This window comes from Thermobia domestica, chromosome 1 (assembly GCF_964235325.1).
Source record: "Thermobia domestica chromosome 1, izTheDome1.hap1.1, whole genome shotgun sequence".
In the NCBI taxonomy this organism is placed as follows: domain Eukaryota; kingdom Metazoa; phylum Arthropoda; class Insecta; order Zygentoma; family Lepismatidae; genus Thermobia; species Thermobia domestica.
The window spans coordinates 117917726-118044311 of NC_137454.1; the positions used below are offsets into that span (position 1 = coordinate 117917726).

The 126586-nt window shown below is 36.3% G+C and overlaps 1 long non-coding RNA gene across 4 annotated transcripts; it reads right to left on the reverse strand.

The window, feature by feature from the left end:
- Positions 1–16906: 16906 nt before the first annotated feature.
- Positions 16907–118392, reverse strand: LOC145688326 (uncharacterized). Of its 4 annotated transcripts, XR_014131878.1 has the most exons (4): positions 102413–102508; positions 101898–102110; positions 89052–89219; positions 84904–87905 (listed from the first exon to the last, which is right to left on the reverse strand). It is a non-coding gene; the product is annotated as an uncharacterized LOC145688326 (long non-coding RNA). The 4 variants fall into 4 exon arrangements; XR_014131877.1 differs by lacking the exons at positions 84904–87905; positions 89052–89219; positions 101898–102110; positions 102413–102508 and adding exons at positions 16907–17710; positions 18867–19025; positions 118232–118298; XR_014131876.1 differs by lacking the exons at positions 84904–87905; positions 89052–89219; positions 101898–102110; positions 102413–102508 and adding exons at positions 16907–17710; positions 18867–19025; positions 53618–53874.
- Positions 118393–126586: the final 8194 nt, after the last annotated feature.

Consider the following 126586-nt stretch of genomic DNA (forward strand, 5'->3'; position numbering starts at 1 on the left):
CTGCTGGGGAAACCTTCCGAAATTTCGAACATATAAAGAAAACAGAGATATTTTCAAAAAATTTCAAAATAAAGAGACGCGTCATTTATTTTGCTCATGGTAGTACAAGAAAGTGGACTTGTTATAATCAGATGTAAGCTATTGCTAGAAGTGCGCCATATTTTTTACAATTTTATTTCGATACAGGTCCATATGCTGCAAGGGCCAGTAAAAAAACTCTGTGTTGTATATGGGACAGACATGTTACTGAAAGCAGCCAAAAGATGGCACAGTCGCTTTTGTTCTGAAGTATAAGGACTTTATAGAAAAGCGTCGTCAACCTGGTCCGTCTGGTAAAATATAAGTTACGAAGCGATAATAATTTTTCTTTATGCAAAAATCAACTCAGATATTCAAAGATCATTAGCCTCACCTTTATTGCCTGATATGTCTTAAATATTTATTTTTAAGACCGTGAAATACATGAATTCACTTGACTAGGTCAACACATAACATGTACATAACCACAACTATCCCATAATAATCTCTTACATATCAAAAACATTCTTCTTTTCTGTTAATTTAAAATGAACATTCTACTAAGTATATTACATATTTATGAGCACTTTTTGCCCACGGTACAGGTAAATATTATACAAACTAAAGTATTTCGTTATAGAAAATGTCGCCCGTCAAAGGGACTGAATATAAAAGTCATGAGTAGGCTTGGCTTTTATATTCAAGAACCACTGGTCTGATTAGATTAATGTTCGTACATTACATATGTTCTTTATATTTTGATCACACCTCGTATATATCTTCATTATTTTTTTTTAACCCTCATATATATATAAAATATTAGTTATTATCATTCACATAAATACATTTACAATAAATCTTTGATTTCATTAATATTTCTCTTTTATTACATTATTATTTATTCTTTATCATTAAAAACATCGTCGCTTAAAAATATAATTAACGAGGGTGAAACACAAATTATCAAGATTACTAGTTTCGATCATTATTACAAACGATGATGTGACAAATAATATTTATTCTTTTCGGGCGCATTGTATAACAAATAAGTTAGATGTTGCAATTGTAATGTATACATAGTAGCACTAAGATGTCATAAATAAAGAAGAATTTCATTCAAGGTAGTTATTGAATAATGAATTTTATAGAATGGATCTTATTCTTAACATAATCTTTGACAATTAAACACAAATCAATCTGATATAAAGTAATTTTTTTTTTTTTTTGCCTTTAACTAATTATATGTTGAATTATGATTCTTCACATTAATAAGAAAGAATAAAAATTAAACATAACCTACGCTTGAATAATCAAATGGAAGTAAATAAATTTATTTTACAAAAACAAAAGACACCCTTTTGTTATTAAATAAACACATTTTTCATTATTATTGTTGTTTTTCATTCTTATTTATTTGATCAAGAATGTTGGGTGCTACTAACTCTTTAACTAGATGCATCCATTTTTCCTTTGTATACGGAGTAGGCTTCCAAACCTTTAACTCATCTATATTGCGAAGTCCAATTGACCTCCCCGTTTTAGCGTTTAACAGTTCGAAGACTTTAGGATTTATCTCCTTAAAACATAAATAAGGACCTGAGAAAATGTCACAAAATTTGTAGATTTTCTTTAACAACATATTACTCTGCGGATGTTGTTTAACGAAAACTAAATCGTTGACCTTGATCCGATATTTTCCTTCTTGTAACGACTCTACTTGCGAATTACGTTTCAAAAACTTGTTGTGTCTTCGGATCTTAACCATGTTCACTAAACTGGATGAGTCTATAATTGTCGAATCTTCTAATTTGACATCAAAATGTTGTTCCACAGGGAAAATTACATCCGAGCCATTATGCACCTTAGCAGGAGACACACCTAAAGTATCTGATATAGAATGGTTCAAAAGGTACGTAATTTGGTTAACATGCTTAATCCATTCAGCATGTTTATCCTTACAAAAGTGCCGAAACAACATACCGAAATTGCGATGTACATTTTCTACTACGGAGCTACTTGGGTGGTACGGAGTCACAAAATGAATTTTAATGTTGGCCTTATTCATGGCTTTGAGAAACACATCGCTTTTGAATTGGGAGCCGTTATCGCATAATATATGCTCGATAGGGCCACAGTGTGGAATGTATACATTTAGAATTTTATTCACTATAGCAGCGGAGGTTGCTTTGCGCAAGGGGTAAGCTACCACATATCGTGAAAAGATATCCATTGTTGTTAACAAATAAACTTCTCCAGTAGCTGCTCTGGGTAACGGTCCATATAAATCAATCGATAGAAATGAATGTGGTCTCTCCGGTGTTATTGAAAGCATTGGTTTTTGTATAGCCTGATAATTATGCTTAATTTGCATACACTCGATACAGTCATTGATATAATTTTTGACCTGAGCTCGCATTCCTTTCCAATAAAAAGATTTATTAATCAAGGCACATACCTTTACATACCCAAAATGTCCAAAATCGTCATGGTAGGCCTTTAAGATGCGTGCTGTTAACGTAGGTGGAATACAAATTTTGTTCCTAGATTTGAACTTAAAATCCTTAATGAGTAAGATTCCGTTATTTAATTTAAATCTGGAATTCCAGTGCTTGGGACAACTACATCCATCGCCACATGAAGATAAATGTTCCATGATTTGTTGGTATTCATGATTCTTTATTTGATGTTCTCTTAAATCTTCTATTGAAATGGTAGCTATTTCATCTTGTAAGATCTTAAATTCATTAATAGACAAAATATGTTGCTCTTCTCCAGGAAACAGGCGTGATAAAGTATCTACGGGTCCATTGTCCACTCCTTTAATGTGTTGCACTTCGAAATCATAAGCTTGCAGATCTAACGACCAGCGAAGTAATCTGTTATTATACCCCTGTACGCTATTAAGATATCGCAATGAATTATGGTCAGTAAGTACTATGAAATGACATCCGCTCAGATAGGGAGCGAATTTTTGTATAGCAAAACGTACAGCCAAAAGTTCAATTTCTGTTGTAGTGTATCCCTTTTCAGCTTTCTTTAAAGTACGGCTAGCGCAATGTATAACAGCTGGTTCCTGCATAGTTGGGTTAGGCTGCCAGAGTACTGCAGAGATTCCAAGTTGGGAACCATCACATTGTACGTAAAAAGGAACGTCGTATCTGGGGTGATTCAAATGGATATTTCGTTTTACGCACTCCTTCAATTTATTAAAACTGTGTTCTTGGATCGGACCCCATTGCCATGGTATACCCTTCTTTATGATCATAAATAAAGGCTGGGCTATCTCAGCAAATCGCGGGATGGCTTTGCGAAACCAATTGAAGAGTCCTAATATTTGTCGTGTCTGTTTCACATTTACTGGAGCAGGCAGATCCTCTATGGCTTGAACTTTAGATTGACTGAATTGCAAACCAGAGGCATCAATTTGGTACCCAAGAAATTCTATAGAATTCTGCAAAAACTTGGATTTCTGTAAATTGATAGTAAGGCCTGAACTTTCCAATCTGTCTAAAACTATATCTAAATACTTCAAATATTCATGTGGATTTTTCCCCATGATTAAGATATCATCAGCATACGTTATCACGTTGCTACGCAAGTCTTGACCTAGAACTTTGTTCAAGCAGGATGCTAATGCTGCACTACCATTGATAAGCCCAAAGACTACACGATTGTATTCATACAAGTGACCTTCAAAACTAAATGCTGTAAATGGTTTTGAATCTTCGTGTAACTCGACCTGATTATACGCCATTACTAGGTCTAAATTTCCGAATATGGCGTTCCCTTGTAAAGAAGCTAGTATTTCTTCTACTGGAGGATACCTCACTTGTTCCAGATCAATGTGACCGTTAGTTCGCCTCAAATCTAATACCACACGTAGAGAACCATTTTTCTTTGGAACAACATGTAACGGATTAAGGTGGACGCTCCTCGATGGCCTAATGATCCCATCTCTTAACATATCTGCTATTTGTTGACGTACATTCTCTCTGTATCTATATGGAATTATATAGGGCTTGGTTACTATAGGTTTATCAGTTTTAACTTTAAAAGAATAAACAAAATCCTTGCAGCATCCAGGACGTTCTGAAAAGACCTTTCTATGTTTATATAAAATGTTCTTAAAGTCTGCTATTACGGTATTATCAGCAAAATCAAGGCTGCTTTCGAGAGATTTAACATGTTCAGAAAATACTACATCATCCTTTACATTCATCAAATTTTGTGTCTTTTCCAATCGTTGATCATTTAATTTATCACCTTTTTCACTAATAGAAACATTATTCACTATAGGAGACAGATCATTATATTGGCAAGCGCTATTATCTAATTTTGGAAGCAGTTTTTGAACAATTTTCTGAGGTATACCCGGTATCGTCAAAGTTTGGTTTTTAAAATCAAGCATGACTCGTAATTGGGATAGTAAATCTAAGCCCATAATTAAGTTCTCGTTAAGATCTTTGATAACCAGAATAGGGATTGATATTTCGAAATCTTGGATAGATATTGACACACGTGTAATTCCTGCTACTCTCTTTTTATGTTTACCGGTAAAATCAACTATAATAATGTTCTCAGCCTTTTGTAGCTTAGGATTCGAATAATTACTAGTGATTACCTTCCACCATGAATACGATAATAGAGAGGCGTTTGCTCCCGTATCGAGTAAAGCTTCGGTACTTAATCCATTGACTTTAATAGGTATTTTAGCAGTACTATATGATTTTAAAAATACAAAATCTTCTTCGATATTAAAACCATCATTGACAGTATCGTCTTCAAACCAACAACGATTTACAACAGGTATAAATTGATATTGACACCTGTTAATTGCTATTTCCGAATAGTTATTCACAGAAACGTCATAGGAAAGATCATTTTCATAATTAGCATGAACCGGTAAATTGGAAGATAAATGTTCATAGAAATTATCGCTTAAATTTTTAGATAAATGCTCATGAGAACCTACAGCTGACATGGGTTTAACCCCTACCATATCAGCCGCAATTAGTTTAAATTCATACTCGAGTAGGGTTCCAATAGGGTACACTGTACAGCACAATCATGATTATGTCCTGTATTATTGTTTTGTACAGAAATTACTTCAATACCTGGATCTTGATGTGAAGTGCCATCTCTTATCCTTCCATTACTTCTATCCACGTAATTCGCTGCGTTGGTGGAATTTCTCCATACATTTCGTCTATTTTTAAACCTATTTTGACTATATGGTCTAACATAGGAATTATTACGATTAATTAGGTTAGGCGGATTCCCTACATAACCTTGTCTATTTTGTTCATTTTGATTGCTAGAGTATACTCGTCTTAGGTTCGGTTCATTATTATTCACACTTCGGATATTCAAATTCCGAACAGGGACCAAATGATCTGAATTATTCTTATTTTTACCCATTCCTGATTGTGTTAGATTCATAGCATGGTATTGAGTTTCGTAGCATTGTACAAGCATTAATAAATGACTGAAACTCATACACTGTGTGGAAAATAAGATCTGCTGTAATTTAAATGGAAGCAAATTGCGAATCGATGCAATTATTCTTGATTCCGATTGCAAGGGGTTAACAACCTTTAATTCATTATAGACATTTATAACAAACTCTACAATAGATTTGTGCAATCGAGGATTGAAATGTTGATTTCTAAGAGTGGCATCTCTGTTTGCCAGCAAAAAGTCATTTTCGTAATTCGCGATCAATGCCGCTTTAAATTCCTCATATGAACTAATGTGATCACGTATTGCCTTAAACCATAAGGAACAAGGTGGGAGTAATACATGGGGTATTAATTTCATGTATTGTGATCGGTCGATAGACATTATATTACATTCGTCTTGGAATTTCTCTAAGAAAGAACTAGCATTTTCATTGCACTTACCACTAAATTTACTCATGGCTTTGATTTCGCTCATCTTGACACTTAGCTTTACCTTTCTTTTCTCACTCCTTGTTCTTGTGGTGTGATTGTCCCGGTCCGTAGCGTGCTGCGTCATGATACCATTTATATTTCGTTCATCAGTGATCTTCGGACAATTTTCCTCTAATATAATATCCTCCTCAGATTCCGGCGAAGGCGTATTTATATCCGGTGATTGGGGAAACTCGAAGCGATCACTGCCCAGATTATTGCGATAAATGGTGTCTCTAGCCTGTAACGTTTTAATTTCTTCCTGCATAGTAGCCAACTGGATCTTTTGATGTTTAACGGAAGATTCTATTAACGTTAAATCCTTTTTTACAGCACAGATTTCATGATTTTGATGATCGTGCTTTTCTTGACACTCATCGGCTAACCTTTTTAACTTCTCTTCAAACTGCGAGGATATGTCGTTCATCACCTGGACGATTGTTTGTTTCGTATCGTCTGATTTCAGTTCTATCCGTTCTATTCGTTTACTTAATTCTTCATACCGCTTGCTAGCTTCATGAAATTTCAGTTCTATCTTCTGTTCCATGGTCTGGTTAGCTTCATAGAACTTCTGTTCTATGGTCTTGTTAGCTTCATAGAACTTCTGTTCCATGGTCTTGTTAGCTTCATAGAACTTCTGTTCTATGGTCTTGTTAGCTTCATAGAACTTCTGTTCCATGTTTGTGTTAGATTCATTGAGCTTCTGTTCCATGGTTTGTTTTATCTCAGTCGTCATTTGCATAATTTGTCGCTGCACAGCTAACAAAAGTCGATCCTCAGATGACAAACTTGGTGTTGCACTAATTTCACCTGGATTACGGGTATTAGATTCCTGTTGCACTATTTCACTATCCATTTTTCTTTTGATGACCTTACCGCTTCGTAATACGGTTAAGTTCGTATTCATAAATGGTAATCTCCAAGTAAATTCAGCCCTACTTTCCTTCTTCGGGAACTGAATTTTCAAAAGATCCCGGGTTTCGGCACCAAATTTTTATAACGACTTTATAGAAAAGCGTCGTCAACCTGGTCCGTCTGGTAAAATATAAGTTACGAAGCGATAATAATTTTTCTTTATGCAAAAATCAACTCAGATATTCAAAGATCATTAGCCTCACCTTTATTGCCTGATATGTCTTAAATATTTATTTTTAAGACCGTGAAATACATGAATTCACTTGACTAGGTCAACACATAACATGTACATAACCACAACTATCCCATAATAATCTCTTACATATCAAAAACATTCTTCTTTTCTGTTAATTTAAAATGAACATTCTACTAAGTATATTACATATTTATGAGCACTTTTTGCCCACGGTACAGGTAAATATTATACAAACTAAAGTATTTCGTTATAGAAGAATTCGATATCCAAGATGCTCCTCGCAGTGGGCGACCGATCATTGTCTGGCAAATGTCGAGCAAGACTGTCATGTAAACAGTCATGACATCGCTAAGGTCTAAACATTCATCACAAACTGTTAAATCATTTGGAGAAAACTTTATGCAGAAAGAAGCTCGACGTTTGGATGTCACATGATCTTACTCAGAAACGTCTACTTGATCGAGCTTCTATCTGAGAATCTCTACTAAAAGGTAACAAAATGGAGTCATTTCTGAAGCGGCTGATCATGCGTGATGAAAAATGAAGAACCCACTACAACAATGTGCGAAAAAGATGGTGATCGAAGCTTCACGTGACAAATCCCACAGAAGGTTATACTGTGCGTTTTGAGGAATTGGTAGGGCGTCACTTTCTGCTGTCGCCAGGTAGAACGATAGACTCGTGAGTTGTACAGACGAAATTAGCGCGAGTGCAACTTGTATGTCAAAAGTAACGGTCGTAATTGGTCAACAGAAAAGATGTCGTATACCACGCTGACAACATCAGACCGTATACATATTTAACGGCCCGTCAGAAATTGAAGATTTGGGCTGGGAAATTTTCATGTATCCATCGTATAATCCGGACCGTCAGAATAGCGTTTGTTTCGGTCTTTGCAGAACTTCCTGAAGGCTGTTAAGTTGGTTTCAAAACAGACGCCTGTGAAAACCACGCGCCATAATTTTGTGACCAGAAACCACATAAATTCTGTAGCAGTGAGATTACGGTGTTCTCAGAAAAATGACAGATCATCGATCAAAATGGTGAATATGATGGTGGTTCCACAATGTTATTTTCATTCACAACTTTGACTTCAAAGGCTCAATACATTTTAAACAACTTGATATCACTCAAAATGTGTGTGTGTGTATGTGTCAGAGATAACAGCGTACTGTTAGCAATCTCTTCAATAGTTTGACGACGATTCTTGCGAACACATTGCGCCACCGGCCTAGATTCCTTCCTCTCTTATAGACCAGATCGTCCAGAACATACATTATTATAGACAATACAATATCGGCCCTCTTTAAATCGGCGATTAGATTCTTGATCTTATCATTGTATGGTAAAGTCGCCGTTCTCCGCCCTTAGCATTGTGAAGGTCTTGGATTTTTTTCAAACACTGACAAAATTTAATTTTAGTACTCAGTTCTGGAATATCCATATTTCTTATTCGATTTAGTAGCACGAGTAATAATAGAAGAACGTGTTTACATTTGCTATTACTTCGCTGATCACGGGAAAAATCTTATGATTATGAAGGAACACCATGTATGTAATAAGCACCATACTTTGACTACTGTACGTCTATGTGCTCTGGCGGCTGCTCGTAGCTATTCTCCAAACTTCTAGATTTTATCTCGCAAAAAGAAACATTATTTGTATGAGAAAATAATGCAAAGCTAATCTTTCTTACTCATTTGTGTTTCTTCAGATTTAAAGGAATACTCTATATTAATCTTAACAATTTGCAAACTTATCAAAACTGATTGATTATATGGGATTTATTCTTTATACTGTACTTACCTATTATGTTGAACTATGGGATTTGTTCTTTATACTGTACTTACCTATTATGTTGAACTATCCTTTTGAATACTGAAAGCAAATAAGTGTACTATTTGTGTTATACTAAGAAATAACATGTAATAAGCATAATCATTATCAATATTTCCCAATTATCATCAACATTAGTGACAGCTAGTGCTCTCACATGGGTCGGGTCGACCCAACCCAACCCGTGATCCCGACCCGTCGGGTCGGGTTAGCTCGAGTCGGGTTACGGGTTGGGTCGGGTCGGGTTGTCGGGTCAAGCTACTCGGATTGGGTTGTCGGGTCGGGTCAGCTAGGGTTGGGTTATCGGGTCAGGCTACTCGGATCGGGTTGTCGGGTCGGGTAGACGGGTCGGATCAATCGGGTTAGCTCGGGTCGGGTTATCGGGTTGGGGTAGTCGGGTCGGGTTGTCGGGTCGGGTTGTCGGGTCGGGTTGTCGGGTCGGGTCAGTCGGGTCAGTTCACTTTGGTCAACTGAGTTTAGGTTGAGCTTAAACTCGGCTGGAGTCGAAAGCTGCTGTTTTTCACTAGCTGCCTAATTAAAAATAGCAATTTTCAATTGATTTTATAGAAGCCATAAATCTATTTTGAACACTTGCAGCTAATGATTTTATGGTAAATGCTTATTTTTGTACTTGTGTGTACTTTAATTTTTAAATGTGGAAGATTGATTTTACCAATCGACTGTAATATTAATATCTACGCCAATATGGAGTCTGGATTTAGAACAAAACTAGAAGTTGTTTAAGCAAGGCCAAAAGAAAGATTGGATATGGACGACCAAGCCCAAGCAGGGCCGCGGTGGCTCAGTGGTAGAGAATTCATCTCTGGTGCATGGTGTCCATGGTTCGATCCCAGCTTGTGTTAAGTGGGCTTTGTGGTGGAGAAACGCCGTGTAGTGGGTTTTCTTGAGGTTCTCCTGTTTCTTCCCATTTTCTTCATTCCACCATTGCATTCATTTCTCATGGTCACCATATCCCTTAGCCTGGGTGCAGAATCGAGAGACCTTAAACTGAATATTTCATTTTATTTCACCAAGCCCAAGAACATCGATACAAGAATAAGATAAAGATTGGATATGCAAGACGAAGTGCATAGTAATATTGCTCTTGGCCTTTTTTGGTGATCACGAAGTAGCGATGAGCATATTTTCTTGCTTTCCGTATAGTATGAAAGACCATAATCAAAATCACACCTGGTCTTCATTTGTATCGATGAGGCGAGCATTCTTGGCTCTTGTATAGCATGAAAGCCAACCAAGACTACGAAATGCAGGACCAAGACTTGACTGTCCAAGACAAAAAATAAGACGCAGTATTAATGTCCAAGACCCAGGGTGCGGATTGTTTGAATTTCATTTGTTGGGCTGAAAGTGATGAAATAAAATTAGTACTTTATAATTAGTTATCATACTGTATTTTTAAATTTTAAATTACAAAATTCATTTTATGTATCTTCTTACTTGCAACTATATAAACTGTAAAATACGTTTTAATTACCGAGAAAGAAAAATCAAAGTGGCACGGGTCCCGGAATCATAAGAACCTATTTTGGAATGAAAGTTGAAGGGTTGGAAAAAATCACAGGTGTTCTCCCGTTTCCTCAACCCTTACCATTGTAGTTAAACGATTTCCTTTTGTCTCCGCCAAGGGACTCTTGCTACTGCCTTCCGAGAAGATCCCCTGCCGTCCGAGCAGGTGAGAACAGTGACTTGAATAAAAATTTCGTCACATAGAAGTAAAGCAGGAAAAAAATAAATTTCTCCCACGACAGACACTGGTATCAGTTATTAAAAAAATAACCAAACCTCAAAAGTGCCAAATATTCATTAAGATGCATATACAAATCCCCCGCTTGATCTAGCATAGATACTTTTGCTTCAAAGAACACAAATTGTCTTCACTCATATGAGTTCAGTGCAGAAAACGCAGAAAGAGACAGAGAGAGAGATAAAGTGACGACGCAATGAGAGGAGGATAAAAATATTGTGTGCTACAGAGCTAGGGTTAATCTTAATTAAACTTGAATCGCAAATGAAACTGATAGTGGTAGTATACGGTATTCATAGCACAAAACAGTAGTAATAATATTAATAAAAACTGCACAAAACAGCATTTTGCTACTTTGTATGTCGTAACATATTTCATTAGGAAGAGCTGTTAGTTTGAGACACACATTAATTTGCTCCATTTTGTTGCTCATCTATTGTCATTTCTAGATCAATCTTCTACAGATGATAGCAACAACACTCTCCTGTTGCTCATCGCATGTGATTTCTGCTTTCGGGTGTCAGTTTATCATTACTAAATTTTCTTCCAAGATGTTCGTGACCATATGCACTGGACACAATTTGTCGACCATTGCAATTTTATTTACCTCCGAATGTGTACTACGTGAACAAGGACGTGCATACTAAAAGAGTATGATGAACTAAAAGAGTATGATCAAATTTAAACAGTTGTTCTCTATAAGTTCCACTCATATAAGAAAATAAACAGTTCCTGTATTCACTTACGAAATGCTGAACCTTTGCTAATATCCTGCATTCACTATGCTTCTTGTAAGTGGAGAAGAGAACACTTAACCCTTGTTTGTCAAATGTGGGACAAGTTAACCCAGATCAACTTTTGTCTTTATGATGGTCACTCATATTAGTAATAACATGAGTATTTATATAATATTTATAACAAATATAAGTGCGTATTTTTATTAGTTTGATTCATGATACTAATTTTTATTGAGCGATGTAGAAAACAATCGACAATATGTTGTCTGCTAGAAACTCATTTGGCTTGAATCGAATTTGACATCCAGTGCACCAGCTGTGAGTACGCAACCTTTTAAATACCGCGCCTCCCATGATGAAAAAAATAGATCAATACTTAGAAGGTAATTACACATGGAAGCAAACAAAATAGTTCTGTATCATAAAAGGACGTAGACACTTTGGAAGATGATTAAACATGAACTTTCTAAAAGAGTTCTGGCAAGACAACGGTACTACAGAAGTGCAGCGGCAGGTGATCGCCAAAGAAAAATCACATGGACAAGAAGCAAAGTATTAGATGGATTCCCTCCTATTAGACTTCCTGTGATTCCCCTCTGAATACATCCCTGAATGATTTTGTAAAGTCACCTACCTACGTAGAAATCTGCACTGCATAAAATACATAGAATGGGAATATGGACGTAGTATTGCTCTATCCGTGTGAGAATTCGAACATGCAGGAGGTTTAAAACACTGCGTAGTGTTTAGAATTAACAAACGGGAAATAACAAGGGTAAGGAGCATGCCTACAATCTTACTGTTAGTTTTGGCTTGCGATTGTGTACAACGCCGCAAGAAGTAGGGAAAGGATCAAAGAACGTGGTTGTTTGCAAAATACATATAACGAAGTATAAAGAAGGTTGTTTGTACGGCCGTACATACGGCAATCAAGGTACAGAGAGGACGTAAATTATCCGCTAGAAGGGAAATTGGAGTGTAGTTCGCTAGAAGCAGCAAAACATGAAAATATGCCACTGTAACTCTCTTCGGTTCGCAAGAGGTGCCTTTTGCAGTGGTGTGGTTAAATTTGGCTTATATATAATACTGTTTGAGCACCTGTTAGTCAGTTCGTGACAAAGGAAAAGTCCCGTGATCTTCTGTTAATCGTGGTAGTTTCGCATACCTCTGAATCTCCTGTTATAAAATATGTACATCAACAGTAGTGGCATTTAAGTACATCATTTGTGAGGAGACACGAGGTGATTGCCGATAACAGAAGCCTCTGGATGGTAAACGATTCCTGAATCACTGTGTGCACTGGACAGCTTGAGGAAGAACTACTTGCTGGAATACGTGCACGTCCTTAAACCTACACACGCGGTATAGAGCGTGAGTTACAACATGCAATGCAATGAAAAGATAAGCCTATTCAAGTTGAGCATGGTGCAAAATTTATCATACCAAAAGAGTCCCAACTCTCGAGCATTTTGCAAATGATTTCACCAATAAGTATCTCTATTCCGGAGTTTTAAACCCTGTTTTTGGTCCGACGAGGCAATATTTGCCAGGGTAGTAACATTCATCATTCACAACAGTCATATTGAAAATCCTTACGCCACTTTTATGCAACATCAATAACACAAGTTTTCAGTAAATGTATGGTGTGGCATAATACTTGAATACCTGCTTGGCCTTTATTCGTTGGCCACTGGTCTTTTGTGGGAGCTATTATCTTACATTTCAAACTGATGGATTGAAGAAATATGTAAAGAATATGCCACTAACAATATGTGACTGTGTTACCAACACGACGGCGCAATGCACATTTTGATGTGAATGTAACACCCTTACTCAATTAAATACTTTCAGAATCCTTTATGCGGGGGAAAGTCTGTGCCTTAGCTAAGGTTGCCCCTATTGTGTTTTGAAAACCTGTCGTGAAAGAGTTTCGTCTCAGAAAGAGGACTACTTTTATAGAAAAGCTCTATCTCGTCTTGTATCACGTCATGAGAACTCAAGAGCGACGCTATAGTCCAGCGTTTCCCAACCATTTTCAACTTCCGGCACACTACGGGTGTAACTTGAATTCTCGCGGCACACACAGAAATTATTATTTGTAAATATAAAATAGCGTGGTATTATTTATTTATTTATTTATTTATTGTAATTACTGATATCCTTCTCACAGAGAAGAAAGCTCGGTCACTGGTTTTCCCCTGTGGTAAATCATTATGCTTATTTTTCATTCTAATTTAGAAATAGAACACAATTGCTATGAAATGTTGAACCCAGGTTTTTAAAAATACGCTTTCTTTTTCGCAAACTGTATCCAACCCTTTACTAAGAAGAAATATCACTAAATAACGAACGAACAAACAAATCTTTTACTTTTAAAACACAAATGTAGGTAATTTATATGCATGTTTGCTTTGTCGAAAGGATTGAATGATATTTTAATATTTCAAGTTACGAAATAGTCTCCAACAATGAAGAAGCAATAATGGTCATAACAATGAAAAGTACTTTTTTCAACATTAAAAAAAGTACAGAAAGTAACACGGTATGAAATTTAAAATTGTAGATTCATAGTGGAGGATCCTAGTAATGGGAAATACAAATATACATTTTTCCCTATGTCTTACAATTTGAGTGAGATAAAATTCGTAATTTTGTTTCGATTTCCTCGCGGCACACCAGTGGCCCATTCACGGCATCAGTGGGCCGCGGCACACCGGTTGGGAAACGCTGCTCGGTTACCTCGCTCATCTGGGTTCACTCCTTTAAATTGGTTTCTGTGGAATGAGTTCAAACGTTTCATGCAGCAACCGAGGATCTCGTTCCAGCTGTCGTTGTTATTCGAGAGTGCCTGCCGTGTTTGACCATACCGGGCACCATCAGCTTCGCCTACGTCAGCTATGTAAGGAGGCCAATTGTAGCCAATTTGAACATTCTTCCTGAGGTGTTTCCCATTTTTCCTCTATCGTACAGGTAAGTGACATTACAATTTCAATCAGAGATGCATCCCAAGGAAATCTCAGGAAGAACGGTTTTATGACTAATGCTACGGGTGTGGGTGAAAGAATTCATTCTACATGTTTGATCTTTATATAGTCTATATTATGTTCCTTTCTGAGCAGCCTATCGTCGTAGCTCTATATTATTGTCGTCTTACCACTACTCATCTCAAATGTTCATGTTACCACACTGTCAGGGGTGTCTACTTCCTTAATATAGTCATTTCCCACTTTTATTAGATAACCGTTTTAGTTTGCTTTCATGTATAATCATCTTCCACGCATTGTCAACAATATTTTGTAAGCTACCGTGGTACATGACTTGATTGTAGAGTACTCGTCTTTGGTGAAAGGGGTTCCTGGTTCAATCTAAGACCAAATGATTTTGTAATTAACATTCCGTATCTGTGGGGTTTTGGGGTACTCTAGTTTCCTCCATTTCGTCCATTCTCCTTCCACCAATTCTTCCATAATCATTCACTTTCATTATAAATATTTATTTAACCCAGGGCGTACATGTCAGACATTAAAGTTAAGGTTTAATTTAGTTCCATTTTGTTCACTAGATTCGTTCAGTACTGTAATTATTGCAGTCATTCACCAAGAAGAAATCTGTCGGCATCTTGATTCCGTTTGAGGTATTCAGATTCTGTCAACGATCTTTTTTCACTTGCTGGAAAATCCTTCCATAGACATCAATCATATCCACTTTTCGTAATGGAATATTTGGGAATCTGTCACTTACTTAGGGAAATATCTTTCGGCTTCATTTCATATTCCTAGGAAAAATGTGCTTGGACAGAGCATGTTTTAATCACACTCAATTTTAGAAATACACGACTATAAAGGTAATTTGTCTACGTTTTTCGCAGCCTGTATCTTCGAAGCGATTCCGATTACATGTTCCAAGCTTTGTGAACGATCTTTCGAAATCTCCTGTATGTGCCTGTTAGTATGTTTTTTGTTATTAATAAATGACAAAAAGAGCTTGCTTCATTTTACCCATCTTCTGCTGTTCTCATATTAGAAGGTGCAATTCTGGCTGCATATCGACCAGGGGAGAGGACAGCCAGGTTGAGTAGCAGTAGAGGCAAGAGACTTTTGAACAAAGAAAACAGCAAAGCCTTGTACCGCATACTTAACGGAAACACGTGCTAGATAAGGCCTCACAAAATACCTTGTGATCGAAACATTTTGTCAACATTTGTGAGGTCCGTCTCTCCTGCCTTGGCTTGGCTGCCCCGTTCTGTGTTCAATGTGAGGCTGTCTTAAGTGTCACTGGCATTATTAGCGAGACTTGACTTATAGATATAAGACAAACCTGCACACTATTCATAACACTGATATAATTTCCTAAGTCATGTTTTACGAGTTTGTTGCATTAAATGACTCAGAATTTATGAAAAGGTTAATAGGAAACACTTCCCTCGAGATTAATGAGTTAGGAATAAAAAAAGGTTTCAAGTACATAAGAGTATTGCAAAATACTTTTAAATAACAAACTATAAATAAATATTTACATTGTAAAATATATTTGAATACATAGTTTGATCTACTTGTTTAATAAATGATAGTTTTCTTTCATTTTGGTATTTTGCTGCTATTTTCTGGATGAAATAGAAGAATTCGTTTGGAAATTAAACTAAATAGTTTTTCGTTCCTGTTTGGATTATTTATTGGATATAGTTATATTGAGTGTCGTTTTGAATATTAGTTCATTTGCTGTAAATTAAAAATAAATTCTTCATTCTATTCTGCGTTTTTAGTTATTTTTGTTTAGTTCCACCTCTAAGAATAATCTTGGGTTTGTTTCAATGATATTTTATGTTCAAGAAAGAACAGTACAGGGTTGTTAGAACTAACACTTTTCCGAGTTAAGTTCTATATCATGTAGCAAAGAAATGGAACACTGTTCGTAAGCCCGTTATTCAACTGTAGCAAAGAACTTCCAAGCGGATATTGGTGAGCGTTCTTCTCTTCTTCACAGAAGATCAGAGTAGTAACTCAGATAGATCAGATCTCATTGGAGATATACGTCTCATATTGTTTTCGTGCTAAAAATGAAACTTACACCCAAGTACCTAATTAAAACACAACTTTAAAAACTGTATCTTGGTGCAGATTTAGTCCTTATTCATCTGAACATTTGTTTCGTTTAATTTACCAAGCATATAGATCCAGCATCAATGCCTATGGTTAATTCCTACAACGTATGCAAAACCAGAGAAAATTCTCAAAGTAACGTCATTGAATTTTGTTTCGAGTTTCAGAAGCGTTGTACGTTTAAAAATATATCAATAAGTTAAGGATAATTGTATACCCATTTTCCTTTCCAAAGCTCCCCAACCTTGTTCAAAGTACAGGTTGGAAGAGGTAAAAAGTGTATGTAATTTAAGGTGATTTATGTAATTTAAGGTGAAAATCAACAGCTACCAAACATCTCAAAAAAAAAAAAAAGGATAAAAATTTTTAGTATTATACGAAAGGAAATCTTTAAAAATGAAAACGAACAGTTCAGCTGCTAAAGGACACAATTTTAATCAACTTTATTCCTTTTAAGAAAAAGCACAGATGTTAAGTTCAGTTGGATGGATGATCTTACCAGGAATAATGTAGATATTACAGAAGCTAAATGCATCGGACATCCATAGATGATAATTGGATGTTTTGTTAATGTTAACAGCAAAATCTGTCTAATTGTGATCATTACGTCACTGCAAATAGATCATTATTATGTAAAAGTTGAATTACAAACATTATTTTAAATATTGTATAAAAATATCACGTTATTTTCCCCTTTATTTAGGAATATAAAATTAAGTATATATAACCACAAACTCTGAAAACCAACTGTTTTGTCTACGTTTAGCAAATAATACTATGGAGGGAGTGATTATATATTTTTCTTCATGCTCAGTGTCTGTTTTGACTCTTATTGGGTAATATACAATGATAATGCTATAACTCATTTAGTGAATAAAAAACACTAGTCACGTTAAAAATAATTAATAAGCATGATTATGAGATATTTATGTGAAAGCTTTAACATGGTGCGAGATGATGAAATATATATTTAGTTTAGTATAACTATAGCTTACTATATTATTACTGAGATAACGTTGTATTGACTCTTTAAAAAAGCGTAAAATTTGGACGTATGATCAGTTCGACAGATTTCACTATACCACCATTATTCCTCAAAGACAATAATGCAGTACATCAGGAGGTGAAATTAATATTTATTTCATCACGAGGCATAAACCGAGGATCTACATCTCGTTTGTTCTTACATCGACCCATGTACTGGAACACATAGCCTGCAAAACAACAAACAAAAGGATTCATATAATTATATTCCTTAATTTTATATATTTCTTACGTATTTATTTGCATTTTGCAAATACGATAAATGCTCGTATATTTACTCACTTTATTAACCACAGAAATTTCATTTCATCACTATTTTTTATACAACTGAAAACGTTCATTAATTTGTATTAAGCATTAGTATAGACATTTTGTGTTCTGGCAATAGTTAGTTTTATTTATATATTTGTTCGTGAAAATTATCTTTAAAATATTAATAATCAAACTGTTCAATTGAAATACAGAGAAGTGAATGTTTTGAAAGTATAAAATATTTTACAAGACATGTAAACAAGCCTTTAATAGATTTCGAACCTGTTAAATATTGTGAAACTCTACACATAAAACTGAACAGAATTTTGTTTCCTGTTCGAAAGACATTTTCAAAAAAGTGTATATATTTTACATGAAGAAAAACTTTGTAATGAGAAAATAAATAAACTTAACCTCAACTATGTGAAATAAGAAAAACTAAACAAATATTTTTCATCAACTTCTAGGAAAGAATTGCCTCGGGGTACGTTCAAAATCCACCCGCAAAAGTACCCAGTATCAATTTTGAACACTAGTAACTTACTAAGAATAATGTTGATATCCTCAGTTGCATCAATTGATTCGAATATTTACTTTTTTCAATGTATTTATTCACTTAATCTTTTAGAAGAAAAAATATGATTTACTAAATGTTTTGGAAATCGAAAAACGATTATGTCCAAAAAGCAATATTTTGAATAGTTTTCTTTCAAAACGTTTTAGTTCGATAAAATATCCTGAAGTTAACTTCGCACAAAGTGGAAGGATTAAGCTTAAGATTGGAGTGGAAGGATTATATTTCTTATAAATATAATCTTAAAAATAAATCTCCTAAAGCATACTCATATTTCTTACGTGTGTGTGTGTATTTTCAAGATTACTGGTTCACTCTGCAATATTGTGTTTTTTATTTAGAGTTCAGATCTCAAGAAAAAATGTCTTAAATGTTATCTTGTTTCCACTAAGCATCTCATTAGAAAAACAAAGGAATACGCAGTAAAAATAAAAATTTTCATAAAAAGTAGTTTGAAATATTTCTACAAATATATGTGTAGCCTATATATAAATACTCACTTTTTCGATTGCATTTGTTGACGCAATCCAAGACACATCTGCTGCCAAACCATCGATATCTATTGTATTCGTTCTTGGCACAAACAGGAACAAACTCAAATGCACAACCACACGTTGGGCACTTCTTTATTGCAAGAACGTGTTCAAATACCATTAGTCCTGAAAAAAGTACAGTAGATTTTGCTTAATTGAATATTGAATAATTCAAACCACTGAAATTCCGAAAAAGAGTGTTTGTTTTTGCTGAAATACATATTGAAAGTAAAAACCATGTTTAATAATTCAAATTTTTTAAAGTTTAATTCAAAACTAAAACATCCAAACGCTTTCGAGTTAGAGATACTAATAATTAATCTGCTTCATTGGCCCCAGGCTCGAAGCGCATGTAATGTGTACTTCTATCTTTCGCTCTGCTAACAAATAGTAGTGAATAATATTTTTGTTCTGACTTGTGAATGATTTTTTTTTAAAGTTGCTCGTGATGAGTTAGAAAAAAATGTTCAAACTTACTTAAATCGCGTTACTAATCCAGTCCAGTACAGCATAACGGTGAAAGTGTAAAACCTCGTATCTCCACTTTTATGGAATTTTAGATTTTGGTTACATTCAATTTCTCAAATTTAAGTCTACGTGTGCAAAAACTCGTGAATGAAAACCCAATAAAAAAACATAAAAAACTACCTTTTTAAAACCTTGTATCGCATTTCTTGTGGTAAAAGCAGTACGGTTTTATTGCAAAATATTGGTTTTAATGAGTTACGAGTTTTTGCACTTTCGCTGTCGGATGCAAAATATTTTGCTATCACTATCCAGAAAGTACAGTATGTACGTACTGGAAAATTTTCCCTCAAGAACTACAATTATATTCCAGAAGAAGCAGCATTTTCTATAACAAAGTTTCCAGAAATATAAACGTTTTAAGAAATAAAGGCAGAAAAAACTTGGACAGTGAAAGGAAGCTCAAAACTGTTTGAAGTCAAGTTTTATTATTATTATTAGATCCGATTTATCAATATCACTTTTCTAGATCGCCAAAACTTATCCTTCCATAAATGACAGAGTGACTTTACTTTGCAAATGACTACTATAATCCAGTATTCAATGCTCATAGAACTCTTCATAGCTTTTAAGAGAACGTGTGTACAGGAGAAATCTGTCATGTCATAACTAACAAACTTAAAAGATTTCACGGGAAATTACTAGATTGGTACGAATAAAATTTCTGAGCGATAACAAACATCAGCATATTAAGGTCAGGCAACAAATGTCAAAAAATCTGAACATGGCTGGAAAACAGACAAGGTTAACCAGACAGTCGGGAGGCAATGGGCTGTTAAAGAGATTGTGTGAAAGTGCACCTTGAGAACGAAGAAATGATTTTTATTTACGATTCAAACTGCACGCCAAAAGGAAAAAAAAAACATTAAATGTACATTTGAGCCAGAGCACAATTCGCCGTTGGTTTGTCAAATTTAGTTCCAGTGACACGACATTGCAAAATGAACCCCGTGGGCACCGACCATCATCAAGTTCGGATGAACTTCTCACGAACACCGTGGTCGGAAAGTATTCGTATCATTGGAGACGAGTAAGGTATATATCATAATACCGTCGTTCGATGGCTCCCTGCAATCGGTAAGGTGAAAAGCTGAACTTATTTCTGCCACATTACCTGACAATAAACAACAAGAATCGCCATCTGGAGATGTCTAGTTCTCTGAATGTAAGGAATACCGGGAAAATTTCCGATCAACATGTAAGGTGGTTTCCAAATCCTAAAACATGTTTCTGGCACGACGGTTTGTGGTAAGAGTGATTCATAACGTCTTTCTCCATCGAGACGAAACCATCGCTGGAGATCGTTACAGTGCTGACTTCCATGAAGTCCTTGTAAATTTTCCCGTAAACATCCACCAATGATTAACAGACATGGTATCCGAAATTGTCCCGCAAAGAACCATGCAGACTCTCCATGAGTTGTAGTGAAACACTTCGTCATCCACCGTATTCCCCCAATATCTCTCCAACTGACTACCACTTCTATCAGTATCCAGAACACGTCTTTGGAAAGAAGACCTTCTTTGATTATTATCTGGCGGTGGAACGTGTGCAAGCTTCTTCTCAAAACCTATTTCCTGAAATGTAAATTAATAACTAACTAACTAACTAACTCTATGGCCCATGGAACCCGGAGGTTCAATGCCGCGTTCACAAAAGCTCTCCACCGACTTCTATCCTTAGCTAACTGCATCCAGTTTCTACTTTGTATTCCAATCTCTACGAGATCCATCTTAATATTGTCTTCCCCTCTGCGCCTAGGTCTTCCTAATGGTCGTTTTCCGATTGGTCTTCCAGTCAAAACTTTGAAAGTGTTTCTACTTTCTTCCATTCTAGCTACATTACCCGCCCACCTAAACCTCCTAGACTTGACGACAATAACAATGTTGGGTAAGCGATATAAATTATGTACTTCCTCGTTATGAAGTTTCCGCCATTCCTCATTCCCGTTCCTCTTGGGTCCGAATATTCGTCTCAGGATCTTGTTCTCAAATACTTTCAGTCTATGTTCTTCCCTCAGAGTAAGTGACAATTTTTCACAACCATACAGAACAACAGGCATGATTATCGTTTTGTATATTTTAGCTTCAAATTCCTCGACAGAATTCACGACGACAAGAGCTTTTGAACCGAACAGTAACACGAATTCCCTGCTTTTAGTCGACATTTAATTTCTCCGTGAATATGATTTTCCTCTGTTAATATTGATCCTAGATATTTGAAACTATCTACTTTATCAAAAGTATTATTTAATATTTTAACGCATTCCGGTCTAGACGCACTTCCATGTACTTAGTTTTTTCTACATTTAGTTCTAAACCCACGTTCCTGCAAGCGTTTAATAAGATCTCTGCATTTCTTTCTATTGTTCTCCTATCATCCCCTATTAAATTTACATCATCAGCATATGCCATAACCTGGTGAATATCGTTCAACTGTAGGCCCTGGTTGCTATCTTTGATTTTCCTTATAGCGTATTCCAGGACGAAGTTAAATAATAATGGCGACAACGCCTCTCCTTGTTTCAGGCCATTTTCGACATGAAAGCTCGTGGACAAAAACTTTCCTAACCGGACTTTACTTTGGGATTCATTTAAACATGTCTTATTAGCTTTCTCGGTATTCCAAGTTCTGTAAGAACGTTGTATAATGTTTTTCCCTTAAGCGACTCGTGCGCCTTTCTAAAATCAATAAATATTTTAGTTGATGTACCGGGGTATTGTATTCCCAATTTTTATTCGAGTAAATATTTGGTCGACAGTTGATCGATTTCGCCTAAATCCGCACTGATAATCTCCAATAATTTCATCTGCGTATGGGGTCAATCTTGCTAATAGAATATTTGAAAGGATTTTATAGGATGTTGACAGAAGAGAAATGCCTCGATAATTATTTCAGTCATTTTTGTCTTCTTTCTTGTGAATTGGGACAATGATTAATTCTTTCCACTCTTGTGGCAATTCTTCCTTGTCCCAGATAAGGAGAAGAGTTTGTGTATCTTGTTCCACAATTTCTCGCCTCCAGCTAAAATTAACTCAGCCGGAATTTCATCTACACCCGGAGATTTGTGTTTCTTTAATTTCTTTAAAGCGGTTTCTACTTCTATTCGGTTGGGTTCTGGAATATACGGTTCTGCGGTGTGTATCTCCTTTTCTCCACGCACACTACTTTTTGGTTCGGTGTTAAACAAATCGTCAAAGAAATCTTTCCATCTATTTCAGATGCTATCCGTATCAGTGAGAACTGTACCGTCAGATTTATTTAATATATAAGCACGAGGTTGATAACCTTTCTTAAATTCGCTGATCCCCTTATACATGTTTCGGATGTTTTTGTTTTTACTATTTTCTTCAAGTTCCTTAATTTTAGCTTTCAGAAAACAGCGTTTTTTTGTTCTAAAAGTTTTGGAACTTTCCCGCCTGATATCTGCGAAATTTTGTGTAGTTATTTCATTCGGATTTTGTAACCAGCGTAATTTTGCCTGTTTTCTCTTCTCTGCTAGTTTTATGCATTCCTGGTCGAACCATGGTTTGTTCCTACGTATTTCCGGGTGTCCCAATTTTTCTTTTGCTGAAATTTTAATGCTATCTCTAATTTCAATCCAGTTATCCTCAACACTAGTGCACTGCGAATCTTCTAAAACCGAGAATCTATTCGAAACTTCAATCTGGTATTTCTCTCTTACCTGGCTCTTTTCTAATTTCTTTAAATTGTATCTCTCCGTTTTCGGACAATGTATATTACCTTTATTCAACGATAATCTCTCTCGTATTATCGCTGCTACCAGGTAGTGATCAGTGTCACAGTCAGCCCCTCTAAACGACCGAACATCAATTATGCTAGATTGCCTTCTTCTATCTACTAAAACCTGATCAATTTGATTATGTGTTTTTCCGTCTGGTGATGTCCAAGTGTATTTATGAACGTCGCGATGTGGAAATTTTGTACTCTTCACGATTAGGTTTTTGGATGTTGCAAAGTTCACGAGTCTAACATCGTTGTCATTACTTTCCTTATGCAGACTTTCGTTCCCTATAATCGGTTTGAAAATATCCTCTCGTCCTATCTTCGCATTGAAATCCCCTAATAGAATTTTCATATGGTATCGCGGGAGTTGGTCAAATACCCGTTCCACTTCTTCGTAAAAACTGTCTTTTATATCGTCATCCTTATCTTCAGTTGGGACATGTACATTTAAAACAATAATATCACACCACCGTCCCTTAAGAGTAATAAAAGAAAGTCTGTCAGTAACAAATTCAACCCGTTTAGTTGCTGGTAATATTCGTTTATGAACGAAAACTCCTGTTCCTAACTGGTGATTTTTATTTCCTTCCCCGTAAAAGAACGTAAAATTTCCGGAATTCACAGATCAATTTCCTTCCCACCTAACTTCCTGAACTCCAACTACGTCCATCCTGTATTTCTCTAACTCACTCGTTACGAATTTTAACGCGCCTGCCCTATAAAGTCTTCTAATATTCCATGTTCCGAATCTCATGTCCATTTTCTTTCGCTGAGGTCCGGTCGTGCCAAGTTATCAGTCCTTGTCCGAGGCTTTTGTGAATATTTCTGAACAAGTGCTTTTTTTAAAGGATGAGGTTGTTAGCCTTACCCAAACCCCCAAGCTGGAGGACCACTCCTAGTCGGCTGTCCGCGACTGCTTTTTCAGTATATTCGCAGCTAACCTCTATATCTAGAGGCCTTCTCCTCGATCCGCAACCTGAGGGCGCGCCATGCCGTGGTGAAAGGAACCCACGTTACACGGAATGTAAATTAATATTTAAATAAAATGTGAAATATGATACGAAAAACGGTCAAACAATATATCTATTTCGTAATAAGATCGTTACTTTAAAGTACTTTACACATTCATATAAACATTTCATAAAATTCAGCACTTCTAGTAATATCTAACAGCAAGTGCCATCTTGTGTGCTCATTGTAAAACGAATAAAATATTTTCTTTTATTTGTTACCTTATTCGATATCAGAAGACACAACCAAATGAATCAGTGTCTTGTATTGTAGCTGAAACATAACTTTATCTTACAGTACAATATTTATAATATGTAACATTTAAATGCGCAGTAGTTAAGGGAATGAGCTAAAATATGTACTGACTTCCGGGTGGTGATCCATCTTAACTATCTAGCGTAAAAATCAATACCATTTCAAGTGGGGTTGTAATATGGCTGTAAAGGAGTGTCTAGGTTATCATTAGGGAAAGACAAACAATAGATACAACCTACTAGTTAGCATTGTATTATGCTCCACACACTTACTTCGGGTGGGTAAAACCGGTTTTTATAAAAAATAAAAACGAAAACTGCTTTCTAGAAATATAGAAAATAAAAAAACGGCATTTCTAGTTTTTCACCGAAACCAGTTTCGGCTTTTTATTTAGAACTGCTTCGATTTTCCCCCGAAAAACATATGATAGAAAACCGAACCGGTTTTGATAGAAAACTTGGCTTTTTAAAAATTTAAACCGGTTTTGGATAGGTTCTTGAAATTTTAAAAACTAGTTTCGGTTTTCCTAGAAAAAAGCTTTTGGGCCCACCTCTAGTAGGCCTACATAGTAAACAAATATCCTTTTTTTTCCAGCGAACTAAAAACTGCAAATTATTATTGGGAAGGAACGATTATATTTAAGCACCACGGAAATTGTTTTTTCGTTCCTATTTTCTCGAAAACTGTGCTTTAAAAATTGCCCTCAACCATTTTAATTTGTTGTTTTCTCAATACGATCTATATAGACTGATAAGTTATTTGTCCTATACACTGAAGTGCCACTGAATTAGGGACCTGATAAATGAGGAGTCCAGCTAAGTGAGGACCTTTTTCAACCTTGAGAGCAACTGCCAAGCGAAAGAGGGCGTGTTGTTTGCCACGGTGTTATTTACCGGAAGTCAATTTTCGTGAATATGTTGTTACAGTATTTTCATTGTGTTTTATCAGATCCCATTATCATGAAGATTCACACACATTTTATGTAAAAGTTAAGGGTTGCCAGGTATAATATCACATTAGCTTCATGAATTGATATAATTGCACTTTTTCTTTAACACAGTTTTTAATATTACTCATATCTTCTGTTATATAATATTCTATTTTTCCGTTTTGTTCTACGACTAAAAAAATGGGTGTTATATACTTAAGAAAATGGAATAAAATATTTCAGTTTTATATTTCACGGTTATGCAGTGTAGACCAAAGGAGAGGGTGACGATGAGAATGAAGAAAAATGGTGGAATCAAGAAAGTGGGAGGAAACAGGAAAGATCCCGAGAAAACCCACGGACACGGTGTTTGTTCAGCAGAAAGCTCACTCGGCGCAAGCTGAGATTGAATCAGAGACTTAAGGGCTAAACACTCTACTAATGAGCCACCGTAGACCCTATATACTATGCTAAATAAATGTATATACAATTTGGGCAGTCACAAGAATAGGCAAAGTTACAAAGTGCTAGTTGTAACAAAAGTACACATGTTAAATTATGAAGCTCAAAGCTGATCTCATATAACACTTCTGCTAATTCTAACTCGTTTCTAATATCCCACACCAACCTTTCTTCAGAGATAACACACAAGAAGTAGAATTTGTGCACCCAGAAGCATGAAATAAAGTAATGATTGTAACATCACATCGCATTTGGTTCATATTCCTAGGCGGCTCCTATTGGAACCTTGATCTCTGAATTCTGTACAAACTGTATTAAGAAAAATATAAATCCGAATAAAATTCTACTATTAACAATCTCTCTTTATAAATGATATTGGTGTCCTTCGTCTAGTAAAAGGGGCTTTCTACTCTTACTAGTTTTGAACTCCCTGCAAACATCCAACAAAAATACATATCGCGCACGACACAAGTTTTTGATCTTTTATATCTGATTACTACAGAGGGTGAACAGGCTTTACACGAGCTGCATTACAATTAACTTAGTTGCTGAAATAAACAAGTTTTGGCTCTCATTGACGGAAAAATTATCATGAAGGAAAGTCATTGGCGGAATAGTTATAAGATACCCTCATGATATTAAGGGCTGTCCATAGGTACTATAGGCTGAACACCTTTGTACAACAGCAGATGGAACATTCAATCTTCTATTCTTACAGCTGATGAAGTTATTAATCACCTGAAGGAAGTTCATTTTTAGATACAAGTAGGCCTACATGCTCTATTGACAACAGTGATAGATGATGTAGTTTCTCTTGACTGGAAGAATTAACGTTAATGCCACTAGTAAAAAAGTGTCAACGCTTGGATAAATGTGTAACTGAAAAACGCTGAATCGAATAAAAATATCTCTAAACATATCCATACCTGGAGTCACGAGAAAAATAACCTCAAGCTTGGGCTCTTTGAAGAATTATTTATGTCAATGGTAACAGTGTCCAGATTTGGTTACATTTCTAGTTGCTCTTTTCATACAATTTGAGAATTTTGAATCCAGTGGAACTATTTTTAAACATATTTGCCCATGTCAACACGAATAAAGTGACCTTAAAGATGGGCTCTTTTATCTCAAATAATTTTTGATTTAACGATAATTTACTAACCTCTCACCTGAAACAACAGTAACTAGCAGTGTAATGAAAATCCTGAGAGCAATGCAAAGTTCAGGAAATACAAGTATTGCGACTTCAATTGTTAAATCTCATTGAAAAGAAGAAGTAAAAGCCGTTTATTTTCTGTGACTTGGTCAGATCCAAGAAAGTAGCTGCACACACACCGACTTTCTTTTAAGATTATCACCCACATAATCTCAATAGGTTGTAATTAATTTTTTGATTGCATCACTGTCATCCAAAGTATTTATCCTGAGAGTGGTTTCAAAATTGCTCAAATATTACTCATTTCTGCAAGCCGAGAATCCATTTGAGATACGATTTTGGGTACGATTACATCAAAAACCCAATATTTATATTGTCCTTCTTCGGTTTATTCTGGGAGTGTTTCAGTATCAAATGTTTCCAATGCAGTATTTAACTTCTTATATCTATATGGTCTAAATTTTCACTTCAAACATTCAAGAGAATCAGTGGTTCAAACTTGGAGAAACATAATTTGCCCATTACTTCCGGTATCCCATCACGATACTTTGTAAAGCTTTCGTTACTTCTGGTAGTTTTTCTGCTTTAGGTTTCACTGTTTCAATTCGCGCACAGAGCTCCCTTGTTGTTGTGTGGTTAGCCTACAAGCCTTTGGCGTGGGATACTTGAGTTCGATTTCCGGTGGGAACTCATGTGATTCGGATTCCATATTAAGCTGTGGGTCCTCGTTTCTTATAGCTTTACTGCTAAACTCAACGCTAAATTCAAATCGACTTCAATTCGTGCGTACTCCATATTCTTTCAGAAAGGCTATAGATTGTCCACCCACATATTTCAATGATGTTTGATAATCTCTGTAGGCTTGAAACTATCTAAGTAATAATATAAAAGAGACTAAACTTCATTCTTGTTAACAAAGATGTTTAAAAGATTGTTAAATCCATATATTTAAATCTAATTTAGGAAAGTTATTTAATATTAAAAGAAAACATTTTAATCACTTCCTCTCCCGAAGACCTTGCAATGCGCAAAATGTGTCAAAATGATATCTAAAGACCTTACTGATGAAAAAAAGCAAAGGAGGGTGGAAATGTGAACAGACCTGTTGGAGAGGTAAGTGAAGTTTTGGGCTGTAATAATCATATATGATGAAACCTGGATCTTTGCTTATTACCCTGAAACAAATCGACGACGTGTCCAATGGAAGAGTGCTGACTCCCTACGACCAGCAATCAAAACTACTCCATACTCATCTGATCTTGCCCTCAATGACTTTTTTCTTTATCACGTTGAGCGCTGCGGTGAATTTTGCGTCTTTTTTAAATAGGCCAACATATAATTTTGAAGATGAAAACAATAAATAAAATGCAATGTTACTGGACCATTAGCACAAAACTTTTCGAAGTTGCCGTGTCGGTCCCTTCTATGGGGAAGTCTGAACAAGATCGGACTAATGGCCTCCTAAGAAAGTAACCTAACAGAGTAGACATGTCGGTCCCATGGAACCGACGCAGTCCGTCGGGCGAACCACATGTCGGTACCATGGGGCGTACATGGCGCTTAACGTGTTACCCAAGGATCAAAACGGTGTTTAAGGGAAGACATTTTTATGACACTGATAGCATTTAGGCTAATAGGACTGCAGGTCTGAAGTTCATTTCAGAAATAGAGTTCCGAAAATGCTAGGAAGAGTGGAAAAGCTGGCATCAGTGTATACCTTCCCAAGAACAGTACTTTAAAGGTGATCCCATTAATGTACAGCAATAAGATATGTAGTATATTTTGTGGAACGAGTTTGCGAATTTAATTGATCTCATGGTTCTTGATATTTTTTTTCTCTTGAGCGGACGAATACATACATGAACAAAGAGAAGGAGTTTTGGTAAACCAAACTTCCTAAAAAATTAAAATTATTCATTTTTATTTATCAATAATGGCCATTAATTAATATACTTTTATGAATCGTATTTGTACATACGATATAGGAAGGACTATATAAGCAATGCAAACGTTAACTAATATAAAGGTAGAATCCCTGCAGCGGTAATATGATGTTTCTTGTTTGATTGTACGTAGATACACTGAATAAGAAATAAGTTAAACAAATGTAAAATAATTTTTTAAAACAACAAAAATTTAGATTCAAGAAGCTGCTGTTATTTATCTCTAAATTACAATATGTGTTTTGCAGGAGAAAGTGTGTACTCTAGAAAAAATCCGTATAATACACCATAACTGACCATTAAGTTTGTTTGATACATAAAAATTATCACATTTTAAAACAAATAAGAGCTTATGGTAATGAAAAGAATCATACTTTTGATCACTACAGTTTTAGGGTGAAGGTGATTAATAACTTCAGAACAAGCTCTTTATTTCATGTATGTTCTAATAGAAAATACTAACCATCTTATTTTATTTTTAAATTTAACTTGAAAACAAAATTTGTTGAACTGACAAGGAAATTCTCCCTCTATATTATTTAATGTTACAAATAAAAAACTTTCTATTAACATAAACGCCTAATGAGATAATTCGTTTCTAAAGAACGAATTGCATTTTGAATGCATACAAAGGGTGTATCTTTAATGATGGGTCAAACTTCAAGGGATGACAGAGAAGGACAAAAGAAGTGATTTAAGATAAGAAGTTGTTATCCGAGAATGGGTCAGTTCTGAGTTATATCCCGCCGAAAATGTACCAAAATAGAACAAAAATGAATAGAATTAAAGAATGAATTGTCGGAGAAAGGACGGGTCAAAGGAAATTGTGCATTATTGGATCTGGAGGTTCGATTAAGGTAGAAATCGATTACGAATACCGGAGGCATAAGGGTATATTCACAGGAAATGGACATACTCTTCGTACCGGAGTCAAATATCCGACGTGGAAGCTGTGTTGTAATTCTTGTACGTAGAACCGTTTGAAATATCGCGAGCGAACAACATTAATACAGGATGTACACAGTGGTATTCGTTTAGAAAAGACATGGCTACAGTAGTTTCAAAGTAGGTTGCACCAGCTACTGATAGTACAAATGGAGGTGAGTTTTGAAAATGAAATGAAATCTTTGAGTTTTACGTCCCACGATTATGCCGGTTAGGCTAAAGGAGACCGTGATGATGAATGATGAATGAAATGGTGGAATGAAGAAAGTGGGAGGAAACGGGAGAACCCCGAGAAAACCCACGCACACGGTGTTTGTCCACCACAAAGTTCACTTGGCGGGGCTGGCATCGAACCCGGGACCCCTAGCACCAGAAGTGAACGCTCTACCACTGAGCCACCGCGGCCCCGGGTAAGTTATCATCATCATCATTATCAATAGTCTACTAGACTTGGCGACCTTTAGACACAAGAGTCCCTGTACCCCACAGTTCGAACATCGTTGATATGTAAACATTCCCTTTTACCTAGGTAATATCATCCTTGATGCATCGTGGTTTCGTGGTAAAGCACTCAGATCTGAATCCAGGTGTAGTGGAGTCCATCCCAAATCATGTAAGGTTTCGTGTTCGACGACATCATTGTACTGGTGTCTCCGGGTTTCTCTTAGTTTCATATTCCATCAATAGCTTCAAGGTGCGTTTTATTCCTCTTTCTCGACGCTGTGACAAGTACAATGCTCCACACGCAATCTTGCATAAATCTTTTCTTCAAAACCCTGTTTAGTAATCCATAACAAAACACGTTTCGTCTTGTTAAAAGCGTCATTCGACACCCACGTTTGAAGAACTTGCAGATATGGTGTTTGTCTATGGGCTAGCTAATGAAAACAGTCGTGCAACTGCAAGGTTATATCACAACAGGTATCCAGACAGGCGACATCCAAAGTACTCCATGTTTCCGAGGCTATTTCGGCATTTACGGGAAACGGTACACTTGCGCTCATTACCTCACGACCGCGGAAGGAGACGAACATCCAGGACTCCAGACCTTGAATAAAAGGTTCTTGATCGTGAGGCAGAATAACCTTTGAAAAGCACTATAGCATTATCACATGAAGTGGAGGTTGATCACAGTACTGGGTGGGAGAGCACTCCTACAACAACTATTACACCCTATCATCCACAGAAAGTTCAAGACCTGCATCCTACAGACTTTGCACCCCGTGTGGTGTTTAGTGAATGGGTAGTCCAGCGCTATTTGCACGACACCAGTTTCATACCGCGATACTCTTCACAGATGAAGCCTGTTTTACGAGAGAGGATGTATTCAATAGCCGGAATATCTATGTGCGGGCCGACAAAAATCCCCATGGTACCATTGTGTATGGACATCAACAGAGATTTGGGGTAAATATCTAGGTAGACATAGTCGGTGACAAGCTTATATGACTATATCTATTACCGTTTCGCTTAACTGTACCAAGTGTACTCATTGTTCGAGCAAGAAACACTCCCTGAATTATTAGATGTACCTCTTGATGTTCGTCAACGTATGTGGGTTCAGCATGACGGGGCCCCAGCACACTTTGGAGTAGCTGCTCGTCAGTACCTTGACCATTCCTTCCCGCATAGGTGGATTGGAAGAAGAAGTCCTATTTCTTGGCTGGCACGATCCCCTGATCTGAATCCAATTGATTTCTTCTTGTGTGGTTATGCAAAATCTCTCGTTTACGATACACCTGCAAAGAACGAAGAAACCATCCTTGCTCGAATACTCGCTGAATGTGATATCATTAGCACGAAACTAGGCATCTTCGAGAGGATGAGACAAAACTTATTACGGCGATGCCATGTGTGCATCGAAACCAGGGGACGAGGTTTTGAGCATCTGTTGTTAATGTAAGTACATTTGCTCTTTCTACCAGAATAATTGTCAGTCATGTCTATCTATATATATAAAAGAGAACGTACAAATCCTTTGTTAGCTCATCACGCTAATACGGCTGAACCAATTTCTTTCATTTTTGGGGGGTTATTAAGATTTGGACCCTAGATGGTTTTTATCATATCACTTTAATTTTCAATTACCAGTGTCTTGAGATAATTGACCATTCAAGTGTCCATAACGTACAAATCCTTTGTTAGCTCATCATAGCTAAAACTAACCGTATTTATATGCAACCCACATGACCGTGTCACTCGGCGGGTTAACATAAATGACAGGCGATATAATGTTAACATTTACTCCAATCTTCTATGGTTTTTATCATATCACTTGAAAGCGAAAAAGTAAAAATTATCTAAGTAACAAAGTTTATTGCGTTCCAGGGTGACCCCAGCGAAGCGGGGTGAACGCTGCTAGTCTTTAATATGTGTCGTTCTCCATTACCATACACGCACTGTACGATTGCTGCACCCGACCTCCTACGTCACTCCGTTGTCGTTTATGCCATACATATTTCTTGCTCCAAGGATTCTGCTTCCTAGGATCGCTCTCAACCTTCGGTAATATCCGGACTTTGAGATCCCACATTCTGCCACACCCCTGTCAACTGCCACAAGTGATACCGATTTCGTGACGCCCGCAAATCGCCTTTTGCTTTGTTATATCCTCTTGAATCACTGTCAATTCTCACTGGCCCTTTTCCCAACGCTCCGATAGCAATACAGTACATTTCTGTGATTCTTCTCTTGCGCCACCACTGTTTTCCCATCGATTTGTACCTGAATCGAATCTCCGTGTGAAATAATGCACTATTTCCTTTGAACCGACATTTCTCTGACAATTCGTTATCTAGTTCTATTCATTTTTGTTCTATTTTGGTACATTTTCGGCGGGCTATAGCTCAGAACTGACCCATTTTCGGAACACAATTTCTAATCTTAAATCACTTCTTTTGTCTTTCTTCATCGTCCCTTGAAATTTGACCCATAATTAACGATACACTTTGGTGAAATATAAGAATTAATTAAACACTCAGTCAACACTCGTCAAAAGTATGTGACAAGGAATAGATTATTAGCTGAGTACTATTAGTTGAGAATCGACAACCAATAAAAGCAGTATTTTTTTAAATATTGCACAATTGATATTAGCTTATGTTTTGGAGAAAAACCGAGACATATTGAGTTTTGAACAATGGCTTGGGGACAGATGATGTAAGTCCGGGACTATAAAAACTCTAGATATGCCTGGCTATTATCCTGAGTTTCCCTTTGTGACTGCAAAATGTTGAGGATCCAACCAATACAGAATATAAAAACAGAACCAGAGCAAGGATAAATAACAACATTTAACAATTGGGGGGGAAAATAAGAGGCAAAACACAAACATCAAAATAAACAAAATGATGGAATATCCAACTGAAGAACCCAAAGACAAGTAAATAAGAAATAACCAACCTACCTATACAAGACTATCCTTCGAAGAAGTATATTTTATTGTGGATCTTTCATATAGGTGCAGTAATATAAATAAGTGAAAGATAAAACAGCCTTCATCGGAAAAGAGAGAATCCTTCATCTGTCTTCATCGGAAGCCTTCATCAGTCTCAAAAGACACATAGCAGTGTTGTCAAAGGATTGGCACAAAGATTAGCTAAATGAGAGGTGCAATGATAATAATTTTGGGTGAAACATCGGTAAAAAGTTATTTGTGAAATCCGTTGTCTATAAGCATGTTTTAAAGTTACAGATATAAAATAAACAATATGTTATACTCAAGTCTTTGTCAATAGGATGTAACAAATCCTTGAATTTAGGGATCGTGTCAAATTGTTTCCGGTACTTTTGTTCATATTTTGGATCCATAATAGTTCAGAAATAATTAACACTACAGTACTTACGTTATATGTTCTTTATTTAGAAAAAAATACAGAATAATTAAAAGATCGCAAAGAACAAATGTAACAAACACCCACCTTGCTTTTATTCACGCATCAACAGCTAATCTCGTTCGTATCGGTAATGTTGTGTTATTCATGTATCGCAATGGAAGCTCTGCGAACTAAAGAACATGAAGGTTGAAATTGTTCTCCGCTAGAGGGCAAGGGTAACAGATGACAATACAAGATTATGGAAGAGTGGTTACGCTGCACTCCCAAACTTGGATAGGTTGTTTTTTCTGTAAAAAGTCGCTAGATTTGTAAGTTGTAATTTTAAAAAATCGGAAAAATTATTTCTTGTTTCTTTCTTAGAGGTTGAATCCCCTACATTTAGCAACTTTCCCCCCAAATTGGCGACACTGCTACATAGGGAGAATCGGTCTGTCTTCATCATACACATTGCACATAGACAACGAGAATCCGTGAATGTTGTTAATATAGGAAATATTATGATTCACGTGAAGGAAACTAGAGGTATTGTGTAGTTCGAAAAGAAGTTGAGTTTGTTACAACAAACCACTCTGAATCAGGGACATGAATTTTCGTTGATATTTTTTTCTGAAAACTACATCTTTTTTTACAGTTTATGTACTTTGTTAAGTCATATTTAGAGTAGCAGAAGGGATTGCATATAATTTATCTAACTTGTAAAATAGAGTGCCCCTTTGTTAGTAGTTGGTTTGTTGAAGTTTAGTGTCCCTTTCCAACACCGAAGTTATATGAGACGTGACCCTACCATATAACGGGGAAACTGATCTACCGTAATATTCTCAAATTTCAAGGCTCCCCCAACGGGAATCGAATTCGTGACCCTGTGCACCAAAGTAGCGCGCGCTAGTAACTAAAGCGTTTTTCACAGTCCTTTACACTCTTCAAAAACAAACCGCGTAACTTGATGATGTATCACTGCGCGCACGACTATTTGCTGATTGGTGAAGAGGAAATTGTTTTGTCTGTTTCCCGCTATATTTCTGCTGCAGCACGTGCATGTATTTCTGTTACTGCGATGTGCATTACTCGTCTCACTATCACACCATTGCCGAGATATAGGGCAAAATACCCAATACTATATAATCTCCCCTCCTTTAAGAGCAACTGAACATTGTTATTTTTCTCCAAACTGTAATTATAGATGAAATTGCAATGAGTTATGTCAAATTATCAACTGAACGATAAAGAGATTGAATTTGTTGAATAAGATGTCGATAGAGTCTTCATACTCTCATGACTGATATTAGTTTATGACGTAGGTTTTCTGTTAGATATCAAATAAAAGGATAAGTCACGAGGATTCAAAATATATTTTATAGTTATTTTACATTACATATAACAAAGGAAGTAAAAAAATAAATGCTCTGTTCAATAAATAAGTAAACTCAGTAATTTTCAAGTTCTTGCAGAATTAACAATTGCTTGTTCCAAACACTCGCTCACCTGTAATGGAAACGTACAAGGAGGTCAATTTTGAAATGAAATGAAATGAAATGAAATCTTTTGAGTTTTACGTCCCACGATTATGCAGATTAGGCTAAAGGAGACGGTGATGAAAACATGAACGAAATGGTGGAATGAAGAAAGTGGGAGGAAACTGAAAAACCCAGAGGAAACCCACGCACACGGTGTTTGTCCACCACAAGGTTCACTTGGCGCGAGCTGGGATCGAACCAGGAACCCCATGTGCCAAAGGTTAACGCTCTACCACTGAGCCATCGCGGCGCCCAAAGAGCTCAATTTTGAATAGAAGTCGTGAGTAGTGATGTGAGGCGGAAAATTTTCCGCTATATTTTTCCGGAAAATTTTCCGTTCTAAAAAATATCAGTAATCAAGTAACAATTCCTCAGCAATCATGAAATTGATTGAATTCATGTATAGAAATGTTAAAAACTGAAAGATCGTTTAAAGAATCTGAAAATTTTCATGGCTCAGACAATTTTCAGTACTATGTAGGAACAAGTTAAACAATTTTTCATGAATCGAAATATTTTCTGCTTTATATGGAAAAATTGAAGAATTTTTTATGAGTCGGAAAGTTTTCATAGATCGGAAAATTTTCATCACGATGTAGAAACAAGTGGAAAACACTTTTCATAGGCCTGACAATTTTGGATATTATGTATAGTGATGTTAGGTGGAAAATTTTCCACTATATTTAACTGCACATAGAGCTACAAAATTGAATTTCAGTAGAGGAAAGTTAGTCAGCAACAAATTATAATTTTCCAATTAGCTTTCGGGAACCGGAAAATTTTGTATTTCAAGTTGGGAAATAAAACTTTAAACAGTGTTTCTCTATATATATATAGAAGAAAATTTTTCACCTCACATCACAGTTAAACAACGATGTAGGAATAAGTGCACTATTCTTTTACAAATCGGAAAATTTTCCGTTTCAAAATTTCCCGGAAAATTTTCATCACTGTATGGGACACAATTTTTCGATTCATGAAAAATTGTTCCACTTGTTCCTACTTCGTACTGAAAATTGTCTGAGCCATGAAAGTTTTCAGATTCTTTAAACGATCTTTCACTTTTTAACATTTCTATATATGAATTCAATCAATTTTATGAATACTGACGAATTATTACTTAATCACTGATATTTGTTAAGAACGGAAAAATTTCCGGAAAAATATAGAAGAAAATTTTCCAACTCACATCTCAACTAAACAACTATGTAGGAATAAGTGGAATATATTTTTATGAATCGGAAAATTTTCATCACTGTACAGGACAGACAACTTTTCGATTAATGAAAAATTGTTCCACTAGTTCCTACATCGTACTGAAAATTGTCTAAGCCATGAAAATTTTCAGATTCTTTAAACGATCTTTCAGTTTTTAACATTTCTATATATGAATTCAATCAATTTTGTGAATACTGACGAATTGTTACTTAATCACTGATATTTGTTAACGGAAAATTTTCCGGAAAAATTTAGAAGAAAATTTTCCACCTCACATCTCAACTAGACAACGATGTAGGAATAAGTGGAGTATGTTTTTATGAATCGGAAAATTTTCCGGAAAACTTTCATCACTGTACAGGACAGACAATTTTTCGATTCATGAAAAATTGTTCCACTAGTTCCTACATCGTACTGAAAATTGTCTGAGCCATGAAAATTTTCAGATTCTTTCAACGATCTTTCACTTTTTAACGTGTCTATATATGAATTCAATCAATTATATGAATACTGACGAATTGTTACTTAATCACTGATATTTGTTAAGAACGGAAAATTTTCCGGAAAAATATAGAAGAAAAATTTCCACCTCACATCTTAACTAGACAACGATGTAGGAATAAGTGGAGTATGTTTTTATCAATCGGAAAATTTTCCGGAAAATTTTCATTGTACAGGACAAAATTTTTCGATTCATGGAAAATTGTTCCACTAGTTCTTGCATCGTACTGAAAATTGTCTGAGCCATGAAAATTTTCAGATTCTTTCAACGATCTTTCACTTTTTAACGTTTCTGTATATGAATTCAATCAATTTTATGAATACTGACGAATTATTACTTAATCACTGATATTTGTTAAGAGCGGAAAATTTTCCGGAAAAATATAGAAGAAAATTTTCCACCTCACATCTCGACTAAACAACGATGTAGGAATAAGTGGAGTATGTTTTTATGAATCGGAAAATTTTCCGGGAAAATTTTCATCACTGGTCGTGAGTACAACTGCACATGTTTCTAGATCTGATACATAACTCCTTTGTGGCTATATGATCCGCGTACTCATCATCGGGCGGGAGACCCGCGTTCGATTTCCGGAGGAAATTTATGTAGTTCGGATCGCTCGTTCGGCTGTAGATCCAAATCTCATAGAACCTTGTTGTTGAAAGGGACAATAAACTTTCATCCATCCATCCAACCAAAGATCTGCTAGTAGGGCTACTAAGTCACCATGCAATAGTGGCTCTAAATTCTAAAATTTTAGGTAGACTCTCAGCTAGAGAAAACGTTAGGAGTGGGGAAAGTAAGTTTTAGTTGAAATTTACACTGGTAGAAGAAATTCAATGTTCTGCCCTTCTTCCTCCTTGTGTGTGTCTGCGTTTACATAGTAGTTCAAAGATTCAGGAGAGCAGTGCGCACGCCGCTGCAAACGAGAGAAAATGGTTCCTGATTCTCTTATCACAAGCCCATGTCATTTCATTTTTAATCTCGTTGTTTTCTCCCTTCAGTTTGTTTATTCATTTCTTTGAATAAATGAATAAACACACATTGAATTTTGTGTATTTCTTCTTTTAAGGGGTTCAAAGCTATTGAGGATAAGATAGTAAAATGAGGTAATATTTATCCTCATGTTGTGGGTACATGCAAGACAATTTATATATATATAAACCACATTAAAATATTGTATTACAAGAAACCATAGTGTAGTTCACTTAGGTCATTCCGATCAACCTCACAGCTCGAGGTTAAAAATTTACTGAGAATGAAAGGGTAAATTATGTCCACTCTCCGAATGTAAAACAGTTATGTTCCAGAATAATTTTCGTTTTGAAAAAAAAAAAAAAAGTTCCATTTTAATGTAACATATCATACATTTTCTTTGAGGATTTTCAGTCTCCCTGGTTCTGCATGAGTTTAAAATCGGTAAAGAATAGTTTTTTTTTTTTAAATTTTTATTTCTTGTTTAAGAGTTACACGATAGCTTTTGAAAAAAATCATTCCATTTAATAGAATATATATATATATATATATATATATATATATATATATATATATATATATATATATATATATATATATATATATATATAACTCTTTACCAATTTTTTTAACTCTTTTACTCTTAGCCCACACTGTTTGGGTTAAAAATCAGTCAAGAAAGAGCACTGAAATTATTTTTTCTAATGTGAGATGGAATAGCCTCCCGTCTTAAAAACTTAAAAAAAATAACTTTCGAAATATATAGGGTCTATATATATATATATATATATATATATATATATATATATATATATATATATATTCGATTTTCACATAATATGACGTATGTGTATTGAGAGTTTCACATTATCTTCACTGCTTGAAGTGAAAGTCAGTCAAATATGAGTATACACTTAATCCGCCCCCCCCTCCAACCCTTCAGGATTAAGAAAAATGTTCTATGATACTTTCATCAAAAGAATCGACTTTCGTCGAATATAGGGTAATACTGTGATTCAAAATTTCCAATCATCTGAACTGCTTGGAGTTGACATGGTGCATACACCCCCCTTCCACACAAACACACGCAAAAAAAAAAACAAAAAAAACAGATTTTTTAAATACCATATATAGAATATAGTGTGTTTCATTGAAGATTAGTGAGAGGATTGAGATTGAAATTACTCAGAAGGAAGAGGGAGGTTTGCTAACTTCGACAATGTATTTTTAGTAGTTTTCACTTTTAATAAGTTTTTCTAACATCTTAAGGTATGCATTAATTTCTCATATAAAACAACATCAATAACAAAATAACACTAGCAAGTGTTAATTGTCTGCTGAACCACAGGTAATACTACGTTATTTAAGAGCTGGTTCTACGTCTACAACTTCAATAACATAATTTTCCTACCGGAAATTGAATCTTCCACAACACCCAAAGCAAATATGTGTAATCCTGAAAAGAATAAGTTGAAATGGCGGAAATGGGAGACGCTCCTATAGAATATCCTGTCTGTATGGCACAATTGTCAGTGGTCCTATGTTTGATATTTTTAAATCTAGAGCACACTTAGCGAAGTGATTCAAAATATATTTAATATTTGATCCAACCTTCTAACTTTGATACTGAATAGGCCAAAAGCTTAACTTGGGTTTTTAATTTGGGTCGCCTGGGTCGGATCTAGTATGATTGTTATGCATATGCATGTATCCGTTTTCATTTAAAGGAAATTAAAATAAGCTTTGCCATTTTGAAGTAATGCTTAAGTATGCACTTCATTGTTCATATTGTACTAAGCGGTATTTACAAACACTTAATATAATTTTTCTCGTTTATTATTATTTTTGTTTTATTTTATTATTGAGGAAAATCGAAGATATGCTCTCCGGGGGACTCCATAGCCCCGGGAAGAATTTCTCCCACCTGAAGGCCAGCTCCTGAAAACGTCACTGCTCTTAAAGGCACTAAGCCATGCAAGGTAAAAGAATCAGCTTTAAATTTTGGTGCGTAGATGAATGAAATATTTCACCGTTATCATTTCTCTGTGCATTGTTGCTGAAATACGACGCATGGTCGTATGTGAACTGATATCCGTTCTCGATTCATATTCAGAAGATTCCAGGTTAATCATACAAATTTATTTTATGGAGCTATCTGATTCCCTAGTTAACATTTCCTGCCAGGTTTCACTGTTCATGTTAGAATATTGTTCAACCACTGAATTGGTTGCTTTCCTTGCCTCGTCGCGATTCCTCAGTGGGTATCTTTATGCTGGCTCCTTCAATCCATTTCAATGTTGAAAGTGTACGAAATCACGCCAGTAAAAACTATGACGTTCACGCACGGCACTCCTGCATGACGTGTCAACACGTCACAATCCCTTGAGTGGTTAAGGAAATGATGTCTTTGGAACCCTTAAATAATTACGTAAGCTACTAAGGATGAGTAATCATCTCTATTTATTCCATATATGAGATTTGAATAGTCATGTTTCTATATATCTTTTTATCATAAGCAACCAACATGTCTTTGCAACAATGCAGGTTGCATAGAAGGTAGGAATATATACAGATGGTGATCAGAAAAATGGAAACACCTGAACGAAATTGCAACTTACCAGATTAATATGGTGTCGGGCCACCTTTCGCCTTCAGAACAGCCTTGATGCGACGTGGGATGGAGGCATAGAGGTCGTGAATGGTAGCAAGTGGAATTTTACACCATTCCTCGTGCAGGGCATCGGCCAGTTCTGTGAGAGAGGATGGAGATGGAAATCGTCGCCGGAGTCGTTTTTCCAAGGCGGACCACAGATGTTCAATTATGTTGAGATCTGGGGATTGGGCGGGCCAGGGGAGGTGTTGAACCTCATCCCGATGTTCCTCAAACCACGCTGCAACAACGCCAGCTGTGTGAATGGGTGCATTATCATCCTGGAAGATGGCGTCATTGTCCGCGAACAACATCCGGACCATAGGATGCAAGTGGTCTCCTAAAATTGCGACATAATCGTTGGCAGTGATTCGTCCGCTAAGTGTGACCACAGGACCCAATGAAAACCATGATTTTGCGGCCCACAGCATCACCGAGCCGCCGCCATGTTTCACAGTTGGGCGGAGACACTGCAGATCATAAGCTTCTTTGGGCGTTCTCCACACATAAACACGGCCCGTGGTTGGGAATAGGGTGAAGGATGACCCATCCGACCATATCACACGTTTCCAGTCCTCAACGGTCCAAGTTGCATGATCGTGGCACCATTTGCGGCGTGCGAAAGCGTTATGGTCCCTGATGAGCGGTTTGGCCCGTGCAACACGACCCCGTAAGTTCATGTCATGTAATTCGCGGCGGACTGTGATTGTCGAAACAGGGTGGGGGAGGTGCTGATTGAGTTCCTCCGTCACTTGTTCCGCAGTGGCACGACGGTTCTGCGTGACAATGCGCTTTAATACCCGGCGTGACCTGTCACTCATGATTTTCTTCCGCCCACTGTTCCGCTTCCCCGATGTGGTTTTCCCGTGTATTGTGTAGGCCGTCATCACCTTCGACACTGTCCCACGCGATACACCTAACACAGTAGCCTCACACTCACTCCACATAACCGCGCACCAACAATTTGCCCTCTTTGAAAATCTGAGAGGTCTCCCATTTTACACTACCTCCGTCTGCTGCAACCACTGGACACTGCTGTTCCACTGCGCCTGACGTAGTATGGAGACCGACCTAACACACCACCACCAGCGGTCCGGCGCTGCGGGCGCCACGACACCACTGAGAAACCATACATCTGACGTGTTGCCAACTACAGGTGTTTCCATTTTTCTGATCACCATCTATATATATATATATATATATATATATATATATATATATATATATATATATATATATATATTTGAAAGGAGATATGGATAATCACTAGTAAGCGTGAAGATTCCATTAAAAGGCTCTGTCGTGAGAATGGCTCTAGCGTCTGCTGCATATAAATAAATTAATAAAAATAAATAATTTGCTTGCCTTCAAGAATATCGTATGGTGTAACGGGCAGTCGTACCAGCAGTACAATCTTACAAGTTCAATTGTGTGATCCTAATTAATCTTCATTTTTAAGCACCGAGGCTGTATGTGATAAGATCTACTGTTTTAACTGAGGTTTCAACCACTCTTCAGAAGTGTATCCGAGGGAAGTATCCCCTACAAATCTTACTTGGCAACTACACGCGCACAAAATACTCATGTTAGCCACTTAGGCCCTAAAGGGAACTATTTTGTTTCACAAAATGAGACTTTTTTCGGTTACTTTATAATTAAAATTACACTATTTTGAAGCAAACATTTAATACTATGCGTTTCATTCCGTTCGAGACGGAGAGCACGGCACGTGTTTGGGTAAGTACTTTAGGAGTTGGCCGAGAGAGCAATGTGGTTAGAGTCGGCAAAAGATACCAAAGAATATTCTACATAAAATATCTATCTTGACTAAACATGGAAGTTAATGAATCAATAAACATTAATTCTTTATTTTTTCATTCTATAGGCAGTTAATCCATGCGCTCTACAATATCTGCACATTCATTGATATTACATTTGAAGCTAATACTTACGTCATAATTGCATTCCAAAGAACAGCAGCAATACTTGAATCATTGACTGCATATAACAGCAATATCAGCAATCATTGACAGCAACATCGTATCTCAGACTACATACTTTAGGGTCTGGAAATGTCTTTATTGTATTCCGACGTACTACATTCACTTGTAGATAACAAGAATTTTGATTTTTATTCCATTTTAATTACAGTCTTAATGGATCACTTATCAAACGAAAACTTGTCTTAAACGGAAATATTTCACAGTCCCATAAATTTACTGGTCAAAATCGTGTTAAATTCCCTTTGTTAAACGGAAACTGTATTACGCGGACATCAGAAATCAAAATATGCCTCTTAACGGAAAATTTAAGTTTCTCAGAGTAGCATTAAGAAAATTTTTAGACATCCTATGAGAGGTTAGATGTGAATGCAATATACACTACATTGTGAGCTAAACAGACAGTGATGTGCAAACCGAAACAGAACAACGAATATACGTCCTTCAAAAGAGAATTACACTGAAAGTCGGAAAGGAGATGAGGAAGTGGAGGAAGAAGAGAACTGTGGCATTGAGTTGGAAGATGAGTAGCCTAAGAGTAAAGACATACCCAAGATACCTCGCGGTCGAGATCAAGATTTAGGTCGCGATCGCTACCTCGATGATGGCACAAACATATGAATTCAAATGGGTAAGCTCATGCCGGAAATATACGCTACATCACGACCTAGAGAGTGACCGCGATGCTGAATTAGTGGTCGCGATAATAAACAACCGAGTTCGTTTTTATATCGATGTTCACTGGAAGCATCGCTGCGGCTCATGTTCTTATTGGTTCTCCCTGAAAAGCTGCACGGAATTAAATCTCCATTGTTCAGAATTTCGTCTCCAGAGAAGGTGTATGTCTATGATCTAGAAGTTTTGCTGCACTGTTATGAAATACATATTAACAGAAGTAGTGAGAAATGTTCTACCAATATGGAATAAGAGGGACAAAGAACATCATAATAGGCACATTTTAAATAGAGAATGGAAGAAAGTAAAACCTCAAATGAGAATGCCATGTAGGCTATTCATATTTATTTGAGAAATATTCCTGTAACTTATTATTATATAAGGTAGTGGTAGTTACGGAAGGAGGGCTTTCGGGCTAAAACCCTTACATACGTCAGCTATATGTTACATATGTCCATTTGTATGTAACACCTTGACCACCTATATATAGTTCTTTTGTTTGTACGGAAAGTACGTTTATTCGGAACACATTTTTTCAGTTACACGTCTGCTGTATTTTAAGTCCAAAAACTACAGGATTTACCCATGTAACCTACGCTTTTACGTACACCACATACATTTTTTCCTCTGTGTATCAAGATGCTGTCAAAACCAAAAGGCACTGCAACAATTTGCCTTACATCGAAATACTGACATGCTTAATGTGATTTATCAGACTAAAGTGTTTGTGAATAGTTTAGCAGCCAAGCAGTGACGTGTACAGAGGACTTCCCTTGACCATTAAAAAAAATAAGTTAATGTATGTACAGTATTTTTTCTCTTCACTGTAAGTTTTACATGTATTAATTCATAGTAGAAATAAATATTAAAAATTGACTAAGGTAGTACAGTATCTTATTTTATATGTCCATTATATACATGCACTTATTAACATAGATGTACCTTCAATAACCGGAAACCCGTCTATAATTTTTTTTTTTTTTTTGCTGGTTCCGTTCGATTCCGCTAAAAACACGTTTTACTGTATAAGAAATTTGAATTACGTTATTATTATTTTATAAAGTAAGATATTATTTAAAGATGTTATTAGATTAAGGAAAATCGGATGGTAAACGATATTTTGTTTTGACTGAAGGAAGACAACTTCGGAAAAAAATAATTTTCACAGGACCCCGACATTTTTTTTTAAAACATAATCTTAGAATATTTGTTAAGAAATCGTGAATAGGCGTGTTTTGAAGGCAAAAATTCATTTACACAACAATGGTTCACGTATATAGTTATATCCGTGGTCTTGATTTCGATCACCAGTGAAGGTAATAAGCTTAGAATAAAACCTAAGTATTGGTTCAGGTTCCACTTTAATCAGTAGAGTTTCAATAAGTGTTACCCATCAGACGAGAAATTTCCACCTCGTCTCTATTTGCGTCTCGAGATGAGATGAGAAGAACGTATTTATGTTCAAGACGATAGAGAAATTTGACGAGTCTTTGTGAGGGCAACACTAGTTCACTCAAGTCATAGAGATCACAAACACCAATCCAGTGCTACATGATTCACAGCATAAAAACTAAAATTGATAAAGTGATAATACGAACATAAAAAAGAGCATTTATCAAAATTTAAATTACGCAAGACATTTGAAAATAGATTAGAATAATAAATATTGTTTAAATGTTATATCACATTGTTTGTGGATCTTCCATGACACAGAGGGATTCTGATAACTTCTAGATAAAATTAAGAAAAATCTTGACATACATTTTGTACGTAAACTTACGAAACGAGACAAGAAAAGCTTTTCTAGAAGCGAGACGAGATGAAACTTTTACATCATTTGCGACATTATTTCTCTTCTCATGAGCAACACTAGTTCCATTTCATAAAGAATCAGTGCCGAAAAAAAGCATAAAACTTCAATCAATCTATGTATATAGGAAAGAAGCTTAATTTAAAATCCAAACTGCATGAGCTCAAACGTGAATTGAACCTGGATCTTTCGTGCCGTAAACGCTTGTGTTAATCGTATAACTACGAAGCGGTCCTAGGATGAGTAGTTGATATTGAGTTTAGCGTTCTATTCAGCTCCAGGTTATATAAGACATGTACCTATAGCTTAACGTAGGCTCTATATAAGCTCTCACCGGGAATCGAACTCTCGACACCCACGCCAAGGGCGCGTACGCTAATCATATAGCTTCGAGGAAGGAGAAAAAGAGGAAATATTTTATAGCATTGATCATTATAAGGGATTGAAGTTAGATATTAAAGAAAAGTGAAATTTCATCATGGATACTTTATTTATTACATCTCTGCACTTGGAAATGAATAGTGTGCTAAAAATCTCTGTTGTAATTTTTCTTTGAAGCTCGTTTCGGGAGTATATAATGAAACTAGTCTTCGGCTAGCTGAGGGCTCGCCCCAAACCCTCATATTTGCTCGGCCTATGACCTTGCAATTCCCATATCCCTAGTGTAAATCTAATCTTAAGGGATTTAGAGATATGGTCATGTTGTTATAACAATTTCAAACCCCACCCGTTTTCTTCCCTTCTAAGCAAGACATCGAAAAACGGTGAAACACGTCTTTATTTTAAAACAAGAGCCTAAACACAAATTTTCATGTCTCTAATCGTAATGGATTTCGAGATATGATTACCTTATTTTAACAATTGTAAACATTATTTTTTCTTCTCGCCTTTTTTTATCCCTTGTAGAGGAAATATCAAAAAACGCTGCAACTCATCATTATTTATTTTAAATGAAAATTCAAAATATCAAGTTTCATGTCTGTAACCCAGTAATCGCCAAACCGTTGATCGCGAGCTACTAGTAACTCTCGGGTACATTTTCGGTAGTTTTTTTTAAGTTGATAGTTCTTTTGGTTGGTAGGTCATAATAGAAAATGAAATGAAATTTTTGAGTTTTACGTCCCACTGTTATGCCGGTTAGGCTAAAGGAGACGGTGATGATGAGTAATGAATGAAATGGTGGAATGAAGAAAGTGGGAGGAAACGGAAGAACCCCGAGAAAACCCACGCACACGGTGTTTGTCCACCACAAAGTTCACTTGGTGGGAGCAGGGTTTGAAGCCGAGACCCCTAGGTCATAATAGAATTTAAAAACAGTACGATAGCTCAGAAGCTTCATAAGCTCAGTGACCATTGCTCTAACCTTTACGAATTTCGAGATATGGCCATCTTATTTTAACAATTGCAGCTCACACTCTTTTTTTTTTCAACCGTCTTTTTTCTTCCCTGCTAGGGCAACTATCGAAAACGTTGAAAGGCGTGTCTTATCGTTTTAAATGAGAAGTCCATATACCATATTTCATGTTTCTAATATTCAGAGATTCCGAGATATGGATATTTGAAGATTATAATTGCCATCCCTCTTCCTGTTTCCCCTCTTCTCCATTGAACTTCCAAAAATCATTCCTTAGTTCGACCTTACGTCACAAATCCTATCCCTGGATAAATTTCAAGTTTCTAGCTTAAGGTGTTTGGCTTGAGTGTTGATCAATCAGTCAAGATTTCTTCTTTTATCTATAGAGATTAGTATTTTCAAAGTTTTAGTGCATATTGATTGTTTTGTAGAGTTAAAGAGTCAAGAATACGCCATATTTTCTAGCAACTGGCATTGAAGTACTGTAAAATTGTCTTGTTACTGTGTACTAGCATATCTATCATTTCTAAATGTCCAGAGAAATTTCTTTTCAAGCCCTCTAAAAACATCAAGTCTTGATTATAAATTTTATGTTAAAATCGGTTTAATGATTTGCATCTAATATGCCATTTTAGGGTAAGAGAATGTGATTTACCTACAACTCGAGTCCGATGCGGGAAAATTCATTTAGAGACGACTGGGGGGGAATGAAATGAAATCTTTGAGTTCTACGTCCCACGTTATGCCGGCAGGCTAAAGGAGTCGGTGATGATAAGAAATGAATGAAATGGTGGAATGAAGAAAGTGGGAGAGAACAAGAGTACCCCGAGGAAAACCACGCGCACGGTGTTTGTCCACCACAAAGTCCACTTGGCGTGAGCTGGGATTGAACCAGTGAACCCATGCACCAGAGGTGAACGCTCTACCACTGGGCCACCGCGGTCCCCAAGAGACGACTGGGGAAAATTTGTTACAAGATAGTGTAATGATTTTCATAAAATGGGGTGTAACTAGCATTTTTGTGCCCAAGGAAGCATTTTTGCCAGTTTAGTGCTAGTCCTCTTCCAGACATAATAATATGTTAATTTGTAAAACCTAAAAGTTTTTTTTTTTTTTTTTTTGTAATTGCTATAACGTTGACTGATATATACGAGAAAAACTGCTAATATATTAAACATATATATATATTCAAACAAATTACAATATAAGGAGCAATATCTTTGCATTTTTTAAAGGAACTTCTAGTCACTAGCGTCATTTCAGATTTTGCTTCGGATGACAGGGGGGCAGAATATTAACAAATATAAATAGAGTTCTACATTTTTCGTTAGTAGGGGTCTATATAACTATTGAAAATATATCTTTCAGGCAAGGCCGTAACTTGTGGGGGCAGGGGGCAACTTCTCCCCAGGGAATCTCCCCACCGTTCGAGGGGGGTCCACTTTAAGACAAACTTTTCTTACTACATATATGATACGAGCATGAAATTATAAATGAAGTATGCAACAAGTTCACTACAATACATAAACTAAACAGCACACAAAAGGTAAAAAAGACAAAAATGAGTCCTGGGCCCATTTCAGTAAAAATGTCTATTATTAGGGGCAATAGAAATAATATTTATTCGTAGAGCTTTGAGATTTGTCAATAATGTCCCCTTAATTATTTTATCATGAATGGAACATACCCAGGGGCATAACAAACGGCCCGCAGATCTTGCAGTGCGGGAGGGCCCACAGGCTCCGGGGGGCCCATAAAGAGTAAGAGAAAGATGGAAAGATAGGACCCAAGAATTAGAAAACCTTTTTCTAGGGGATCCAAATACGCGTATTAATGCTTGTCCCCCCCCCCCCAGAAAAAAGTCTAAGTTACGGCGCTGATCTCAGGAGGGAGATCGGATATCTGTCCCATCCCCAAATCTCGCCACTGCATCTAGTATGCTTTCCTTAAAATAAATAGGCTCTAAATATATTAGTTGAGGTGCTACATCGCAGAAATCAACGAAAAACTGCAAATTGTGATAAGAACATTCCCGTTGGTATAAATAATGTTTAAGGCTATACAATGAAATTAAGTCGGGGAGGCATCGTCTAAAGTCAAAGAAATCCAAGATGGCGGCCATATTTCAAAATAGCTACACGGTTACAGTTTTTCTGTTACTCATCGCAGGAATTGAGTGTTTGGTATCGATTTATAGGTTTTTGAGGTCAAGGATTCCAATTTTTATGTTAAAAACAAATTAGGAATTACTATAGGTGTTTTTCTATTCCATATAGTTTTTAAATTGAAACATAGGCGAAATAATTATACACTATTTTTTCTAAAAATATATGATATAATGCTATGCTGATTGCTGAAAAGATTCTGTTTGATTTGTTTTATCACAAACTGTCCAGAAGAAAATAAGCGATGTATGTCTGGTAAATGAGACTCTGTATCAAAAAGGTCTTTCAGATGGACCGGTAGCCAACGGGCATAGTTATTATGATCCAGGACAAAAAACCAAGGAATCATGTCTCTTAAGCAGTCACGGTACAAAAAGTAGTTGTCTTCTCTAATTGAGCGAAGAGAAGCAATAGGATTTCCATATCAAGACAAGTCAGCCAATATTTGAACATGATACTGTCTGCAGCTCGCTCTTCACACCAAATATCAAATTCAAGCTCGGAACCAGACTGGTGGTAAGCATCTTGCAACAAATGGTATAGTGCTACTGCAGTCACTTGGTGAATTCCTCTGGCTTCCTTTACGTGGGTTACTTTGAGATAGCTTTCCGCAGCAAACATCACCATGAACATTTTCTCACCATACATGTCTGGATAGTTCCACTGAATCACTTTTGATAACGCAAACAGTGGTTGATCCACTACCATGACAGGAATTTGATTTCCCTTAAGAAATTGTGTAACTCGTTTTATTACGTTCATCGCATGCTTGATCATAGCTATTGATGATGAATCTTTATAGAATAATGGTAAAAGTTATTATATTCCTGGAACAAAATCAGTTGAAGCAAGTTTGTCTATGAGCATGGTAGGCAGCTCACGATGTATCAAGTCCAATGTCGATATCCTCGCTAATGACATGTTTTAGCCATGCAATTTCTTCTTTCTTCTGATTCGTAGCAGTGGGTGTCAGCATGAGTTTCAATGTAACATCAGAACAAGTTGGAATAGTGAGTTCTTTTGACTTAAGGATTGCTGGCTCCACCGAAGCAAACTCGTCCGGAAGACTAGGCACACTTCGCTTTTTGAAGTTACTTATGAAATACTGTATATCTTGTGTAGGCCTTACTGTTCCTAAACATTCAGGTGTCAGATTTTGAAATATTGATATACTTGTCCCATGAAAGGAACTGTCCGAAGTTGAACTACTAAGATTGTGGTCTATGTTATCGTACGCTCCAATTGTGAATATATCTTTACGTAGTTTTAATGGACACAATACCTTTTCTTCTTGGTACCTGACATTTACAAGTTCACACATCGCTGTTGAGAGTTCCAGCACACGAGTGTAGGAGATTGAAAGATCAAGTGAATGTAGCTTTTGTGTGTGTGTTTTCCAAATATTGAAAGACCCACGTAAACTGGCAGCGGGGGTTCTCTATCAGTTTCAAGCCTCAATATGTTTCCAGTTGGTTTTCGGGTTGGTTGGTTGTATATTAAAACAAAGCGATTGCGATTTTGTTAAAAATGGCTGTGTAACAACTTCATTGTCTTCAATGATGGATCCATACAAGAGCATATTCACATTGGCAAGTAGGGAGCGAGGAACAGATTTACGCTGGGTTTTAGCATGTAAATCACCATTGAATGCGTTCTTTTGTTATAGCATTTCTTTCTTTACTATTTTAGCAACACGCAACAAAGCAAGGGCGTCTTCATCTTGGTCGTTTTTACAAGATTCCAACATGGTATCACCAACAGTTTTATCATATGCTAATATATACTCTCTGCCAGACATTTGTGCCGTCATATACGGGAAATGTGCAAGAATCCTCTGTCGTAATCTTAAGGTGTGACATTTTCTCATCCGTTCCTAGTAGTTGCATTAGTCTCATCTTCTACATTTTTGTCAGGACACTCATCTTGGAAACTGGTTGCGTTTCATCTGAATCCTTCATACTTTCCTCCATGAAATTAACTAACTCTGCAAAAACTACCCTTTCAAATGCATGAACATTGCAAGTTCATGTCAATTGACTACTCCGAGACTTGTTATACAATCCTGCTAAGCACTTTGCATGGTATTTTGCATCTAGAGCAATCATATCACCACCACTAAGTTTTGCTAGTAGATCACTATTTCCTTGTTCAATGGCACACTTCCTCACCTTTTGATCCTCTTGTAACGTGGTTACATTAAACAATTGATCCTTGGTGGTCGCAGAACCATTACAAAAGAAGCACATCTCTTTAGAAGTAGATGATCGATGTTTACGATCATGTGATAATGATGTAGACTCTTTGTCACCTTCATTAAGCTTCCGTTTCTTTGCTCTTTCGAACATTGTAGAGTTATAATTTAATGCACTTTTTTGTGCCATTTAGCTTGTCGTTTTAAAAGTGCTTTTTCCACTCCACAGTTATCTTCATCAAACAGTTTTATATACATATCACTGGGTAAGGCACAAATATATTGACAGTTTTCTAAATTATTCGCAAGCGTTGCGTATCCAGCGTTACGAAAAGATGCATTTGGGTTATTTGCAGAACATACCAAATGTTCATCAGATACCTTTTGACACAGTATACACTTTGTCCAATCAACGCTTTTAGTTCTTTTTTTTATCTTCCAGGTCACATGCAGGAACTAATCGAAGACGTTTTGCCATTTTCGATTGCCACCTTCACGTACTCAAATCTGAAAAATATAATTAAAAAAAATAAAATAAAATAAAAACAGGGATTAGTTGGCTATTGCATTTCTTACAACGAGTTTACTGTTTTATAAAGGAATCAGAAATATAAAATCCTGTACTTGTGATCAGAACATTTCCTTAGCGCAAAGCAATATATATATATATATATATATATATATATATATATATATATATATATATATATATATATATATATATATATATATATATACGAGGGTTGGGGCAAAAGTCATGGCAACTATTTTTTTTTTTCTTGAAGATACCAGTCCGGTTGGAAAATCTGACATAAACAGACGAAAGGACAAGGTGTTAACTACATGTGTTGACACTGACATATCGTAACACACTAAATTATTACGGTAGTACACAGGGCAATATGACCTTCACGGTGCAAAAGAATGGCAACACAGTACGCATACAGTTAACATGACAAATCTGAGCCTAAGGACGCTCAAAGTAGTCCTCTGCTACTTGCACCACACGCTGCCAACGATGTGGGAGACGTTGAATACCACCCGCTTCAGCATTTGCCGCACCATGTGTGAGTCGGGTCACCTGTTCGCGCACAGCATTAGCAATGTCCTCGCGTGTTGCAAACCGCCTACCACATAGTGAGTGGTTCCTTAATCTTTCGAATGAGATCAAAGTCACAGCGCGATATGTCAGGAGAGTATGGTGAGTGCTCCAATTCTTCCCATCTCCAATGTCGCAGTAGCTGCATACACACTCTGCTTTATGTGGTTTGGCATTTTCGTGCAGGATTATTGCACTGTCCACAAGATCCGGACGTTTCTCCCGAACGCCACGTCGTACCTGCCACACCAGGAAGTCCCTGTAGTACTGTGCGGTCACTGTTCTGCCATGTGGAACAAAGTGACAAACAACGACACCCCTTACGTCAAACACGATGATCACCATCAATTTGACTGGGGAAGGATTCTGAAGGAACTTCTGCCTCCTTGGTGATCCAGCATGTCACCACTCTGCGGACTGACGTTTCAGTTCTGATTCGTATGCCATGGCCCAAAATTCATCGATGGCGACTATTCGTGACAAGAATTGATCGCCGTCCTGTTGCCAGCGTGCAAAGTGGTCGGAGCATATTGCATAGCAAATCCACCTCAAATCCACCTTTGAACTTCCGTCAGTGCATGCGGTACCCACCGCGATGCGATTTTGCGTAGTTGCAGCTCATTACGCAACATCCTGTGGACGGTGCGTTTCTCGATGCCACTTGCCTCCGTCAACTCCAGTAGCGTCCATCGTCTGTCTTCATCCAGGAGCTGCTCGATGACGACACGTTGCTCCGCACACTGACAGGTCGTCCCGAACGTTACTCATCACTGGTTGACACACGTCCTTGCTGAAACGTTCCTACCCACCGTGCTACTGTCCGGTATGGTAGGGCATTATTCCCAAGCGCTTCCACTAATTCACTGTGACATTCCATCGCATTCCAGCCTCGGAGAACGGCTATTTTGATGTAAGCGCGCTGCTCAACACGGGTTACTTCCATCTCGCACGACACTCACCAACTGACTGATTTTACAGACCTCGGTGTGCTACTACCAGTTATCACAGAGCCATCTATTGTTCTGCATACACACTATGCCAGCAGAACTTCCACACGACACATAGAAGTTTGTGATCCGCTCACATATCTCCAAGTAAAAAAATAGTTGTCATGACTTTTGCCCCAACCCTCGTGTATATATATATATATATATATATATATATATATATATATATATATATATATATATATATATATATATATATATATATATATATAATTCCTAACGCGTTTTTAACACAAAATGTGCAATCCTTGACCTCAAAAACCTATAAATCGATACCAAACACTCAATTCCTGCGACGTATAACAGAAAAACTGTAACCGCGTAGCTATTTTGAAATATGGCCGCCATCTTGAATTTCTTTGCGTTTAGATGATGCCTCCCCGACTTAATTTCATTGTATAACCTTAAACATTATTTGTACCAAAGGGGATGTTCTTATCACAATTTGCAGTTTTTATACACGTAGCACCTCAACTATATTGAAGAATTTATTTGATGTACTTTCTGAAATGCATGATTTTGAAAGCATGCCTCTTTCATAGTATATGCAATGTTAGCAAGCAGTTTTTTTTTCTTTGATCTTAATAACTACTATTGATTAAAGTTCAAAAAGGGGAAACGAGACTTAAATTCATTCGAGTGTCGTGTTCATTCAGTGCACGCCCAGGAGTTAATAACTGCAATATTATTTTTATGACGAATTAGCAAAAATCTGTCGTTTCTTGCTCAGATAAACTATAAAATACTTACCAACGAAGAATAATATTACAAAAGTCCGATTCATTTTGCAGCTGTTAAATTGTGTCTCTGAAGCGTGGAACACCAGTTGCTCACAACACGTGTAAGCACCACCACTTTTCTGCGCGCTTTGCTCAACAAAATTGAAACGGATACTGTTAAAAACGCGACTATATAGTTAATTATTCGTATTTGCCTAGTGACCTCTGGAGGCTCGTTTCCGGTTTTCGTTTATTAGCTCCATCACGAACTATAAAACAATTTATAATCCACGATGATAAGATTTTTTTTTCCTTTTCTTTCTGGAACCATCCACATTTTGCAATTTGTTTTGTTTTTGCTTGTTGAACTGTAACTGCGTAAAAGTTTTCCGCGCATATACATCCATGTACATCCCATCCCTCTGATCATTCTCTCAATTTGCCATGAACTGCATTTATATGCTGTCCATATGTATCTCAGAAGGCGTTCAGTAAAGACGTTCAAACTGAACGTATGGTCTGTCAGTGAATCTCACTGTCAAAGGAATACTTTCTAATAATGTGGTTTTAAAAATTACTTTGATACTTTTATTTCTAAAAGAAACATGATTATTGTTAGCAATTAAAGAAATATTCTAGTCTGGCAGATAATATAGATATAATTATTGATGTTCTATGCAACGCAGTGAAACATTGCTCATCTTCGGTGCAGGAATCCCTCGTTCGATCTCAGGTCAAGTGAGTTTGTAGTGAAGAACATCGTGTCTGTGGATTTTCTCGAGGTTGTCCCGTTTACTCCCACATTCTCTTTCCTCCAGTTCTTTCATAATAATTCACTTTCCTTACTCTTTTCTCTCTCATATCCTACAGGGCATAAAACTTTAAAAAACTCTCCTTTTAAAACTTTCACATTTTGGATTTTAATGCGTTCCTTTTTTTAAAAGTTTCACTAGGAACATTGTTAATCATAATAGTAATAATAGCTAAGTAACTTCAAATTACATATGTAACCTAGAGCCACGAAATGTCTATGCTGAAATTACTGGTTTCCATTCATCATCATCATATATATTCTGCCATTTTTGGCAGATTATTTGCCGCAGCTGAAAAGCTTCAATGCTTCTCAGTCTCCCACTAATCTCTCGTCTTTACGTACGACTTTTCCGTTTTAATATCGTAGATTAATTGTACTCTCCTTCGCCCCCTCGCTCTCTTTCCCCTCGTCATACCCTCTAGCACGTCCCTCATGATACAGTTTCTTCTTAGCCAATGTCCCAAACAGTTTATCTTCCTCTTCTTAATAATAACTAAAATTGTTCTTTTCTCCCTCACAATTTCCAACACCCTCTCATTCGTTTTCCGCTCGACCTAGTTAATTCCCTCCATTCTTCTCCACACCCACATTTCGAAAGCATCCATTCGTTTTTCATCATTTTAGCTTAATGTCCATGTTTCTGACCATACAGTAGAATACTCGACAACAATCATTTCATAAGTCTTTTTCTCACGAAGATATGTGTCGGGTGGAGAAGATTGCATGCTACAATGAAATTTAGAACTACGTCGGCGGTAATTCACTCCAGAATTTCCATCTTTGCCAAATTGGTCTAAATGGGGTAGCCAGACGAAGAGTGTTCTGGGAGAAGGCAGAGTTTTCCAGTAGCCAAGTTGGCGGAAATCATAGTGATTGATACAGCAACTTGGACATTAGTTTCAGAAGTGGTCAGAGTGACTTTAACGGCTGGGATACTGCGGAATGGAAGGCAACGGGAAACTATTTTTCCTTAGTTTGCTGCCAGCAGGATTCCATTCACTATTATATTTATTAAATTTCAGCTGTTTAATTGAATCGTTATTTTCTTTTAACGTCCCACGATCATGCACCAAGGCTAAGGGGCACGATGACGATGATAACGAATGAAACGGTAGAATGAAAAAATGGAGGAAACAGGAGAACCCTGGGATGAAACCCACCCACAGTGTTTTTCACCACAAATCCTTTACTTCAGTTTAAGGTTACAAAATAATGAATCGATATCAGAGCTGAGCGATCTTATTGTCAGGATGTAATCCTGAACACATAACTGAAAGTATTGATAAGAAAACGTGTAAGTTGGCTAATAATTATTTGCACTAGAAATGAAATGAAACCTTTAATTTTTCGTCCCACGGTTATGCCGGTTGGGCTAAAGGAGACGGTGATGATGAGAGATGAATGAAATGGTGGGATGAAGAAAGTGGGGAGGAAACGGGAGAACCACGAGAAAACGCACGAGCACGTAGTTTGTCCACCACAAAGTCCACACGGCGCGAGCTGGGATCGAACGAGGGACCCCAAACATCGGAGATGAACGCTCTATCACTGAGCCACCGCGCCCCTCTTATTTGCACTAGAGTTGCAGCAGGTGAGCATATGGCAATTACTTATTAATATACACTGATGATAGCATGTTAAGTAGAGAAATTATTTGATGTAAGAAAAACAAACGCAATGAAACAATCTTTGGTGGAAAGGCCAAATTTAAAGTATTTTTCTACGTGAAGGGGATATACTACATCCCAATAGTGATTTTAGAGGATTTCCCCCAATTAGGACTTTCAATACACAGAGGACGAAAGTAGTACTGCAAAAATACTGGTAGTCTACGTTGAGTACGATCAAGATTATGCCCTAGAGGAAATTTCATTGCTCCAGATTGAGGAACTTCCCCCGGGATACCACTGCTTGATGCATTATTTTTCTTGTTCATTTATAATATTAACTTCCTATTTCTATGTTTGAGATATCAGATTCGGTTCTTGAGAGTCATCTTTATTTGCCTACATATCATTACTTAGTTTTTGATGCACCAGGATACTGGGTTGGATTTCCAGTGGGGGAGTATTGAAATATGAATGTGTTACGTTGGTTCTAATTCCACTTTAAACTCTAGGTACACATCTCATATTCCGTCACTATTACAAAAAGACACTAAACTTGAACAAAGAAAGAAAATATTACTGATTAGTCCAATGAAAACGGAATTCAATTCCGCTTTCATAAAATGTTGAGCACGATAAATTGAAAGTTGAATGTAAAAGCTCTTTGCATGTCGAATGTAGTTTATTATGGTAACAGACGGTCACTAAATTAGCTTTTACCTTCAGACACGTGCTCTAGTAATACCAGTATGGGGTTTGCACTAGGTAATATCATGATCTTACTGCTGACGTATCAATTTTTATATCTTTCTTCAGGAAAATAAATGTGCTAAAGTTAAATTTATGTCTGCTATGCCTCTTAATGTTTCACATTTGGCTCTCAAATCGTTTGCGCTCTTGTCGATTGATTAGCCAAATGTCAAATCGATTGATTAGCCAAACTTTTAAACATGAAACATAATGCAAATTTGAATTACTAATGTGTGTCACTTTATATTATTTTATTTGTTAAACAGAACATTTTCCCTTTAAAAGTTACAGCAGTAATGCATTAATTTGACAAAAAGATGAAAAACTTCAGAGTGAAATGACTTCCCCTTCAGACTTTGCGTTGAACGTAGTATCGGCAGCCCTATTCCGTAAATCAAAGTATATCCTATAAATTTCCAGTGGTAAAATACGCCTGAGTTAAATTAGACGTATTCAACTTTAAAGTAGATATAGGCCTACTAGCGGTTCAACACGTTTAATAATCTTCTACGGGAGAACGTACGTTTGTAAATTAGGGACAGAATTTTTCATTTAAAAACAGTATCTTCCCTGTGCTTCGTCAGGCTAAATTTTAACATGGTATATAAAACTAAAAGAGCTGTGGTATGATATCTTCGCAATAAATATGCACATCTAATGAAGAAACGAAGGATAATGCTAAAGATAGTTTCTATGAAGAACTAGAACATATTTTCGATCTGTTTCTTGCTGTGTGGAAATGACTCCAGACAATTTCAGTGGTGAAATAGGGAAAGAAGAAAAGGTTTACACAATGGTTGGTAAACAAAGCCTACATCAAGCAACAGTAATATGGCTGCACAAGAAACTAAATTGATAGCATTTTGGTAGATCACAGGAGACATAGTAATGTCTTCAATGTGTAGTCATATAGAGGATCACATTAAAACTTGGATCACAATTTGGTAATCGCGAAGACACAGTCAAGATTTTCGATTTTAAATAGAAACGTGAAGGCTATTAACGGGTAAAAGTGAAAAACTAATAATAATCAAAGAGTAGGGAAAAGAATTTCGTATTAGAGTTCATTATAAACGTATATTTTTACATTACGCAGAACACAGCTGTAAATGAAGTTAATGATGAAATTTATTTCGTTATTAGAAAAAAATGTGCGAAAGCATCCGTGAAACTGTGCACAGGAGGAAAGACATGATATTTCAGGGTCAAAAAGAGTAGGCCGTTGTACAACGATGAATGTATACACATGAAAGAATGGAAAATGGTTTAGATTACATTGGGTTCAGAATCCGAGGCTGTAAATACAGGAAGTTCCTAGAGATAGTAAACACGAATCTACTCGTATGTTTAGAGTCAAGAAGAGATAATATATATGAAAAATAAGATTGCAAATTTAACAGAAAATAGCAAAATTAAAACAAAAGATCTGTACAAAATCACAAATGGATTAAGAAAAACTAATCAGTCTCAAATTAAGGTGGTTTGAGATGGAAGTGAAAACATTCTAACTAATTTTAGTCTAGACATCGGGGATTAAAAATTGAATTCTAAGGGCAAATGATGTAACAATTTGGCATTCCGATATTTTTTTTAATATATACCCATCACTGATCACAAAAATGCCGGATACCAGAAAAGACACCTTTTGATGCGATTCAGTCCGTGCAGGAAAGCGTGTTGCGAAGTCCAAAGAAATCGTTGAAACGCAGATCCTTGGAGCTGCGAGTGCCAATGACAACGCTACATAATATCGTTCGCAAGAAAATAAAGAGCCTTAAAAGTTGAAACTTGTACAGGAATTGACGGAAAAAGACTGTAACGATAAGAAAAAAGATAAAAATAAGATATGATGAACACATTTTAATAAGGATCAATTTTTAAACTGCTGAATCTTATTTACAGAAGAAGTACTTGCCTATTATTAAATTTGTGTTCAGTTGCTATAATATAATAAACCTATAATAGAAGGAAATCATATGCTTAAGAAATCTCTACTCAAAAGAATAAATTATTTGGTTTCTAGAATTAGTTCTTAATAGTGTTAGAGTCTATACCACTTTTATATCTCGAAAAAGATAACGAAATTTGTGATGTCTTCAATGCATCATTCAGTCTTCATCACTCTGTTCATTAACTGATATTGAATATTTATACTCGCTCGGACAACTTCAAATTGGAGCGCACAAGAAACCGCGATTCTTACGTTTGCATTTGAAACTTACACAGTCAAGTCTCCGACAGACACACATGATACACAAGCTCTGAAGAAGCCTTGGGAACATCTTAGAGGGTTTTCAAAACTGGTCTCGGAATTTGGTCTTCCAAGTACCATCCAGAATCTAATGGCCTTGTAGTCGATCTCACACTTATCAGCGTTTCCCAAATTGCTATTTGGTAATGGGATCTCTTTGTATATTGTTTCAGAGCATCACTAGTCCGAGGTAATCTCTCCAGGCTGCATTTTCCTAAGAGTAGAAGCCTTGCTTCATCACAGATCTTTACATTAACCTTGTGAAGCTTTGTGCAAAACAGTTCTGCAGTTTCAATAGCGCTTGCTGATAAAGAAATCCGTCCTAAGGAAAATAAAATGACAGAGTTTTCTGACATGAGTAAGTAGACAGTTCTTGATCTTTGATGTTCCAACTGGATATGACGTTATGTTGCACCCAAGTGGATCGTGATAAGATTCTCTCTTCTCATTCTCAGACAACGTATGGCAAAGGTGGTGAACTGGAATAAAGCTTCTTATCTTTGAAATTCCGCCATTATGTACAATTATTTACAAAAAATTATGTCATAATAGTGTATCAACAGAAGGAATACACCGGTGTCTCTACTCATCACAACAATTCTTTTTGAATTGTGATTCACATCATTAAGTATCATTCAAGAATCTGCTTCCTCATGCTTTAATTCAAGATTTTGAACATCGATCTCGAAGTTTGACTTAACAGTCTTCTGATCTTTAAAGTTACCGGAAACAACAACAAAGAGTTCTTAAGGTGATAATTCCAGCACTGCATTATCTACTTCTGGTCTACTTACTGAGAGAATTGTGACCTTTTACTTTCCCTAGGACAGACTCTTTTATCAGCAGACGCTATTGAATCTGAGTAACTGTTTTTCGCGAAGCTCCTCAAGGTTAATGTGAAGATCTGTGATGAAGCTAGGCTCCTACTTTTGGGATAATGCAGCCTGGAGAGATTGCCTCGAACTAGTGATGCTCTGAAACAACATATAAAGAGATCCCATTACCAAACAGCAATTTGTGAAACGCTGATAAGTGTGAGACCGATCTACCAAGGTCAGAAGATTCTGGATGGTACTTGGAGGACCAAATTCTGATATCAGTTTTGAAAACACTCGAAGATCTCCAAGGCTTGTTTAGAGATTACAATGTGTAGCTGTCAGAAACTTGAGTACGTAAGTTTCAAATGCAAACGTAAGAATCGCGGTTTCTTTTGCACTCCAATTTGTAGTTGTCCGAGAGAGTATAAATATTCAATATCAGGTAATGAATAGAGTGATGAAGAAAACTGAATGATACATTGAAGACATCACAAATTTCTTTATTTCTTTTTCCAAAATATAAGAGTGGCATAACATTATTGAGAACTAATTCTAGAAATCAAATAATTTGTTCTCCTGTACAGAGATTTCTTAAGCATATAGTTTCCTTCTATTACGTTTCTTATTAAGATGTATTGTATTATTGCAACTGTACACTAATAACAGGCAAATGCTTCTTCTGTAAATGAGATTAAACAGTTTACAAACTGATCATTTATAAAATGGGTAGGGATGCGACGAGTCGAGTCGAGTCGAGATTTAAGCCTGTCTCGACTCGTCTCGAGAAAATGTTGTCTCGACTCGTGTCTCGACTCGAAAATATGTTTCTCTCTCGACTCGTGTCTGGACTCGACTCGAATTCGAGTCGAGATGTCTCGAAATTCGAGTCGAGACAAAATATACGAGTTAAAATACACACACACACATCACCCAGACCATTGTGACGACCTACCTAATTGTTAGTATGTCCACCTTTTGGCACGGATAACAACAGCGACGCGTCTTGGCATGGTCGCAATGTTCCTTGGTGGGGGCGTTCGAGAGAGAGTTGGTACCACATATGCACACACAGGTAATCTAATTCCCGTAAATTCCGGGGAGGGGGTGATGCGCCCTCACGTCACGTTCAATCTCATCCCAGATGTGATCGATTGGGTTCAGATACGGAGAGTTTGGGGGCCAGCACATCACTTCGAACTCGCTCCTGTGTTCCTCGGACCACTGCATCACACTTCTGGCCTTGTAACATGGTGCATTGTCTTGTCGAAAAATGCTAGTACCGATGGGAAACATGGCCGTCATGAAGGGGTGTAAGTAGTCTGCAAGCAGCGTGCGATACGCCTCGGCCGTCATGGTGCCTTGCTCGAGCTCCACTAGACACATGGATGCTCACCTGAATGTTCCCCGGATAGACTAATAATTAAGCCGCAGCCAGCTTTTCTCCGTCCCGCAGTACAGATGTCAAGGAGCTGTTCCCTTGGAACACGACGGATTCGCACCCTCCCATTGTCATGATGAAGAAGGTATCGGGATTCATCAGACAATGCATCGCTCTGCCATTGTGCCAAGGTCCAGTGGCAATGGTCACGTGTTCATTTCAGTCGTAGTTGCCGATGTCGTGGTGTTACATTCGTACATGAATGGGTCGTCGGCTGCGGAGGCCCCACGTTATGAATTTTCGTTGCACTGTGTGTTCAGACTAGTGTTGTGAAGGCCTGTGAAAAACATGGAAATTTTGGGTAAAAAACAGTTTTTTACGGTTTTCTCCCACTAGGAAAAAAACGAAAAAATTGGGTATTATCAGAATCATCATTTTAGTTAATCACAGAATCATTTTAGTTAATATGTTAAATCAAACATATATTTCATAGAGATATCTTCCTTGTTCTATGTAAAATTCCCGAAATTTTGAAACCATTAGAAAAAATCATTTGTTCGGAAGTATTGGCAAAAAAAGGAAAATATAGTTTAAAAACTATTTCTTGGCCTGATGCTAGTAATCTTACTTGCTGTAACATGTCTGCAACAAATGCAGTGGGAAGTGACCACAGGTAGTTCGGATTTTCGAAAATGACCAAGAAAATGCCATTTAGGCTTACATATACTGTAAGGTATGTTGTTCTATCGATACAGTGGTTATTCAGTAATACAGTAATTACAATACCATACGTAAGGCTACTTACATTTAATGTTTCTGAAGAACCTGCTTGTACTCTAAATAACACTGATCTTGTAAGTCACAATTAAAACTTATAGGCCTAAAAAAAATAAAAATAAAAATATGTATGACAAACAATTACATGTAAATGAACTTTAGTAGAAACACTGACTTCACATAACGTTGACGGACACTCTATTGTTTGTTTATCGCTCGCGTTAAGACAAAATGTAAAAAGCTTCTACGGACCGCGTTCGGATTTTTTACGTTAGGATTATCGACGTCCTACTGTATATACAATGTATTTCGCTAACGGAAAAATACCTAAAGCAACAGGTTTTAATTCTACTTTACACACATATACCGCACAAGTGAGTAAATTTGAGCAGCGAGAAATATATTAAAGGGTTGAGTATGTGAAACTTCCGTTAGTTATTACAGAAGTAGAGAGGGATCACCTTGGGGTGTTTTTCCTACTGCGCATGCGCAAACAAGCCACGCCCCCTTCACGCTGATTGGCTGTCCCCGGTCACGTGACCCCGCCCCCGGCCACGCCCACTGGCCCCGCCTACTTGGCACCGCCCACACGTGGGAAATCGAACACCTTGAACCGTACCCACGGTCTTTTACGACCTCCATTTTAGGGGTGTACTCGTTCCCTTTTATGATCACTTTTCTCAACCCATATTTTAACATAGAAGAAATTACACGGAGACTATGATCATAGCAGATCGATAACAAATTCTCCAACCGCCTATATAACATGGCTTATTATCAACCCCTATTTTACCATAGCAGTGGAGAATACCGAACACATAGCAGAGCAGAGGTGTATTCGTTTCCAATCCTGAACCGTCCAACGACCTCCTTTTATGCTACGAACACATAGCAGAGCAGAGAATACATTCTCCAACCGCCTATTTAACATAGCACATAGCAGAGCTAATAAAAGAGCATGGCTTATTATCATCCCTATTTTAACATTGCAGTAGTCTCCACTGCAATGTTAAAATAGGGATGATAATAAGCCATGGAGACTACGAACACATAGTAGAGCAGATAATCTTTAAGCGGTGGACTCTTTCCCTTTTAGAAGACTACGTAACATAGCATGGATGTATTCGTTCCAACCCTTATTTTAACGTAGCAGAAATTACATAACCTTATGTAACATAGGAGGGGTGTACTCGTTCCAACACCTATTTTAACATAACAAATAGCAAAGATTACAATCGAACACCCTGAACCGACCACCCACGGTCTTTTACGACCTCCATTTTAGGGGTGGACATAGCAGTAGCACAGATAGTCGTTTTGATGACCATTTTTTCCACCCCTAATTGAACATAACAGAGAATAACATAAGACTACGAAACATAGCAGGGGTGTATTCGTTCCACGGGTGTACTAGTTCCCTTTTGTTACTACCTATGTAACATAACACAGAACTACGAACATACCAGATCGATAAAAGATCCAACCATTGCACAGCACATATTACATAAGAATATGTAACATAGCAGAGCTAATAAAAGACTATGGCTTATTTTTCAACCCCTATTTTAGCATAGCAAAATTACACAGACACTACGAACAAATATTTTAACAGCACTCATATGTAATAAGAGCGTGTACTTGTTCCCTCTTATCAGCCCCTGTGTAACATAGCATTCGTCAATTACTGCATGTCCCAAAAGTACTGACCATCGTGGTAAAAGGTCAAACTCGTAAACGAAGCAACATATTGAGGTGCCGTTTCCACAATTAGTAACAAGCCATCAACTACTACATGCCCCAAAAGTACTTACCATCGAGGTCAATGGTCAAATATTTAAACCCAAATAACTCGTAAACGGAGCGACGGAGAAATTTTGTACCAAGCAGAAAAAGTGAAGGAGGAATAAATTTGAGTGGCATATTTACTTTTGTATTAACGAGAAAAATCAAAACAACGCCATTTTAACTAGCTCAGAATTTCTGTACCTTTTGGTGGTATTCAAAGTAAATGAAAAAATTAATTTGGATGGAGTATTTTTTATACTAACGAAAAAGAAAGCAAAGATATGCCATTTTAACTAGCTGAGAATTTTATATAATCTTGTAGTATTTGAAGAAACAAAGGGAACCTACTCAATTTTCTACCAACGAGAAATGCCATTTCAACTAGCTCAGAATTTATGTGCCGTAATAGCAGGGCTGTATTCGTTCAACCCCCTATTTTAACATAGCAGATATTACATAACATTATAAACACATTCTCCACCCCTATTTTTGTTCCCAACCCCTAATTTAACATAGCAGAAATGACCCAAGCATGTCCCAAACTACTGACCATCGTGAACAAAGGTCAAACTCGTAAACGAAGCAACATATTGAGGTGGTGTTTCCACACATCAACTACTACATGTCCCAAAAATAGCGATCGAAAACGGAGCAACATATTGAGGTGATGCTTCCACATTTAGTAATTGGTCATCCAAAAATACTGACCATCGAGGTCAAAGGTCAAAAACTCACACAAAAACTCACAAACACACACATTTTCTTTTACGGTGGTAGCTACCCCAACACTCTCGGGTTCGGTAATGGCGGAGTTAAATATTAGCCTTTTTAGCAGAGTTTTAAAAAATAACAACACCATTTAACAAGTCTGGTTTACGGAGAACTTAATCTTGCGCCAGTGACCATCATCATCATACTCTCATAAATGAATAAAGCATAATATCATTAGCATCAATAGTGGTGAGTGAGAATTTGTTTAAGAAATCGCGTAGTGAATAACCAGACGCACTACATGCTAGATATAGAAAACAATAATGTCCACAAAATTGAGATAAATCACCTTGAATACGTCTATTATTCCATGTATAATACAGAAAGTTTCGTTTTAAAAACCTTATATGATGTTGTATATAGGGAGGTATACCATAGCTATCGAAATACTCTCCGACACACACATTAGATATATAAACAACAACCCAATGTTCACCAGACTTATCACTGGAATGTGTATTTATAAGTATGGCTGCTGGAAATGTATGAATAAACAGAGGTAACTCATCTGCAGCATATACACCAACGAATGATTTTTAGGCAGATTTTGTTGTAGTGCGTCATAAAGTTCAATTGTATTTAACTTCAATTGTATTGTAATTAATATATATTTTTCTCTGGAAATCAATTTCTAATTCTGAGGAGAATTCACCGTAAATAATTGCTGTTACAGGAGATGGCAGTGCTTCTTTAAAATGAACCTCTAAACGTACACTTCCTTGCCGTTGTAGACTAGTATGAAATGCAACACTAGCACTAGAATCGGGGGTTAAATCAAACACCAGTAGAGTATAACAATTAGGATATTCGGCAAGTGAAATATCATTACCTTGAATGGAATAATAAATACCTAAACCTGTAAATAACTTGGAATATGCATGTATATATAGCTTATTATCAAAATCAGGTTGTAGTAGTTTGGATGGTACAGGCGTTCCATCAACATAAAATGTAAAAAATGACATACTGAAATGTTGAAAATTGAACAGATTTGTGGGCCAGCTTGTGCTGAAAAATCATCTATTTTGGGGCCCCCTTCTTTAAATGTACAACCTGAAGATAGAGTTTCATACAGAGGTTGCCACTCACCATAACACCATACCATATTTATCCATTTTCCGGCATAATGTTTTAAAAACTCTTTTACAAAATATGATTTACCACACCCAGTGGGACCAGCTATAATACAAGTAAATGGATGTTGAAACTCCATATTCTAATACTCCACAAAATAATTATGAATATAATAACATATTATTATTATTATTATTACGATTCAAAAATGTGAATACTTCTAGTGCAATACGTTCAGACGGTAGATTGGTAGTAGTACAAGTAGTAAATTCTGGAATGGTAGTAGTAGTAGTACTAGTACTCTCTTTCAGACATGTTTGAGCACACTTTGTTACATCTTTACATAATTGAGAACAAGTAATTATGGCCTGCTGAATGCATGGCAAATAAAGCTGGAGTTTTCTCCATGTATAAACACAAAAATTTACCTGACCATTACTATCGTCCTCTGACGAGAGAATAAAACACTTTCGAATACCTTTAAGAGTATCTGACAATGATATTTCATAATTTTCACTAACGGAAAATTGTGTAGGCAATGAAGAATTTGTAACAGCATTAAAGTAGTTTTCAATATATAAATAATATGATAGAAAAGTATACCACTCATCAGGTGAAAGACGAATACGATCATAGTAATCATGTAAAGTGATAATAACAGAAAATTCTCCCCCATCATCGTATGCTAGACCAACACATACCTCGATTTCATTATATTTTTTAATAATAATGATTTAAAATTTGATTATCCATTTTTTTCACCTCTCTCTCTCTCTCTCTCTCTCTCTCTCTCTCTCTACTTTATTAAAAACTTTCGTTTCTACTAATACTGCATTCACCCTATTCGTTTTCTTTTATACCCGTATGGAAGTGTGTCAAAATTTTCTATTCGTTTTCTTTTACTAGCAGTAACCTGATAGATTTTATGCGCCTCCGCCTTAGTAATCAATTTATAATCTTTAGTACGTACAATTTGTCGACCGAGAGGAACGCTAATAGAAGATGAATTATTTAAAATCATATCTTTCTCTGTTCAAAGTTAACATATTTTAATGTTTTATTATTCAGTGTGATTCTACATATTCTTGATTTTACATATTGTCTTTGTTTTACCATTAAGAGTGTTAACAACGGTATAGCCGTAACATTTGAGACCACCAGCACAAAATTCTTCGATATATGCATCCGGACCATATTCTGCTAACTCATTCTTCCATTCCCCTAAATACACTCCTATTTTTAACTGTGGCTCACCAGGTGATTGAGTGTAAATAATACTGTCGGTATCATAATATAACACACGCTCGCCAAGTAAATCCAAATAACGAAATAACTCGAGACATGCGTGTGTCATGGTGTATGAAGCGATTATCACGTTAATATTTTTAGCAGGAGCAGTAATGCTCTCATTAACACTCCAGTTGAGCACACGGATTTTGTCGCCGATTGGAATACATGATTTAACTTCAATATTCGGATTTGTTAATTTATCGAAATACTCCTCGGGAGTTTTAATGATAGCGATTTGCTCCATGTTTTCTCTTTGTGCGAACTTACCCCACAGGTTGTTTACCCTAGCTTTCAAATTCGTTTCTTAGGTTTGTTGCGCATAATCTTTTCTCGGTCTAATTGGATACCCTCTTTCTCATAATACTCGTGTATTAACTGGTCTTTTTGTTGTTCAGTGACGCATCCTGCAGGCCAACCGTTACATTCAGTCTTGATCTTCATAAACAGGTTAATGTAGTCCGTGAAAAGACCGCCCTCTTTCTTTCCAGCATCATATATTACAACTTCATAGCATAGCTCCATACCTCATGTTTTTCGAGCACTCTGTATCCTTTGTCAACAGCTACCCGCACTTCGTCTACAACCCGTACTCCAGTCAAAACTCTCTCCTCATCCGAATGCGTGCATTCTTCTACATTAAGAGTGTCCGCACATGTTCGGCATAAGGGGAATAATAACTTTTCCCCACTTCGATAGGGCAGCACTGGGTGGTAGAGATTGTCCGGGGCTAATACCGTGCACTTTATTATTCCCTCAAATTCCGAAATATCAGGACACTCGTCATCCCCCACATAAATTTTCGGATGACCCACAGGATATTTTTTCAACTTACAACAATAAGGATAAAGGGAGTTTATATCAGTATACATGATACGTTCTCCCTCTTTCACCTTTTTGTAAAGTTTCATGGCGTCGACCCTGCCACCATACAGTGCATCCCGCGGATGAATTGGGCATTTCTTAGGCATGCGGTGGTTTTTTACAAATATATTCACTGTCGGGTTTTCTTTCAGAAACTCGCGCCACTGGCACTCCCACATTTCATGCACTATATACCCCAGTTCTTTTAATCTATTAATTTTGTTTACAGTATTCTCATAACGCATATTAAAAGTAGTGTATGCATCGTTATATATGGTGTTATCACGACCTGTGGGGTAACATGCCTGACACCCGTGGAATAGACAACCCTGATACTCCCAAACATGTTCTGCGCCATTATAGTGCGCATAACCATCCACTTTATACCCACCACGCACCACAACCTCTCGTTCTTTACAAGAATGCTGGATTTGTGATTTTATTCGGTCGGCCTCGTACACGAGGCACTGGCAGATTGCTTATCACGCCACCTGTACCCACTATGTGGGATAATACCAATGGTGTCTGTTCGCAAGAACTTTTTTCTATACATTAAATTGCACGCCCTGACAATGCTTATACTTTCTAGGAATGGGTTGACACCCGATATAACTTCAAATTCGTTCATAAATTTTATGCACGCATTGCGCAGTACGTTCACTTCGTTTGCACAGTATTTAATGAGTTGTTCTTTTAAAATGAAGCCCGTCTCTCCAAGTATTTCTTTTTCCTCATTATACCAACGCAAAAACTTCTCTTTCTGTTTCTTTTTTAAGCCCCCCACATCGTAATACTCAATGCTGGGTAAAGCACCCCTATACTCCTGATTAGCCTTTGTGTTGAATAAATGAGGGAAATGACCCTTCGAGACTGGCAAATCGAACGCGTCGCATAATTTGGACAAAGACATTGGTAAGAAATTTAGACTATCAATAAATTTTAAATATAAATATTCCATCGCTAAAATTTTGCACCCACGCATAATTATTCGCGGAGTCCACTCTTTATCAATCATCATCGCGCGTAAAACATAATGGGCGTCATACCCCTTTGCGTTATGAGCTACAGCGACTATTTTGTTTATTCCAGAACGCCTTTGTGCTAAATAATCTAGAAACTCTACAATGCATTTGTCCCCATAAAATACACGTTCTCTAATACCGCATACACAGCACCGTTCACTCACACTGTTTCTACAATAATAACATACCTGTTGGCTAACTAACAGGTTGGGCTCATGCTCAAAAAATACCTCCGGCTACTTCTTTATCCTGGCGGCACTCAATGTCATAAAACACTAATAGCCATTTCTGTGGAGGACGCGTTCGGCACGCTTGAATGTAACATAAATGCCCTGACGGCATCATATTATTACACCCTGTGCAGAATACTTGCCCACAGAAATGTGGATTCCGCCTTTTTTCAACGCGTATGCTTTACGACATTGAGGACACACTTTCAGAATATCACATAATGAAGCCTTATGGTTTTTGTAGCACTGAGCCCCATAAAAGCATCTATTATATTCCATGCAATATATTACACTTTCTGTAATGGTGCATGGTGGTCTATTCTGGCATTTATTACACAAAGCTTTACACTTCCCCGCATGCCTGCCTTTAGTTTGGATTTTTTATGACATTCTTCGCAATAATAAACGCATGAAAATGCAGCTGTTAGATTAGTGATAACGTTATAATGATTGTTAATATATAGTAAAATAATTCGTATACCATGACCGTGACCCTTAAAAAATATTTTTTCACCCGACAACCCGTCATACACCGTGATTTTATATGTCGATAAATACACCTGAAATTTTTAAATTCCGGTATCCCTCCGCCATTCTCTGAACTAACACCAGCCTTTTCACTTAATTCAGATACCTTTTTAAACATATTTGTTGAGTATTGATTGCGATATCTACCTCTTTCTTTTTTATTATCTTTATGCTCAATAAGACCTATAGCAACTACCAGAGCTTGGGCTAGACAATAACAATCAGGGTTTTTAATAACCATAATACCTTTCTTACGTTTTATATAGTCATTTATATAAGAGAAATTATGTTTTACCCGTCCCGTACCAATAGGTAGTTCGATGTGGTGAAAATAAAGAATAAAACGATCTTGATATAGGAATGATGTATTTGATTGAATTACTTTTTCTAACGCCCCCCACACATTTTCAGCAGTCATATTATTAGCAGTCCGAAAAGACAGATAAAATGGTTTATCGGGATCATTTTGATTTATGAAAGTCAATCCTACACGATGATGAGGGAGCACACCTCTCATTACATACTGTACCAAATCACGAATACCATTTTCTACCCATTCAAGGGGGTTTTCTCCCTCTGGGGGAGGAGCTAATTCAATTGCCAGTAAATTTCCATTATCCTTAAATTGTCTATAATATTGACGTGATTCAGATACTATACTAAATCTCTCCATTTTTTTCTGTAAAATCGGTAATATTTGCTGTTTTTCTAACTATAGAATACCAAGTAATTCTTTTTTATAATATTGTAAAATCGTTAATGTTCGCGTTTTTTTACTATAATGAGGTCTCTTCCAACTATAGATTACCAAGTAATGTTTTTGTAATATTGTATTATCGTTAATGCTTGCTGTTTTATCTTAATTGGGGTCTTCCAACTATAGATTACCAAGTAATGTTTTTTTGTAATAACCTATTATTCTTAACGCTCACTATTTTACAACGATCAACAATCATTCACTGTAGATCACTAAGAAATTCAAATAGTGTCTTCTGTAATAACGTTTACGCTATATTGAAAGCAATGCTTATAGAATTTCTACTGGATCAAAGCCGCTCTCTCTGTCCCTTATTTTTTGTAAATGGAATTTCTAATAACGCTCGCTGTTTTACACGATCAACAATCATTCGCTGTAGATCACCTAGTAATGTTTTTTGTAATATTGTATTATCGTTAATGCTTGCTGTTTTATCTTAATTGAGGTCTTCCGACTATAGATCTCCAAGTAATGTTTTTGTAATATTGTATTATCGTTAATGCTCCCTGTTTTATCTTAATTGGGGGTCTTCCAACTATAGAACACCAATTAGTGGTTTTTCTAATAACCTATTATTCTTAACGCTCACTATTTTACAACGATCAACAATCATTCACTGTAGATCACTAAGAAATCCAAATAGTGTCTTCTGTAATAACGTTTACGTTATATTGAAAGCAATGCTTATAGAATTTCTACTGGATCAAAGCCGCTCTCTCTCTCTCTCTTTCCCTTATTTTTTTGTAAATGGAATTTCTAACTATACTATAATAATAATAATAATAATAATAATAATAATAATAATAATAATAATAATAATAAATTAATTATTGTAAATTTTTGCAAAACTCCTCTCGGAGAAATGCTATCTCTCTAATAATTGTGTGTTCGTAATCTTATGTACCCTCTTTGCTATGTTACACACGTATTCATTGTCCGCTATGTTTATAGGTTGAAAAAAAATGCTCATAAAAGGGAATGAATACACACCTACTATGTTTCGTAGTCTTATGTATTCTCTGCTCTGTTATGTGTTCGTAGTCTTATGTAATTTCTGTTATGTTAAAATAAGGTTTGGAACGAATACACCCCCTCGTAAAAGATCATGGCTGGACGGTTCAGGGTGTTCGTAGTCTTACGTAATTTCTGCTATGTTAAAATAGGGGTTGGAAAATATGCTCATAAAAGAGAACGAGTACACCACCTAACATGTGCTCATTAAAGAGAATGAATACAGCCCCTTAAAAAGTGCTCATAAAAGAGAATGAATACACCTCCTAGAATGGAGGTCGTAAAAGACCGTGGGTGGACGGTTCAAGGTGTTCGATTTCCCATACGTGGGCGGGGCCGTTCGATTTCCCACAAGACCTTAAGATAGTGTATGGATAAGCTTCTGGTTGACTCATATATATCATTCAAGAAGGAATGCTTTAAGATACACTAGAAAAATGGGGCACATACTGGTGTTGGGACACGGAAAACCTTGTTCACGTGGCTCATGAAACAAGACGGTTATGTGTACACCTCTCGAACTGCTCACAAACAGGCAAGGCAACAACATTGATTGTTCCTTAATATGTCATATGTTTGCCACACTCTGTCGTACCACAAAGTTAACAGTGTTACCAACTAAGATAAGGACTTTTTTCAATAATTCCTTAACAATCAAAACCTCGAATGTGCCTTCCTCTTTGTTGCGATCCTCCTCGATTTTCTTGAATCTCAAGGAAAATACTGACTTACATGATAAAGAAGCATGTTTGAATTGAATGTAAAGCAAACAACACCAAGTTTGATCACTTGTGAGTATCTTTTCTTTTTCCTTAAAAAAATATCACTAAATTTTGATTAATGTGACCGATATTCCCTTCCATTGTTTCTTTTTCTTACAGGTGAAGAGACGAGAGAGGCACGATATCAGGTAGCTTAAAAAGTATTGAGCGTTTTGCATGTTAGATAGCGTTAGGGTCACCTTTGTTAGGATATACGAGTCGCAGCGTGCTAAGCTTAACGTCTATTGACAACTAACAGTTGAAACTAGTAGATGTACAAGAAGGTGGAATTGTTATAATCAGACGTAAGCTATTGCGCCGTGAAGAAGACTGAACTTCCCGAGAAGTGCGCCATATTTTTTACAATTTTATTTCGATACAGGTCCATATGCTGCAAGGGCCAGTAAATAAAACTCTGTGCTGTTTATGCGACAGACATGTTACTGAAAGCAGCCAAAAGATGGCACAGTCGCTTTTGTTCTGAAGAATTCGATATCCAAGATGCACCTCGCAGTGAGCGACCGATCACTATCCGGCAAATGTCGAGTAACATGTCATAGTGATGACATCGCTAAGGGTCTAAACATTCAACACAAACAGTGTTAAATTATTTGGAGAAAGCTTGATACAGAAAGAAGCTCGACGTTTGGATGTCACATGATCTTACTCAGAAACGTCTACTTGATCGAGCTTCTACCTGAGAATCTCTACTAAAAGGTAACAAAATGGAGTCATTTCTGAAGCGGTTGATCACGTATGATGAAAAATGAAGAACCCACTACAACAATATGCGAAAAAGATCGTGATTGAAGCTTCACGTGACAAATCTCACAGAAAGGTTATACTTTGCGTTTGAGGAATTGGTAGGGCGTCACTGTCTGCTGCCACCAGGTGCAACGATAGACTCTGAGTTGTACAGCCGAAATTAGCGTGAGTGCAACTTGTATGTCAAAAGTAACGGTCGTAAATGGTCAACAGAAAAGATGCCGTATACCACGCTGACAACATCAGACCGTATACATCTTTAACGCCCGTCAGAAATTGAAGATTTGGGCTGGGAAGTTTTAATGTATCCATCGTATATTCTGGACCGTCAGAATAGCGTTTGTTTCGTTCTTTGCAGAACTTCCTGAAGGATGCTAAGTTGGTTTCAAAACAGACGCTTGTGAAAACCACGCGCCATAATTTTGTGATCAAAAACCACAGAAATTCTGTAGCGGTGAGATTACACTGTTCTCGAAAAAATGACAGGATCATCGATCAAAATGGTGCATATGATGGTGGTTCCACAATGTTATTTTCATTCACAACTATGACTTCAAAGGCTCATTTTAAACATACATTTTAAACAACTTGATATCACTCAAAATGTGTATATGTGTCAGAGATAACAGTGTACTGTTAGCAATCTTTTCAATAGTTTGACGACGATTCTTGCGAACGCATTGCGCCACCGGTCTAGATTCCTTCCTCTCTTATAGACCAGATCGTCCAGAACATACATTATTATAGACAATACATTGTCGGCCCTCTTTAAATCGGTGATTAGATTCTTGATCTTATCATTGTATGGTAAGGTCGGCGTTCTCCGCACTTAGCATTGTGAAGGTCTTGGATTTTTTTTCAAACACTGACAAAATTTAATGCTTGTACTAATTTCTGGAATATCCATATTTCTTATTCGATTTAGTAGCAAGAGTAATAATAGAGGAACGTGTCTGCATTTGCTATTACTTCGCTGATCACGCGGAAAATCTTATGATTATGAAGGAATACCATGTATGTAATAAGCACCATTCTCTGACTACTGTACGTCTATGTGCTCTGGCGGCTGCTCGTAGCTATTCTCCAAACTTCTATATTTTATCTCGGAAAAAGAAACATTATTTGTATGAGAAAATAATGCAAAGCTAATTTTTCTTACTCATTTGTGTTTCTTCAGATTTAAAGGATTACTCTATATCGATCTTAACAATTTGCAAAATTATCAAAACTGATTGATTATATGGGTTTTGTTCTTTATACTGTACTTACCTATTATGTTGAACTATCCTTTTGAATACTGAAAGCAAATAAGTGTACTATTTGTGATATACTAAGAAATAACATGTAATAAGCATAATCATTATCAATATTTCCCAATTATCATCAACATTAGTGACAGCTAGTGCTCTAAAATGGGTCGGGTCAGCTCGAGTCGGGTTACAGGTCGGGTCGGGTCGGGTTGTCGGGTCAGGCTACTCGGATTGGGTTGTCGGGTCGTGTCAGCTAGGGTCGGGTTATCGCGTCAGGCTACTCGGATCGGGTTGTCGGGTCGGGTCGGGTAGTCGGGTCGGGTTAATCGGGTCAGTTCGGGTTATTCGGGTCGGGCCAATCGGGTCAGCTCGGATCGGGTTATCGGGTCGGATCAATCGGGTCAGTTCACTTTGGTCAACTGATTTTAGGTTGAGCTTAAACTCGGCTGGAGTCGAAAGCTGCTGTTTTTCACTAGCTGCCTAATTAAAAATGGCAATTTTCAATTGATTTTATAGAAGCCATAAATCTATTTTGAACACTTGCAGCTAATGTTTTTATGGTAAATGCTTATTTTTGTACTTGTGTGTACTTTAATTTTTAAATGTGGAAGATTGATTTTACCAATCGACTGTAATATTAATATCTACGCCAATATGGAGTCTGGATTTAGAACAAAACTAGAAGTTGTTTAAGCAAGGCCAAAAGAAAGATTGGATATGGACGAGCATGCCCAAGCCGGGCCGCGGTGGCTCAGTGGTAGAGAATTCATCTCTGGTGCATGGTGTCCATGGTTCGATCCCAGCTTGTGTTAAGTAAGCTTTCTTGTGGAGAAACGCCGTGTAGTGGGTTTTCTTGAGGTTCTCCTGTTTCCTCCCACTTTCTTCATTCCACCATTGCATTCATTTCTCATGGTCACCATATCTCTTAGCCTGGGTGCAGAATCGAGGGACCTTAAACTGAATATTTCATTTTATTTCACCAAGCCCAAGAACATCGATACAACAATAAGATAAAGATTGGATATGCAAGACGAAGTGCATAGAAATATTGCTCTTGGCCTCTTTTGGTGATCACGAAGTAGCAATGAGCATATTTTCTTGCTTTCCGTATATTATGAAAGACCATAATCAAAATCACACTTGGTCTTCATTTGTATCGATGAGGCGAGCATTCTTGGCTCTTGTATAGCATGAAAGACCACCAAGACTACGAAATGCAGGACTGACTTGACTGTGCAAGACAAAAAATAAGACGCAGTATTAATGTCCAAGAACCAGGGTGCGAATTGTTTGAATTTCATTTGTTGGGCTGAAAGTGATGAAATAAAATTAGTACTTTATAATTAATTATCATACTGTATTTTTAAATTTTAAATTACAAAATTCATATTATGTATCTTCTTACTTGCAACTATATATACTGTAAAATACGTTTTAATTACCGAGAAAGAAAAATCAAAGTGGCGCGGGTCCCGGAATCATAAGAACCTATTCTGGAATGAAAGTTGAAGGGTTGGAAAAAATCACAGGTGTTCTCCCGTTTCCTCAACCCTTATCATTGTAGTTAAACGATTTCCTTTTGTCTCCGCCAAGGGACTCTTGCTACTGCCTTCGGAGAAGACCCCCTGCCTTCCGAGCAGGTGAGAACACTGACCTTGAATAAAAATTTCGTCACATAGAACTAAAGCAAGAAAAAAATAAATTTCTCCCACGACGGACACTGGTATCAGTTATAAAAAAATAACCAAACCTCAAAAGTGCCAAATATTCATTAAGATGCATATACAAATCCCCCGCTTGATCTAGCATAGATACTTTTGCTTCAAAGAACACAAATTGTCTTCACTCATATGAGTTCAGTGCAGAAAACGCAGAAAGAGACAGAGAGAGAGATAAAGTGACGACGTAATGAGAGGAGGTTGAAAATATTGTGTGCTACAGAGCTACGGTTAATCTTAATTAAACTTGAATCGCAAATGAAACTGATAGTGGTAGTATGCGGTATTCATAGCACAAAACAGTAGTAATAAAATTAATAAAAACTGCACAAAACATCATTTTGCTACTTTGTATGTTGTAACATATTTCATTAGGAAGATCAGTTAGTTTGAGACACACATTAATTTGCTCCATTTTGTTGCTCATCTATTGTCATTTCTAGATCAATCTTCTACAGATGATAGCAACAACACTCTCCTGTTGCTCACCGCATGTGATTTCTGCTTTCGGGTGTCAGTTTATCATTACTAAATTTTCTTCCAAGATGTTCGTTACCATATGACACGTGCACTGGACACAATTTGTCGACCATTGCAATTTTATTTACCTCCGAATGTGTACTACGTGAACAAGGACGTGCATACTAAAAAAGTATGATGAACTAAAAGAGTATGATCAAATTTAAACAGTTGTTCTCTATAAGTTCCACTCATATAAGAAAATATACAGTTCCTGTATTCACTTACGAAATGCTGAACCTTTACTAATATCCTGCATTCACTATGCTTCTTGTAAATGGAGAAGAGAACATTTAACCCTTGTTTGTCTAATGTGGAACAAGTTAACCCAGATTAACTTTTGTCTTTATGATGGTCACTCATACGGTGTATTAGTAATAACATGAGTATTTATATAATATTTATAACAAATATAAGTGCGTATTTTTATTAGTTTGATTCATGATACTAATTTTTATTCAGCGATGTAGAAAACCATCGACAATATGTTGTCTACTAGAAACTCATGTGGCTTGAATCGAATTTGACACCCAGTGCACCAGCAGTGAGTACGCAACATTTTAAATACCTCGCCTCCCATGGTGAAAAAAATAGATCAATACTTAGAAGGTAATTACACATGGAAGCAAACAAAATAGTTCTGTAACATAAAAGGACATAGACATTTTGGAAGATGAGGAAACATGAACTTTCTAAAAGAGTTCTGGCAAGACAACAATACTACAGAAGTGCAGGTGATCTCCAAAGAAAAATCACATGGACAAGATGCAAAATATTAGATGGATTCGCTCCTATTAGACTTCCTGTGATTCCCCTCTGGATACATCCCTGAATGATTTTGTAAAGTCACCTACCTACGTAGAAATCTGCACTGCATAAAATACATAGAATGGGAATATGGACGTAGTATTGCTCTATCCGTGTGAGAATTCGAACATGCAGGAGGTTTAAAACACTGCGTAGTGTTTAGAATTAACAAACGGGAAATAACAAGGGTAAGGAGCATACCTACAATCTTACTTTAGTTTTGGCTTGCGATTGTGTACAACGCCGCAAGAAGTAGGGAAAGGATCAAAGAACGTGGTTGTTTGCAAAATACATATAACGAAGTATAAAGAAGGTTGTTTGTACAGCCGTACATACGGCAATCAAGGTACAGAGAGTACATAAATTATCCGCTAGAAGGGAAATTGGAGTGTAGTTGGCTAGGAGCAGCAAAACATGAGAATATGACACTGTAACTCTCCGATTTAAAGTCTTCGCTTCGCAAGAGGTGCCTTTTGCAGTGGTGTGGTTAAAGGACCCCGCACTTTTCTTATGGAAAGTGGCTTTCGGCTAATGTTGTTGAAACTTCGCTGGTTGATAGTTCTTAACATGTGGATCAAAAGTCTCAATGGGCACAAAGACCGAAATCCACTCCTTCCCCCCAAAAAAACCGCCTCCAAGTAGCTGGGGGGCATTGAACTGATTTCAGCATGTAAAACAATTTGTTGTTTTAATCAACTCAACAATGACCCCAAACAACCACATGTTAGACTATCAAACTACCCCACTTGACACCGCCCTTTGGCCCCCACATTCCCCCCCCCCACGAAATACCTTACGGATGTTCCATATTACTGTAGTTTATAGTTGCGCGTATGTGTTGAAATACCTACAGTTTTGGTCTCACCGACGATATAATGGGTTTTACGTATCGCTGATTACGAATCTGAGGTGAGAGTTCTAGAATTCAAGATGGATGATCAATATGGCGGATCAAAAACACGAAACTCGTGAATGTAGCCACAAATAGCTGTTTACTAGGGTATTTTGGGTCGTTGGTTACGAATCTGAGGTCAAAATTCTTGAATTCAAGATTGCAGATCCAATATGGTGGATAAAAACGTCGAAGCCACAAATCGTAGTAGACTAGAGTGTTTTTAGATCGCTGTTTAAGTACGCAACATCCCTTGATACTTCAGCCACCATGTAGAATTATTCTGCACCCTTGCCCTTTACCAAAACCCACCACAGATATCTTAATGCTGAACGGTGTTAAAATAATTCATCAATTATCTGTTCATTATTTTCATCATTTCGGTTTGCAGCATCTAATGTGGTACTTAACAATGAGTCATCGGGATATCTAATATTCTGTAAATGTCGTGCATGGCCTAAATACCACAAGACACTTGCAACGTGCGAACATGTACCTAATGTACAAGCACCGCTTTGACATGTACAGTAGTAACCTTGAATAACATTTTGATCATAATCCTGGTCATCTTCATCATTGGTTACATATGCTATGAAAACTTGATGCTTAGTTGCATTGCGGAACCTTGAGTAGAGACGTATGCGCAGGAATCCCGGTTCAGTTACGTTTTCGTCAAGCTGGAATTGCTCATCCTTATCTCGTATTAGTTTATCTTGGACTTAAGAGGATGAGAGATCTACTTGATATGTGCCTACAGTCAAATCTCGTAAGTAGTTTAAGTTAAGTACAGAGAAATCAATTAGGCCTTGATCATTCAGCGGTACCCATTGACCGTTCCTTCTAATAAGATTATCTACCTCCGCTCTTGCTTTAACAACGTTCGGCATGATTGACCTATTTCTCATTTCTCTAGCTAATTCAATGGTTGCATCTTGCATGAAAATAACGGGATGGTATCTGTTCAAAATAGCTCCAGCTATGCGATAGAAACTATTCAGTTTCTTTGCATGTTGCAGATTCAACGTCTGTGCTAGAAACTTAAAAACAGATCTTAGATGCCCGTTTCTTGCCTCGAGTATCCATCGACTTTTAGTAACTAGTCGAGAAGTATTCGCTTCTTCTGTTGATAGTTGTCTTTCACGTGGTAGTAGGAGTGCGGGCATTCTATGATCAATTCCTAAATATTCCAGTAAAGGAATTGCATCGCGGTATCCTCTGTCTACTAACACAATGACCAGGATTATGATCAAAATGTTATTCAAGGTTACTACTGTAGATGTCAAAGCGGTGCTCGTACATTAGGTACATGTGCGCACGGTGCAAGTGTCTTGTGGTATTTAGGCCATGCACGACATTTACAGAATATTAGATATCCCGATGATTCATTGCTAAGTACCACATTAGATGCTGCAAACCGAAATGATGAAAATAATGAACAGATAATTGATGAATTATTTTAACACCGTTCAGCATTAAGATATCTGTGGTGGGTTTTGGTAAAGGGCAAGGGTGCAGAATAATTCTACATGGTGGCTGAAGTATCAAGGGATGTTGCGTACTTAAACAGCGATCTAAAAACACTCTAGTCTACTACGATTTGTGGCTTCGACGTTTTTATCCACCATATTGGATCTGCAATCTTGAATTCAAGAATTTTGACCTCAGATTCGTAACCAACGACCCAAAATACCCTAGTAAACAGCTATTTGTGGCTACATTCACGAGTTTCGTGTTTTTGATCCGCCATATTGATCATCCATCTTGAATTCTAGAACTCACCTCAGATTCGTAATCAGCGATACGTGAAACCCATTATATCGTCGGTGAGACCAAAACTGTAGGTATTTCAACACATACGCGCAACTATAAACTACAGTAATATGGAACATCCGTAAGGTATTTCGCGGGGGGGGGGGGATGTGGGGGCCAAAGGGCGGTGTCAAGTGGGGTAGTTTGATAGTCTAACATGTGGTTGTTTGGGGTCCTTGTTGAGTTGATTAAAACAACAAATTGTTTTACATGCTGAAATCAGTTCAATGCCCCCCAGCTACTTGGAGGCGGTTTTTTGGGGGGAAGGAGTGGATTTCGGTCTTTGTGCCCATTGAGACTTTTGATCCACATGTTAAGAACTATCAACCAGCGAAGTTTCAACAACATTAGCCGAAAGCCACTTTCCATAAGAAAAGTGCGGGGTCCTTTGGTTTATATATAATACTGTTTGAGTACCTGTTAGTCAGTTCGTGACAATGGAAAAGTCCCGTGATCTGCTGTTAATCGTGGTAGTTTCGCATACCTCTGAATCTCCTGTTATAAAATATGTACATCAACAGTAGTGGCATTTAAGTACATCATTTGTGAGGAGACACGTGGTGATTGCCGAGAACAGAAGCCTCTGGATGGTAAACGATTCCCGAATTGCTGTGTGCACTGGACAGCTTGAGGAAGAACTACTTGCTGGAATACGTGCACGTCCTTAAACTTACACACGCGGTATAGAGCGTGAGTTACAACATGCAATGCAATGAAAAGATACGCCTATTCAAGTTGAGCATGGTGCAAAATTTACCATACCAAAAGAGTCCCCACTCTCGAGCATTTTGCCAATGATTTCACCAGTAGCGTACCCAGGAATTTATTTCGGGGGGGGGTTCAAACTAAATATGAAGCTATTTTATATTAAAATTGCTAAAATTGCCCCTAAAATTAGGCTAAATTTTTAAAAAGTCGAAATTTTGGGGGGGTCCGGACCCCCGTGTCCCCCCCTTCCGTACGTCCCTGGATTTCACCAATAAGTATCTCTATACCGGAGTTTTAAACCCTGTTTTTGGTCCGACGAGGCAATATTTGCCAGGGTAGTAACATTTATCATTCACAACAGTCATGTTGAAAATCCTTACGCCACTCTTATGCAACATCATTAACACAAGTTTTCAGTAAATGTATGGTGTGGCATAATACTTGAATACCTGCTTGGTCTTTATTTGTTGGTCACTGGTCTTTTGTGGCAGTCATTATCTTGTATTTCAAACTGATGGATTGAAGAAATATGTAAAGAATATGCCACTAACAATAAGTGACTGTGTTACCAACACGACGGCGCAGTGCACATTTTGATGTGAATGTAACACCCTTATTCAATTAAATATTTTCAGAATCCTTTATGCGGGGGAATGCTTTACCTAAGGTTGCCCCTATTGTGTTTTGAAAACCTGTCGTGAAAGAGTTTCGTCTTAGAAAGAGGCCTACTTTTATTAGAAAAGCTTTATCTCGTCTTGTATCATGTCATGAGAACTCGAGAGCGACGCTATACTCCAGCGTTTCCCAACCATTTTCAACTTCCGGCTCACTACGGGTGTAACTTGAATTCTCGCGGCACACACAGAAATTATTATTTGTAAATATAAAATAGCGTTTTTTTTTTTTTTTTTTTTTGTAATTACTGATATCCTTCTCACAGAGAAGAAAGCTCGATCACTGGTTTTCCCCTGTGGTAAATCATTATGCTTATTTTTCATTCTAATTTAGAAATAGAAAACAATTGCTATGAAATGTTGAACCCAGGTTTTTAAAAATATGGTTTCTTTTTCGCAAACTGTGTCCAACCCTTTACTAAGAAGAAAGACCACTAAATAACGAACGAACAAACAAATCTTTTACTTTTAAAACACAAATGAAGGTAATTTATATGCATGTTTGCTTTGTCGAAAGGATTGAATGATATTTTAATATTTCAAGTTAAGAAATGTTCTGCAACAATGAAGAAGCAATAATGGTCATAACAATGAAAAATACTTTTTTCAACATTAAAAAACGTACAGAAAACTAACACGGTATGAAACTTAAAATTGTAGATTCATAGTGGAGGTTCCTACTAATGGGAAATACAAATATATATTTTCCCCTATGTCTTGCAATTTGAGTGCTATAAAATTAGTAATATTGTTTCGATTTCCTCGCGGCACACCAGCGGCCCATTCACGGCACCAGTGTGCAGCGGCACACCGGTTAGGAAACGCTGCTATAGTCGGTTACCTCGCTCATCTGGGTTCACTCCTTTGAATTGGTTTCTGTGGAATGAGCTCAAACGTCTCATGGACGAAACTTCTATTGCAGCAACCGAGGATCTCGTTCCAGCTGTCGTTGTTATTCGAGAGTGCCTGGCGTGTTTGACCATACCGGGCACCATCAGCTTCGCCTACGTCACCTATGTAAGGAGGCCAATTGTAGCCAATTTGAACATTCTTCCTGAGGTGTTTCCCATTTTTCCCCTCTCGTACAGGTAAGTGACATTACAATTTCAATCAGAGATGCATCCTAAGGAAATCTCAGGAATTACGGTTTTATGACTAATGCTACGGGTGTGGGTGAAAGAATTCATTCTACATGTTTGATCTTTACATCTTTGTACAGTCTATATTATGTTCCTTTCTGAGCAGCCTATCGTCGTAGTTCTATATTATTGTCGTCTTACCACTACTCATCTCAAATGTTCATGTTACTACACTGTCAGGGGTGTCTACGTACTCCTTAATATAGTCGTTTCCCACTTTTATTAGATAACCTTTTTAGTTTGCTTTCATGTATAATCATCTTCCACGCATTGTCAACAATATTTTGTAAGCTACCGAGGTACATGACTTGATGGTAGAGTACTCATCTCTGGTGAAAGGGGTTCCTGGTTCAATCTAAGGCCAAATGAGTTGGTAATTAACATTCCGTATCCGTGGGGTTTTGGGGTACTCTAGTTTCCTCCATTTCGTCCATTCTCCTTCCACCAATTCTTCCATAATCATTCACTTTCATTATAAATATTTATTTAATACAGAGCGTACATGTCAGACATTAAAGTTAAGGTTTAATTTAGTTCCATTTTGTTCACTAGATTCGTTCAGTACTGTAATTATTGCAGTCATTCACCAAGAAGAAATCTGTCAGCATCTTGATTCCGTTTGAGGTATTGAGGTTCTGTCAACGATCTTCTTTCACTTGCTGGGAGATCCTTCCATAGACATCAATCATATCCACTTTTCGAAATGGAATATTTGTATTTGGGAATCTGTCACTTACTTAGGGGAATTCTTTCGGCTTCATTTCATATTCCTAGGAAAGATGTGCTTGGACAGAGCATGTTTTAATCACACTCAATTTTAGAAATACACGACTATAAAGATAATTTGTCTACGTTTTTGGCAGCCTGTATCTTAGAAGCGATTCCGATTACATGTTCCAAGCTTTGTGAATGATCTTTCGAAATCTCCTGTATGTGTCTCTTACTATGTTTTTTTAATTAATAAATGACCAAAAGATCTTGATTCATTTTACCCATCTTCTGCCGTTCTCAAATTCTAGCTGAATATTGACCAGGGGAGAGGACAGCCAGGTCAAGGAGCAGTAGAGGCAAGAGACTGTGAACAAAGAAAAAAGCAAAGCCTCGTACCGCATACTTAACGGAAACACGTGCTAGATAAGGCCTTCCAAAAAACCTTGTGATTGAAATATTTGATCAATGCACTCAGGTACGTCTCTCCTCCCTCGGCTTGGCTGCCCCGTCCTCTGTTCAATATGCAACTGTCTTAAGTGTCACTGGCATTATTAGCGATACTTGACTGATAGATATAAGACAAACCTGTACACTATTCATAACTGATATAATTTCGTAGGTCATGTTTTACGAATTTGTTGCATTAAATGATTCAGAAGGCATGAAAAAGTTAATAGGAAACACTTCCCTCGAGATTAATGAATTAGGAATTTAAAAAAAAAGTTTCAAGTAATAAGACTATTGCAAAATACTTTTAAATAACAAGCTATAAATAAATATTTACACTGTAAAATATATTTGAATACATAGTTTGAACTACTTGTTTAATAAACAATAGTATTCTTTCTTTTAGGTATTTTAATTCGCTGCTATTTTCTGGAAGAAATGGATTAGCTCGTTCTGGAAATTAAAATAAATAGTTTTTCGTTCCTGTTTGGATTATTTTCAATGTTATTTATTCGAGATATAGTTATATTGAGTGTTATTTTGAATATTAGTTCATTTGCTGTAAATTCACAATACATTCTTCATTCTATTCTGCGTTTTTAGTTTTTTTTTTTTTTTTTTTTTTTTTTTTTTTTGTTTAGTTCCACCTCTAAGAATAACTTTACTATATTAATCTTGGTTTTGTTTCAATGATATTTTATGTTCGAGAAAGAGCAGTACAGGGTTGTTAGAACTAACACTTTTCCGAGTTAAGTTCTATGTCATGTAGCCAAGAAATGGAACACTATTAGTAAGCCCGCTATTCAACTGTAGCAAAGAACTTCCAAGCGGATATTGGTGAGCGTTCTTCTCTTCTTCACAGAAGATCAGAGTAGTAACTCAGATAGATCAGATCTCATTAGAGATATACGTCTCATATTATTTTCGTGCTAAAAATGAACCTTACACCCAAGTACCTAATTAAAACACAACTTAGAAACTGTATCTTGGTGCAGATTTAGTCCTTATTGATCTGAATATTTGTATAGTATGATATACCAAACATATAGATCCAGCATCAATGCCTATGGTTAATTCTGTAACACGCTATTTTAGAAAAAAAACAACGTATCTCTAAATATTCAGTAGCTTGGCTAACTTAACCCAATTTCATATACTAAGTTCAACTAATAAAAAAATATATAGAATGAAGAGCAATTTCTAATTGACATGCGCAACGGAATTTTAAAAGCAATCGCAGATTCTTGTCAAGTGGTAGACCGTCAATGAGAGCTTAGCAAGTGTGACATCTAGAACATGTTAGACATGAACTCACACTTTATGTTACTATTATCATATAATCTAGATATTTAATATGAATTTCTGAAAATGTAATCATAGATTAAAATTGAAATTATCATTTATTGATTCACAGAAAAAAAATCGAATTACAATTTAGAAAGGTTAATATAAAATTTTTAGATTACTGGTTTCGAAATACATTAGCTTTCAAATATCTTGACTGCACTGGTTTGGTTTTCCCATTTTATCACTACATAGATTTCAATATGCATGTTATTATTAATACAAGATTTAGTTTTCCAGTACAAGGAAGATAAGATGAACATATAAATGATACATTATTAATAGCTTCTTTGGCAGGTCAAACAGATCAACATATGTTACACCTTTGCTTTAGTGAACCAATGCTCATCAAAATGCGATGTTTGGCTCCCACTATTTCATATTATTGTACATTGATCCATTTATCTTTTATCTAAGACTCAGGAAAGTACAGCGAAAAGATTAAAAATAAAATGATGTTTAGTACTTTCCTGATCATCCCATAAGCGTACTATTTAATTATACGGATCAATACATTGCCCTACTCAAAAGAAAAACAAAAACGACAAGTTGACCATACCTGACCTAACCTAATCTTCCAAATTATATCATTTGATTAAGTCGGTAAAATTTTGTACTGGAAACCAATTATATAGTCGTACTGAGGTATACTGGAAATTTTGTTAATAATATTAGCGGATTGGCGAAAATATCACAATGAGACTGTTAGATGCGTAACGCAACAAGAAACACTATTCGCACATGATTGACATGTTACTATTGAGTACTGATGAAAAATTTAAGCAGTTAATGTTTTCAAAGTTTCAAGGTTTAAAACGCAAGTGATACCATAGATCTTGTTGTCATCCTTCTGAACAATTCAGGACACAAAGGAAAAAATAAAGAAAGGTTTTACCTTCTTACTGACACGTTGGTTGTAGCACCTACAATCTTCTGGTTCTCGCCTTCATACCCACACCAGAGATGGAAAATCAAGTTCCTGAAGACTATAGTTGTTACCCACAACTAATACCACCCGTCACGCATTCTTCGTGGCGTTCGTAGGTAGTTATTTACTGTGACGCCTAGCCTAAAAAGGTTAACATTTTAATTTTTACTTCAGAGTCTCCACTGATTTAATCTCGAATATTAAAGGTTCTTCCTAGGAAACGAAATTTTATCAAGGTTGGCCTAATTGAGCTTTCTGCTTAACAAATTTTGATTTTTTTTACGGAGAACTTTGATCGCGTCACTTACAGCAGGCCACCATCTATGATGAAGCGTCATGCAATGCCTGGCCACTACAAACCCAGCTACTCCACAATGCATAACCTTTATCGTAATTACTATCTTAAATTTTGAAAATCTAATGGATTATCAACAAATACGAAATATTAAGTTACACTAATAGTTCCTCAAGCTAAGATTCAAAATATTTATACTCATCACTTACTTACTCCTTTCCGTCGGGCCGCACAGACCAATGGTAGCCCCCAACCTCTCCGAAGTGGAAATGCTGGACGGCGCCATATTGATTTCACTACCCATCATGCATCATCACACGACAGTAGAAAATCAAATAATTACAGTACAACTACGCAGCGCAACTACGAAAGGTTTTCAATTAATATAAGTAAGTAAGTTTTATATAATAAAAGTTAACACATTCCTCATAGATTTCACGTAGAAAATTTTAAAAAACCCGATATTACAGTAGAAATCATTCGTAATTAATATAAGTTATATTCGGATATAGCATACAATTATTGAATAAGTGTGAAGTTATTGAATAACCTTGCCCCCCAAAGGCTTTTATTAATAATGAAGAACATTTCAACAACTAACATTAATAACTAACCCATAAAAACAAATAAAACGCGTATTTGAACTAGTGGCACAGCTGTACCAAATTGGGTCCACTTAAATAGGTAAACAAAAAACAACAACAATGTAAGGTACCGTAAAGTGGCACGTTACAATTCCTACAACGTATGCAAAACCAGAGAAAATTCTCAATGTACCATAATTGAATTTTTTTCGAGTTTCAGGAGCGTTGTACGTTTAAAAATATATCAATAAGTTAAGGATAATTGTATACCCATTTACCTTTCCAAATCCCCCCAACCTTGTTCAAAGTACAGATTGAAAGAGGTAAATTGCCCTGTTAGAATTTCATGTAATTTATGGTGAAAATCAACAGCTACCAAACATGACCAAGAGAAAGGATACAAGATTTTAGTATTATACGTAAGGAAATCTTTAAAAATGAAAACGAACAGTTCAGCTGCTAAAGGACACAATTTTAATCAACTTTATTCCTTTTAAGAAAAAAAAAACACAGATCTTAAGTTCAGTTGGATGGATGATCTTATCAGGAATAATGTAGATATTACAGAAGCTAAATGCATCGGACATCCATAGATGATAATTGGATGTTTTCTCAATGTTAACAGCAAAATCTGCCTAATTGTGATCATTACGCCACTGCAAATAGATCATTATTCTGTAAAAGTTGAATTACGAAGATTATTTTAAATATTGTATAAAAATATCACGTTATTTTCCCCTTTATTCAGGAATATAAAATTAAGTACATATAACCACAAACTCTGAAATCCTAGTGTTTTGTCTACGTTTAGCAAAAAATACATGAAGGGAGTGATTATGTATTTTTCGTCATGCTCAGTGTCTGTTTTGACCCTTATTGGGTGATATAAAATGATAATATTGTGACTCATTTAGTGAATAAAAAACACTAGTGACGTTAAAAATAATTAATAAGCATGATTATGAGATATTTATGTGAAAGCTTTAACATGGTGCGAGATGATGAAATATATAAATAGTTTAGTATAACTATAGTTTACTATATTATTGTATTGACTCTTAAAAAAAGCGTAAAGTTTGGACGTATGATGAGTTCGATAGATTTCACTATACCACCATGATTCGTCAAAGGCAATACTGCAGTACATCAGGAGGTGAAATTAAGATTTATTTCATCACGAGGCATAAACCGAGGATCTACATCTCGTTTGTTCTTGCATCGACCCATGTACTGGAACACATAGCCTGCAAAACAACAAACAAAAGGATTCATATAGTTATATTCCTTAATTTTATATATTCCTTACGTATTTATTTGCATTTTGCAAATACGATAAATGCTCGTATATTTACTCAATTTATTAACCACAGAAATTTTATTTCATCACTATTTTTTTATGCAACTGTAAAAGTTCATTAATTGGTATTAAGCGTTAGTATAGACATTTTGTGTTCTGGCAGTACTTAGTTTTATTTATTTATTTGTTCGTGAAAATTATCTTTAAAATATTATTAATCAAACTGTTCAATTGAAATACAGAAAAATGAATGTTTTCAAAGTATAAAATATTTTACAGACGTGTAAACAAGCCTTTAACAGATTTCGAACCGGTTAAATATTGTGAAACTCGAGACATAAAACTGAACAGAACATTGTTTCCTGTTCGAAAGACATTTTCAAAAAAATGTATATATTTTACATGAAGAAAAACTTAGTAACGAGAAAATAAATAAACTTAACTTCTACTATGTGAAATAAGAAAAATTAAATATTTTTAATCAACTTCTAGGGAAGAATTACCCCGGGGTACATTTAAAATCCACCCGCAAAAGTACCCAGTATCAATTTTGAACACTAGTAATTTACTAAGAATAATGTTGATATGCTCAGTTGAATCAAATGATTCGAATATTTTCTTTTTTCAATGTATTTATTCACTTAATTTTTTAGAAGAAAAAGTATGATTTACTAAATGTTTTGGAAATTGGAAAACGATTATGTCCAAAAAGCAATATTTTGAATACTTTTCTTTCAAAACGTTTTAGTTCGATAAAATATCCTGAAGTTAACTTCGCAGAAAGTGGAAGGATTAAGCTTAAAATTGAAATATTATTTCTTACAAATATAATCTTAAAAATAAATCTCCTAAAACATACTCATATTTCTTACGTGTGTGTGTGTGTGTATCTTCAAGATTACTCGGTTCACTCTGCAATATTGTGTTTTTTATTTAGAGTTCAGATCTCAAGAAAAAAGTCTTAAATATGTTATCTTGTTTCCACTAAGCATCTCATTACAAAAACAAATGAATACGCAGTAAAAATAAAAATTTTCGTTAAAAGTAGTTCTGAAATATTTCTACAAATATATGGGTATATATAAACACTCACTTTTTCGTTTGCATTTGTTGACGCAATCCAAGACACATCTGCTGCCAAACCATCGATATCTATTGTATTCGTTCTTGGCACAAACAGGAACAAACTCAAATGCACAACCACACGTTGGACACTTCTTTATTATCTTTGATGCAAGAACGTGTTCAAATGCCATTAGTCCTGAAAAAAAAAGTACAGTAGATTTTGCTTAATTGAATATTGAATAATTCAAATCACTGAGGTTCCGGAAAAGAGTGTTTGTTTTTGTTGAAATGCATATTAAAACTAAAGTTAAAAATCATGTTTAATAATTCAATTTTTTAAAAGTTTCATTCGAAACTAAATATCATTGTTTGAAAAACATAGGTAACCGTATGTTCTAAAAACATCCAAACGCTTTCGAGTTAGAGATACTAATAATTAATCTGTTCCATTGGCTCCAGGCTCCAAACGCATGTAATTTGTTCTTCTAACTTTCGCTCTGTTCACAAATAGTAGTGAATATTCTTGTTGTGATTAGTGAATGACTATATATATATATATATATATATATATATATATGCATGAACTTGCTCCTGATGAGTTAGAAAAAATGTTCAAACTTACCCAAATCGCGTTACTAATCCATTCCAGTTCAGCATAACTGTGAAAGTGTAAAACCTCCTATCTCCACTTTCATGAAATTTTAGATTTTGGTTGCATTCAATTTCTCACATTTAAGTCTACGTGTGCAAAGACTCGTGAATGAAAACCCAATAAAAAATGTAAAAAAAATACCTTTTTAAAACCTCGTATCGCATTTCTAGTGGTAAAAGCAGTACGGTTTTATTGCCCTCCTGAAAAGTTTGGTTTTAATGAGTTACAAGTTTTTGCACTTTCGCTGTCGAATGCAAAATATTTTGCTATCACTATCCAGAAAGTACAGTATGTACGTACTGGAAAATTTTCCATCAAGAACTACAATTATATTCCAGAAGAAGCAGGGTTTTCTATAGCAAAGTTTTCAGAAATATAAACGTTTTAAGAAATAAAGGCAGAAAAAACTTGGACAGTGAGAGGAAGCGCAAAACTGTTTGAAGTCAAGTTTTATTGTTATTATTATTTAATCCGATTTATCAATATCACCTATCTAGATAGCCAAAACTTATCCTTCCACAAATGACAAGGTTACTTTACTTTGCAAATGGCTATCATAATCCGGTATTCAATGCTCATAGAACTTTTCATAGCTTGGAAGAGAACATGTGTACAGGAGAAATCTGTCATGTCATAACTAACAACCTTAAAAGATTTCACGGGAAAGTACTAGGTTGTCTGAGGGATAAAAAACATCAGCAAATTTAATGTCAGGCAACAAACGTCAATAAATCTGAACATGGCCGGAAAACATACAAGAGTAACCAGACAGTCGGGAGGCAATGAGCTGTTAAAGAGATCGTATGAAAATGCACCTAGAGAACAAACAATTGAGGTGATTTTTATTTACGATTGAAACTGCACATCAAAACGCAAAAATAAAATAAAATAAAATAAAATAAAATAAAATAAAATAAAATAAAATAAAATAAAATAAAATAAAATAAAAAATAAAATCAAAAAGTGCATTTGAGCCAGGAATGGCGATTCGCCGTTGGTTTGTCAAATTTAGTTCCAGTGACACGACATTGCAAAATAAACCCCGTGGGCACCAACCATAATCAAATTCGGATGAACTTCTCACGAACACCGTGGTCGGAAAGTATTCGTGTCATTGAAGACGAGTAAGGTGTATATCATTATACCGTCTTTCGACGGCTCCGTGCAATCGATGAGGTGAAAAGTTAAACTTATTTCTGCCACATGACCTGACAATAAACAACAAGAATCGCCATTTGGAGATGTCTAGTTCTCTGAATGTAAGGAATACCGGGAAAATTCCAGCATCAGATTGTCACTTCAAATGAAAACTGAATTCACTATGTCAATCGTAAGCGGTCAGAATAATGGTTGGATCGCGATCAACATGTACGGTGGTTTCCACAATCCTAAAATATTTTTCTTGCACTATGGTTTGTGATAAGAGTGATTCATAACGACTTTCTCCATCGAGACGAAACGATCACTGGAGATCGTTACGGTGCTGAATTCCATTAAGTCCTTGCAAACTTGCCCGTAAACATTCAGCAATGATCAACAGACACGGTATCCTAACTTGTCCCGCAAACGGCAATGCAGACTCTCCATGAATTGCAGTGAAACACTTCGTCACCCACCATATTCCCCCAATATCTCTTCAAGTGACTACCACTTCTTTCAGTATCCAGAACACGTCTTTGGAAAGAACACCTTCTTTGATTATTATCTGCCGTTGGAACGTGCGGTTGAGGATTTCTTCGCATTTCAGATCCCAAACTTATTTCGCCACGGTAGTCAATTGTTACCTGAATGAAGGCAAAAGTGTGTACTTGCAGATTGTTACTATTTTGATTAATCAGATTTTCTTTTCTTTTCGTTTTAACTTCTGGAAATGACGCTTCTGTGTTGGACATTTTATTCTTACCAACCTACTAATAATACTTAGGTTCTGTTTCGATACTACCGCACACACACATAGGAATAGGTACTTTGGCAGATATACGCTCGAAAGTTTTAGAAAATAATATAGAGTATATCCATCCATCTCAGTACGCACTCGTTCTTTCGTAAACTTAAGGTAAGTACACACTGGAGCATAAAAATATTAGAAGCGTATACACCGTATATTCCCATATACGCACTATTACATCCCTGCATATATAATATATATATATATATATATATATATATATATATATATATATATATATATATATATATACGTAATACTCGGAACGTTTCCAGTACAATGCCACTCCGGTTGAATTCAATAAGCACACATTTTAACTATATAGCGTCAAAAATCAATTCTTTCAATACATCATTTCAAGTGGTGTTGTAATATGGCTGTAAAGGAGTGTCTATGTTATCATTAGGAAAAGACAAACAATAGATACAACCTGCTAGTTAGCATTGTATTATGCTCCACACACATAGTTGGGATGGGTAAAACCGGTTCTTATAAAAATAAAAACGGAAACTGCTTTCTAGAAATATAGAATCAAAACAGGTATTCCAGTTTTTCACCGAAACCAGCTTCGGATTTTTATTGAGAACCGCTTCGATCTTCCACCGAAAAACATATGATAGAAAACCGAACCGGTTTTGATAGAAAATTCTACTGGCTTTTGATAGAAAATTTGGCTTTAAAAAAGTTAAACCGGTTTTTGATAGAAAATCCAACCGGTTTTGAAAAACAGGTTCTTGAAATTTTAAAAACCAGTTTCGGTTTTCCTAGAAAAAAGCTTTTCGGCCCACTTCTAGTACATAGTAAACAAATATCTTCTTTTTTAAGCGAAATAAAAATGGCAAATTATTATTGGGAACGAACGATTGTATTTAAGCGCCACGCAAATTGTTTTTTCTTTCCTATTTTCTCGAAAACTGTGCTTTAAAAATTGCCCTCAACCATGTTAATTTGTTGTTTTCTCAATGCGATCTATATAGACTGATAAGTTATTTGTCCTATACACTGAAGTGCCACTGAATTAGGGACCTGATAGGTGAGGACCTGAAAAGTGAGGATCTGCTTTTTCGACCTTGAGAGCAACTGCCAAGCAAAAGAGGGCGTGCTATTTGCCACGGTGTTATTTGCCGCAAATCGATTTTGGTGACTATGATGTCACAGTATTTTCATTGTGTTTTATCAGATTCCATTATCATGAAGATTTACACCCATCTTATGTAAAAGTTAAGGGTTGCCAGGCATAATATCACAATAGCTTCATGAATTGATATAATTGATTTTTTCTTTAACTCAGTTTTTAATATTACTCGTATCGTAGTTTTTAATATTATTCGTATCTCGTAGTATTACTCATATCTAGTATTACTTTTTGTTATATAATGTTCTATTTTTCCCTTTTGTTCTACGACTAAAGGACTGGATTTTATATACTTAAGAGAAATGGAATAAAATATTTCGGTTTTATATTTTACGGTTATGCAGTGTAGACCAAAGGAGAGGGTGATAATGAAAATGAAGAAAAATGATGGAATGAGTAAAGTGGGAGAAAACAGGGAGGACCCCGAGAAATCCCACGGACACGGTTTGTTCAGCAGAAAGCTCACTTGGGGCAAGCTGAAATTGAACCAGAGACTTCAGGGGTAAACGCTCTACTACTGGGCCACCGTGGACCCTATATACTGTACTTAAGAAATATATATACAGTTCGGGCAGTCACAAGAATAGGCAAAGTCACAAAATGCCAGTTGTAACAAAAGTACAGATGTTAAATTATGAAGCTCAAAGCTGATCTCATATAACACTTCTGCTAATTCTAACTCGTTTCTAATATCCCACAACAACCTTTCTTTAGAAATAACACACAAAAAGTAGAATTTGTGCAGCCAGAAGCATGAAATAAAGTAATAATTGTAACATCAAATCGCATTTGGTTCATATTCTTAGGCAGTGGCTTATATATTCTTACATCAAAAACCTTGATCTCTGAATTCTGTACAAACTGCACATCATCCATTAATATATATATATATATATATATATATATATATATATATATATATATATATATATATATATATATATATATATATATATATATATATATATATATATATATATATATAAATCCGAATAAAATGCTGCTATTAAAAATCTGTCTTTATAAATGATATTGGTATCCTTCACGTAAGTAAAAGAGGTTTTCTACTCTTACTAGTTTTGAACTCGCTGCAAACATCCAACAAAAATATATATCGTGCACGACACAAGTTTTGGATCTTTTATATCTGATTACTGCAGAGGGTGAACAGGCTTTACACGAGCTGCATTACAAATAACTTAGTTGCTGAAACAAACAAGTTTTGGCTCTCATTGACGGAAAAATTATCATGAAGGAAAGTCATTGGCGGAATAGTTACAAGATATCCTCCTGATATTAAAGGCTGTCCATAGGTACTATAGGGTAAACACCTTTGTACAACAGCAGATGGAACACTCAATCTTCTATTCTTACAGCTGATGAAGTTATTAATCACCTGAAAAAAGTTAATTTTAGATACAAGTAGGGCCTACATGCTCTATTGACAACAGTGATAGATGATGTAGTTTCTCTTCACCCAAAGAACTAATGTTAATGCCACTAGTAAAATAGTGCCAACACTTGGATAAATGTGTAACTGAAAAACGCTGAATCGAATGAAAATATTTCTAAACATATCTATATATGGAGTCACGAGAAAAATAACCTCAATCCATACAATTTGAGAATTTTGAATTCAGTGGAACTATTTTTAAACATATTTGTCCATGTCATCACGAATACAGTGACCTTAAAGTTGTGCTCTTTTATCTCAAATAATTTCTGATTTAACGAAAATTTACTAACCTCTCACCTGAAACAACAGTAACTAGCAGTGTAACGAAAATCCTGAGAACAATGCAAAGTTCAGGAAATACAAGTATTGCGACTTCAATTGTTAAATCTCATTGAAAAGAAGTGAAAGCCGTTTATTTTCTGTGACTTAGTCAGATCCAAGAAAGTAGCTGCACACAAGTATTGGGGAGCTTTGCTCTCATTTTTTATTCAATTTTAACTATTTATAATTCATTACTTTGGACAATTTATTATTTGTTACAATTTTAATATATTATATGCATTTTCAATATGTTCATGTGCCGCTTATCCTTTGAATCCATTTGAGATACGATTTTGTGTACGATTACATCAAAAACCCAATATTTATATTGTCCTTCTTCGGTTTATTCTGGGAGTGTTTTAGTATCAAATGTTTCGAATGCAGTATTTAACTTCTTATATCTATATTGTCTAAATTTTCACTTCAAACATTCAAGAGAATCAGTGGTTCAAACTTGGAGAAACATAATTTGCCCATTACTTCCGCTATCCCATCACGATACTTTGTAAAGCTTTCGTTTCTTCTGGTAGTTTTTCTGCTATAGATTTCACTTTCAATTCGCGCACAGAGCTCCCTTGTTGCTGTGTGGATAGCCTACAAGCCTTTGGCGTGGGATACTTGAGTTCGATTTCCAGTGGGAACTCATGTTATTCGGATTCCATGTTAAGCTGTGGGTCCTCGTCTCATATAGCTTTACTGCTGAACTCAACGCTAAATTCAAATCGACTTCAATTCGTGCGCACTCTATATTGCTTCAGAAAGGCTATAGATTGTCCACCCACATATTTCAATGATATTTGTAATAATCTCTGTGGGCTTGAAACTATCTAAGTAATAGTATAAAAGAGACTAAATTCTTGTATTATCGATGAACTAAACTTCATTCTTGTTAACATAGATGTTTAAAAGATTGTTAAATCCATATATTTAATTTAATCTATTAAAATTATTAATATTAAAAGAAAAATTTTTAAGATATCCTCCTGATATTAAAGGCTGTCCATAGGTACTATAGGGTAAACACCTTTGTACAACAGCAGATGGAACACTCAATCTTCTATTCTTACAGCTGATGAAGTTATTAATCACCTGAAAAAAGTTAATTTTAGATACAAGTAGGGCCTACATGCTCTATTGACAACAGTGATAGATGATGTAGTTTCTCTTCACCCAAAGAACTAATGTTAATGCCACTAGTAAAATAGTGCCAACACTTGGATAAATGTGTAACTGAAAAACGCTGAATCGAATGAAAATATTTCTAAACATATCTATATATGGAGTCACGAGAAAAATAACCTCAATCCATACAATTTGAGAATTTTGAATTCAGTGGAACTATTTTTAAACATATTTGTCCATGTCATCACGAATACAGTGACCTTAAAGTTGTGCTCTTTTATCTCAAATAATTTCTGATTTAACGAAAATTTACTAACCTCTCACCTGAAACAACAGTAACTAGCAGTGTAACGAAAATCCTGAGAACAATGCAAAGTTCAGGAAATACAAGTATTGCGACTTCAATTGTTAAATCTCATTGAAAAGAAGTGAAAGCCGTTTATTTTCTGTGACTTAGTCAGATCCAAGAAAGTAGCTGCACACAAGTATTGGGGAGCTTTGCTCTCATTTTTTATTCAATTTTAACTATTTATAATTCATTACTTTGGACAATTTATTATTTGTTACAATTTTAATATATTATATGCATTTTCAATATGTTCATGTGCCGCTTATCCTTTGAATCCATTTGAGATACGATTTTGTGTACGATTACATCAAAAACCCAATATTTATATTGTCCTTCTTCGGTTTATTCTGGGAGTGTTTTAGTATCAAATGTTTCGAATGCAGTATTTAACTTCTTATATCTATATTGTCTAAATTTTCACTTCAAACATTCAAGAGAATCAGTGGTTCAAACTTGGAGAAACATAATTTGCCCATTACTTCCGCTATCCCATCACGATACTTTGTAAAGCTTTCGTTTCTTCTGGTAGTTTTTCTGCTATAGATTTCACTTTCAATTCGCGCACAGAGCTCCCTTGTTGCTGTGTGGATAGCCTACAAGCCTTTGGCGTGGGATACTTGAGTTCGATTTCCAGTGGGAACTCATGTTATTCGGATTCCATGTTAAGCTGTGGGTCCTCGTCTCATATAGCTTTACTGCTGAACTCAACGCTAAATTCAAATCGACTTCAATTCGTGCGCACTCTATATTGCTTCAGAAAGGCTATAGATTGTCCACCCACATATTTCAATGATATTTGTAATAATCTCTGTGGGCTTGAAACTATCTAAGTAATAGTATAAAAGAGACTAAATTCTTGTATTATCGATGAACTAAACTTCATTCTTGTTAACATAGATGTTTAAAAGATTGTTAAATCCATATATTTAATTTAATCTATTAAAATTATTAATATTAAAAGAAAAATTTTTAATCACTTCCTCTCCCGGAGACCTTGAAATGCGCAAAATGTGTATCAAAATGATATCAAAAGATCTCACTGATGAAGAAAAGCAAAGGAGGGTGGAAATGTGAACAGACCTGTTGGAGAGGTAGGATGAAGTTTTGGGCCGAATAATCATAAATGATGAAACCTGGAACTATGCTTATTACCCTGAAACAAATTAACGAACTGTCCAATGGAAGAGTGCTGACTCCCTACGACCAGTAATCAAAAACTCTCCATACTCGTCTTATCTTGCCCTCAATGACCTTTTTTTTTTTATCACCTTCAGCGCTGCAGTGAATTTTGCGTCTTTTTTAAATAGGCCACCATATAATTTTGTAGATGAAAACAATAAATAAAATGCAATGTTACTGAACCATTAGCACAAAACTTTTCGAAGGGACTGCGTCGGTCCCTTCTATGGGGAAGTCTCAACAAGATCGGACTTACGGCCTCTTAAGAAAGTAACCAAACAGAGCAGACATGTCGGTCTGTTGGGCGAACCACGTGTTGGTCCCATGGGGCTTAACGTGTTACCCAAGGATCAAAACGGTATTTAGAGGAAGGCACTTTGGTGACACTGATGACATTAAGACTAATACGACTGCAGGTCTGAAGTTCATATCAGAAACAGAGTTCCAAAAATGCTAGGAAGAGTGCAATAAAAGCTGGCATCAATGTATAGCTTCCCAAGAAGAGTACTTTAAAGGTGACCCCATTAGCGTACAGCAATAAGATATGTAGTATATTTTGTGGAACGAGTTTGTGAATTTAATTGATCTTGTGGTTCTTGATACTTTTTGCCTCTTGAGCGGACGCATACACACATGAACAAAGAGAATAAATATATAAAGGAGTTTTGGTGAACCAAACTTCCTAAAAAAATTAAAATTATTCATTTTTATTTATCTATGATGGCCATTATTTAATATTCTTTTATGAATCGTATTTGTATATATGATATAGGAAGGACTATATAAGCAATGCAAACGTTAACTAATATAAAGGTAGAATCCCTGTAGCGGAAATACGTTTCCTGTTTGATTGTAGGTAGATACACTGAAAAATAATAAGTTAAAAAAATATAAAATATTTTTTTAAACAATAAAAATTTAGATTCAAGAAGCTGCTGTTATTTATCTCTAAATTACAATATTTGTTTTGCAGGAGAAAGTGTGTACTCTGGAAAAAAAATCCGAATAATACACCATGACCATTAAGTTTGTTTGATACATAAAAATTTTAAAACCAATTCTCAATAAGAGCTTATGGTAATAAAAAGAATCATAGAATACTTTTGGTCACTACAGTCTTAGGGTGAAGGTGATTAATAACTTCAGAACAAGCTCTTTATTTCATGTATGTTCTAATAGAAATACTAATCATCTTATTTTATTTTTAAATTTAACTTAAAAACATTAAATTTGTTGAACTGACAAAGGAATTCTCCCTGAGATATAGTTTAACTATATTATTTAATGTTACAAATAAAAAACTTTCTATTAACGTAAGCACCTAATGAGATAATTTATTTCTAAAGAACATACTGTATTTTAAACGCATACACAGGGTGTATCTTTAATGATGGGTCAAACTTCAAGGGATGACGGAGAAGGACAAAAGAATGATTAAGATAAGAAGTTATCCAAAAATGGGTCAGTTCTGAGTTATAGCCCGTCGAAAATGAATCAAAATAGAACAAAAATGAATAGAATTAGATAATGAATTGTCGGAGAAAGGTAGGGTCAAAAGAAATAGTGTATTATTGGACCTGGAGATTCGATTAAGGTACAAATCGATTAGGAACAGTGGCGGAGCAAGGGGAAAGGGCTCATATGACAGCACTGGTTGGAATCGGAAACATTGGGTAAAACGTACCGGAAGGACGAAAAAGGACACAGAAAGCATTTCGAGAGACGGATCCCTATTTCGGAAATGTAGCAATCCCGAGTTATAGCCCGCCCAAACTGCGATTGACTAATGCAAACGAACGAGAACGAGAGAACGAATTGTCGGAGAAAGGAAATAGTGCATTATTGGATCTGGAGGTTCGATTAAGGTAGAAATCGATGAGGAATAACGGAGGCGTAAGGGTATATTCAGAGGAAATGGACATACTCTTCGTACCGGAGTCAAATATCCGACGTGGAAGCTGTGTTGTAATTCTTGTACGTAGAACCGTTTGAAATATCGCGAGCGAACAACATAAATACAGGATGTACACAGTGGTATTCATTTGGAAAAGACATGGCTACAGTAGTTTCAAAGTAGGTTGCACTAACTACCGTTAGTACAAATGGAGGTGACTTATTATTATCATCATTATCAAGAGTCTACTAGACTTGGCGACCTTTAGGCACAAGAGAGCCCTTGTACCCCACAGTACGAACATCGTTGATATGTAAACATTCCATTTTACCTAGGTAATGTCATCCTTGATGCATCGTAGTTTCGTGGTAAAGCACTCAGATCTGAATCCAGGAGTAGTGGAGTCCATCCCAAATCATGTAAGGTTTCGTGTTCGACGACATCATTGTACTGGTGTCTCCGGGTTTCTCTTAGTTTCATATTCCACCAATTATTGTAAATATCAGCAAACATGACTTTCAATAGCTTCAAGGAGCGTTTTATTTCTCTTTCTCGACGTTGTGACAAGTACAATGCTCCACACGCAATCTTGCATAAATCTTTTCTTCAAAACCCTGTTTAGTAATCCATAACAAAACACGTTTCGTCTTGTTAAAAGCGTTATTCGACACCCACGTTTGAAGAACTTGCAGATATGGTGTTTGTCTATGGGCTAGCTAATGGAGACATTCTTGCAGCTGCAAGGTTATATCACAACAGGTATCCAGATAGGCGACATCCAAAGTACTCCATGTTTCCGAGGCTATTTCGGCATTTACGGGAAACGGGACACTTGCGCTGATTACCTCACAACCGCGGGAAGAGACGAACATCTAGGACTCCAGACCTTGAAGAAAAGGTTCTTGATCGTGTGGCAGAATAACCTTCGAATAGCACTATAGCATTAGCACATGTAGTGGAGGTTGATCACAGTACGGTTTAGAGAGCACTCCTACAACAACAATTACACCCTATCATCCACAGAAAATTCAAGACCTTCATCCTACAGACTTTGCCCCCCGTGTGGTGTTTAGTGAATGGGTAGTCCAGCGCTGTTTGCGCGACACCAGTTTCATACCGCGATACTCTTCACAGATGAAACCTTTTTACGAGAGAGAGTGTATTCAATAGCCGGAATATCTATGTGCGGGCCGACAAAAATCCCCATGGTACCATTGTGTATGGACATCAACAGAGATTTGGGGTAATATTTGGGTAGACAAAGTCGGTGACAAGCTTATAGGACCATATATCTTACCGTCTCGCTTAACTGTACCATTGTACGCATTGTTCGAGCAAGAAACAATCCCTGAATTATTAGATGTACCTCTTGATGTTCGTCAACGTATGCGGGTTCAGCATGACGGGGCCCCAGCACACTTTGTAGTAGCTGCTCGTCAGTGCCTTGACCATTCCTTCCCGCATAGGTGGATCGGAAGAAGAAGTCCTATTTCTTGGCTGGCACGATCCCCTGACCTGAACCCAATTGATTTCTTCTTGTGTGGTTATGCAAAATCTCTCGTTTACGATGCACCTGTAAAGAACGAAGAAACCATCCTTGCTCGAATCCTCGCTGAATGTGATATCATTAGCACGAAACCAGGCATCTTCGAGAGGATGAGACAAAACTTATTACGGCGATGCCATTTGTGCATCGAAACCAGGGGACGAGGTTTTGAGCATCTGTTGTGAATGTAAGTACATTGCTCTTTCTACCAGTATAATTTCAGTCTTGTCTATCTTTAGTATGTGTCGTTCTCCATTACCATACACGCACTGTACGATTCCTGCACCCGACCTCCTACGTCACTCCGTTGTCGTTTATGCCGTACATACCGTATTTCTTGCTCCAAGGATTCTGCTTCCTAGGATCGCTCTCAACCTTCGGTGATATCCGGACTTTGAGATCCCACATTCTGCTACACCCCTGTCAACTGCCACAAGTGATACGGATTTCGTGATGCCCGAAAATCGCCTCCTGCTTTGTTATGGTCTCTTGAATCACTGTCAATTCTCACTGGCCCTTTTCCCAACGCTCCGATAGTAATACAGTACATTTCTGTGATTCTTCTCTTGCGCCACCACTGTTCTTCATCGATTTGTACATGAATCGAATCTCCGTGTCAAATAATGCACTATTTCCTTTGACCCGACCTTTCTCCGACAATTCGTTATCTAGTTCTATTCATTTTTGTTCTATTTTGTACATTTTCGGCGGGCTATAGCTCAGAACTGGCCCATTTTCGGAACAGAATTTCTTATTTTAAATCACTTCTTTTGTCCTTCTACATCGTCCCTTGAAGTTTGACCCATAATTAAAGATACACTCTGGTGAAATATGAGAATTAATTAAATACTTAATCAACACTCGTCAAAAGAATGTGACAAGGAGATTATTAGCTGAGTACTATTATTTGAGTATCGACAACCATTAAAAGCAGTATTTTTTTTAAAATATCGCATAATTGATATTAGCTTATGTTTTGGAGAAAAACCGAGACATATTGAGTTCTGAACAATTCCTTAAGGACAGATTATGTAAGTCCGGGACTATAAAAACTCTAGATATGCCTGGCTATTATCCTGAGTTTCCCTTTGTGACTGCAAAATGTTGAGGATCCAACCAATACAGAATATAAAAACAGAACCAGAGCAAGGATAAATAACAACAATCAACAATTGGGGGGGGGGGAATAAGAGGCAAAACACAAACCTCAAAATAAACAAAATGATGGAATATCCAACTAAAAGAGAAGGAAATAAAAAATAACCAACCTACCTATACAAGACTATTCATCGAACAAGTATATTTTAATGTAGATCTTTCATATAGGTGCAGTAATATAAATAAGTTAAAGATAAAACAGCCTTCATCGGAAAAGAGGGAAGCCTTCATCACTCTTCATCGGAAGTCTTCATCGGAGGCCTTCATCAGTCTCAAGAGCCACATAGCAGTGTTGTCAAAGGATAGGCAGAAAGATCGGTGCAATGACTAGGTGCAATGACTATAATTTGGGTGAAACATCGGTAAAAAGTTATATGTGAAATCCGTTCTCTATAAGCACTGTTTTAAAGTTACATATATAAAATAAACAATATGTTATACTCAAGTCTTTGTCAATAGGATGTAACAAATCCTTGAAACAAATTGTTTCCGGTACTTTTGTTCATATTTTAGATCCATAATAGTTCTGAAATAATTAACACTACAGTACTTGCGTTATATGTTCTATATTTTTAAAAAAATGCAGAATAATTAAAAGATTGCAAAGGACAAATGTAACTAACACCCACCTCGCTTTTATTCACGCATTAACAGCTAATCTCGTTCCTATCGGTAATGCTGTATTATTCATGCATCGCAACGGAAGCTCTGCGAACTAAAGAACATAAAGGTTAGAATTGTCCTCAGCTAGAGGGCAAGAGTAACAGATATCAATACAAGATTATGGAAGAGTGGTTACGCTGCACTCACAAACTTGGATAGTTAAAAAGTCGCTACATTTGTAAATTATCATTTTAAAAAATCGGAAAAATTATTTCTTGTTTATTTCATAGAGGTTGAATCCCCTATATTTAGCGACTTTTCATCCAAATTGGCAAATATGCTACATAGGGAGAATCGGTCTGTCTTCATCATACACATTGCACATAGATAACGAGAATCCGTGAATGTTGTTAATATAGGAAAGATTATGATTCACATGAAGGAATCTAGGGGTATTGTGTAGTTCGGAAAGAAGTTGAGTTTGTTACAACAAACCACTCTGAATCAGGGACATGAATTTTCGTTGATTTTTTTCCTGAAAACTACATTTTTTTTTTTTTTTTTTTACAGTTTATGTACTTTGTTAAGTCATATTTAGAGTAGCAGAAGGGACTGCATATAATTTCTCGAACTTGTAAAATAGAGTGCCCCTTCGTTATGTGATTGGTTTGTTGAGGTTTAGTGTCCCTTTCCAACACCGAAGTTACATGAGACGTGACCCTACCGTATAACGGGGAAACTGATCTACCGTATTGTTCTCAAATTTCAAGGCTCCCCCAACGGGAATCGAATTCGTGACCCTGTGCACCAAAAAGTAACGCGCGCTAGTAACTAGATAGAGCAACGAAGAGAGCGAGTGTCTCGTTGTAGGGAACTAAACCGGCTAACGCACGTGATGTAAGTGTATGTAGCCACGGGTTCGATTACTGGTGGAGGTGTTCTCCTCCAATACAAACCTTAATAGTAATTCAGAACCCAATTTAAGCAATAGGTCCCGTCTCACATAGTCTTGGTGCTGAAAAGGGACGACGTACTGTGAATTAGTTGAAGCTAGCGTAGCGAAAGTTATACGATTGGACTCGATCGGTATTTACGTGTCTGCTCTTCTGTTCCACGGTTACTCTCCTAAAACTCATCCAAATTTTCTGTTTCTTCTTTCAAGGGGTTGAAACCTATTGAGAATACGAAAGTAAAATGTATCCTCATACAATATATATATATATATATATATATATATATATATATATATATATATATATATATATATATATATATATATATATATATATATATATATATATATAACCACATTAAAATATTGTATTACAAGAAACCATAGTGTAGTTTCTTTAGGTCATTCCGATCAACCTCACAGCTTGAGGTTAAAAATTTGCTGAGAATGAAAGGATAAATTATGTCCACTCTCTGAATGTAAAACAAAGTTATGTTCCAGAATAATTTTTGTTTTGGAAAAAAAATGCTCGATTTTAATGTAACATATCATACATTTTCTTTCAGGAGTTTCGGTCTCCCTGGTTCTGCGTGAGTTTAAAATCGGTAAAGAATAGTTTTTTTTGTTTTTTATTTTTATATTTTTTAATTTTTATTTCTTGTTTATTTTAAGGGTTACACGATAGCTTTTGAAAAAAATCATTCAATTTAATAGAATATATATTACTCTTTACCAATTTTTTTTTCACTCTTTTACTCTTAATCCACACTGTTTGGGTTAAAAATCAGTCAAGAAAGAGCACTGAAATTATCTGCTTAATGTGAGATGGAATACCCTCCTGTCTTAAAAACTTAAAAATATGCTCCACGATATTTTTCGTAAAAGTATTATATTTTCATGTAATATCGCGGGCATATCTTTAAACCTCACATAATTTCCACTGTTTGACTTTAAAATCAATCGAAAATATGAGTGACGTTATTTTCTCCCTCCCACCTTCACTTTTCTTGTTTTAGAAAAATACTATAACTTTCGTAATATATATATATATATATATATATATATATATATATATATATATATATATATATATATATATATATATATCGATTTTCACATAATATGACGTATGTGTATTGAGACTTTCACATTATCTTCACTGCTTGGAGTCAAAATCAGTCAAATATGACTATACACTTAAGCCGCCCCCTCCAAACCCTCCAGGATTAAGAAAAATGTTCTATGATAACTTTCATCAAAAGAATCCACTTTTGTCGAATATGGGGTAATACTGTGATTCAAAATTTACAATCATCTGAACTACTTGGAGTTGACATGGGTCAATACATCCCCCTTCCACACAAACACACGAAAAAATATATTTTTAAAAAAATACCATATATAGAATATAGTGTGTGTTTCATTGAAGATTAGTGAGAGGATTGAGGTTGAAATTACTCAGAAGGAAGAGGGAGCTTTGCTAACTTCGACAATGCACAGCGTCATTAGTTTTTATTTGAACTTTTAATGTATATTTATACTTGTGTTATCTTACTCTACTGCACTTTGCATGTATAACAATATTAAAATTTTTGATTACGTGGTTTTGTGAAACTTATTAAAATGGATCTAGTTCATAACGATAGTATTACTCTAAAGTACTAAAGCTTCAAATAGCAGTACTAAAGTACAGTACAGAATCTGTAGTAGTATCTAAGAAAAAGATATAAAAATGTTCTATCGTACTAATTTTATTAAACTGTCATAATGCAGGTTGTAACAAGCTGGTAGCAGCAAAATTTATTATCAGCTTCGAGATAAATTCGTTCTCATATTTTTTTTTCACTTAAAGTCAGGGCTTTAGCATTCATGCTGACTGCAGAACAAAAAGTTTTATGGAAAATCTCATTTTCTGATACCTCTTAAAACACTATTTATTCATCTTATATCCTGCGTAACAATAAATAAAATAATACGGTTGTAATCACTTTTATACTACCTCTTTATTATTATCTTGAAATATTACTTGCCAGCCCTCCCTGCTGGTCTAATTGCTAGCGTGTGTGACTTGGGAATATGTGGTCTGTAGTTAGTTGGCTGGTCGGGATGCATTAAAATTAGAACCCATTATGATGGCTCGGAGGACCACGACTCATATAGCCTCGACGCACAAAAAGAACCTCTACAAACAAACATACTGTTTGCATATATCATTCTTTGTTATGTAATATGTATGTAGTTTCTGCATTTTTGTTCCATTAGCGTTATCTAAATATATGATAGTGGCCTCTGCACAATGTATTTTAATTTCATCAGAGCAATATGTTATCGCAATGACCTTTTCATCATGTCAATTTTTTATAACATCTAACATCCAATGCCCTTTCGCGTTCATCTTAATAACAAACAACAAACACCTCCGTCTGTGAGTCACACTAATCCTAATAATAAGCAGTCTTCTTAATATATGTCGTTTCCTGTGCTATCGAGTGTTAAACTATGCAAGTAATTTTCCGATTTAAAACTATTAAGACGATTTAATTGTAACTGAAAAATTATATTTTTTCAATTTAACTATTCTAAAATCTAGTTATTTGATTGCAACTTAAAAACTGTATTGTTTCAATTTAGCTATTTGAAAATAAGACAAGGTCATGACCGTATTTAGATATCAGAACCTACACAGATAATATTTTTGTAGCAGCATGTTTAGCACCTAATGTCTACTAATTTCATTATTTGGAACATATATGGTTTAGTTGCCACAATCGTTCTCATTTTGTTCATAGATGTAGGGCAAAAATAAAAGATATGGGTCACGGCACTTAAACTTTCTCGTTCTCCCATTTAAAATTGAATCACATTATGTAGTTATTACGTAAATATTTATTTGCGAAATATCAACAAAATTATAATAGACACTTTCGGAAACTATCGAAGAAAACACCTCCAAGAGGAAACTACCTTAGTGGACCTTTTGATAACAAATTATTCATGCCATATGTCAAATTTGTTAGTGAAATGTTTATTTATGAAATATGAACAAAATTGTCTTAGTATTTTTTAAGCAAATAGTTCGGGGAAACCTCCCTCAAGAGTAAATTACCCCTTTTGAATTTCTTAATAGAAAATGAATGAAATCATATTGTAGAGTTCTTAACGAGACAGTGGTGCATTTATTTATGAACTATGAATAAAATTGACTTAGGCTTGTTTGAAAAAATAGTCCGGGAAAAACTTACTCCCGAAGTAAAGTACGTATCTCCTATGTTTTTTTTTTTAATTATTTATATTATATTGTAGTTTTTAATGGGGCATTTATTCAAGAAATATAAACAAAATCGCCTCAGTCCTTTTTGAGGAAATTGTCCGACAAAATCTTACCCTCAAGAGCAAAATATCCCTTCTAGATTTTTCATCGAAATATTAAAAAAATCTTTATAATTGATTTTGAGAAAATACCGCTTTTTCGTTTTAATTTTCACCCTTCAGTAAACTACTCTTAATCTTAAAGGTAGAACCTTATAACCACTCCCTCTCTCCTGGAGAATCTTATAGAAACCTTAAGTGTAAAGTTTAGTGCTGATATTCGTACGGAACACACTCGGACGAACAAACAAAGATGCAGAAACCACTTTTGAGGCTTGTAAGGATCATGAAACATGCAAATCTGTCGAAATCTCGAATTCGATTTTTTTCACAACTACTACTTGCTTCTCTCCTATCGTTGCTCAAAAGTAATATATATGCACTGTTAGAAAGTAGATTGTATCTATTGCTGTTTGCCTTCTTCTAATGGTCACAGATATACTCCTACAGTGACGCACATACTCGTGACAGTGACACCGTACTCCTAACAGTCATACCCCACATGCTCCTAACAGTGACACACGTACTAATAGTGACATATATATTCTTAATTGTGATACATATTCCTAACAGTGACATATATATACTCTTAATTGTGATACATATTTCTAACAGTGACATATATATACTCTTAATTGTGACACTCTTAATCTTAACAGTGACACACACGTAATCCTAACAGTGACACACTTACTCCTAACCCCGTGTGCAAACTGCCGCCAACTATCATCGGTCAACTTTCGCGTTTTGGCGGATAGCCGCCGAGATGAAGGAAAAATGACTCGCGGCATCGGTCCGCTTTCGGTTCCAAGCGGGAAGCCACCGAAGCGGAAGCGAAGTGGCTGCCGTCATCGTAAAGTTAGATCGCGGTTGTAGTTTTTCCGCCAGGCGGTGTTATAGAGACTTTTCAACAAATGATCGCTGAATGATGGTGAGAACACGGTAACGTTCTTTGAGAACTGTTCTGCCACCTGTTGTTCTCATCTCTTTTTTTATGTGCTAGGACATAAGAACAACAGGTTTCAGCAATACTACTAATATTACTGTTGTCAGACGGTTCATAGGCTTACAGAACTATTTTCGAGCAGAACCTGTTACATTATTCGTTACTTGGCAAAAATGTCAAATATACTGCGTAAAGTTTTGCTCGTTGCTAACAATAAAATCCCATTTAAAATTCTCACTGACAATTACTAGTTACTTCTGATATGCTCGGAAGGCCATGTCTCTGGTGTTAAATTAACATACAAATACGCTAAAGCGGTAGTTATTTTGTGTTTTATCCATAGACCCTATATTGATATAGAACTTTCAGGGTATAAGTACCAATGCAATACGTTGTTGGCGAAATTGACAGTAGAGAATTAAAGGCGGCAGAAGAGAACCTAAGTGGTGGGTTAATGGCGGTACTAGTGGTTTCAAGCCGGCACTGGCGGTCCAGACAAGCAGAAACAGCGGATGCCACCTTATTACCGCCAAGGCGGTAAAATTGCGGCATTCGTGTAATTTCGTAATGGTACCGCCTCGTTAAGCGGCCATCAGCCCGCCAAATTTTCGACGGCAGGCCGACTACGTCTTGCACATGGGGAACAGGATACTTAATCTTAATAGTAGTACACATACCCCTAACAGTGGCAATATATACTCTTACCTGTTACATATTTAATCCTAATTGTGACACTTATACTCCTAACAGTGGCAATAAATACTCATAACTGTAACACACTTAATCCTAACAATGACAAATATACTATTAACAGTGAAACAAATACTAAAAATGACACAAATTCTTCTAAGAATGACGCACGTACTCCTAATAATGACACAATTATTTCTAACAGTAGCACACGTATTTCTAACAGTAACATACGAACCTCTAACAGTGACACACGTGCTTCTAATAGTGATCTGAACTGCATATACTTCCTCCTATACTTTATTGTAGAATCTATACCATATATACCTCCTCCAGAAATCATGTCCACTTTCCAAATCAAAAACAGAATCTATGAAAGGAATTAGATTAGTTACAAAATATAGCAATATATCCATCTGTGCACATTGCTTATACATAAATCCGGTTCTGATCAGTCTCGGACTAGGGAATATAGGGCTCCGGCAGAAGCCATACTTGGAGGGCCCATCTTCCGTTCCCATGTAGCATGTTGGGGTGGTATTTTTTTTTCTTTATAAAGCTGTCAGCTTCATTTACAAGTTGTAATGAGGCCTCACTGGGTCACAAGTTGTAATGATGGTAATCTGTACTGTTTCTTTATGGTATTGCAATAACCTGTCAAAAGACTAACAGTGGGTTAAAAAAAATAGTCATTACGGCATTCATGGAGCCCCAACACACTTTTAGACAATATAATGCTGGAGCCCCATTCTTCATATTATGATATATATTTTCTTACTAGGCCCCAAACAGGACTTTATAATATTGTTAGTTTCATTCCAATAATGAGACCCCAAGACTACACATTCAATGCCTGAGGCTACTGAACTCTGGGAACGGAACAAACTACAAGTAAATGTTTTATCTTATTTTCCATGTTATTCAATATTTATTATTATTATTATATTTAGAGAGGACCCCGGCAGGGATCCCTGACCTCCTGCCTTGGTCAGTCTAAGTCTGGTTCTGATTGCAAACTGCAGAACGTGAAGACCTAATAAGTCAATAGATAGCATTTAAATATTATACACTGTATATACAGTATATACGTCATTGAATTCCCGCGCTTGGACCTGCTAGTCACTGGGGGTGTGGTAAGAGAGTAGCCAATCACTACCAACCGTCTACTGCTCTCAGTGTGCCACGAGTAACCAAGCTGGCCACTCCCCATAAACGTCACTACAATTTTCGCGGGGAGGCAACGATGTTATACCTTCCGTACTGTAACAATATTGAAATATAATACATTGAAGCTGCATAATGGTTCAGTAATAGAGCAATCACTGAATCATTATGGCACATTTTAAATAGAGAATGGAAGAAAGTAACAACGCAAATGAGAATGCCATGTAGGCTATTCATATTTATTTGAGAAATATTTCTGTAACTTATTATTATATAAGGCAGTGGTAGTTACGGGAGGGGGGCTTTCGGGCTGAAACCCTTACATACGTCAGCTATATGTTACATACATACATTTGTATGTAACACCTTGACCACCTATATACAGTTCTTTCGTTTGTACGGAAAGTACATTTATTCGGAACACTTTTTTCAGTTAAAAGTCTGCTGTACTTTAAGTCCAAAAACTACAGGATTTACCAATGTAACCTACGTTTTTACGTACACCACATACATGTTTTTCTTTGTGTATCAAGATGCTGTCAAAAACCAAAAGGCACTGCAACAATTTGCCTTACATCGAAACACTGACATGCTTAATGTGATTTCTCAGGCTAAAGTGTTTATGGAAAGTTGAGCAGCCAAGCAGTGGCGTGTACAGAGAACTTCCCTTGACCATTAGAAAAAATAAGTTAATGTATGTACAGTAATTTTTCTGTTTATTGTAAGTTTTACATGTATTAATTTATAGTAGAAATAAATATTAAAACTTGACTAAGGTAGTACAGTATCTTATTTTATATGTTCATTATATACATGCACTTATTAACATAGGTGTACCTTCAATAACCGGAAAACTGTCACTTTTTTTTTTTTTTTTTTTGGCTGGTGCCGTTTGATTTCGCTAAAAACACGTTTTACTGTATAAGAAACTTGAATTACTTTATTGTTATTTTATAAAGTAAAATATTATTTAAAGATGTTATTTAGATTAAGAAAAATCGGATGGTAAACGATATTTTGTTTTGATTGAAGGAAGAAAACTTTGGAAAATATCATTTTCACGGGCCCTTATTTATTTTTTAAAAAACATACTCTTAGAACATCTGTTAACAAATCGTGAATAGGTGTGTTTTGAAGGCAAAAATTCATTTACACAACAATGGTTCACGTACATAGTTATATCCGTGGTCTTGATTTTGGGTAACCAGTAAAGGTAATAAGCTTAGAATAAAACCTAAAGCCTGTCTCAGACGGGACTGAAGTAAGGCTGCGATTCACGATCTAAAACTCACGACCTTACTTAACGATCGTGTGAGAGGTAACTTGCCCTTAGATCAGGTTGAAATTTTCTGCTGTCTATTTGGATCCTGACTTGGAAGAAATAGAAGAAGTTTCTATTTTCTTCTGGACTTCCATACAACTACCAATCAGAAAAGAGTAGCGCCTGACGACATTCAACTTTATTTTTCGCTGTAATTTCAAAACAATGCTGCCTGGACAAGAGAAACATTAAAAATATTAATAGAATCATATGAAAAATGTGAATTTTTAGATAATGTGAAGCACGATTTATATTATTTAAAAAAAAAAAAATTGCAAGAAAACCTTAGAGAAGGTATGCAGAGAAGTAATTAGTGGCCGCCCGAACACAGCAGGTGTGAACAAATATAATTACATCTTTTAAAAGAATAAAAATACGTTATTTAAGTATGTTCTGCAACTTGTATACCAAAAACTGTAACATGTTTTAAAAAAGCGTGCAGGTTTACTTTTGGTGCACCACTCGAAATAATTATTCAAAAATTAGAATTCCTTTAGTAATTTCCTTCTTATTACTTGCTAAATAATTTATGCTGGTTAACATAAAATATCCACAATGTATAGTTAAAATTCAAGGGGGTATCATAAGCAATTGTTGAAAAATTATAATCCGTTTACTATTTGCGTATAAATACAGCGTCCGGATGCATGCATAAAAACTACAGGGCAAAAAACACAAAACAACCTGCGCTAGGTCGCCACTAAAAAGCACGAATGCTACTGTATCTAACCAAAGCTGGAGGGCCCGAGTGGTAGCGAGGGGGTGCGTCAGTGAAGGTGGGTATCCGCATAAGCGAGGGTAGTGGAAACGAATGGGTTTTGGCAATGATACGAGTTTCAATAGCATTTGTCATGGTTTCATACTACTAGCGTTTCACTTGTAAACAAAATACAACTTCTGCACACTTGTGCAGAAATTCACTGCCGGTGGAAATTAGTTTCTATACAGGCATCTTTCATATGAAGTCACTTATTTTATCCGTCGTAAAGCATTTGTAATAATTTTACACTAGTAATTCTACACATATAAACATAAAATTCAGGTGTGGTACGCGAAAAGTAAACCAGAGCCAGAAACAGAAACAATGAGAGTTAATTGTCATCAATGTTGTGTGGCCTTCGTGCAATTTTAGGGGACAGTTTTATAATGCTGGCGCAATGCAGAAAGTCCGGGTGTAGTGCATGAGAGGAGCTCCCGGCGCGGTATAAGATTACTTTATGGGTTATGTGGGCATTTTTTGTGGGTAGTGAGCTGAGGGGATACACTCAGTACCTAACTAACTAACTAACTAACTCTATGGCCTATGGAACCCGGAGGTTCAGTGCCTCGTTCACAAAAGCTTTCCACTGACTTCTATCCTTAGCTAATTGCATCCAGTTTCTACTTTGTATTCCTATCTCTGCGAGATCCATCTTAATATTGTCCTCCCATCTGCGCCTAGGTCTTCCTAATGGTCGTTTTCCTATGGGTCTACCAGTCAAGACTTTGAAAGCGTTTCTACTTTCTTCCATTCTAGCTACATGACCTGCCCACCTAAGCCTCCTAGACTTGACGACCCTAACAATGTTGGGTAAACCGTATAAACTATGTAGTTCCTCGTTATGAACCTTCCGCCATTCCCCATTCTCGTTCCTCTTGGGTCCGAATATTCTTCTCAGGATCCTGTTCTCAAATACTTTCAGTCTATGTTCTTCCCTCAGAGTAAGCGACCATGTTTCACAACCATACAGAACAACAGGCATGATTATCGTTTTATATATTTTAAGCTTCAAATTCCTCGACAGAATTCGCGACGACAAGAGATTTTGAACCGAATAGTAACACGAATTCCCTGCTTTTAGTCGACATTTAATTTCTTCATGAATATGATTTTCGTCTGTTAATATTGATCCTAAATATTTGAAAGTATCCACTTTATCAAAAGCATTATTTAATATTTTAACGCCTCCACAATTTGCCGTATTACGGTCCCGACGCACTACCATGTATTTAGTTTTCTCTGCATTTACTTCTAAATCCATGTCCCTGTAAGCGTTTAATAAGATCTCTGCATTTATTTCTACTGTTCTCCTATCATCCCCTATTAAATTTACATCATCAGCATATGCCATAACCTGGTGAATACCGTTCAACTCTAGGCCCTGGTTGCTATCTTTGATTTTCCTTATGGCGTATTCCAGCACAAAGTTAAATAATAACGGCGACAACGCATCTCCATGTTTCAGGCCACTCAGTACCTATACTAGAAAATTGCTTTTTTTTTTTTTTTTTTTTAGCTTTCCGTGCCCGATAACTGTCCTCATTTACATGTGCGGACAAGTCATTTGATTTTAAGTTCTAAAATCTGGTGGATACAGACTCCCTCTTGTTCGCATCTCGCTGCCGAATTTTCGGAGTTACTAATTTCAATAGCGTATAGAATTCTGAATAGTCCACTCTGTAGTTTTTTTTTTTTTTTTTTTGAACTAGTATCTTCTGTATGTAGTTCATTATTCACCATTGAAAATACGGTGCTTTACTGTGCATTATTGGGGCGAAGAATTCACTCCCTGATCCACCAGCTCCTGTTTACTCTTTCTCTCTCGTTTTTTGGGGGAGAGGAGGGCGGATTTTGTGTCAACAACGGAGCAGATGTCACTGCTACGACTATTTCATCTTCGGATGAACTCATATTATGAAATAGATAAACAATAATATTTACAATTACGACAGTTGATTGCCTGTGCGTAACACATTCTTCAAGTGCTTTTGTCTGTTTAACACACAGACCACGAGAGACTCTGCTGGTAAAACCAACCTAGTTTTAAGGATCGTCTGAGACCCCTACATCACCTCAGGATAAAAGAAATTGGATGGAAGTTTGAGTTAAGCACACTGTTAAGTTGTAGCCTGGATTGAGGCCTTAGTTCAGATCCGTGTGAGACGGGCTTAAGTATTGGTTCAGGTTCCACTTTAATCAGTAGGGTTTCAATAAGTGTTTCCCAAGAGACAAGGAATTTTCCATCTCGTCTCTATTTTCGTCTCGAGATGAGATGAGAAGAACGTATTTATGTTCAAGACGATAGAGAAATTTGACGAGTCTTTGTGAGGGCAACACTAGTTCACTTAAGTCATAGAGATCTCAAACACCAATCCAGTGCTACATGATTCACAGCATAAAAACTAAAATTGATAAAGTGATAATACGAACATAATAAAGAGCATTTATCAAAATTTAAAGATACGCAAAACATTTGAAAATAGATTAGAATAATATACATTGTTTAAATGTTGTTATATCACATCCTTCGTGGATCTCCCATGACACAGAGGGATTCTGATAGCTTCTAGATAAAATTAAGAAAAATCTTGCCATACATTTTGTACGTAAACTTACGAAACGAGACAAGAAAAGCTTTTCTAGAATCGAGACGAGATGAAACTTTTACATCATTTGCGACATTATTTCTCTTCTCATGGGCAACACTAGTTCCATTTCATAAAGAATCAGTGCCGGAAAAAAGCATAAAACTCCAATCAATCTATGTATATAGGAAAGAAGCTTAATTTAAAATCCAAACTGCATCAGCTCAAACGTGAATTGAACCTGGATCTTTCGTGCCGTAAACGCTTGTGTTAATCGTATAACTACGAAGCGGTCCTAGGATGAGTAGTTGATATTGAGTTTAGCGTTCTATTCAGCTCCAGGTTATATAAGACATGTACCTATAGCTTAACGATGGCTCTATATAAGCTCTCACCGGGAATCGAACTCTCGACACCCACGCCAAGGGCACGTACTCTAATCATACAGCCAAGAGGGAGGAGAAGAAGAGGAAATATTTTATAGCATTCATCACTACAAGGAATTAAAGTTAGATATTAAAGAAAAGTGAAATTTCATCATGGATACTTTATTTATTACATCACTGCACTTGGAAATGAACAGTGTGCTAAAAAATCTCTGTAGTAATTTTTCTTTGAAGCTCGTTTCGGGAGTATATAATGAAACTAGTCTTCGGCTAGCTGAGGGCTTCGCCCCAAACCCTCATATTTGCTCGGCCTATGGCCTTGCATTTCCCATATCCCTAGTGTAAATATAATCTTAAGGGATTTGGAGATATGGTCATATTGTTATAACAATTTCAAACCCCACCCGTTTTCTTCCCTTCTAAGTAAAACATCGAAAAACGGTGAAACACGTCTTTATTTTAAAATAAGAGCCTAAACACAAATTTTCATGCCTCTAATCGTAATGGATTTCGAGATATGATTGCCTTATTTTAACAATTGTAAACATTATTTTTTCTTCTCGCCTTTTTTTTATCCCTTGTAGGGAAAATATCATAAAACGCTGCAACTCATCATTATTTATTTTAAATGAAAATTCTAAATATCAAGTTTCATGTCTCTAACCCAGTAATCGCCAAACTGTTGATCGCGAGCTACTAGTAACTCTAGGGGACATTTTCGGTAGATCACCTTAACGCTCTGGTTGGCTAACCTTGATTATGTAAGTTTATAGGCAATAAACAAATCTAAGATTAAAAAAAAGTTGATAGTTCTTTTGGTTGATAGGTCATAGTAGAATTTAAAAATAGTACGGTAGCTCAGAAGCTTCATAACTTTAGTGACTATAGCTCTAACCTTTACGAATTTCGAGATATGGTCAGCTTATTTTAACAATTGCAGCCCACACTCACTTTTTCCAACCGTATTTTTTCTTCCCTTCTAGGGCAACTATCAAAAACGCTGAAAGGCGCGTCTTATCGTTTTAAATGAGAAGTTCTTATACCAAGTTTCATGTTTCTAATATTCACATATTCCGAGATATGGACATTTGCAGATTATAATTGCCATCCCTCTCTCTGTTTCCCCTCTTCTCCATTGAACTTTCAAAAATCCTTCCTTAGTTCAACCTTACGTCACAAATCCTATCCCTGGACAAACACCATGCTTGTAGGTTTTCTCGGGATTCACCCGTTTCCCCCCACAATTTCATTTATTTCTCATAATCACCGTCTCCTTTAGTCTAACCGGCATAACCGTGGGACGTAAAATTCAAATATTTCATTTCATTTCATTTCCTGTCCAAATTTCAAGTTTCTAGCGTAAGCTTTTTGGCCTGAACGTTCATCAACCACTCAAGACTTCTTTTATCTATAGAGATTAGTATTTTCAAAGTTTTAGTTCATATTGATTGCTTTGTAGAGTTAAAGTCAAGAATATGCCATTATTTTCTCTCAACCGGCACTGAAGTACCGTAAAATTGTCTTGTTACTGTGTACTAGCATATCTATCATTTGTAAATGTCCAGTGAAATTTCCTTTCAAGCTCTCTAAAGATAGTTGGTCTTCATTATAAATTTTATCTTAAAATCGGTTTAACGATTTCCATGTACGGTAATATGTTATTTTAGAGTAAGAGAAAGCGATTTACCTACAACTCGAGTCCGATGCGGGAATATTTATTTAGAGACGACTAGGGGGAAAATGAAATGAAATCTTTGAGTTTTATGTCTCACGTTTATGCCGGCTAGACTAAAGGAGTCGGTGATGAGAAATGAATGAAATGGTGGAATGAAGAAAGTGGAAAGAAACGGGAGTACCCCGAGAAAACCCACGCACACGATGTTTGTCCACCACAAAGTCCACTTCGCGGAAGCTGGGATTGAACCTGGGACCCCATGCACCAGAGGTGAACGCTCTACCACTGAGCCATTGCGGCCCACAAGAGACGACTGGGGAAAATTTGTTACAAGATAGTGTAATGATTTTCATGATATGGGGTGAAACTAATATTTTTGTGCCCAAGGAAGCATTTTTGCCAGTTTAGTGCTAGTCTTCTTCCAGACATAGTATGTTAATATGCAAAACCTATTTTTTTTTCTTTTTTTGTAATTGCTATAATGTGCAGACTGATCTTTTTTTTACATAAAATGTTATGCTCAGCAATAAATATTTTTATTTTTGATCAAACTTGATTTTTGTGTGCTTGGAGCCTGTTTTCAGAATCAGACTATCATAAGCAGTCTTCACAGCTTAAGGCGATACCAAATCCATGGATGTTCTCATTGTGGATTTATGAGATTTCCAACTAGCTATTCAGTAACTCTTATAGAGTCCTTGGTCAAATTTGCAGTGATATATACGAGAAAAACTGTTAATATATTAAACATATATTTTCAGAATCAGACTATCATAAGCAGTCTTCACAGCTTAAGGCGATACCAAATCCATGGATGTTCTCATTGTGGATTTATGAGATTTCCAACTAGCTATTCAGTAACTCTTATAGAGTCCTTGGTCAAATTTGCAGTGATATATACGAGAAAAACTGTTAATATATTAAACATATATATACTAATTACAATATAAGGAACAATACCTTTGCATTTTTTAAAGGAATTTCTAGTCACCAGTGTAATTTCAGATTTCGTTTCGGTTGGCAGGGGGGCAGAATATTCACAAATATAAATGGAGTTCTACATTTTTCGTTAGTGGTGGCCTATATAACTATTAAAAATATATCTCTCAGGCAGGGCTGTAACTTGTGGAGGAAGGGAGGCAACTGACTTCCAGAGAAGCTCCCCGCCGTTCGAGAGAGGTCCACTTTAAGACAAAATGTTCTTACTCCATATACGATACGAACATGAAATTATAAACGAAATATAAAACACGTTCACTATCTACATTACACAAACAAAACAGCACACAAAAGGTAAATATGCCAAAAATGAGACGTGGGCCCATTTCAGTATAAATGTCTATTACTAGGGGCCCTAGAAATAATATTTATTCGTATGGCTTTGAAATTTGACAATATTGCCCCCTTAATTATTTTTCAATGTATGGAACAGGCCCAGGGGCATAATTAACGGCCCCGCAGATCTTGCTGTGCAGAAGGGCCCACAGGGTCCGGAGGTCCATAAAATGTATGAGAAAGATTGAAAGAGAGGGCCCAAGAATTAGAAAAAACACCTTTTTCTAGGGGGCCCAAATATGTGCATTAATGCTTGTTCCCCCAGAAAAAAATCTATAAGTTACGGGCTGATCTCAGGAGGGAGAGCGGATATTTGTCCCATCCCCAAATCTCGCTACTGCATCTAGTATGCTTTCCTCAAAATAAATAGGGTCTAAATATATTGAAGAATTTATTTAATGCACTTTCCGAAATGAGTGATTTTGAAAGCATGCCTCTTTCCTAGAATTTGCAAAGTTAGCAAGTAGTTTCTTTAGTTCTTTGATCTTAATAACAACTATTGGTTAAAGTTGAAAAAGGGGAAACGAGACTTAAATTCATTCGACGCTGCAAGTGTCGTGTTCATTCTGTGCACGCCCAGGAGTTAATAAATGCAATATTATTTTTATGACGAATTAGCAAAAATCTGTCGTTTCTTGCTAATTAAACTATAAAATACTTACCAACGAAGAATAATATTACGAAAGTCCGATTCATTTTGCAGCTGTTAAATTGTCTCTGAAGCGTGGAACACCAACACGTGTAAGCACCGCCACTTTTCTGCGCGCTTTGCTCAACAAAATTGAAACGGATACTGTTAAAAACGCGACTATATAGTTAATTATTCGTATTTGCTTAGTGACCTCTGGAGGCTCGTTTCCGGTTTTCGTTTATTAGCTCCATCACCAACTATAAAACAATTGATAATTCACGATGATAAGATAGAAAATCACTACCTCTGTTTGTTTTTTTTTTTTTTCCTTTTGTTTCTGGAACGATCCACATTTTGCAAATTTGTTTTGTTTTTGCTTGTTGCACCGTAACTGCGTAAAAGTTTTCCGCACATATACATCCATGTACATCCCATCTCTTTGATCATTCTCTCAATTTGCCATGAACTGCATTTATATGCTGTCCATATGTATCTCAGAAGGCGTTCAGTAAAGACGTTCAAACTGAACGTATGGTCTGTCAGTGAACCTCGCTGTCAAAGGAATACTTCCTAATAATATGCTTTTAAAAATTACTTCGATACTTTTATTTCTAAAACAAATATAATTATTGTTCGCGATTAAAGGAATATTCTAGTCTGGCAGATAATATAGATATAATTATTGATGTCCTATGTAATGCAGTGCTCATCTTCGGTGCGAAGAATCCCTTGTTCGATCTCAGGTCAAGTGAGTTTGTAGTGAACAACATCGTGTCTCTGGATTTTCTCGAGGTTGTCCCGTTTACTCCCACATTCTCTTTCCACTATTTCTTTCATAATAATTCACTTTCCTTACTCGTCTCTTTCTTATAGCCTACAGGGCATAAAACTTTAAAAAAACTCTTCTTTTAAAACTTTCACATTTTGGATTTTAATGCGTTGCTTTTTTTTAAAGTTTCACTAGGAACATTGTTAATCATAATAGTAATACTAGCTACTAATTACATATGTAAGCTAGAGCCACGAAATGACTATACTGAAATTACTGGTTTCCATTCATCATCATCATATATATTCTGCCATTTTTGGCAGGTCGTTTGTCGCAGCTGAGAAGCTTCTATGCTTCTCAGTCTTCCACTAATCTCTTCGTCTTTACGTACCACTTTTCTGTTTTGATATCGTCGATCTCCTTCGCCCCCTCGCTCTCTTTCCTATCACCATACCCTCTAGCACGTCCCTCATGATAAAGTTTCTTCTTAGCCAATGTCCAAAACAGTTTATCTTCCTCTTCTTAATAATAACTAAAATTGTTCTTTTCTCCCTCACAATTTGCAACACCCTCTCATTTGTTTTCCGCTCGACCCAGCTAATTCCCTCCATTCTTCTCCACACCCACATTTCGAAAGCTTCCATTCGTTTTTCATCATTTTAGCTTAATGTCCATGTTTCTGATCATACACTAGAATACTCGACAACAATCAATTCATAAGTCTTTTTCTCACGAAGATATGTGTCGGGTGGAGAAGATAGCATGCTACAATTAAATTTAGAACTACGTCGGCGGTAATTCACTACCAGAATGTCCATCTTTGCTAAATTGGTCTAAATGGAGTAGCCAGACGAAGAGTGTTCTGGAAGAAGGCAGAGTTCTCAAGTAGTCAAGTTCGCGGAAATCATAGTGATTGGTACAGCAACTTGGACATTAGTCCCAGCCGTGGTCAGAGTAACTTTAACGGTTGGAATATTGCAAAGTGGAAAGCAATGGGAAACTACCACACTATTTTTCCTTAGTTTGTTGCCAGCAGGATTCCATTCACTATTATATTTATAAAATTTCAGCTGTTTAATTGAATCGTTATTTTCTTTTAACGTCCCACGATCATGCACCAAGGCTAAGGAGCACGATGACGATGATAACGAATGAAACGGTAGAATGAAAAAAACTGAAGGAAACAGGAGAACTCTGGGATGAAACCCACCCACAGTATTTTTTACCACAAAGCCTTTACTTCAGTTTAAGGTTACAAAATAATGAATCGATATCAGAACTGAGCGATCTTATTGTCAGTTCTTTTTGAAAATAGTTGAAACTTACATTTTATTTACACTTATACATTTTTCTTATGTCTGTAGAGCAAACGATACTAGCACTAAACTTAATGATATAATCCTGAACACGTAACTGAAAGTATTGACAAGAAAACGTGAAAGTTGGTTAATAATTATTTGCACTAGAGTTGCAGCAGGTGAGCATATGGCAATTACTTATTAATAGACACTGACGATAACATGTTAAATAGCAAAATTATTTGAGGTAAGAAAAACAAACGCAATGAAACAATCTTTAGTGGAAAGGCCAAATTTAAAGTATTTTTCTACGTGAAGGGGATATACTACATCCCAATAGTGATTTCAGAAGATTTCCCCCCATTAGGACTTCCAATACACAGAAAATGAAAGTAGTACTGCAAAAATACTGGTAGTCTATGTTGAGTACGATCAAGATTATGCCCTAGAGGAAATTTCATTGCTGCGGAGGGAGAAATTTCCCCCGGGACACCACTGCTTGATGTATTATTTTTCTTGTTCATTTATAATATTAACTTCCTATTTCTATGTTTGAGATATCAGATTCGGTTCTTGAGAGTCATCTTTATTTGCCTACATATCATTACTTAGTCTTTGATGCACCAGGATACTGGGTTCGATTTTCATTGGGGGAGTATTGAAATATGAATATGTTAAGGTGGTTCTAATTCCACTTTAAACTCTAGGTACACATCTCATATTCCATCACTACTACAAAAAGACACTAAACTTGAACAAAGAAAGAAAAGATTACTGATTAGTCCAATGAAAACGGAATTCAATTCCGCTTTCATAAAATGTTGAGCACGATAAATTGAAAGTTGAATGTAAAAGCTCTTTGCATGTCGAATGTAGTTTATTATAGTAACAGAAAGTCACTAAAAGAGCTTTCACCTTCAAGCACGTGCTCTAGTAATACGGGGTTTGCATTAGTGCTGTCGAAATCGGTTTTTGAAAAAACCGAAAACCGGTTTTTGGAAAAAGTGAAATTTCATAAAACCGAAATGTCGGTTTTGAAAACCGCTTTTGCGGTTTCGGTTTTGAAAACCGCATTTGCGGTTTCGGTTTTGAAAACCGAATTTGCGGTTTCGGTTTTGAAAACCGCTTTTGCGGTTTCGGTTTTGAAAACCGTTTTGCGGTTTCGGTTTTGAAAACCGTTTTTGCGGTTTCGGTTTTGAAAACCGCATTTGCGGTTTCGGTTTTGAAAACCGTTTTTGCGGTTTCGGTTTTGAAAACCGCATTTACGGTTTCGGTTTTGAAAACCGATTTTGCGGTTTCGGTTTTGAAAACCGCACTTGCGGTTTTCTGTTTTCAGAAAACCGGTTTTCTCAAAAAAACGAAAACTGCAAAAAGTCACAAAAATTCGACAGCACTAATGTCAAGTAACGACGAGAAAACAGCAAAGAATCTTTCCCATCTTCGACTCACAGTTGCCAGATGGAGGAAAAAAATGCTCAAAATTTGCAGAGGGGAAAGAAGATACTTTTTCTTAAAATGTCTTAATGTGTAGGGAAATTCTTGTTTAGTATACTTTTACAATTGGCAGAATAAAAAAAAATAAGTTGCAGTTTCTCACAAAGAGGCACGGCTATCGTTATTGAGAAGTAAAATGATATACGTAGAATAAAATATGATCGGTGTTCCCTTCACGTATGAACTATTGCAGGTGTCTGGGACTTGCGATAAGAAACCAGTCAACACATACAAAACCACAACATTCTCATTTATCGGAGTGGCAACAAATCAACAATAAAATTGTGTATTGCGATCTATTTTTTCTTTTCTTTTTTTTAAGAAAGGGAGGTGGTGTTTTTTTGTTAACATAAGAAAGAGTGGCAGTACTATTTAAAAACAAGGTGAAAGAATAATGATAATATAAAAGATCTCAGTCTAAGTGGATGAGATTTCAAGTTGGATTTCATGTGTTGCAGGTGTAGTGATCTTAAATAGGGATATACCTTATTTTCTATTTAGCTTAGTGTTGTCATATTACCCGATTTTTGCGGGTACCACCCGATTTTCAGGTTCTATATTCGTCCCTCGCTTAAACGTATCTTAATCACGAAAAACCACCCGCATTTTGGGATTGAAGAAAAATCTAAGACGACTTAATGGATAAAGTCTTGGCATATTCAACGTAAACCGCTACAACTCTGATAATCTTAACCGCTACACTTCTGATTTTTATATATTTCGTAAACTAGATCACAAGGAACACGAATCTGAAGGATTTTTGACATTCCGACTTCCGGAACTCGAGATATTAAAACTTTAAGTTTAATATAGATATATTCTCTATACGAAAAATATGATGTCCTGTGAGATATATAAAGGTAACCAAGAAAGTTCTGTCGCTTTTTGTAGAGGTCTGTGTTCAATTGATCCTCACGCCGTGATTTGAATGCGAATGGAGAAAAGGCGAAGGTCAGATGTTGGTGTGGGCATATCCAACACTCTACCTGCTTGTGGCAGTTCAGTTACAACGTGAACTTGTGTAAGGACAGAGTGAATATGGAACCTCCACAGAGCGTCATAAGGGTGTGTATGCTGTACGAGTTCAAACTTGGGTCAAACGCCACTGCAGCGGGGCGGAAGATATCTCAGGCCTTTCGTGAGGGTGTCGTGATTACGCAGACAGTGCAAGGGTGATTTAGAAAGTTTAAGGATGGTAACAAAACACTCACGAAAGACGCACCACGTGCGGGAAGACCAACACATGTACAAAATGAAAATCTTCAGGTAGCAATTGAGGCGAACAGCGGAGGGACCTGTGAGAAACTGGGGCTAACATTCAATGTGAGTGGAGAAACCATCCGGCAGCACCTCCATCAACTTGGGAAGCAGTACAACGCAGACACCTGTGTTTCTTTGCTGTCTCGTCTGAGAAAGGAGCCATTTCTGGACAGGATGTTGACATGTGTTGAGAAGCTCCATGGCGTCGTCATCATTGGTTAAAATCCCATGAACTGGTTCCAAAACAGCTGAAACCAGTAATGCAGCAGAAAGTCCTGCTGTGTGTTTGGTGGACTGCTCGCGACATCGTGCATCGGGAACTGTTACCGGTTAGTCAGAGCAGAACATTAATGCAACTGTTTACTGTCAGCAGTTGAGCCGTGCTCAAGAAAAACTCAAAACCCTGGAGCCAGCACTTCTCAATCGCTAAGGGGTTCTCTCGTTACGGGACAACGCTAAGCCCCACATGGCTAGATTGACCCGGGACACCATCCTACGCCTTCGATGGGAAACACTATTGCAACCGCCATACTCCCCGGACATTGCACCATCCAAATATCACCTGTTCCATTCCTTGGACACTCACCTTAGAGAACTCCAGTTCAACTCCGTAGTAAAAGTGCAAAATACACTTGAAACCTTCTTCGCTTCACGGTAAACCAAGCTCTACCGCGAAGGAATCCATGCCCACCCCGAACGTTGGGAGAAGGTCGTTGATACTGATGGGTACTATTTTTGATCTTCCAGGTACGTCTTAGGCAGGGATGTAGCCACGGTGGGGCATCGGGGCCAGCCCCCCCAAATGATTTCCTGGCACTCCTAATGGCCAGATGTTAAAACATCATCGTGAGATTACTTCGCTTCAGTCATTTAAAAATAACAAAGTTTACATATAATTAATAATTTACGGTAAAATAGTATGAAAAAATAGTATTTTACCATACCGATCACAAAATAGTATGGTATTTCTTCCTTATAGCCATCCGAAAATAGTATGGTATACTTTTTGTGACAGCAGATTACACAATTTACGGCGATTTGTATTTGACAGTTTGAAGACAAACGTTTTGACAAGGTACTACAAATTCTATCATAAAACAATGGTACTAAATCGTAAGTACATTATATTATTTATATGCTGTAATAAGTGTTTTAAGAAAACTTTTTATCAGATAGAAAATTTGGTGAAAAGCAACGTTTTTATTCAGTTTTTCAGTTTGGAATTCATTCGCTTTTTTAAATGCTATTTCATGTAAAACAGTAAGTGAGATATAGCTGTTAATAAAATAATTATGTCTTTTTCGTCACGAATAATAAATAACATTTTTGTCAGAAAATCTTAAATAAATTAAGTGCAATTTCAAAGAAAATCAGTCTTATGTATAAAAGTAACCAAGAAAGTTCTGTCGCTTTTTGTGGAGGTCTGCGATAATAATTGGCCCTCACTGGCGGCAGGGTTTCGTCGAGTCGAAACATATATCTCGTGTCGGGGTGTTGAAAGGTCAAAAAGCGACAGAACTTTCTTCGTTAATTTTATACATACTATGTAAAACTACTGTATAAGTTCTAGTATCTCGAGTTCGGGAAGTTGGAATGTCAAAATTCCTTCAGATTCGTGTTTCTAGTGGTCTACTTTACAAAATATATAAAAATAAGGTGGGGTCTAGTTTGCTTCCGTGGTCACTTTATGTTCGAATATCTCGAGATCGGAAATTCGGAATGTCAAAATTCCTTCAGATTCGTGTTCCTCATGGTCTAGTTTACAAAATATATAAAAATTAATTTTGGTCCAGTTTGCTTCCTTGGTCACTTTATGTTCGAATATCTCGAGTTCCGAAATTCGCAATGTCAAAATTCCTTCAGATTCATGTTCCTCGTGGTCTAATTTACAAAATATATGAAAATCAGGTGGGGTCCAGTTTGCTTCCCTGCAGGCGAAAAGTACATTGGAAGTGTCATCAAAGAAGTAACTTAAAATAAAAGTGCGAAGGATCCAAGGTCAGTATTTGTAGCACACAAGTTCACATCAGTACTTACGGTTTAGAACTCCCCACTTTTCTGACTTTAAAATATTACAACCCTAATTTAGCTGTGACTTGTACAACCATCGAACAATCCTTTTCGTACAGTGCTACATATATTACCATAATAGTCTTCGAGCAAATAAAAAAGTTAAAACAGACATAAATCAATACAATTGTCTCGATCGATAAATGCTTTCACAAATGTTAAAAGGTGTAATTAAAAACATCAAACATTGTTTCTGCTTTGAAAAGGACAAACAAGGTTTCGTTCATAAAACCGCAAACACGGTTTCGGGCGGCTTTCGCTTTCGAAATGAGCTTCTGCGGTTTCGGTTTTGAAAAAAGCTTTCTCGGTTTCGGTTTTGAAAACCGCATTTGCGGTTTCGGTTTTGAAAACCGCTTTTGCGGTTTCGGTTTCGAAAACCGCATTTGCGGTTTCGGTTTTGAAAACCGTTTTGCGGTTTCGGTTTTGAAAACCGCATTTGCGGTTTCGGTTTTGAAAACCGCATTTGCGGTTTCGGTTTTGAAAACCGTTTTTGCGGTTTCGGTTTTGAAAACCGCATTTGCGGTTTTCGGTTTTCAGAAAACCGGTTTTCTCAAAAACCGAAAACCGCAAATGTCACAAAAATTCAACAGCACTAGTTTGCACTAGGTAATATCATGATCTCATTGCTCACTTCTCAATTTTTATATCTTTATTCTGGAAAATAAATATGCTAAAGTTAAATTTATGTTTGCTATGCCTCTTAATGTTCTTCATTTGGCTCTCAAATCGTTTGCGCTCTTGTCGATTGATTAGCCAAATGTCAAATCGATTGATTAGCCAAACGTTAAAACATGAAACATAATGCAAATTTGAAGTACTAGTGTGTGTCACTTTATATTATTTTATTTGTTAAACAGAATATTTTTCCCTTTAAATTTTATAGCAGTAATGCATTAATCTGACAAAAAGATTAAAAGCTTCATAGTGAAATGACTTCCCCTTCACACTGGGCGTTGAACGTAGTATTGGCAGCCCTATTCCGTAAATCAAAGTATATCCTCTAAATTTCCAGTGGTAAAATACGCCTGAGTTAAATTAGACGTATTCAACTTTAAAGTAGACATAGGCCTACTAGCGGTTCAATAAGGTAGGTGGAATAGAAATGATGAAGTTTTGTTAACACGTTTGATAATCTTCTACGGGAGAACGTACGTTTGTAAATTAGGGACAGAATTTTTCATTTAGAAACAGTATCTTCCCTGTGCTTTGTCAGGCTAAATTTTAACATGGTATATAAAACTAAAAGAGCTGTGGCATGATATCTATGCAGTAAATATGCACATCTAATGAAGAAACGAGGGATAATGCTAAAAATAGTTTCTGTGAAGAACTAGAACATATTTTAGATCTGTTTCTTGCTGTGTGGAAATGACTCCAGACAATTTCAGTGGTGAAATAGGGAAAGAAGAAAAGGTTTACACAATGGTTGGTAAACAAAGCCTACATCAAGCAACAGTAATATGGCTGCACAAGACACTAACTTGATAGCATTTTG